This window comes from Ammospiza caudacuta, chromosome 3 (genome assembly GCF_027887145.1).
Source record: "Ammospiza caudacuta isolate bAmmCau1 chromosome 3, bAmmCau1.pri, whole genome shotgun sequence".
In the NCBI taxonomy this organism is placed as follows: Eukaryota; Metazoa; Chordata; class Aves; order Passeriformes; family Passerellidae; genus Ammospiza; species Ammospiza caudacuta.
Window position 1 is genome coordinate 82,667,833 of NC_080595.1, and position 144,179 is coordinate 82,812,011.

General features: G+C 43.6%; 4 protein-coding genes across 5 annotated transcripts in view; 1 reads left to right on the top strand and 3 right to left on the bottom strand.

Moving 5' to 3' along the window:
- Window positions 1–4,543, top strand: part of CYS1 (cystin 1) — a 16,542-nt gene extending 11,999 nt beyond the window's left edge. The window contains exon 3 of the mRNA XM_058801503.1: window positions 3,255–4,543. Coding sequence (XP_058657486.1) covers window positions 3,255–3,357 — 103 coding nt within the window. The 3' untranslated portion in view covers window positions 3,358–4,543. The remainder of the gene's footprint in view (window positions 1–3,254) is intronic.
- Window positions 4,544–9,749: 5,206 nt separating this feature from the next.
- KLF11 (KLF transcription factor 11) lies at window positions 9,750–24,527 on the bottom strand. Its single transcript, XM_058801652.1, has 4 exons — window positions 24,451–24,527; window positions 21,562–21,816; window positions 14,524–15,517; window positions 9,750–12,564 (listed from the first exon to the last, which is right to left on the bottom strand). The coding sequence occupies exons 1-4, from the start codon at window positions 24,490–24,492 to the stop codon at window positions 12,251–12,253; spliced, it is 1,605 nt and encodes a 534-aa protein (XP_058657635.1). The 5' UTR covers window positions 24,493–24,527; the 3' UTR covers window positions 9,750–12,250.
- A 12,161-nt stretch (window positions 24,528–36,688) lies between these two features.
- On the bottom strand, window positions 36,689–77,387 carry GRHL1 (grainyhead like transcription factor 1). 2 transcript variants are annotated; one of them, XM_058801848.1, is made up of 16 exons: window positions 77,289–77,387; window positions 73,681–73,867; window positions 70,719–70,789; window positions 68,880–69,270; window positions 68,047–68,123; window positions 67,078–67,234; window positions 66,514–66,625; window positions 65,472–65,566; window positions 53,250–53,408; window positions 47,756–47,843; window positions 45,442–45,581; window positions 44,541–44,578; window positions 44,354–44,442; window positions 42,489–42,574; window positions 40,840–40,904; window positions 36,689–39,686 (listed from the first exon to the last, which is right to left on the bottom strand). In XM_058801848.1, exons 1-16 carry the CDS (start codon window positions 77,306–77,308, stop codon window positions 39,572–39,574), a joined length of 1,890 nt encoding a protein of 629 aa, XP_058657831.1. In that variant the 5' UTR covers window positions 77,309–77,387; the 3' UTR covers window positions 36,689–39,571. The 2 variants fall into 2 exon arrangements, with proteins under 2 accessions (XP_058657831.1, XP_058657830.1); XM_058801847.1 differs by lacking the exon at window positions 77,289–77,387 and adding an exon at window positions 76,811–76,888.
- Window positions 77,388–84,831: 7,444 nt separating this feature from the next.
- On the bottom strand, window positions 84,832–130,635 carry TAF1B (TATA-box binding protein associated factor, RNA polymerase I subunit B). Its single transcript, XM_058802182.1, has 15 exons — window positions 130,577–130,635; window positions 129,696–129,794; window positions 129,136–129,223; window positions 127,273–127,370; window positions 126,880–126,975; window positions 126,102–126,234; window positions 122,667–122,823; window positions 116,368–116,467; window positions 96,559–96,706; window positions 94,346–94,523; window positions 93,994–94,040; window positions 91,138–91,228; window positions 90,623–90,693; window positions 88,507–88,732; window positions 84,832–85,450 (listed from the first exon to the last, which is right to left on the bottom strand). The coding sequence occupies exons 1-15, from the start codon at window positions 130,616–130,618 to the stop codon at window positions 85,231–85,233; spliced, it is 1,794 nt and encodes a 597-aa protein (XP_058658165.1). The 5' UTR covers window positions 130,619–130,635; the 3' UTR covers window positions 84,832–85,230.
- Window positions 130,636–144,179: the final 13,544 nt, after the last annotated feature.

Consider the following 144,179-nt stretch of genomic DNA (forward strand, 5'->3'; position numbering starts at 1 on the left):
CGTTGTTCTGACCCATTTTTCAGCTGCTAGGCCTTGCAGAAGGCATTTTAATGATTAACCCTGGACTTGCCCATCCTCAGCAAAATTATAAAAAACACTGGCCTAGATTCACCCCAACCTAGTTTTCAGCCACTTAACTCAGGTTTGTGCCTGGGAGTTTGTCACCCTAGTCATCCATCAGGGCCATTGTCACAGGAGCCTGCAGGCAGCTCTCCCCCACACCAGGCACCTGCCTGACATCAGGGATATGGCACTGACAGCCATCCCCATGACTGGGATCTTGCTCAAAGGTAGTTTTGCTCACTATTGGTGTAATTTTGTCCTTTGCATTTCCTTCTCCACATTGCATAGTTCATTGTCTTTTCACTTAACAAAAAATCCACCCATAACTCCTGCTTCCCTTAAAAAACTTTAAACACTGAGACGCCTGTAGCTGAAACGGAACACATTTCTTGCTTTCCTCTTTCCTAAATTGCTTTGCTCCAGCCTCTTAAATCACTTTTATTGCTGCTTTCTACACTCCCTCCAAGCTGTTAAGAACATTTTAGCAGTGAGGCGCCCAGAAGCCTGCCCAGTAATCCTGATGGAGCTGTGCTAGCCTTCTTTTTCCTTGCTGTCCTATCACACTGCAAATTCCCCTTGTTTGCTTTTCAGCTAACTCCTTCTCTCTCAGCTTTGCTCCTTCACAGATTTCTCTCCTTCCCCAGAACATCTGGGGTTTGAAAATCTTTCCACTCAGGGTACTGACCAGTTAGTTTCCTGGCTGGAAAGTCTAATAGCCCTCAGGTGGGCTCAGTGTGTGTGAAGCCAGGCTCTGCAGCCCTGGCATGTGGTGACAAGAAGAGCAAGGTGCCTCCTCCACTGCTGGAGCAGCTGGAGGAGCACAGGAATAGGCCTGTGGGCTACCAGCTTTTGTCCTGTGCACATCATGAGCTTGAGATATCCCTGCCTCAGCTGCTCACTGAATTTTAGGATCAGCAGAAATAGCTGCACCAATGCACCAATGCAGTGCCTCAATGTGCCTTTGAGATGGAGGTTTAGGTTGGGATGGCCTCAGGAGGTCTCCAGTCCAATCTCCTAGCTCTGGCTCCAGGCTGGATCAGCTGTGAAGTCAGAGCAGAATGCTCCAGGCTTTGTCCCATCAGGTGTTGAAAGCCTCCAAGGATGGAGCCTGTGCAACCACACAGCCTGTTCCTCTGCTTACTGTCGTCAGGGTACAGAAGTTCCTCCTTTTATCCAGATTAAAGCTCTCATTTTTTATTTTATTTCAGTTTTCCTGTATTAAATGATACAGAACTTTGCCACAAATAGAAATAGTAAGAGCAGCAGCTTGCTTTTCCTTTGCTTTTGAAAGAAATGCAGCCCTCTCTTTTCCTCTCATTTCTGTGGTGTGCATAGGATGTGGAGCCTGCTTTTGCTTTTTCCAAAGCACATCTGTGTCTCAACGAGTTTTACCTGGAGATTTTCTCCATGCAAACCAAAGCATGGAGAATAATTAACAGTGGGAAATTATGTAACTGCTAAGAGAAACAATGGCTCTTCTGTGGGCCTGCAAGCAAGCTGCCAGGAGCTCTGCCTCTTATTCATCACGTAACGTAAAATTAGTTAGAGGATTGTCACAATGCAGAGTTTAAATCAGTAAATTGTGTGCTTTAACTCAGATTTCTGCACTTCCTTTTCCCATTATTGCTTTGTAAATGCTGCTGTGTGGTTCAGGCTCTTGGACCTGTAGCTTTCTTCTCAGGTCTTACCTAGTGCAATGGAAATCAGATACCCTGCGGCCCTCAGCAGGAGAATGAATAAATGGAATAAGCAGAAGAGTCCAGTTGCTAAATCCTGCTTGCTGCTAGTAGAACTTGCCATCAAGGGCATAGTGCAGTGTAAGTAACTGTAGAATACCTACACTAGCCAGTGTCACCAGCTGGCCATCAGATGACTCCAGGAAAAACACCAGGCTATTTCTGACACACGGGGGGCATGGCAAACACAGCGTGGTCAGAGCAGCAGGGCTGGACAGGAGCCTGAGGATGCTGCCTGGCCCAAGGAGAGCAGTGTGAAAGCACCTCCTCTGTAGGACAAAGTGTCCTTAGAAAAGCATTTCAGGGTTCTTTTCTTCAATTCTGACTCTACATTGACATACCTGCTTTGGGGCAGTTTCTGTGATTTTGTCTAGTAAACAGGTCTTCAGTTTTTTTAATTAAAGGATGCTAATGGATGAATTTTATTCATCCCAGCTGCAAGAGCAATGGTTGGGATAGAGCTCATCCTTAGAGGAGTTCAATAGATAACAAGTCTGGGACAGATCTGGAGCCATGCTAGTGGATATGAAGATCTCTCCTCTTTGGCAAGGAACTGACACACAAAACCAAAACATTTATTTCTTGTTTACTTGTTCTTCACTAGTGGATGGTGACAAAGTCTTAGTTGACATGGCGTGGCAGACCACTTTACAGTTTGGATTTACCAGCTTAATTCTCCACTTAGCTCTGCCCCTCACTGTGATCTCCATTCCAAGGAGCCATGTGTTCCTAGCCTGCCAGCCCGGCTTGCTCACCTCCCAGAGCTCTATAAGGCCAAGGAGAAGCACTCCTTGTCAGCTGTGGCTCCTGTCTGGAGTCCTGGAGGGCAAGACCAAGTAGGCTTAATTGGTGGCATGAGGTACAGTGGTCAAAGCCTGCAGAAGACTTGTCACTGTTCTCTCTTATGCAGGTAGGGACAGATTTCTCTTGTACCCAACAAAAACCACCTCTGATAACACCAATAAAACCCATACCAGTTCCCTTTGAGTCATTCATCAGCTCCCACTCATGGGAGGACTGTGCTGATGTGGAAACAAAAGCTGTAAGAGCAGTTTGGAGGAGCTGCATTCATATTTTGGTTGAAACTCAGATTCCTTATGAATGCGAACAAAATAATCTCTTTTTGCATAAAGCCTTAAAAGTAGCATAAAGATTACACTGTCCTTTAGCTGGGTCTGGAGCCTAACTCGAAAGGTTCTGGGAGCTTGATCCTGGAGCACTGTAAGGGTTGTACTGTAATGAACTCCCAGACTGAACTGGTGCCAAGTGATAGCAAATGTCAGCAGGCACTGTACCAGTGGGGTATGGGAACCAGACGTGACAGAGTATCTGTGTCTCAGCCAGCCACATGCAGCTCAATCTTTCCATTCACAAAAAAAAATGAAGCCAGGATCTTGTGTCTTCAGAGCCTGATTGTCTCTCACAGCACTACTAACTCGCTCCCTTCCATGCTAGGCGCCCAGAAGGCAGCAAGAAGCCGCTGGGGCAGCCCACGATCCTGTACGATTACTCGGAGGAGGAGCTGATGGCCAGCATCGAGCGGGAGTACTGCCGCTGAGCCCCCAGGGAACGGCAGGCACAGCCCGGGGCCAGCCTGAGCACAGCTGCTCTGACACCACAGCTGCACGGCACAGGGGCCTCTGGAGGGGACTGGAGCATCGGGGGCTGCTTGGGAAGCACTGAGGAGAGAGTTCCCCTGATCAGCTCCCAGGGAGAGCAGGAAGATCCTCACCAGCTGCTGATTTCTGATTGGTGCCACTGCATGAGGGACGAATTCATCTTAAGAATCAATATTTAGAAGCTCATTTCTAAATGCTGTTTTTAAAGGAACATGTACTAGAATTAATGTCCTGCTAGAGGTGTTGAAATGTGGTGCTTTGAAGGAAGATCCTGCTTTGGACCTAGTAAAAAATTGCAGCAATATAATCTGATCCAGAACTTAAGGAGATGTTGAAGGAAATTCATGTTTCTGCCACTTAAAATGTGCCAAATTGCACTTGTGCAAGCCTCAGGTTCAGGTCTGAGTTTGGTACTGTCTCTTTCAATCTGGTCCCAATCTGGTCCCTAGTATGGGAGATAAGAGGAAAGGGGGATTGAGCCCACCATCTAGTGCATAGCCAGTGTAATCCCAGAGTTCAAATCCCACCACACTGCCAAATTAGGCTCCCGGGAGCCATCAGGGAACACAGGATTTGTATGATCCCTTTGGGGCCGGGTCCCAGCATAGGTGTCCTACCTGGGCACAGATCCATCCCAGTGATAGGAGTGAAAGCAGGAGGCACATCCTCATTTCAGTCATCCTCCTCAAGGGGTACTTGCCTGCTCTTGTAGAGCAGCTGTTTGGGATCAGTTTTCAGAATTGCTACTCCTAGCCTTTCCCTAATATTTCTTGTCCTACAAGAAAAATCACTGCATTTTACCATTAGCTGATTGCAAAGTAAACCAGAATGTTCTCTCTCCTAAGGAAATAGTATGTTCAATGCTCCCAGACAGGGAAGCCTGGTATTTTGGGTTTCTGCTTTTATTATATCTGCATGTTAACATGTTATGAGTATCTACTTATTATCAGAAGTAGAAAATTACTTTATTTCTATCTTCTGCTGAAGTATAAAAGGCATCAGATGAAGTTTTCACTACATGTAAATACAAGAAAAAACTGCCGGACACATCTTAAGATGCTGTATTTTAAGTACTTTATTTCTGTGATTTCTGGGACCTGTGGAACACAAATAAATGCATCTATACTCTGAAGCCCTCAGTGAAGGCATCAGATGTTCTGAAAAAGGCTCTCTGAAAAATCATGCTCTGGTACCTGCAGAGACTTAGCAGGATGCATCCCTGGGGGATGGCAGGTGGGATTCCTGCAGGATGCATCCCTGGGGGATGGCAGGTGGGATGCCTTGAGGGGGGCACCAGATCACAGCCCTGGCACACAGTCTCACACCCCAGTTGTGTTCCCTGCAGCTGCCTTCAGCAAGGCTGGGCACTGGGAGCTGGGGAGCCCCCAGGCAGCCCAGGGTGGGCAGTGGGAGGGAGCCAAGCTCCCACAAAGCTGTGCATGCTTGGAGGCAGCAGCTCCCAGCACACAGCTAGGGCATGTCGACAGGACCAGGCATAATAAGGGTTTAAACTGGAAGAGTCTAAATTTGGGTTGAGCATAAGGAAGAAATTGTTCCCTGGAACAGGTTGTGAGTGCCCCATCCCTGGAAGTGTTCAAAGGCAGGGTGGATGGTGCTCTGAGCAGCCTGGTCTAGTGGAAGATGTCCCTGCCCATGGCAGGGGGATGGGACTGGATGGTCTTTAAGGACCCTTCCAACCCAGACTGTTCTATGATTCTGTGATACCTTAGTGGCCCAGAAATAGCTGGAGTAGAGAGCAGATGTCCTTGCATTGTTGGGAGAAGTTGGGTGGGCCCTCTGGAGAATGGCCCTCTAACCCTCCTGGAAAAAATCCAATTTTGAACAATAGCAGTTCTTTCACAGGAACAGTCATTTTTAGACCTATTAATGTCACTGATCTGTGGCAGGATACAGTTTCTCTGCAGTTTATGGAGAGCCCACTCACCAGATCTCCCAGAGCTTGTGTTAGTTTTCAGCAGCTCTCAAAGGCCTACTGAGAGGAACAGAATCTGCCTGTGGAGAGCAGAAAAAACACAGTGACCCCAGCACCACAGGAGACCACAGTACTCTATATTCCCTTGTAATCACAATAGTGGTTTCTATTTTCTTTGAACTTGGATTTCGTTCTTTCAGTTAAGACCTTCCTTCTGTCAAGGTCCCCAGAGTCTCTGGCACATGTGAGGAGATATTTCCCTGAGCTGTCACAGCTCCCCCCTCTTTGTGAGCACAGGGCCAGCAGACTGCTGCATTTTTGGATGGCCTCCAATGACACAGCAGACAGAGGGAAGCCACGCTGCTGTCAGACCATGCTGTGACAGGAGCAGGCAGGGACCAGGGCTCTGCCTCCCCCAGGTCACCCTGCATGTCCCCTGCCTGCCCTTACAGGGCTGCTCTTGGTGACTGGCCCAGGTAACAGCTCTACAACCGATTTCAGACTCACCTACAGGAAAGCCCAAGTATTCACAATTACAGAAATTGACTAATTAAAAATAATACCTAAGCAGAACATATTGTTGGGCTGCAAAAAAAAACATCTCTACTGAACATAGCAAAGCACTGGGCTGCTTTATAAAATGAGCTTCTGAAATAACCAAGAGACAAGCACATTTCTGTATCTGGAACAAAGGTGCAGTGGTTTCACAGATAACCTTTTCAGCATCACCGGCAAAAAAGGAGGAGCTGCAGAAACACAGGAAGGTCCAGAAAGGAGTGATGCAGCTGGGACAGTCACTGCACCAGGGAAAAAGTGCAAGAAAGAACTTTGGGGATGCAAGGAGGGACCTCAAACTGCAGTATGGTCTTGCAGGCTTTCTCTGTGCCATAAAACGATGTGAGCTCAGACCACAGAGCCAGCCAGCACAGACAGCCCACAGCCATCTGTCTTCTCACCCCATGCAGAACAGGATGGTGGTACCCAAGCAGGTTCTCAGTCTGCCCAAGAACTGATGGGGACTGATCTCCTCCCTCTGGGTCAAACTGCACCCAACTCCATGCCCAAAAGGGACAGTGGCAGTGGGGCTGGTGCCTGGGAAGCCACAACTACAGTTTAATTACCTGGTGTCAGTGTAACTCTGCTTTTGTCCATCCTTTGCTCACAGAAAATAGGACACCAGATCATTTGTAGGTGAACAATAGTATGGAAGCAGTAGCTGTGCCCACAACAGATTTCAAGAGAAACTTCTTGAATTAATGGGCTCTTCAAAAAAAGGACAATTACACTATATAGACCACTGCCACATCTCAGGGATGTTATCATCTTGTTTCAGGGGTTCCATACTGTTGTCTCCTTATCACAAAAGTTTCCTATCTTCTTGGGGGCATCTCCTCAGAGCACTGACTCCCTGTCACAGCAGCCAACTCCCAACTCCCTTCTCAATCACCCACCCCACTCTTTTATAGCACTCTTCTTCTCATTGGTTACAGCTGTGGCCTGGTAAAGTCAGGCCTGTTCCTAATCTTTGATAATTGCCCAGCTGCAACTCCTTAGGGGTAAGATTACTTTATATACTACCTTTATTTTCTTATATCCTATCTCCCTACAAATGCTGATATCCAACCAGCTGAATTATTGAAAAGTTTGTTTTCTTTTCATGGTATTTCTCTATAACCACCATCAAATCACAACTGTTTGAAGGACAAGAAATTATTCAGCTTGCCAGTACTTCCTGCCCCTAAAACAGTTTGCTGGAATTAAGCAGGGCTCTGGAGAGTCTCTTACTTATCATTTTGGAAACTACCCTCCTGTTTAATACCCACTGACAAGGGTATTATAGCTGACAAGTGCTTTTGAGCTGACACTATTAATCTCCATTAATAAACCAGCAAAAGGTTATTATTTTTAACCAAATCACTACATTATTTATCTAACAAAAATAAATGCTACATGCTGCATTTTGCACTAGTCCAAAAGGAGCAAGAGGGCCTTGCTGAGACAGAGCCTCTGCCCAGCAAGGGGGGCACAGGGGCCCACAGGCCCTGTAGCTGTGCCACAGGAACTTCATGCAGCTGCCCACCACATCTGCCAGCTGCCTGGCACAAACCACATCCACAGCAGGGCTCCCCCTCACCTCACCCTGGACACAGGACATGGCAATTATTTGCACAGGGTGAAGTGGATTTATCTGGGCAGTGATAACCAACAGAGAAGTCAGTCAAGAGATGCTACAAGGGAAACAATTAAACCTAAGGTGTTCTTCCCATCTGGGACAAACTCTCCAGCTTCCTCAAGTCTTCTGCATGTTTTCAGATGTGTCCATTGCCTTCTGCACACTTCAGCACTTAAGTCATCAATTTCCTTCTACACCTGAGGGCTGAAGCAGAAGAGGAGGAAGGCTGCATTTGACAGAGGATCCCAGGACAGCCTGGACTGTGAGGTGTGGCTGAGGCTTTGCGGCTTCCTCCTGGACTGTCTCACCATTTCCTCAGCCTGCAGGTTGCTGGGTTTTGAATAATGATTTACTCTTGCTGCAGACATGGAAGCAATTTGCCTTCTCCTAGCCAGAGCCTGCCCGCCTCAAGCTGCCTTGCTGGATGTGAATTCAAGGTAAACAGGCAGATGGGCTCACAGGTTAAACTCCAAAACCAGTCTGAAGATTTATCCCTGAAGATGAACTCAAGCCAGAGGCAACCCTGGGGCAGGACTCAGCTCATGAGATGACAGATGAAGGATGTTGGGTACAGATTTCACAGCTGGAAAGGGAATATTAGCCAGAGCTGTGGCCTGGGCTGGAGGAGCACACCAAGCCTGCAGCATGGGCCACCTCTGCCACCTCCACAGCATCAGAGTGGATTCACTCTCCCAGTGCCCAGGCTTGAAGAGGATCAGCGCTCATGAATTTGCAAGCCAGCTCAGGCTGCTGCTCAGCCCAGGGCTTGGCTGTACAACCACACAGGGTGGTGTGTGTAACAAGCAATGCCACTGTCTGCAAGATGAAACATAAGCCAATAGACATGTTTGAGCACAAATCCACTGTCCTTCAGAAAATGATTCCTTTTTATGGATTTAGAATGGCTTCAAGACAGAAAGACTTGCCCCCAACAATGCTTGTGTCAGCACAGGGGTAGTTGGGAAGGCTTTCTTGTATGCAGGCTGTTTTCTCTCACTGGATGAAGCTGTTCCAGACTCCAGCCCCATTAGGATGTGGACTGAGTGCACCTCCTGGCTACATGGGACAGCTCAGACCACAGCTTGGGTCTAAGGAAAAGCAGGAAGGTGAGCACAGACTGAAATCCATTGCCATGTTTCACATAAACAAAGCCAGGGAAAAAAAGTAAAAATCAGCAAAAAACCCCAAACCCTACAACAAGTATTCTTAGGGATATAATTGGATGCTCAGAAAAATCTTCCTTGAAAAATAGTAGGGACAGGTAAGACATCTTCCCCTGGGAGACAAAGGCATTGTGACAAACTGCAGAGCCCAGGGGCTGAAGTTTGTGCTGTTCTGCCAGAGCATTAAACCTACACCTAAGCTTTCCCTTCCAGTTGTTCTCCTGAGGGGGAAGCAGAAGCATCCATGAGATCGCTTTTCACCTTCCTCACACGTGCAAGAACAATGTGCTCTTCTGTGGACAAAGCCTTGAGTCACTGCTCCCAGGTCACTCCCTGAGGGCTGCACAGACTGAGCAGAGAAAGGCTGTGACAAAAAGCTGGAATCATTACACCTTCTCCCTTTCTGCTGGAAATAAACATTTCTGCAGCCCAGGAACTGGTCAGAGGGAAACAGCATAAAAATGTACGTGTTTGCTGCTGCTGTCACTATCATTGGACACCTCCTTCCCAGCTGAGACTGGGAGGTAACACCCAGCCTGCCATGTCCCCACCAGAGCAGAAAGAACTGGGACTAGCACAGCCACCTTCTGAATTAAATTGTCATTTCTGCCTTATTTCCAGCACTCACTCCATGCACAGCTTGTGACACTAACAGAGCAGCACCCAGCACATCCCTTGCAGCTGCGGGAGGCCGGGCTGGGAGTGGTGTGGAGCTGGGAACTCTTGTTCCCAGAGAGCAGCCCCAAGGCCTGCTGGGGGTGTGCACCTTCTACCAAAACCACGAGATGAATGGTGTAAAATCACAAACAAGTGAGCATTGGTCAATTTACAACAGGATCAAAAAAATCCAGCCTTTACAGGGAAGTGAATTAGCTAGCCCCAAAGTCTTCCACTGGCCTAGACACACAACCTAATCCTGAAGGATTGGCATAGTTCTGGAATGGACACCTCTGAAACCTGAAAATCCATGATTTTTTTTATGACTTAAAACCAGTCACGTTACATACATTTTATTTAATAAAAGTTAAAAACACGTACAAAAATGCAGTTCCATTTCCGTAAAATATAGGCTCAAAATAAAAAGACTGAACAGTAGAGTTCAGGCAGTAAAGTGCAAAGACAGCAGCTATGCCAGTCATGCTTAATCCATAAATAACCCTTAGACAGCAGCAGGAAGGAACAGGCAGAGCAGACACAGGCACAGCTATTCACGCACATCCACAGGGAACGATCCACACATCCCAGAGCGGGCTGCCAGGAACTGCAGGCCAGCCTCACCCAAACAAGGAGGGAGCAGCTGCTTTTCCACATGGTGACACACATACTTGACACACTTTTTAAAAAAGTCTGTATTCTCAAGTCCACTGTTTCCCCCCAGCCCCGTAATGCAAAAAACATGACAATTTATATAATTATGACAAGAGTTCCCAAATTGTTTTCTCAGGTGAGCACCATAAATAGTCAGTCTGTAAAAAAATGAAGTGCTAAACTGGCTACTAAACTGAGACAGGACATGCTTCCCCTGGTTAAAAGCATGCAAAAACAGCATCCAAAAGCCAGACTTCTACTTCTAAGAGATTTCTGAGGGAAAAAAAAAGGAAGAGCAGCAACATCTCTTTGTTCACCACAGAAACTTGGAAAACTAGGTAGCAACAGAGAACAGCAACACCACAAGGATCCACTTCACCAGGCAAAGAGGTTCCAGCTGAGCCCTTTGGAGAGTCCAAAGCAAGGTCCACACACACCCACTGGCACGTACACTGGGATTACAGCACGTGTCAGTGAGCAGGGTGTGGGCCTTCACAAGGTCAGGCACAAAAACTTCAGTACACTTAGCACAATACTCCAATTTAGTGCAGTCTGAAAACTTACCACTCTTAATTATAACTATAGATTTTAGTGTAAAAAATAATGACATAATGTGCTTTAACTGAAACAGGTCTCTGCCAAGTCAGCACCTCCATAGATGAAATCCATGCTTTGCCCACCCTGGGAAGCAAGACCAGGATTTCAGAACAAAGCAGTAAAAGAGAGAGTGCATTCCTAGTTATCCACAGTTGATGCATATAGGAAGAACAATCCTCCTGAGTGCTCAACTATGCTTCAGTGCAGGAGTGGCTGAAGGGAGAAGAGTCCAGAAGGAATAAGCACTCCAGAAATATTTCATCTGGGGGGGGAAGCTGTCTCCCAGCAAAACAGCTGGTGCTTTGCTGCACTGTCAGCTCTGCTACAGTACACACACACTCCTCCTGCACCTGGGAATGGAGCAGTCTGACTGTGCTATGGGCATTTTGTTACTCACACCATGCTATTACAACACAGCACTCCTGCAGCCATTGGTTCCATTTCTTAACTATCATTACACTTTGTGTAAAAGAAAATCCATTCAACAGGGAGAGTGTATTGTTTAATAGAAAAGGGTGATTTTATACAAAGTACTGTGGAGAAGTATAAGGCCACATGAAGAGCATCATCAAGTTGACATGGTGGCTATTTCTTAAGACACAATTAGTATTTCCTCTGGTGCATTGATACAGGTAAAAGAAAGCCTTGAATTATAAGGTGCACAAGCATCCACAATACAAAAAAACCCTTTAATTTTTTTATTTCTCCTCTACTCAAAAAAATATAAAGAGAGACCCACTAATTTTTCATGGGCTATCTTGCCATTTTTGCATTTTTCAGTTTATTTTGATATGTTGGCTTAGCAGGACCAAAAATAAAGCATAATTTTTAGTGTCAAAATTTCTAAACAGTGTTTGTACTTCTACCTCCACCAGAGCAGTCTGGCTCCTCCAAACTTTGCGTCAGTGGCATGTGGACTCAAGAATGCTTCTACCAACAGCCACATCAGCTTCTACTTGCAAAGGGTATGAATTCCTAAAATGTGAAGGATTTCAGCTCTTGTATTCTCAAATAAGGTCATTCTGGTTTGGTTTGTTTTAAAAACTACTGACTCATTTTGATCTTCGATCTACCTGCACAAGGAGGGTGTAAGAGCACTAGCCCATGGCAGGATCAGGATTGCAAGTGCGAAAACCAAAAAATATGTTATCAAATGGTAAGTGTTTATAAAACACTCTGAATGCAATAGTTTAGGTTTACTGAAAAGGAGTTTCCAAAACTCTGGGTCTCATCCAGCACAGCCCTACTAATGCAAGTAATTTGCCTGCATAACAAGACCTAAATGAACAAATACAAAATATATTTGGTATAGAAAATAGTACTATAAAAATTAAAAACCACCCTGTTTTACTGTCCATCAAAATATTAACAGCAAGCATTACAACTTTTTTTAACCTATTGCCAATATAATTTCCAAGGAGTTCTACTTTCCTGAAGTGCTGGTGATTGCAATTGCCCAAGTACTGAAAAAAAATCCAGCAGGGAAGGGATGAGGAAATATGATAGATTTCTCACATAGCACTATCAACAGAGGACCTAAACTGCAGGAAACTAAAGTACACACAAACACGAGGAAAATAAAAGCCATTTCCCATTCTGCTGTTGCCATCGGAGCTCTTCCTGATCCTCAGACAGTCTGCAGAAGGCGCCTCTTCACTCTAGCCCTGGCAGGCGGGTGATGGCATGGGGATGAGCATACTCAGAGCACTGCTGCTGCTGCTGCTCTTGGGCTTCTCTGCTGTGGCAATTCTGCTGAGTTTGCCAAGCTCTGTCTGCCAGCTGGGGGTCTTCTTGGTGGCCATGTGGCGGCGCGTGTGCTTGGTGAGGTGGTCGCTGCGCATGAAGCGGCGCTCGCACACCGGGCACGAGAATTTCTTCTCGCCCGTGTGCGTCCGGCGGTGCCGCGACAGTTCATCCGAGCGGGCAAACTTCTTGTCACAGCCCTCCCAGTTGCAGCTGAAAGGTTTTTCCCCTGCAGGACATAAAGGAAGCGTTTGTTACTTTTGAGAAGTTGTGTTGCAGTCTTATCAAAGGGCTAACTTAAAATCTGCCTTGCAGGAACCAGTGAGTTCACAGAACTGCTCATCTGTGCAGTCAATGTAAGATTAAGCTAAAGTTCTGTTCCAGAGAATAATAGCTATCATTTCTACTTATTTCCTTGTATCTCTCTTTAAATGTTCTTTAATCAGGTCTGGTTTTTCAGTTGTCTAAAGTCCAAGTTTAAAGAAATAGAGCCTTCATAAAGATGCCTTATCTGCTGACTGAACTAGAAGCAAGCCCCTGCCCCCATCCCCATGCATCCATATCTCTCTGGCTGCAGCATGTCATCCACAAATACAGGAGTCAAACAGGAAGCCTGGAATGGAGTCTTGGGGTCCTGCTGCTCCAGTGATCCAGTCCTGCACACAAACACACCAGCAAGCACTCCCAAGCAAAGCCTGTCCTGCCAGCCCCCAGAGACCAGGAATGGCAGCAAGGCTGCCCACATCAGCTGCTGCTCATCTTGGGCCACTGCTGGACATCCCACCTGTCCTGAACAACCACAACTGCAACTACTGCCTGCAACTCCGACAGGGCTCCAGATAAACATCCACCACGTGGCCCAAGATTATGGGAACACTTTGAGGCAGAAGAGAAGGGGCCCAAACAGAAAGGACACCTCACAGGAGCATTCCCACTTCAGGTATTGAGAGTAAAGTCTGTGTCTTCTGGATGTGCTATGATCTAGCAAGTCAGCATGCAGAGAAAAGGCAGAAAAAGAAAGCTGAACTACTCCTCCTCCTGATCCTGTAATGGGAACTGGCTAGTGAGGGGTCAGTGTGTTTCATCTGCCACTGTATCTTAACCATGATACAGGGACACACCCAGGCTCCCTATGGATCAGCAGCCACATGCACAAAGCAAGGCACTTGCTGATAGTCTGTTTATCCTGGAGCACCAGGTTTAATTCAGCAGCCTCTCAAGCCAGGAGCAGAAGCATCATTCTACCTCTGAACTATGGTTTACAAGAATTATCAGCTTCATGTAGAGGTTAAGCTCTTTCCCCAAAGGAACTGTGAAGATAAGCTGCCAAACCAATGCAAATCCCATCACACAAGCTGATATCCAATAAACCAGTGACTATGGGTAACAGCAGCCAGGGGAGAAAAGCCAAGGAAAACCAAAAATAGACAGAATTATTCTATACCAATAATCTCCCACCATGCCTATCCTTCAACATCAAAAATAATCCCTGAGAACTCAAAGTTAGTTTTAATTTAACAAGATCCTGGAAGCAGAAAAAAGGTAAGTAAGTAAAACACATATAGACTGTTTCCCCACTGACCCAATTTATGGAGCAAATCACTTCATATTAATTACAATTAATTTTCCTTTACTACTAGAATTCCCCTTTTGCAACTGAATAAACTGTTACACTCTCACAGGAGCTCTGCTTCCTAACACAGCGGCCAAAAATCTCAATGCATTCCCATTTATCCTACACAAAACTCTGGGGGAGCAAAAAAACACCAAAGAAACAAAAAAAAGCAGTTTCTGAGTTTCTCTTTTCTTTTACTCATGTGACAATTAAGACCAACTACCTGTACTGTATTTTGCCTACACCAGACCTCCCCATGCTCCAAAAAAAGGAACTTGCACAATTCATTTCCATCTAGTCCAGATGGCAGGATTCCACGTAGATCTAAACACACGCACACAGACGGCAAAGCTTCACTCCAGCTAAAGCCTGTGAAATTCAGCTAACACTACAGGGTCAGCTGAGGTCTCAGAACAAAGTACATCTTGTTTTGCCTGTCCATGGAGAATGAACATTCCTTCCATCCCTGAGATGAGCAAAAGCTTCCCCATCACCTGCTCCTTCCCTTTCCCACCCCCTCCTTGCAAAGAGCCTGCATTTCAGCACCCCACACGGGCAGAGCCCCTCACGCACCGGTGTGGGTGCGCAGGTGGGCCTTGAGGTGGGAACTCTTGAAATAGGTTTTCTTGCAGCCAGGGAAGTCGCACACGTAATTCCTCCGCCTGGAGAAGTCCACCTGGGGGGCACAGGTCTGGCCAGAAGCGATGAACACGGGAGCAGGGGCGAGGGGCAGGAGCTTGGTGCTGCCCACAGTCACCAGGGCCTGCGGGCACGGCGGCGCCTGCGGGACAGCGGGCTGTGGCAGAACCAACATGACAGTCCCCTGAGGCACAGAGGGGCCCATGAGCACAGGCTGGGGCAGCGGGGCTGTCTGGGGCAAGATGGGCTTCATGGGAGCTGAGAGTGCTGGAGCTGAAGGCTTCACATAGGCATTAATCATGCTGCTTTGTCCATTTAAAGGGATCATCTGACAGAGAACCTGGGGGCTGGAGACAGGGGCAGGTGTCACTGGGGTAGCTCTTTTTTGCAAGTCATTCTCACAATTCTTTGGTAAGTGGGTTTGTGGCGAAACAGGCCGGACCGGTAGCTGCCCTTTATTGGTCACAATATCACTGGAGTCATGTGCATAAGGCTGATGTGCCGGAGAGGTTTTGTCGATTAAATCATCCGCAGCCCACGTGTCCTGTGGCAGTCTGGAATGTTTTGGGTCATCCGCTCCACACCAGTCTCTGGAAGCGCTGCAGCCTGAAGTTACCTTTGTTTGCTCTTGCACAGCAGGAATGTGATGGTAAGCAGAACTATCACCTGTGTGCCGTATGACACTTGTTGCCATGGCCCTGCAGGGCTGAGGGGCAGGGAACTCAGAGATCACTGGCTTCTGCCTGCACGGTGGCCCCACGCTGGGAGCAGATGGCCTGGCTGTGGGAGAGGCACCAGTGGCTGAGGTGACCGAGCAGGCAGCTGTGTTTGCCATGACTGTCCTTGGTTTGGAGTAAGTCACCTGTGAGGACAGGAGCGTGGCTGCCGACATCTCAACAAAGTCAGGGCTGTGTGGAGGGGTCATGCACTGCAAAAAAACCCACAACAGTGTGCATCAGTGTAATTCCATGGCACAGTTTTCCCATTTTTACTCTGAAAAATAAAATTACATGCCCTCTCCCAGCATCTCAATGTGCCTCTTAGAACAAACTGAATAAAGTCTACTGCTGTGGTTTAATCCCAGAGGGCAATGAAGTCCCATGAAACTCACTCATCCTCCACCCCCAGATGGATGGGAAGGAGAATCAGAAAAAGGTAAAACCTATGGGTTGAGATGAGAACAAGTTAATCATTCAAATACAGGAAAATACAATAATAAAAATATTAAAAACACAGATAAAAAGACAGAGAGAAATAAAGTTCAAGAGCAACAAATGATGCAGAGTGCGACTGCTCACCACCCACCTGGCCTGATCCCAAGCAGTGACTGGCCCCTCCTGGCCACCTCCCCCCAGTTTATACACTGAACACAATGCTCTATAGTATGGAACACCCCTTTGGCCAGATTGGTCAGTAGTGTCCTAGCCATGGTCTCTCACAAGGCTTCTCCTCCTCACTGGCAGAGCAGGAGACACTGAGAAGTCCTTGGTTTAATTGCTGCTGAACTGTGCTTACTCTAAAACATCAGTGTGTTATTAATGTTATTCTTACCTTAAATCCCAAACGCAGTACTCTGCCAGCTACTAGGATGAAAACACTCTATCCCAGCTGAAAACATATCTACCCCATATTCTATGCATTTACATCATGCCCACACTTTTAAATACATCCCAATTGACCACCATTACTTTTCTTGTCTTTTGATACAGGTATCATTGTGAGCCATCCCTCTAAAACATCTGCTGAGCTCATTCATGGATTGCTTTGGGCTCCAATTCAGGGCAGAAAAGATGGTGTGTTATGTTGGATTGCAGCCTACTGAAGTTAGTTCTCATTCCATCACTGCTGTGTTTGTCCAGTTTCATCAAAGTTTGTTCTTCATTAATGTGGGTGATTCCTACTGTAATACCCCTGATGTTGTGTGTAGCCAGCTCAGCAGGGGTGACATGAGTGTTATATGGCAATTAGCATCATCCAACCCAAATCACTGGCTCCTCTCACACAGAACCAAATCCCCTGGAACAAAACTTTGGGCTTCCCTATCCTCCCACATTACCCACCAAGTGCAGCCAGGTCCTTGAGAACAGCAACCTCATGGATGGACTGTCATTGCCTGATGCAGGAAAAATCTGACTGTTTTCTCCAGCTTTTTTGTGTGCACCACAGGGACTTTATCCCGTTCTACACTATGCAGAAGTTTTGCTTGAGCACAGCTGGCAGATGCACTAGTGCTGACTGCCCAGGTGGCCTTTGCTAAATGTGTATCCCATTGTTTGAAGGTCCCACCACCCCTTGCTCTCAGTAACAGTCTGTTATATCATTCAATTTTCCTGGAGACTGGCACATGATAGGGAGGTGATAAACCCACACAATGCCATGCTCTTCAACCCGGGTGTCTGTGAGGTTGTGTTGGAAATGAGTCCCCTTGCCTGGCTCAATTCTTTCTGGGGTGCCCTGTTGCCATAAGACCAGATTTCCAAGGCTCAGGACAGTGTTCCAGGCAGTGCCATGGGGCATGGAATACATTTCCAGTTATCCAGTGGTTGCTTCTACCATCATAAGCACATGGTGCTTGCCTGGGTGGATTTGTGGGAGTCTGATAGAGTCCATTTGCCAGGTGTTCCCATATTTGTATTTCAGCCATTGTCCTCCACACCAAAGAGGCTTTAACTGCTTGTCTTGAATGACTGAAGTGTGTGCTTCACAACTATGGATAGCCCAACAAGAGTGTCCATGGTCAAGCCTACCCCTTGATCATCACCCCATCTACATGTTGCATTTCCTTCTTGATGGCCTCAGATGTCATGGGCTCACCAAGCAATAAATAATTCACACTGGTGAATCTTGCCAATCCAGATCCACCTGAGCCACTTCAATCTTAGAAGCCTGATCCACCCATTGGTTGTTCTGATGTTCCTTGGTGGCCCAAGTCTTGGGTACAGGAGCATCCACTGATGTACCCTTACAACCAGGCTCTCCACCCAGGCAGCAGTACCTTGCCACAAGGCAGCAGCCCAGATGGGTTTACCTCTGCTCTGCTTCCATCACTGCAGCCACCACCACAGGGCATCTGCCACCACCCGTGAATCAGCACAGAGATAAAGCACTGGCTGTTCTTCCTGTTCAGCAGTGTCTAAAGCCAATGTTCACCTCTGCAAAGTAACTCAATTTGCCTTCTCCTTCAGCAGTTTCTGTAATTTTTTATAGGCTACACCATACAGCCACTTTCCATCTTCAGTGCTTTCCTACAACACAGCAGGAATCAAACAGGGCATATTGTTTCTCATTTTTGGGTAACTTATTATACAATAGTCTCTTGAGCACATGTCATCTCCTCACCAGGCGGCATCCAGGAGTCTGCCGTCTCACCAATCCCAGGAGTCTTGGAAGTAATTGAGGTTTCCTATTTGAGAACCCAGTGTGACCAGCAACACCCACTCATTCCACACAGCATCAGCTACAGGATGTGTAGGAGACCATCCTTTGCACATCCAGCCCAGCACCAGCAATCAGGATGCCAGGGAAGCTGTGTTCAGTACCAATCATTTCCAAAGCAGCTGGACCCTCTTTGTAAGCTGCCAGTATCTGTTTTACAGCTGGAATACAGAGGGCTTCAGATCCTCTCTACCCCAACTCCAAAATCCTAGAGGCTGACCTAATTCTCCCCTGTGCCTTCTACCAGAGGTTCCAGGTAGGGCCACTTTCTTTGGCTGCAGTGTAGAGCACATGTTTTGTATCTTGTCCTGCCTGGACTGGCCCAAGGGCTGGGGCAGAGTTAATTTTCTGCATGAATTATCTCCTGTTTAAGTTATTCAAAGGCTTGTTGTTGTTCAGGGCCCCATTTGAAATCATTCTTCTTCTGGGTCACTTGACAGAGAAGGCTGACAATCAGACTGTAATTTGGAATGTGCACTCTCCAAAACCCCACAATGCCTAAGAAAACTTGTGTTTTTCTTACTAGTTGGCAGAAGTGTATCTGTTATTTTGTTAATCAAATCCGTTGGGATCTGATGACACCCACCTTGCTATTTTATTCTTAAAACCTGGATCTGCTATGCAAGCTCCTGGACCTTACTTTGTTTTATGGCAGCTTTCACAGAGATCTGGATTATTTTCTTCCCTTTCTCAAAAACTTCTGCTGCTGTATTGCCCACAGTGGTACCATCAATATATTGCAAGTGTTCTGGAACTGGATCAGTCCATGGCAAATGGTTCAAAGTTTTGCCATGTGGGTTGGGGACATTGACTTCATCTGGATCTGTGGGTGACTGTGCCCTGCTCATGTCATAAGAAACCCCTCTGGTACAGCTAATTCCCTCAGGCAGCACATGTGTCTCCCCACAGCAGCCCACCTGCCCAGGTGACACTGCCCCTTTCCTGAAGGGATACCTTTCCTTCACACTTGACCGAGTTGCCTGCACAGGCTGAAGACCTGTGACATTTTTCCAATCACCTCGTCAATGCTCTCTTCCCTAGGAAGTCATTCCAACTGCTTGGCTTCCCTATCTCCTAATTCCAGTTACTAGCCCCACTGGAGCAGCCAGGTGATAATGTGCACACCTGGACAGCAGCTGAAACCTCTTCACATCCCTCAGAACCAGGGACTGAGTGGTTATCTCTTGTTCTGTCTCCTCCTCCATCCAGTTTTTGTGATGGCCCTGCTTCATCCCCCTTCACTAAATGAGCTGACTTTGGTGTCCATTTCTTCTTGTGTACAAGGAAACTGATAATGGCACAAGCTCATCATCCTCTGGCTCAGCTGCATCATCACCTGCTGGGGTCTGAGTGGTCACACTGCATGTGTGATGCCAGGGTCTGAGCAGCCACAAACAGTTGCTTAACCCTAAACAAGACCTGAACCACATCCCCAGCTCCTGGTCATTCACAGACATGGTTTCAGCATCCCAAGGATATTCAAAATTTCCAAAATTCCCATGCCTGGAGAAGAAGGGGAAGATTGTGCGTGCCTTCTACACAGGCTGGCTCTCTGAGGCAAAAAGGCAAACGGTGTCACTATTAGCAGTTTCTGATAGGTGGTTCCCCAAGTACAGAGGTGATGACAGAGGAGCTGAGAGCATGAAAACCAGATGAGTTTCAAGGGCAGCAGTTCTGTGCTATCACATAATCCAGTGTTACAAAGTACAACAAAATGATAACCTTAGCCCAGCCCCCAGAGATGATACCATAACACTAGGGGGAAAATACACAAGAAGTAAATTGTTACATAACACAACAACCCTGATAGCAAATAATTCAACACTGTGATCAACAACTAATAAACTAATAAAATGAATCCTGATAACAAATTTGTTTCAGCACAGTCTGGTCAGATCTGTCATAGAGGAGAATCAGAAAGATAAAACTCATGCGTTGACACAAGAACAAGTTAATAATTGGAATAAAGTAAAATATAATAATAACAATTGTAATTATTATTACAGGGAGGTACCAAAGAGAGACAGCAATAAAACCCAAGAGAAACAAGTGGTGCACAGTACAATTGCTCACCACCCATTACCAATGCCCAGGTCCTTCCCAACATCACTGGTCATCCCAGTTTTTATGCTGGCCATGACACTCCATGGTATGGAATACCCTCCTGGCCAGTTTGGATCACCTGCCCTGGCCATGCTACTTCCCAGCTTCCTGGGCACCTCCTCACTGGTGGGAATCTGAAAAGTCCTTGACCTGGGTAAGGTAAGCACTGCTCAGCAACAACTGGAACATCAGTATGTTACCAGCATTATTCTATTCTAAATCACAAACACAACACTGTGCAGTTACTAGGAATAAAACTAACTCTATCCTAGCCAACACCAGGACACTACATTGCCTTATCTCATGGCCATACTGATTAAGCTCAAAAGTGTATTAATAAAAGGAGGGCAATGAGGCAGCTGTAAACCTGCATAAGACACTGCAAGTATACTCACTGCACCACAAAAGTCTTTCATTCCTTTCTCCTCAGCAATGGGCACAGCTGTAAGAGGCTATGAGCAGAATAAACAGTCCAACAATGGATAGCACTACTCCACTTTTCTATTTCAAGCTCCCAGCAAGCCCTAGATCTTTTCTCAATGATTACCTCATTGTTTCATGGCTACCTTTTAGATAAAGACAAATGAAACTGCTCTGTCCCTTCTTATTCATCCATTTCTCTCTATGCTGTCTTCCTGCATCACCTCTTCTTCCTCCTTTCCCACTGAAGGGTATCTCCTGTGCTGCTCCAGAGACAGTGTCAGCACTGAGCAGCAGGAGATATTATGGCAGCTGCTTGTCAGGCTGCTCTTATCTCAGCCTCTTTCCTCTACTATTCCCCTTTTACCTGGCAACTGCATGCTAGAAGCCTACTGGTTGAAATGGGCCTTAACCATCTAAAACCCTGATGGCACCAAGCCTTTTTTTAATACCTACTTTTGTTGCAACATAAATTGAAACAAAAGAAAAAAAACTGGATTCAACCAACATTAGTCAGCTGGAGTAGACCAATGTCTGGAGAAATAACAGACTACATGTACAAACACATAGTACAGAAACTAATTAAATTGCCTATTTCGTAATGGCAACGTGCACTTTCTCTTACAATGACCAGTGAAGCATAATATCATCAAGGGCCTTTTTTCATACAGTGCCTGTAGAAATGCTGATGCCAAATCACCAAGGCTCACTCTGCCATTCCTACTCAAAGTGTTCCAAGGAACCTACAACAGCCATCTCGACATCCCTGTCAAATCCAATAACCTGTCAGCAAGGGCTTTCACATCTAAATTTAACAAAAGCCTCTACATTTGCTAAACCAGAGACAGCAAAAAACCACAAACTCAACATGCCCACCTCACTACTCTGTGCACAGCACAGGCTGTGGCAAAGGGACACCTGAGCAAGCCTGTCTCTTCCAGCCAATTTAAAGCATTGCAGGGCTGTGACACCCACGTGTGGGGCATATTTGTTTGGTGTTCATGCTTTTCTTACCAGTGTGGATAGACAGTCCTTTGGTAACTCAGCCGGAGCCTCGGTGTGCATTGTGAAATCCCCAGAATCCGAGAAGGGCGTGAGGGGCCTTATCTTTAATATGTCACCTTTCTGTGATCTTTGCCCCCAGGAGCTCATACAAACAAGGGCTTCAACAGCTTCAATGTCGTTCTGCTCCAGGGTGCTGCAGGTGGACCTCTCGCTGTCATGGCGCTGCCGTTCCCGGATGGACTCGTAGATGTCCACAATGTCAACCTGGGTGAAATCGGATTACTGGCTGTTAGCACGAGTCAGACACAGAACTGACACCACCCACACACTGTCTGCTCACAATGAAGGTCAACTGAAACAGATCCCATGCCCGTGGCAAGACTTTTACCAGCTGGCTCATCTCTCACTCTCCCCCGAGCAGCTCGTCTCCACACTCCCTTCTCTTAAAAAAGAAAAAAGAAAAAGAAAAGGAAGACATGTGATTTTCCAGGAAAAGAACAGATATGTGTGTGGCTCACATTTCCAAGCTTACTTTCCTGGATGACACTGCTCTGAACAAACACACTCCATGCTTCCATACAAGCATAAAAGAGGAAAATCCTGACTTTGAACCTTGTTAAGAGAAGGCTGTTTCCTGAATCCAAAAGACTTTTCAGCACTAATCTCATTCTGGAAACATTTAGAAGATAAATTTCAGCTGCCAGTAAGATGCTTTAAGGTATGATCATTGACTTGGAGTACTGCACATCACAAAAGATTTTCAATCTTATTTTTAACAGGGAAGCCAGGATGGGGAAAAGATGGAAGGAAAATAGTTTTCAAAGTACAGTGGAACTGTTTGCATTGTACTTCAGAAAGGCCTGATGCTACATGGGTGCTAGGTACCTAAAACACACTCTGAGTAAAACGAAGACAAATGTAATCATACTGACTTGTTTCCAATTGCAAGCATCACAGAATATTTTTGTGTGCATGTGTACACGTGCAAAACACTTGACTTCTCTGCACAAGGATATCCAAACTTCACAAAGCTCTCACAGTGCTTGGCAGTGGCTCCAAAAGCTACGCTAGTCTGATGGGTTATTACTCATATGCCAGCTCAGTCTCAGCGAGGAATCCAGGCTCCTCCAGTCTTTAGACACACCAACTAACCTGAAGGCTGAGATTTAGAAGTGTGGACCAAGCCTCTTGGGCCTACTGCTGTTACACGGAGTGTTTATGTACTGCAGGAAAAAGGTTTTAACTCTAAAGGCTCACCACACAGTGAGCATGGCCTCAAGCCCTAGAAGGAATTCTACTCATTGGGTAACAGCATGCACTCTAAGACAATGAGTTTTGTTACTGAGTTAAGTAATGTGGGATGATCCTTATTCAATAGTGTCACAAAGATGAAAAGCTGTGTTTGCACTCCAGGGATGTGCAGGCAACCCTGCTAAGCACCATGTATCAAAAATATTGGTACTGCACTCACAGAGGACTTTCACCTCAAACATGAGGTACCAGGCATGGAGATGTCATGGTCTGGGGACTGGAAGGGGTAAAAGCAATTAACACTTTCGAAAGAGACTTCTAAGAATTTCCACTGAAAAACGGTGAGAGGAAAACACGATGTGTGCCTGCAAGCCTGGCCCTCAATGGCCTGTGACACGGGGCACGCCAGGCGAGGCGAGGCACCGAGCACAGTCTGCCAGCGCTCCTCCAAGCGCGCCTCCAGGCAGCCAAGCCCACGGGCTAATATTCTCCAACCCTACATTTCAGGACAGCAGCTTTCCCTGAAGAGACATTTAAAAAATGTGCCTCGCTTCCTCAAAAAACACCCCGAAATCCAAAAAAAACCTCACAAAAAAAGCTCTTTCTGCAGACGAGCGCTGCAGCGCGGGCTCGCCGGCTGCTGCCAGGGAAATGGGCAAGCGCGCCGGGCGCCTGTCCTCACATCACCCCGCCGGGAACGACGTGCGGGAAGCGGGCACGATTGGCACCAGCAGGGACGGGCGGGATGCGGGTATAATGGGCACGGGCAGGGACGGCGGGGTGCCGGCAGGATGGACACAGGCAGGGACGGGCGGGAGCGCGAGCAGGATGGGCACGGGCAGGGACGGCGGGGTGCCGGCAGGATGGGCACGGGCAGGGACGGCGGGGTGCCGGCAGGATGGACACGGGCAGGGACGGGCGGGAGCGCGGGCAGGATGGGCACGGGCAGGGACGGCGGGGTGCCGGCAGGATGGACACGGGCAGGGACGGGCGGGAGCGCGGGCAGGATGGGCATCGGCAGGGCGGGTCGCTGGCGGGAAGGATGGGGCACGGTCAGGGAGCATGAGGGGCGGGCAGAGCGATGCGGGCAGTGCGGGTCGCTCCCGGGCACGATGGAGGCGAGGGTGCGGGCAGTGCGGTCGCTCCCGGGCAGGACCCACCGTGCGGGCAGTGCGGGCCGCAGGGCAGCGGGCGGGCGGTGCCGGGGGACAGCGCGGGTCCCACCGCGGGCAGCGCCTCCCGCCGCCCGCAGGGGCCCCCACCCGCTCCCGCCCCACGGCGGCTGCCCGCGGCCGGGCGGTGCCACGGAAGGGAGGATGGCGCGAAAGGAAGCAGGAGGAGGAGGAGAAGGGGGCGGAGGGCAGCTCCCACCCTGCCGCCGCCCCCGCACGGTGGCTGAGCGAGGGCCGCCCCCCTTCCCTGCAGGTGACCGGAGCAACACCCGCTCCTGAGGGCTCTGCCCTGGCACAGCCGCCCCGCACCCGCTGCCCAACCAAGCCCCTCCCCGCCGGGTGAGTAGCGGTCCCGGCCGAGGCGGGGACGGTCCCCGCACTGTGCCCGCCACCGAGCACGTGCCCGGACTGCACTGGCGCTGGCCATCCCCACTGCCCCCGCTTCCATCCCTCTCTCCGCGCGCCCGGTGCTCACCGCGGGCGCATCTCCCATGTCCGAGCAGGGCGAGCCGTGCATGGCGTGGCTCGGGCGGGCGGCGTTGTCAGCGGCGCTCCCGGGCAGCGGCAGCGGCGGCAGCAGGGGCGCGCCCACAGCGGCGGGAGCGGCACCCGGCAGCGCCGCCTCCTCCCGGCCCCGCCCGCCGGGAGCGGCGCGGCCGCGCGCGGGGGAAGCGCTCCGAGCGCGGCCTGCGCCAAACAGCGCGGGGGAGACGGCCCCGGCCAATCAGCGCCCGCCGCCACCCGCGCCCGGCCAATGAGCGGCGGCGGGCGGCGTGATCGCGGCGTGCCGGCGGGAAGGGCGGCGCGTGGGCACGGCCGGCGGGAAGGCGGGGCGGGGGCGGGGCCGGCAGGGGCGGGGGAGCGCGCGCTGGAAACTGGGGGAAAGGTCGGGGGCGGGCGGCGGCCGGGAATGCCCGCGCGCGGGGGGCGGGGCCGCCGCTGGTTCCCGCCCCCTCGCGGTGCGTGCCGCGCGGCACGAGCGCTCCCGCCAACCGCCGCTCGCGTGCGTGCGCGGGAGCACCGCCGGGCCCGCAGCTTCCCGCCACCCCCGCCAGCTTCCCGCCAACCGCCGCCAGCTTCCCCGTCTGGGAACGGCGCCCCTGCTCCCGCAGCTTCCCGCCACCCGCCGCCAGTTTTGCCGTCGAGGTCCTGCCTGCCACGTTCGACAGGGAAGGGGTCGGGTGCCTGCCCGGCCACGGCACTGCTTTGCCGGATAAAGGATTTGGGATCACAAACAGTCGTAAACCCCCTCCCAAAATCCATGAAGGGTCACTGTTATGGATCATTGGATCCGTTGGTGTTGGAAGGCCTCCCCTGGGCCAGCCCAGAATGCAGCTCTTAAAAGCCTTCAAGTCACAACATATATTCTATTAAAAAATGTGTGTTCTTTGGTTTTTCCTGTCCCCAGCCCTTGTTTTCATTTCCCAGTGGCAGCCGAAGTGTGTTGGCCCAGCAGGATTTGTGGTTGTACTGAGCAGCACCAAGTGCTGGCAGTGGCAGCACCGAGCCCAGCTGGGGCAGCTCTGCATCTCACAGCCTGCCATGGGACAGGAAACACCTGTGTCCCCAGGGGGGTCAGACCTGTGTCCCTATGGAGGGTCAGACCTGTGTCCCCAGGGGGGTCAGACCTGTGTCCCCAGGGGGGTCAGACCTGTGTCCCTATGGAGGGTCAGACCTGTGTCTCGGGGACAGGACAGACCTGTGTCCTGCAGGCCTCTGATGGCTGCTGGCTTTGCCAGCACTATCCCAACCCTGCCCCTTCCCTTATGCCTCCTAGACACAGAATGAGGACAGCAAAAAGCATTTTAATCTACTGAATTATCTCTATTTGTTCCTTCCCTGGTTTCTGGAGATGTTACATCCACAAGTATCCACACAGAGAATCATCTTGAACCTCTGGGCACCTTCTGCTGTCAGCTTCATTTTGCCACTGGGGTTTATTTTTTCCCTTATAGTTGCTCCAAATCCCCGTCCTTCCCTGCTGCCCATGCAGTTTCTATCTAAAGCTTCACTGCACTGTGCTCATCCCTGCCTCCATTGCTGCAGATTTCAGCTTTCCCAGCCCTGGCCCATCCCAGCCCACCAAACAAGGAGAGAAAGGGATCTCCCTGACCAGCCCTGTGCCGTGCAGGGGTTTCCAGCAGCTTTCTCTATCTATTTGCATGAGACTTGCTGTGCTGGAGCCCTGGCCTCTGCTGTAGGATGGGAAGGAAAATGCTGATAATTCAAACTGCAAATCGAGTTCTGACATTGAAGAGTTTTGTTCACAGAAGGGAATCAGTTGTGTGACAGAGAATGGAAAAAGTTTGTGAAAATGCTGTCAGTGACTAAAAAGCACAGCTGAGGTGGCACAGTGGGGGCACGGGGTTAGTGCCTCTCAATTGCATGGATCCTTTTCAAGAAAAACCTTTAGGGAATTGTAAAACTAGGAAAATACTGTTCTATTTTGCATGTTTTCCAGTTCTGCTGTCATTAAGAAGTGACTGGTGTTCTCCTTGCTGTCTGTTGTAACACATGCAGCTCCTGCTCAAAGCACTCACTCCTGCAGCCTTGGTCACTGACAGCAGAGACTTTTCATTGAGTCAGAGCATCAAAGGCAGCACAGCACCTCACAGGGAAGAAGCAGTCACAGGGCAGCAGAGTGGAATAATTTCTCCTCACTCCCAACAGGGTGTTTCCCATGTCACACACCACAGACTCTGCCCACGTGTTCCAGGTTCCCCAGGAGTGCTCGCTACAGCCCGTGGGTGCAAGACCAGTTAAAAGAAGTGATGTTACAGGTCTGAACTCCAACTTGTGCTGCAGGGAAAATGTGCTTGATTGTGTTCTCCTTGCTGAGCTAAAAATGGCAACTCAAGTTTTTTAAATAAATCTGTGGAAATCTTACCAAAGTCATCTAGTTTGCCTTTGCTGCTGCCAGCTGAGGCAGTGTTAGATGAGGAAGGAGCACCTTCCTCCTTATGTCAGTTATCAGGGATCTGAACCCCATAGAGCCTGAGCCCCAGCCCTGGCAGCCTGAGAGATTCTCCCTCTCTCCCAACTCATACTTCTCCCTGCTTTCCTTCCCTTCCCAAGGCTGCATCAAGGTGAATAATAAAGCAGTTAACATTATCCTGCTTCTTTGTACTTGTGCCTGCACCCACTGATTTCCCCGTGGGTTTCACCCAGCAGCACAGCTTCCTGAGCAACACACAGCAAGATCCTTGGGATGATCCATGGTGGCTGCAGGGAGTAACCTGGAACAAAGCCCAGGTATCCTCGATACTTCATTCCAAAGAGCTCAGAGCAGCTTCCCCACGTTCATGACTGCAGGATGCCTGGCTGTGGCAAGGTGACAGCCCCTGTCTGGCTGTGGCAAGGTGACCGTCCCTGCATGGCTGTGGCAGGGTGGTGTCCCTGCCTGGCTGTGGCAGGGTGACAGTCCCTGCCTGGCTGTGCCAGGGTGACAGCCCCTGCCTGGCTGTGCCAGGGTGACAGTCCCTGCCTGGCTGTGGCAGGGTGACAGCCCCTGCCTGGCTGTGCCAAGGTGACAGTCCCTGCCTGGCTGTGCCAAGGTGACAGCCCCTGCCTGGCTGTGCCAGGGTGACAGTCCCTGCCTGGCCGTGCCAGGGTGACAGTCCCTGCCTGGCTGTGCCAGGGTGACAGTCCCTGCCTGGCCGTGCCAGGGTGACAGTCCCTGCCTGGCTGTGCCAGGGTGACAGTCCCTGCCTGGCTGTGGCAGGGTGGTGTCCCTGCCTGGCTGTGGCAGGGTGGTGTCCCTGCCTGGCTGTGCCAGGGTGACAGTCCCTGCCTGGCTGTGCCAGGGTGACAGTCCCTCCCAGCAGGGCCATCCTGCACCAGCCCCCCTCCCTGCAGTGCTGCTGCTGCTGCTGCTGTGGCACTCTCTGGATGGGGCTCTGCAAGGGCTCTGGGGTTTTATAAAGGGCTGTTTTACTCAGATCCCTGGCAAACACTTGAGAGAAAAGCTGTCTTTGTTGCAGACACACAATGCCTTTGTTCTGAGGTAGGAAGGAGCAGATGTGAGTGGCTGCAGTGCAGGGTTGAGAAGGCTCTGCTCTGGTTATCTTATCCTTTTGGCTGGGATGACAAGAAAGAATCAAACATCCTGTGTGAGTAGCAGGGAAAATAATTAATACTGGAGACTGAAAACAACAAAAGGTCATGCAGGCAGCTCTCCTCCATTCCCTTTTTGTAGCTAATTATGCCATAAACCATTCAGAAGAGACTGAATGGGGAATATTATGGGCTCAGACAGTTTTCCTAATATTTACCAGTAGTTAAAAATAGACCAAAGCAGTTGTCTGGGGTGCAGCTCTACAGTTACTGCATTTTGGCAGCAGCATCTGAGCTGGCTGCATACAGCAGCAGGCTACAGTAGCAAACACACAGAGCCTAGCAAATGGCTAAATAAATATAGATATCTTTCTAAATAAATATAGATAACTACAATCAGTGCTCCCGTGCAGGGGCCTTGAGAAGATACATAGGAAGAAGTGAAAGACTGCAATAGGATGCATGTGGTGAGACGTGTGAGGATGCATCTCTGTCCCCTCTCCCTGCTCTCTTGTGAAGGACAGGGCAGTCAGAGCTGCCACAGCCCCAGATTGTCCCAAACCACACTTGCTGGGCAGGCAGAGGAGAAATGGCCCAGCAGAGGGGAGCTCTGCCAGGTCTGGCTGTCACCAGCTGATGGAAACTGCAGCAGCCCAAGGGCAGGAGCAGGACAAGGACCTGAGGGATTCACCCAGGGGAGCAGCAGAGATACAGAAAGTATTTATAGTCAGAGTTATATACAAGGTATCTCTGAGAAATAATGGGGGAAAGGGATAAAAGGGATAACTATGAAGAATAGAGATGGGAAGAATAGAGATAGGAAGAAGAAGAGAATAAAAGAAAGCAGGCAGACAATAAATATTTCTTGATAGAATAATTTTGGAATGTAAAAGCAATGATAAATCCACGGGTTTTTACAAAGACTGGTCCGGCTGACACGAGTGTGTATGGGGGCTGTTTTGGGGAGCTGCCTCTTTGCTGTGGAGCCAGCGGGTCCCGCCGGGCTCGGGCTGCGGGGACAGGGACAGGGACACGCTACAGGGACAGGGACACTCTGCGGGGACAGGGAAACGCTGCGGGGACAGGGACACGCTGCCGGGACAGGGACACGCTGCGGGGACAGGGACACGCTCCCAGGTCAGGGACACGCTGCGGGGACAGGGACACGCTGCGGGGACAGGGACACGCTGCGGGGACAGGGACACGCTCCCAGGTCAGGGACACGCTCCCGGGACAGGGACACGCTGCGGGGACAGGGACACGCTGCGGGGACAGGGACACGCTCCCAGGACAGGGACACGCTGCGGGGACAGGGACACGCTCCCAGGACAGGGACACGCTCCCGGGACAGGGACACGCTGCGGGGACAGGGACACGCTGCCGGGACAGGGACACGCTGCCGGGTCAGGGACACGCTCCCAGGACAGGGACACGCTGCGGGGACAGGGACACGCTCCCAGGACAGGGACACGCTGCGGGGACAGGGACACGCTGCGGGGACAGGGACACGCTCCCAGGACAGGGACACGCTGCCAGGACAGGGACACGCTGCGGGGACAGGGACACGCTCCCAGGACAGGGACACGCTGCGGGGACAGGGACACGCTGCCAGGACAGGGACACGCTGCCGGCGGAGCCGAGGGCAGCGCGGGCCGGGACTCGGAGCCGAGGCAGGGCAGACGTGCTGTCCCCGCTGTCCCCGCTGCGGGTGGCAGCTGCCCGAGGCACATCTCGCTGGTGCCGGGTGTCGGGTGGCGCAGCGAGCCCGCTGTCCGCCTACGTGTCCGCCAGCAGGGACAGACAGCAGCCCGCGCCCACAGCCAGGACAAACCAGGCCCTCACGGGCTGGCCCCAGCAGCTCTGAGCCAAAAGTCAAATTCTTCCTCGCCTGCATCGTTGGTGCTCGCTCTCAGAAGCAGATTGAGCTCTGGTGCATGGGTGAGCATCCAGGGAGTGGGACACAGCCAGCACAGCGTAAGGAAACACAGCCGGGTTACAACAAAAGGAAAGGCCTTAAGAGAAGAACCACAAAAACTGTTTCCTCCTCTATTTTAGACCCACTGTGCTGATAGAGTAAACACACGCTGCCATTTTTTTTCTTCACTCCCAAAAATATGTTTCTTCACAAAAAAAATATTAACTGCATCAAAGACTTTGTGAGCCCTGGCAGTACTGCAGGGAGAAATCACCTCTCAAACAGATTTGTTATGATGTATGTGAAACATAGTGTGTACTGAACTAAAAGAATCTAATCCACAAATACTGATTACAGGTGTGGACTGTCCACAGGTCCGCTGTAATAGAAATAAAGAAGTGACAGTGATAAGTGTGACATACTAGTGCACCATCTGCTTGCTACTAGTGCACCATCTGGGTTTTCTACTGCTGCTGCTATTTGTGCCCTGATCTTATTTTAGAGCCACCAGGAGTTGGATTCAAAAACCAGCAAAAATTAAAATTTTAATTTTATATTTTAAAGTATTTATTTAATTGTTCTTATTGCTTAAGAGGATGTCTTCATTGTTTTCACTGCTCCCTTGACCTCAGCATTGCTGTTAGCTAAGCCTACACATATTTTCTGACACACAGTACATTAAAGCATTAGCTGTGCTGATGGACATTCCCCTCTTTTGGTCATCTCAGGACTTGCTGGGGCAGGCATCAAGCCTATATGCAAACATGTGTTTAATCCTGAGTCGTCTTAACAGCCCTGCAGTGTTTTCCAGCAGCCCTCAGGTGCTGGAGGACATCCTGTGTGACCAGAGACTGACTCCTGGACCACTGGCCGTCGTTCCTAGGGGGGATTGGCACCACAGGGGCAGCAGTGGCCTGGCATTGGCAATGTTCCCCAGTACCAGCACTGGCATCTGCCCATGGACATTGTCCATGGGCAGCCAAGTGTTGTGCAGCACCAAGTAAGGAATGGTGCCAAGCCCAGGGAGGGCTCTGGGTGGTGGTGGGGATGTGGTTGCTAACCCATCAGCAGGTTTATTTATAAACTCCTCACCACCCACTCTGGCTACACCATCACCTTCGTGCAGCTTCCTTGGGCTGCGCTGTGCCCACTCCCATCTCTGCTCCTGGGTGCAGGGTCTGCATCCTGCTCACTGAGAGCTTCCTTTGCCTCCCAGACACCCCAGTGGGCAGAACAGCTGAGCTCCCACCTGCAGCTGAGCCACCCCTGCTCCCTCATGGGTGCTGCCTTTCTGTTTCCCTCTCCAGTGCCACGTTTGTCTCAGTGGCATCACAATGCCAAGTGCTGGGGGACAGGGAAAAGCTGCAGCTGGCAGGACAGACACCCAATCCAGGGACAAGGACACGTCCCTGGTGAATGACAGCCAAAGCAAAGGAGGGCATGAGCTGAGGAGATTGCTTGTAAAGGTAACTCCCCCTCAGTGCCTGGCACTCAAACTATGCCATCAATGATTTTATACCCTGAGCAACCTCCTCCATAAAATGCTGAATTAACTATATATTGAGGGACACAGTCAAGTATAGGATTTTACTGCTGAAAAATACATTTTCCATTAATTAAAAAAATTAAAAAGCCACCCTTCCAAGCTGTTTTGGGGAGAAAGGTCAGTGGCAATTGAGTTGTTTAATAGTTTAAATCCCTGTTCTAATATCTGAAGGGAGGTATCTCACCCCAGCAATGGCCACATCCCATCCCTGCCCAGCTGAGGAACTGGAAAACTGCAATTCCTGTTGTTGTGATACTTCCTTGGCAGCATTGCTAGTCGTGCATGACTCAGTCAGCTCCATTCACTCTCTGAGCTGCAGAACAGACCCTGCCTGTTGTTTGGATCAAGTATCCAGCCAGCTTGATGCTTTTTCTCATAACTAGCGCTTGCCTGGACTGACTTGCCGCAACTCCCCTTGCGCAGTGGAGATCCTAACACCTTCCTTCAAAAGCATTTTCCCACTTAGTTTTACACTATTTACTTTAAAAGGACAAGGAGTCCTTACTTTTTCCCCAGCATGGGTAAATCCTTACATCAGCCTTGGGTGTGCACTTCCCCTTCACTGCTGCACTGCTTCAGGATGTTAGGAGGCACAACAAGATGACGAATGTGAAATAAACTCAGGTTCCAGTTCTGTGCTACAGCTCTTCTGTGCATAGCTGTGCTATTTTCCCTTCCTGAGTGCAGGCAACACTGTTTGCATTCAGTTTCTTTCCCCTTGGGCATCCTTCCACCGTGGCAGCAGAGCAGAGAGCTGAGCAGGCACCATGTCTGGCAGTGCTTTTCCAAGGGGTGGATGTTGTCCAGGGATGTCCCCAGCTGCACACCCCACTCTGGGCTGCTGCACTTCTCTTCCCCATGGCTGCAGCTCACCTAAAGCAGTCCCAAATTGCCACCTCATCTCTGATCTCTTATTTCCTCCAGGAGAGCCAGCACAAGACAAAAGGCACAATCCCAAACACAGGAGGAGTTTCAGAACACCAGGAAATATTTCACTGTGAGGGTGACCCAGGAATGGGTTGCCCAGAATTCTGTGGAGTCTCTGTCCCTGGGGATATTGAAAAGCCCTCTGGGCAGGGTGCTGGGCAGCTGACTGGGGGTGGTTGAGCACAGGAGTAGGACCAGGTGCCCCCAGACATCCCTTTCAACCCCAACCATGCAGTGATCTGTGAAGAACCTGTGGCTGAACATTCACAGTCACAGTTCTCTGAACTGGGGAGAAACATTGCTTTTACCCCAAAACCTTCCCTACACACCCAGTAACTTCCAGTCAAGCTGAGCCCTGGCTGCAGCTCCTTGTGCTCCACAAGCACCACCCCACCTTTTCTCCCAAGCAACTGACCCAAGCAAGCTGAGCTGTGAATTCCCTGCCTGAGTACCTCAGCCTGACTGTTTGGGCCAAACATAGATTTTCCTGGTTGGCAGCTTGGTTTTTGCCCCAGCTGAGGTCAAGTCCTCCTCCCTTCATCAGGGCATGAAATCCCAGTGCTGCTGCAGCCAGCCAGGTCCCTGCTGGCCACATTTCCCCCTGTACTTTATGGCATTCACACGCTCTGTCACACTGGATTACATCTGCCCGAGTGCTGTCGTCAGGGAGCTCAAATATGGTTCATAAAAGCCTCAAGATGTACCTTTAGAGCAAAATAACAGCAGGGTAATGGGTAGATGTAATGCAGCGTGAAAAAAAACCTTGAGAAGCAGAGAGAGAGGGTTTTCAAAGCAGGGTGATGGGGGAAATTCCTCCAAGAAATTAAATATTGCACAATTTGATGGTGTTGAAGAGCATCATTAACTTCCAGCACTTAGGAGCTGAAATATGGACCTAAAGAAAAAAAAAAGCACAAAGGAGAGTGATTTAGAGTCAAAATCATAATCTTCATTTTTCTTTCTCTTGAGATATCTTTCAAATTTTTTTTCAGTCCTGGAGAAGGGCTCAAATTTTTCCTTGGGAAAAAAACAGTGGAAGTCAGAATGGGGTCTTGGGGGTGCTGCTGGCCATTCATGGGGCAGTGTTGTGGTCTCTTGCCCTGCAGCATGTACAGAGGAGCAGGGACAAGCTGTGCCTCTACAGAGAGGAGGTGGATTTGGGCCCTTCTCTCACCAAAACCCTCACATCTGCTGAGGCTGGGCAGCCCAAGGCATTGCAGCAGCCCCCAGGGCTGGGCTGGGGGTCACTCACAGGCAAAGCTCTGGACAGGGCTGCCATGAGGGGCCAGCTCATTTGGGAACAGCCATGTAGCACAGCAGGGGGTGATTCAGGCAGCAATGGATTGGTTTTTAGCTTGCCATCTCTGATTTTATAACTGTCTCCTTCTGTCTCAGGCATTACCCTGGCCTGAGGCTTTGTAGACAGCAGGTCTCAACCAGCCTCTTTGCCTGCAGCCTGGGCTCTTTTTTAAGCACACAAAGCAGAGGCAAGTGGGAGGGGGCTGGTTTAGGGCCCTTTAGGATATCCACAAGATGGGGAACCCAGCACTGCTGCTCCCCAGAAATGCTTGGTCAGCACTGGCTGACAGGCTCAGAGCATTTAAAGTGAGAAGCTGCGGGAACACAATCTGCAAAGCCGACCACTATGTGATCACTTCTCTTTTATTTACTTATTAATAGCTCATGTAATTGTTTAGGAAAAAAATCAAGCAAGCCTTATCATGACAAGTTTATAAGCACCATCAAACCAAGCACTGGCACCAGCCCCTCCCTATGCCCCTGGCACCGCTGCCTGGCAGAGCCAGTGCCACTCCCTGCTCTCCTGTGCCCTTCTCCCAGATACCTGTCACCCCCTGAGCAGGGCTCAGCACTGCTCCCTGTGTCCCTGCAGACAGCAGCTGCTCCAGGCTGTCCCTCCAGGCCAGGACTGGGCTCTGTCTGGGCATATTCTGATGGCTGGAGCAGGCAGGTTGGCTCCATCCAAACTCCTGGGCAGTAGCAGCAGGACAGCGCCCTGCTCAACCCAAACCAGCAAGCTCAGAGTTGGAAGAGCAGATTGATCAAGTTGGCAGGGCCAGCACTGCCTGGCTGGGGCTCCATCCAGCTCTCCTCTCCTGCTGGACACTGAGGAATTTCCCTGGTGCTGAGCTACCACAGGACTCCATTCACTTTTCCCCATGTCACTTCACCCTCTCCAAATTTCACTCCAATTCCCACTGTCTTTTTCAGTGGGAAAAACTTTTTCACTGTCTTTTTCAGGTGGCAGCAGCCACCAGCACAGCATGCTCCACCATCCCTCACTGCTGTAATCCCTGAGCCCAGGGCTCTCTCTCCTCCACCTATCAAATCCCTAAGACACCCAAACACTTTTCCACTCATCAGAGTGCATTCCCACTCATCAGAGCTGCTGCCAGGCTTTCCTCTGCCTTCTTCCCAGACTGCAGTGGTGGTGAGTGACCTGCAGGCCAGTTCTAGGCTAGGGATGCCACCCAAGGTGACCAGTTCTGCAGCAGGGACACACCAATTCAGAGCTGTTGACACTGGTCACCAGCTGCCATTGGCACATGCATCTGCAGCCTGCAGGGTGGCTGTGCTGGAGGCATGACAAATCCTGCTTGAGCCAGGGGGCACACCAGAGCTGCATGCACAGGCACACAGATGCATGGGGCAGGGCAGCACTGCCCTGTGGGATGTGCCAAAACCCCACAACCACCCCAACCACAGCAGCTACTGACACTAGCCAAAGGGGGAAAAAAGCCAAATATTCCTTCTGCAGCATTGTGAACTATGCAGTGTTTCCAGTGGTGTGGCAGGATAGTCCAAGGACAAGCAGCTAAACAAATTCTGAGAACTCATATATTAGATAAATCTAAATATTGTCTAATATTTAATAATTCAATTGCAATAATGGCTCCAGTGATCTAAAATACAAACCAAATTGAGGAGCATTGAAGCTCTGTGCTCTTGCAAACCCTTATTTGACAAAGTTCCATCAAGAAGCTGGAGGGTAATGCAGAATTCAGCTTTCCCATACAAAAAGAGGTCAGATCTTAAAAGCCTAACTAAATGTTTTCACTATTAGAGCCCTGAGTCATGCCCCAGGAAGAAGCACTGAGTTCCATGTAAGGCTCCCTACCCTGGGAGCTCAGAGCTGCATTTCTGGAGGTTCATCCTCACTTCCTCTAAACTCACTTGAATAGAAAAGGGCTGAGGGTGTCAGGAGGAGGAGGGAGTGCTGGCACAGACACAGGCACACACACACCATGTGAAGGCTGAGGAAAATGGTGGTGCCACCCAGGCAGGGAAGAGGGGGAGCAGCTCCTTCTCAGCCAGCACTGCAGCAGATTCTGTATCATGCTGAGGTTTGCTGTGAGATGGCCACACACCAGCTGTGGGGTATGGGGGCAGAACCCTGCTCAGTCTTCCAGCAAGCACAGGCACAGGTGGAGATGACACAGGGCACCCCCAGCACTAGTGCATCCCCCAGTCATGGCACACTGCAGCATCTTCCTGCACCTGGGGCAAACCTGTGAGCAGAGCCTGCACAAGAACTACAAATAAATAAGGAAATAAGGAGAGGTTTTCCTCGCCTTTTCCTGGCCCAGAAATGTTCTGCCCCCCACGCTGCTCCCCACCCAGCCCCAGCATGCTGACACAAGCCTGGTGACTGGGAAATGCCAGCACAGGAGCTGCTGCAGGGGCTGGGAGCCAGCTACAGCAAAAGCTTGTTGAGACATTTTCTGAGAGTGAAAAAGAGGAGGCGAACACCTCTCCAGGTACCATGGTGCTAGGATTATCCTGGAGATGTTAGTGTGAATTTTGTTTTCAGTTTGGGCAAGTCAATGCCAGCAGCTTCACTAGTGTTCCCCAACACACCTGAACTTACCCATGGATGTTCTGCTCTCCTTCCAAAGGAAAAGGTCCTATGGAAGCAAATGCTGCAGCTTCCCCACACACTGCACTGAACGAGGTCAGCTGGAATAAAGCAGGGAATGAGAATGGAGCTGGCCATCTCTTAGGTGGGAATAACAACAGCAAGGCTGGCACTGGGATTATTTTCTTTTGCAAGAAGAAATGAGGAAACAATCACCAGGGTTTTATAGATTCCGTGTCAGAGGAAAATTGAAGGGATAAGAGCAGATGCATTTGTTATATAGAAGACTCATCATTAGAAATGAACATACAAAATTTAATAGCTTGGTTTAAAATACATTTTCAATTAAAAAACAGCAGGCAAAACAAAAAAAAAATCAGTTTCATAAAACATACATGACATTGCTGCTACTGTTATAAGACCCGTGTCCCAGAATATCTTATAGTGGAAAACAATTGTCAGATTTAGTTCACATACTTCATTAAGCAGTAAAAAGAAATAACATTCATGTCAATCTTACTCTATGGAGATTCTAAATCTACTTCCCTGACCCTAGACCAAGTTTCTGTAATAAAACTTCCACTCTCAATAAAAATGTGTAAATATATATATGTATTCTATATATCAGTTTTTTTTAAAAAATTCCCTTGCCATAGTAGAAGGATTCCCGTGGCTGCTGAAGGGAAGCCCGAGCAGGAGCTGGTGCTGACTAGGCACAGGTCCCATGGCTGCTGTGCCAGAGGTGCATTCCTGCAGGGGGTGGCAGCTGCTGGCCAAGTCTCTTCAGCACTGAGCTGCACATCAGCCTCTCCCCTTGGGCCTGAGCCCACACGCTCTGGCCACACAGCCACAGATGCACCTGTGTGAGTTTGCTGGGGGGAGCTTGCAGTGCCCAGAGCATCACCAGCCCTCTGCTGGGGTCCATCAACAAAAGAGGAGAAGGAAGGAGGAGGGGAATAGAGGGGGGGATGGAATGAACCAGCTCAGGATTGATCGAAATACAAATTCCAAAATACTGTATTTTATATAAATCATTAAAAAAGAATGTGGGGAGGGACTTCAAGTGGTCACCTGGACTCACCACCAAGGGAGAATCAATTACACCTGCGACAGTCCAAGGATACCTTTGCTCAGCCTGGCTCTGGGGACCTTTGATGCCAAAGCACTGCCTCTATGGGCAACCTGCTCCTCTCACTAGAGAAAACTGCCTCAACACCCAGCCTGAAATTCTGTGATTTACATCCCTACTCCCTGTGCTTGCCATGGACAGGGAGGACATGTCCATGGGTCGGGAGGCTGCTCCCATCAATCCTCCCATCTGAACATGAGCCCTCACCAGCCAGAGCATGCAGGCCTTCCTCCTCAGAAGCCATGAGCCTTGGCCAAAGGACCACGTGGTCCATGCTCCAGTGGAGACCTTGGCAGTGCCAAGCAGAGCCAAAGAGGAGGACGGGGTCTCCTTTTCTTCGGGTCATGCTCCTGTTGAACAACTCAACGTGGCATTTGCCTTCGCCTTCCAAACAGCACCATAAGAGAGCTGAGCAACAGTAGGTTACAATTTGTTAACCATTAAGTAGAATCATTAATTATTAAGTAAAATAATATGCTACTTTTCTGGACTATTTCTCCAGTCTTTCCAGGTTGACCTTCATGTCCTAGGTGAGGTATGTGCAGCTTTGTACTGTCTGAAAATGTTACAAACCTCTTTCCATACGCAGATCCCTAACTAAAGCCTCACACCAGACCTGGCACTCATGTTCATCTGCTCGCTATGTAACTGAGGTTTGTGCCTTAGTGCTGCCCTTTAAGTGCTCCTCTTTCACTTGTTATTAACCAGAGAGTGCCTTTCCTTCATAAGCACACACACAATGAGCAAATAGCACAGGGCAGTACTCTCTGGGGGTGTCTGGCACTCCCAGCTGGGGCTCAGGATACCTGCTGTGCCCACTGGGTCTCTCCAGCTCAGCAGCAGGTCCATGGTATGTACCGACACCAAGAATGCATCACCTGCTTGGAGGCCCTACTCCCTGCTAACACTTGGCCTGCTGAGCCATTTTGGCACCCTCCTCTCTCAAAAGCCTTGCCTATGATTTCCAGTTGTTGACGTCCTAGGCCTTGCAAGCTGGCTCCTCTAGCCCATGGGTTCATCCAGCCTGAGCTGCTGGTGCAGACAGCATCCAGCTGAGCCTTAAGTACACTGCTTCAGAAAAAAACCCACCCTTGAGGAGACCTTCTTCCTGACCCTCAAACATGAGGCTACAAGAGAACTGCATCTGTCCAGCTCCTCCTGTGAACCAGCTCAGACTCGGCCCAAATCACCTCCCAGGACAGCAGTACCCAGCTGTTTCAGGACTTAGTGGCAGTTCATGACAGAAACCAGGACTTCCATCACCTGCCTGTGCATGAGGATTTAGGAGAGAGCAGTATCTTTTTCCTTCCACGTAGGAAGATCCATGTTTAACAAGCAGGTCTCTTGTGCCTTCTATGAATGTACAAACGTGTGCTCACCTTTGGTGCATGATAAGGGTTTGTCCATTGTTAAATATTTATGTTAAATATGATTTCTCTGTATATGGCATCCTTTTAGATGGGCTTCATTGCATATATTCACGGTATATACAGAACACCATATTTTATATATATTATATATTGCTTATATGTACACATTTACAAACCTTCAAAAATATATTGCACTTATATACAATATAGCTTCATCTGATGAGAGTTCACACAGTTACTAAGGCGAGTTCTTCATAAGCAAGGCAGTTTTACATTCCCCCCAAATGACACAAGTGATTTCAACAGTCTGCCCTGGTCACAAGTAAACATTATAGACTTTTCTCCAACCTGCATGCAACTCCTACTAATATCAATCAGTAGTTTTGCAGCTCTCCCTAGCAGAAAACAGTCCAGTAAAATGGTATTAGCTGATAACAGGCTCAAACATGGTTACTAAAAAGATAAATAAGACATCACCAGTCTAAAAGGCCACCTTACAGGAGATTTCCCCTCCCATAGCTACTAGTGGTTTATACACTAGTAAAAATATATACATGCTCTCCACTTAATTGTCAATCTTGACTTGCCCATTTCAAGTGCAAATAAGATCATGAGCAAGAACACAAACACAAATGTATTAAGCAAAACCACTGCTCTGCTCCCCAGAACAAGTCAAACATCTGGCTTTCTTCTGGAGGTGATTAGTGTTTTGCCCAACATACTGAATTATGGGAAAATGTTCACTTGAGACCTTTGTTTAAAATCCACAGTGATCTGTGATCTTAGATCTCGGTCAAAGTCAGCTTGTAAGATCCTCCAACCTCCTCAATCTGCAGCTGGAAGGTATCTTCATTAGAATAGTGTTTCACAATGTTATCATCCATGTTGACCAGAATTCTGGGAAAACAAAACAGATCAGGTATTTTACAGTTCTAAATGCCAAAGGCACTCTCAAACCTAAAAAAGCCTGGACTATCCAAGGGTAACACAAGATCCTGCTCATCTCTCTCTGACTCATTGCTTGCCACAGCAGATCTGGCTGTTCTGACCCAACCCTGCCATCAAGGCTGGCAGCCACACTTCTCAGGAGCTGAATGGATGGATTAAATCTGGCTCCTGGACCAGGGAGGGAGAGAGATCTTGGACCCAGCAGAATCCTTCTGAAGCTGCAGGCACCTGGGGCTCTGAATGGGTTTGCTAGTCAGTTATAAACCACCAGCACAAAACCCTCCAGAGCTTGCAGGGAAGAAACCACCCGTGCTTGGCCACTTCTTTCATTTGCCAGAAAGGTCAGTCCCTGTGTGCTTGTGTGCACACATGCACACAAAGCTGTGCTTAACAATTGTTTAGAGATCACAGATTTTAAGCTTTTTGCAGCTGTTCTGGTGGGGTAATTCTGCTATGAAAGCACAACTCTGGAAGGGTGTAATTTTCTGGCTAGAAGGAGAAAGGGCTGAGACACCAAACTGACAACCACTTATAGACAACTCAAGAAAATTACTGAGAAATTAAAAGATAAAACAAAAGCAGACAATGTTCAGAAACTCAATTACTTATGCTACAAAATAAAAAGATTAAGTATGGCCTCTGGGAGAAACAGACACTTCACAGCTAAGTTCTCTTCAATTTAGCCCACAAAAATACAACCAGGGTTCAGTAATTGTAGCCAAATGCAGATACAGTAAGCCCAGACACCACTGGAACAATTTAACATGGGTTGAAGGAAGTTCTTCATCACTGGGAGTCTTTTAACAAACTGAACTTTTCTTCCTCTGACATGATCAACTCTGGTTCAAATAACAATTAGCTCAGAGAGGTTCAGTGACTTGTATTTACCCACGAAGCCAGACTACATATTTCTATAGGGCCTTCCCATAGTCTTCAGCTCTGCGGATGATGTTGCAATGTGTGTAACTGTGCACACACACACATAACAGCAAATGGCATTCACATATCTGCAGTGCATGGAGGAATTATACAGCAGATGTGCCTACAGCTTTGAAAAAGGTCTTCATATTCTTAGGCAGTTACTGCACAGGTACATACTCACCCTTTTTTACATTTTTTGAAGATTTTTCCTATTTTATCAAAAGGAACATCATACTTGTCAGATATCTAGAACAAAAGAAAGCAATGATTGGTGAAGTAAGGAGACTGCTGTCATTGTCTTTCGCTTCCTATTTTACAGAAAGGAACAACCACAACAAAAAGCCTGCAAATAAGGACAACTGCTCTGCCCTATAAAGGTAACACTAAATCCCAAACTATAGTGTAAATGTACAGATCAGAACCCCTTCTCTGCATTTAGCTAACTTCTGTACAAAAAATGTAACCATGTTTGAATCTGGATACTTCTCATACAGCAACCTCCTGCACCTACTCTCAAAATCCCACCCACTAAAAGCCCACTCCACACACCCTGACTCTCATTCTCTCTTGGCTCTCTGTTCTCTTGGCATACTGAAAACCATTTTTAAGTTTAGTGTCAGAGGGATCAAGTGAAAACCAGTCATGACAGTGTCTGAGAGAAGAAAATAGCAACAGAGAGAGGACCTCTGCTGCTAAGGGCATGAGGTGATCAGAAACATTCTCCTTCCCCAGCAGGGTGACACCAGTGTGGAGCCACGGCCACTGACCATGGCACTGCACTGCACAACCTCCAGAAAGCCTTGAGGTCAGTAACCTAAACCTGGTTTACTCTGGCAAACTGCTCCATCACACCACAGTAAGTACCAAGCCAAGACACTGCTTTGACATGCAAATGTACAGGGAGTTTCTCCCAAGCTGCAGCTGTGAGCACTTGGTTCCTTGCTTTAAGAAATCCGAGTGAAACAACGGAGGTGCAGCTTCACTTCAGGACCACGGGTAAGGGAGGACTTCACAGCCTTCAAACCCCCTCTCCATGAGCCCCCACCCTCCAGCTGGCAAAGCCTCACAGCCAGGAAGAGATAAAGATTCTGGTTACACAACTATCTCTACAACCACAAGTTAATGGCCAGACCTGTCTGCACATCCCCAAAGCCCCTGTTCACTGAGCAGAGGCATTAGTCACAGAAAGAGACAGACAAGTGCCAGTTCTGAGCTCATGCCAAATATGACACCATTCCTTGGACTTAAGCTCTGTATTTCCCTTGCTCTGCAGCAGCAGGAATAGTGGAAGGCTATTTTGGAAGTCAAGCAGCAAAGAGCAATTTCACACATGTGTGCACAGATATATAAAAGTGTTCAGCAACACACAGAAACTGGGACTTGCAGCTCTGCATTACCAGCTTGTGAAAGGGCAGTGCAAGGCCCCAAACATGGTTTTGAAAGGCTGAAACAAACCCAAGCCACTGGATACATTCTGAAAATCACTCCATCTCCTAGCAAAAGTACCCTCTCTGACAAGAGGAACATCCAATAATCAAGTCTGACAGACCTGGATCTTCTGGAAGGCTTCTTACACCCAGACCCCACAGATGTGGGGTAAGGTAATTAAAAGACAAGCCTCCTGAATTACCTTAACAATAAATTAAAGCATTATTTGCAATAATTTCCATGTTATTGAAAGGAAATCTTCCTTATTCTTCTTATCCAGAAGGGCAGAAATGTGTGGACACAAGCTGTGACTGCAAGTCTGACTCCTGTGTCTGGCCAGTGTGTAAGGACTGGGTAGCCAAGGCTTCTTCTCAAGGACTACAGAATGACCTCATTACTTACAGCTTCCATGAGGCCTTTCAGAGATGGTGTCTTCAACATCAGCGCATCAAAGACTTCCTCTGACTCTTTTCGGACATACAGCAGCACTGGAAAGCAATGTGGAGAGGAATTAACTGTGCAATTGCTCCTCAGGAAAAATCTGTATCCCACAGTGGCTAAGCACACAAGGACATTCACTGAGGACCTTATGAAGAAATAGACATGCATACATTCAATATTCATTTAACACTGCAGCACAAACGCACACTGCTAGGTTAGCTCAGAACTTACTTCTTGCACATAAAGCTGCTGTATGCTCAAGCATCTTTATTGTCAAAATACCTCTGTATTTTCTTTATTCTCTCTATTATTAGAAAAAAGGTCATATTTGAAACAAATAAAGGAGGAACACAAAACACAAATCTTTGAGACTCTTGGGTTCCTCCATATCTTAGTCATCTGCCATAAGACTTGCCACAATCAAATGATTTGACAGATGCTATGACAGCAGGTGAAGCCATCCTGGCCAGCTCCTAATTTTAAAATAATTTGTTTGTACAGTTCTGTGCTCTTCCTACACTGTCTCATCTTTCTTCCTGCCCCTTGCTGTGTTTCAGTGATACTCTTACACCAGAGCTGACACACAGTGCAGGCCTGGTCTGCTCTAGGAGGGGAATGAAGAGCAGGAACCCCAATTAGGTGAGCATCCCTCACGTTCTCAAGCTAGCACAGACTCACTGCATGTAACATCAGCCTCATTAAAAACTGCATTAAGGCTGAGGAATTAGCCAGGAGAGCAAGAAAGCTTGGACTTTAACAGCTTTGCTGTCTTTAATCCATCTTCTAATGACCAGGTATTGCAGCCTGGATTGTTTGCAAGGGTTCATCAGGCACAGCTTTGACACACCTGCAACATGCAACAATTACTGGCATTTCTAATGGAACAAGGTGAACTCAGGACAGCACAGCACCTTGATGCATTGCCCAATTTGCCTGTTAAAGGCAGCTTTAAAAAGGGAGGACTGTAGATTTGAAAAAGGAAGACAGGACACACAGTCTCAGTTACAGCACAGGTCAGATGAGAGTCAGCCAAAGGAGAGAGAATCTCATGGGGCTTCTTTTATGGCATTCAGCAACATGAAAAAAACAAAAAGTCTGATTTCCTTCTATAAAATTCACCCTTCCTTACTAGTTTATCCAGACTGCAGAAGTGCAGCCCCATTATGGTCAGACTTGCTAGACTTAGCATTTGCTTCTTCACAGGTTTAATACTTCAATAGGTTTAATACTTCAAGCTTTGTTCTGGTCCTTCCAAACACAACTATCATCAATCAGGCACACCACCTCCAACACCCCAAAGGGACCTCTCATCTCCTTTCACACCACCACAGCAACATGAACTTGCAAAGACTGAAACTCAGTTAAAAATCAGCTGAATATTCTCTTAGCTTGGCTTTCAGAGGTGAACATCCAATTTCCTGGCACCATGAAAGATGCAACAGTTTTACACCCAGAGCCAGTTCCTGCTGTTCACTACTTATAGTCCTGGAGGAGATTTCCCCAGTATTTTGTAGCAGATTACATGATGAATTCTCTGCCCCAGTCCATGAGGGACACTGGTAAGCTGCTCACCTCATCTTGACTCTTTCCTTAGAGGTTCAGAGCCCATTACTGTCTGAGTTGGCAGAAACCCCCAGAAATTCTCACAATCTAAAATATTTACAGAGCTGAACCATATCTTGATACATGAACTATCTACTCAAAGCCAGAAAAATCAGTCTGAAGTATACATCAATATGAATTAAAACATTCTTTAACCTCAGATGCCTCTCTCTATCATGATGTATAAATACTCCAAAAATTCAGTCCCTGAAAGAAGAAAATACCTCTTTTTGGCTCTTCTACTCTGGCCATCTTATTTGGAGTAGCAATAAAGTCCTCTTCACCAATATAAGCTCCTCTCTTCAGGTTGGAGCTGTCATTGACAGGGCAAAAAGTTAGCAGTGGTACAATCGCAGGGACTTGTCCCTCTGTCTGAGGGCAAGTGTCAGGAGGTTGAAGGGCAGATCTTACCTTTCACCCTCTAGTTCTTCTGAAGCAACAGGAAGGACCTTTAAAAACAAAGGGGAGATTTTGTGAGTATTTCATCCAGAACTAGAGTTAATTTTCTCTTATAATCTTTCAACGCTAAATCAAATGACATTTTGGCTCCAAAAGCCAGTAAACATCTTCTTTCCCTTTTTTTTTATAAACTAATGAAGGATCTCAAATGAGACACAGGAACAAAAAGACGCTAACTAGCTTCCTCCCTGGACTGGTGTAGAATCTTCTGACAAAACTCAGTACTAAGGCCTTTGTAGGAAACATGCAGGAATGTCAGGCTTATGGATACAAGTTTATTCTCCATTCTTTGCTAGGAGTTCAGGCAATGCTCTTAAAAAGTAAGGTTTACATTATGTTAGAGCATGGCAGAACTCCTGGCACAGCAAAGTTCCAGATTTTGAAACCTGGCTGCATGCTAATTTTTCCCCTTCCTGTTTCTTGTAAGCTGGAACTTTCCAGGAACACTGAGGCAGGGCACCCTGGCAGTGGATCACAGAACTCACACACATGCCAGTTCCACAGGGTGGATTTTCACCCTGCAGCCGGATCTGGAGGAGTCTGTGCTGTACAACAGCACACCAGGATCCCAAGGGATGCCACAAGTAAAAACCACCCTGCAGTTCATGCAATGGAAAAATCCTTTCAGGTTCACAGAAACTGGACTTGATAGCAAAATAATTTGATGGAGAAAGAAAGTTAACTTCAGCCAATGTATCTTGGAGGAACATTTCTTGCCCACATGAGACTCAGCCTGTATTTGATTACAGCACTGATGCACTCTGACATTGCATATATACACACACAGCATCCCAGGCCTTTTGCAAAAACATCTCAGAGCCTCCTCATCCCCAGAGCCATGAGCTTTACTCACGTGAGCCCCACGCTGCAGGTTTGCAAAGTGAACATCAGGGATGAACAGGACAGGCTGAGTGTCGAGGTCCATGAAGGGCTTGAAGATGGTGATGTCAGTGCGTTTGTGTGAGGGGAGCATGGGCACTTTGACATCAGAAACTGTGGAAACAAAGACTGGGATTGAGGATACTGAAGGCTCTGATGGGGCCCTACATCATCTAAAAGGTACATACACTGCTGAACAAGGGTATTCTGCAGTCAGGGTCAAAGCAAAAAGCTCCTGCGGTAAAGGGAATTGGAACTTTGGTTGTCTCCCTCTCAGCTGAGGGCCTGGGCCCTGAGGGTTTGTTTCTCAGAGCAGTCAAAGCTTTCTCCACCTCTCCAACTGAATGGCTCTACTTTGTTTAGATATTAATTAGGATGGACAATAACATGGCATCAGCCCAAGAGAGGAACTGAGGTCTTCCATGTACCAAGTCAGCCATCCAAAGAGAGTGCAAAAATCAGTCCTGGCCCCACCTTCTCCCTCTGCAGTCCCTCAAAAGCTTGCTCGTGTTCCTATGCCAGGAGGATACATAGAAGAAAAGGGACAACTTGTGTGTTTCCAATTGGGAGTGTCCTAAAGAGACAGCACCAGAGTAGCTGTCAGCACCACAGAGTGAGTAAAAACACTGGTTTGTGCAAGTTGTTATATTTAAAGTTACATTTTGATTCCACACTTCCAAGTTTCACATGCTAGTTCCTCCCATTGTTCATCCTGGTCACCTCAGGGTGCCAGTCCCTAGTCCATTCCCCCAGGATCTCTCTCCCACAGAGCCCTTTGGCTCTCACAATGTACCAGCTGATGTGACACAACCCACCAAGAGGGCAGACTTCATCCACAAAGACCCTCTGAGGAGAAAGTGAGGCAGAAGGTGCCTTAAACCACATTTCAGACACATTCATGTCAAACTATCACAGTTGAAGACTTTATTTTACCAAGTGGAAACACATCCATCTGAGGTCAAAACAACTGCAAACAAAATAAATGTTTTCAAACAAAACCATTTCTCATGTCCTCAGTAGAAAATACACTATTTTCTCCTTGCAAAATGGATTTTTTTTAAGATTTCTCAATTTCTGTAAAAGTAACTTTGCCCAAAAGCCACCAACTGTTTCTACTGTTGAATAGCTCATGTACACATGACATTTGTGATCCTGGAGGTGAGTATAACAGCTTATGGCTTCCAGGAATCAAAAACTTCCCACATAAGAACTTAAAAGCCAAAGATCATACTTTCCAGGAAAATAAGGATTACATCAGGCTAAATCCAAGCCTGGAAAATTAACATTGGAAAGCAGCTTTTGTCAAATCATGAGATTCTGGGCACTGTGTACTGAAGCTGCCTTCCCTTTCCAGCCAGGATGCCAAGGGTTGCACACAGGAATCTTCTGGGAGCCGCTGGGGCTGCTGCGGTAGTGAAACGCTAACAGTGCGCTAAACCTGCCTCTTGTGACGTGCTCTGAAAGAAACCAAAAACCCAGCCCTTTCCACAGCTTCCCTTGAGCAAATGGGATCCCTTCAGCACTATGTTCTGAAGCTGCTCCAGCTGCTGTGTCAGGAAAATCCTGCCCGGCGAGCTGGAGGCGCGCTGGCTGAACCAGTCGGGCTGCGGCAGCACAGCGAGCGAGAGCACGCGCCTGCCCCGTGCCAACCAGCAACAGGAGACACATCCTCCTCTGAGCTGCTCTGCTGCTCGATAACCACTCATCCCAACACAGCACCTGCCAGCTGCAGCAGCTAGAGCAAGATGCTCAGCAGGAAGAAACTCCTCATCCTTTAGGTACGGTGATGCTGAAGTCTCCACATACTTCACACATGCAGACACTCTGAAATGACTTGCTAAGGACCACTTTGCTCTAGAAGAGTGAGCACAGGGCCTCAGGCTGCCACAGACTTGCTGACGAGTGGAAAACACGCTTTTTAATCTAAGTTAAAAGCTAAGTTTAGGATCAAGCTGAAAATACTTGAAACTGATCATTCTCACTGCCACCTGGATTGAGAGGGTCTCTAAGCCCAAAAATCCTACCTTCACCTCACCACTTCAACTGCTACAACCCATCCTGACTGAATACACAGCAGGACCCTGTCTGGGACAGAAAGAACTATACAGAATGAAACCCTAAATGACCCAGTGTGCTGCAAAACACAATGACTGTTCCATAACGAACTGCTTAAAACAAGCACTGGTCCATAAAGGATAAAAATTAACTTGAGAGTTCTACTGGACAAGCTATTTGCAGCCAAAATTAAATCCAATATTTAAAATACTGATAGAATAAGTTCTACTTACAGGCATTCAACTGAGAGCTGGGATCAGTGCACTTTCCTTTTCTTTTGCTCTGCTTTCGCTCTTCATCCCTGATCTTCCTCTCTGCTCCCTGTCAGACAAAAGATTAAGGGAAAGCACAATGGGTAAGTGAAGAAGAAGAGGAGGGGGAGAGAGAAAGATAAGATATTTTTAATTTTTTAGGTTTTTTTCAGCTGCAGAGGGAGGAACACCAATTCTTCCAGAGCTGTGTTTGTGGAGGTCAGTTCCACAGTACCTGAGCTGCAGGTTTGCCAAAGTGTGTGTCAACTTTGAGATCTGCTTACTTCTAAGTCCTGCCATCTAATGAAACCCAACAACCATATCCAAGATGCAAACACTTGCTTTTCTTTCAAGTCAGATTGAGATATGCTGACAAAAGATACCTACATCTATAAGGATTGTGTAAAGCATTAGATAAAAGTATAGTTGAAGGGTTTAAAACAATAAAGAATTGCAGGTTTCCCCTAGTTTAGGAGATCCCTTGATTGTCATTAAAGCCACACCACATTTGGATGACCAAGTGCAAGATACCTCCTGCACATTTCACACAGAGCCTGCAGCAGTTGCACCAGCCTCCACTGAGCTCAAGCTGCAGACATGCACTGCTTTAAAGCAGGGATTATTTCTTATTTTTATCACGGCCAGGTCATGGTGGAATCCACAGATTCTCTAACTGGGTTCATGCCTGCACTGTTTCTGGCCTTCCAAACCAAGCAGCAGAGGGGACAGTGCCATATTGCCACATTTTCTGCAAGGTGCAGACAGCCATGACAGAAAGAAAAGGAAGAAAGAAGCTTTGGAATAGTGTTTGTTCCTCAAGCTCTGCCCAGACCTCACACGTGACTGTGGGTTAAGTCAGGGATGTCACACTGCCAGCTGCATGAAGTGATAAGCCCACAGGAGATCCCCAACACTCAGTCCTTGTGTCAGTCCAGGTCACCAAAACTGGCACACGCAAGTTCTAGCTGTCTCCCAATGCCCTCCTGCAAAGCAGGGCAAAAGGTAACAGTTACCTGGCCACACCAAGCCATGATTTCTCATTCCCGCTCCTTCAAAGCTGCCGAAACACACCCACATGCTTGTGTGGTACTGGAGGAACTCTTGATTAGCTACAGAAAATGAGGTGTCAAAACTCCTGTGGCCATGGGGTGGGAATCTGTGCCTAATGGTGCATGGGAGAATGGGAACAGCCCTCCTCACTTTCCAGTAAATCAATGCTCTATAGATGCCAGGCTGCCTATGCCTGCTGATAGCACTGGGCTTATCTGCACCAGCAACAAAAGGGAAAATTAGCCAAGATATTTGACACACGTTAACACATATCGTCTTCTCTTCCACCCAATGAAGGGAAAAAAACCAGCTTCAGGCAGCGGCAGCGAAAGAGAGAAGACACATGAAGACATAGGCATTGCCAGCTTTGCTTGACCCAATAAAGCTGATATAGCCCACTGCAGTGAAGACATTCCACCTAAACCTCAGCACAGCTGCACCTGAACTCTTCTGTGTCCAGCGCAGTCACAACATCTCAGTTTGACAGCAGGAAGATTCAATTAGGTTCCACATCTGATTTTTACCTTTCATGTGGAAATAATTAAGTTGTGCTACTCAAACACTCTGCTACAGAACAGCATCTGCTTCCTTGTGGAGAACATGCTGATTCAATATGAGCACACATTTTGAGAAAACCTCTGCCCTCCCATTCCCCACTTGAAAGTCAACTTGATGCAGGCTACTGAGGCCCAGGTAAATATGTCTCAAAACCCACATTAAAAAAAAAAGTTATGTCTTGCTAACAGGCTTTTCTGCCCTGCAAGCAGAGCTCAGGGAACAGTGGTTTCAAACTGAAAGAGGACAGTTTCACACTGGATATAAGGAGAAGGTTTTTTTCTGATGAGGGTGGCGAGGCACTGGAACAGGCTGGCCAGAGAAGCTGTGGATGCTCCATCCCTGGAGGTATTCAAGGCCAGGTTGGATGGGGCTCTGAGTAAGCTGGCCTAATGGAATGTATCCCTGACCATGGCAGAGATCTAGATTAGATGACCTTTTACAGGTGCTTTGCTACCCAAACCATTCTGTGATCACTCAGCTGAAAGAGCAGCTCCATGCTGCTGCCCATTCAATGGATATCAATGCTCCAGCAGCCCTGCACCCACTCTTTCTTTCCAACAGCATCCCACTCATTTGTTCCTACCATCCCAGGAAAGCCTTCCCACAGCACTGCCCCTCGCTAGCAGGGTAACAGCAGATCCCAGAGGGCAACACGAGCTCTAGCCAGTGAAATCCTGTATTTAATTCTTCTCATCTGGAAGCACAGCTGAGGTTCCATTCAGAATAGAGGAGGTCTTCTTCCTCTGGGACAGGTCAGCCTCATCCCTGCTCAGCCCAAATATTGCTGGGCTAAGCCTGAATGCATCTTGTGCCATAACATTCTACAGGATGACACCATTATACCCACACTGTCCTGGAACCACACAGGAGTAGATGAAAACCAAACATCCCAGGCACTGCAAGCACAGCCTTGACAAAGGAATAGAGGAAACATCTGTGTTGGTGGCTACAACTTCATCATTTTCTGCTGGTTTGCGTTTTTTTCCAACAGACCTCTACACCACAGGCTTGGCCCTCCATGAAGGGTACCATGGGTAACAGAACTTCTACAGGTAAGAGTGGTCACATGAGGACAACCACATTCAGGGATGGATATAATAGTAACAATGGTCCTATAAATATTCACAAGCAGCTGGTTGATTACATACAGTTCAATATAGGGCAGAAAACAGGGCAGGTGCTCCTTCTGAAATGCCAATGCTCTTTAGGAGCCTGAAGCCAGCAGCCAGCATTGGGGTCCATGAGTACACGGGGTTTGTGTATGATATGATAGCAAGCAGGGCTACAGGCATGGATTCCCTGAGGGGATGTTTATTCCAAAAAGCAGCTTCCCCATGCTCAGCAGAGCCAATGCCAGTCAGCTTAGGATGGCCAAGGCCCATCAGCAATGGCGGTAGTGCCTCTGGGATTATGTATTTAAGAAAGAGAAAAAGTGTTCTGCAGCAACAGCTAGGAGCAAAGTGGGAATATATGAGAGAAACAGCTCTGCAGATGCCAAGGTCAGAGCAGAAGGGGGAAGCCAGGCACTGGAGCAGATTCCCCTGCAGCCCATGGTGCAGCCCCTGGTGAGGCAGCTGTGCCCCTGCAGCCCATGGAGGTCCATGGGGGAGCACAGATCCACCCACAGCCTGTGCAGGACCCCACACCAGAGCAGGGGGATACTGAAAGAAGGCTGTGATTCCATGGGAAGTCTGTGCTGGGGCAGGGTTCTGGCAGCACCTGTGGCCCCATGGAGAAAGGAGCCCATGCTGGAGCAGGTATGCAGGCAGAACTTGTGGCCCTGTGGGGCACCAACACAGGAGCAGCCTGTTCCTGAAGAACTGCACCCCATGGAAGGGACTCATGCTGAAAGTGTTTGTGAAGAACTGTAGCCTGTGGGAAGGGCTCATGTTGGAGAAGTTTGTGGAAACTATCTCCCATGGGAGGCACCCCACACTGAAGCCAGGGAAGAGTGAGTCCCCTGCACTGCTGCAAGGGACAAGGGAGAAAATTAGGGAGTGAAGCTGAGCCTGAAAAGAAGGGAAGGGTGAAAGGAAGGTACTTTAAGATTCAGTTTTGTATTTTATTATCCTATTTTGATTTTGATGTACATTTCTCCTTTCTTTTTTCCCCTCCTCTTTTAATTCAGGTCCAATTTGCAAAGTATCTGGAGGAATAAATCAGGAATGTAAGTCAAAGTCCCAAAGGGAAATAAAAGATGCACTGGCATTACTATATTACTAGATTTGCTGAAATTTCTGCCATGGCTTGAAGGAAGCCATTGGAGTCTATATGCTGGCTACACATCAGCCTTTTTATTAACCAATTTGTCTTATTAGCAGTGGCACAAGCCTGACAGCCATTTTAGCACTGTGTCAGTAATTGATTGGACAATTTAGGAGTAAAAGATCCCCCCTACCCTGTATCAAGCCTGTCTTCTCTGTATTGTAGAGAAAAAAGGTTGATAGCACACAGGATTCCCAGATTGCTCTGGTGAAAAAACATTAGATGACACAGTTGCTTCAGTCTCATCTTGAAAAAAGAAAAAGAAAACAGAAAAAGAAGGAAAAATAAAAGCCTGAAGAAATCTCATGAGACCCAAGCCTCTCAGGCTTACTGGCAAGTCTTTAAGATGGCTCTGGAGAGCTTTGCTAAGTCCCTGTAAATTCTCTGCAGAAAGTATCACAAGAGGAGCAGCTACAAGCAGCTCTCCCAGCTGGAAGGAATGCAGCAGGACCCATTTAAAAACCCACAGATGGACAACAGAACGTGGCAGGGTGAGTTAATGGGATGCTACAGCAGGGGCACAGTGCACAGGCACTGGATATTTTGGGAGGTAAGGGGTGACAGAACAATGGTGCATGAGATGAATCTTTGTGCCACTGTCCTGGGGAACACCAGGCAAGCCCACACACTGGTCTGGCAAAGCCAGCACAGACCAGAGAGGGGGTGACAGATCTGCCTCAGCCCTGCAGCTGCACTGAGAGGCATTTCAGCTCTCACCTGAAAGAGTCTGCCCTATGGAGATGGAGTCCAGATTCAAAGAATAAGAGGCCTAAATCAAGCAGGATATCAGCAAAATAGGAAGTCAACATGGTTCACAGCAATCAAAAGGAATGGGGAAGTCCAGGAAGCATTTATCATGGCCTAGAACAATCTTGGTCACTCTGGAAATACCAACATTACACATTACTTGCCCTGGACCTTCAAAAGACTGCTCAGGCAGGAACAGGTTATGAAGATTGGGAAATTGCCTTTCTTTGCAAACTCAGTTAAGCTTTTACAGCTACTTTCAGCTCAGCTTCTGCTGTTTCTTTCATAGCTTCTGTTGCATACTGGCTTTGGGATAGGCATTAATTCTGTGTGCTAAATTAGTTAGGCAGAGCAGCTAAATTACAGCACCCATCCAGCTTATAAATGGGCTTTTTTATGCTGCTGTATCTCACAGTGGTACATCTTTTGTTCACAAGCTCTGCAAGTTATTGGTTTGGGGGTGTTGGTAACAAATGCAGTAGGAAAACATGAAGAAATTTAAAAGGACCAACACAACAGAACTTGGGCAAAAAGACAAGCCTGCACTTGCTCCAGTCAATGGCAATGATTTCTCCTGCTGAAGGCTCTTCCCAGTGTCAGTATGCCACTGACTGACCTTTCTCTAAAGTCAATGCTCAGGAACTTAGCACTCCAGCATTTTGAGAGCAGCAAATTGAATTGAGGTCATCATAACACGTATGAGCCAAGTAGAAGGGGTTGAAATGTTTTAAACACAGACAGGACTTCTCAGTGAGTCAAAATAGCAAGTGGCACAATTAGGGAAAGGAAAATAAAAAGCTGCTAAGCTGTGGAGCAGCCTTTCCAAAACAGTCACTGCACATTGATTCAACCTTACCTTGTCGCAGAAGACTTTAATTTGGCAGTAGGCTCTGTGGACAGGTTTGTTACTCCTGTTATTGTAGCTGTAAGTGTCGATCTGAAGATTGAGGGGCAGGCCTTTAACTCCCTTCTGAGAGGAAAAATCTGTGCTGAGGCAGTTGACAGAAATGAAAACCTGCAGAGGAGGAAAGCAGCAGCTGTCAGTAGTGACACACAGACTCCTGGCTGACCACTGAGCAAGGGATACTTGGGGAGTGCTGAGGCTCAAATGCTGCTCCTTGCCACTACAGCAGCACCTTCTTTCTCCTGGGACACCAGGTAAAACCCCCAAGAAGCAATATAACATTCTTAAGTCTTTACATAAGCCACTGGAGGGGACAAAACCACTTTGTCCAAAACAGATTCCATCAGACCCTCCAAACTCTAGGAAGACTCCACCCATCTTTCCAGCCAAGAACTCTCAAATGTCACCATCAAACTTTTAGCAAAAGGGATGCTCCTACAATCAATCCTCACTGCTCAGTGTTTATTAGCATCTTGGTAAGACCACAACCATGTTCCAAAAAATTCACGTTACTATGGGTAAGTTAAATCTTTCCATGAGTTTGACACGAGCACAGCTTATGCTTGAAAGTACTTGGTTGAGGCTTTTTTCAAAAGGCTATTAAAAGCTTTTAAAAAAATATTAGGCAATATGTAATCTTTAAACACAGAAATAACACCATTATTCCAGTGAGGGTTTCTGGGTTTCACACTAAGTTGAACACTTTGAATATTCCTTAGTAAGACCTTCAATACCCTGTTAACATTCAGCTGGAAAGGGTAAGAGAAACAGTTCCATTATTACAAAAAATTAATTACAGGGAAAATTAATTACACGTAGGAACATATCTAATTTCATTTTCATAACTGCTTGAAAAAACAACAAAGAAACCCTCTCAAAAACACAAATCACACACAACCAGAGAACAAGTCCAATGCTGCTTAAGAGAATAAAGAAATATCCTTAAGTGGATATGAGCAGATAGACCAGAGTACTTTGTATCTAGATAATGGGCTTGCAGTGTGCCGGGCTTTTCTACAGACACAAGGCCTATTACTGGCACACCTCAGAAGCTATGAGGATTAATTACCAGGAATTTACAAGCCACCAAGACCTGCAACAGCTTCTCTCCTCTCTGCCTGAAGAATAAAGGCTGGGAACTCACTGCTTTAAAAAATAATCAAAGCCTTGGGAGCCAGAAGCACCTTCCCAGAGATTTTGCAGGAGCACCATGCCAGCCCCCCATGCTCGCTTAGGTGGTGCCTCCAGCAGCGCCATCAGAGCAGCGAGCTGGTGCCACCTCCCGGAGCTGCACGGGCTCACACAGCCTTGGGAGAGCTACAGGCTCTGGCTTTGCTAAGGGCTGCTTATCAGCGTCCTCTTTGCAGGGCTCTGAAACATCCTTTACCAGTTTTAACAATGATGGGAGATGGAAATGTAAAACCCTGACCTGCTGATAGTTTGTAACCACTGACATTTCCCTGCCATGTATAATAGAGCCGTATAAAAAGCTGGGGCAGGGAGGAAAAACAGTGCAGGTGAGGGACTTCTTTTGCAATAACCTGTCCGAGTACTGGGGATTCACACGCTGCTTCCTGCAGCCCCTGTGCCTTGAGAGGGCAGCACAGCTGCTCAGCAAGCAGCCCCCCTATTCCCCCCTGGGCACACACCATCCCAGAGATTCCAGTTCCCATGTCCCCACCAAGGCCTGCTGGGCCAAGGGACATGGAATGAGTGAAACACCACCCACCCAACCCAGGCCAGCACAGCAGCCCCTGACCCACACTGCTGCCTCTGGGGGGACTGAAGCCAGGAACAGGTGCAGGATGCCAGGGGAGCTGGTGCTCAGTGCCTGCTCACCCTCCAGCTGTGCCCCAGCATCCCAAACCCACGCTGTTCCAAGACAACTTTTTGTGAAAGCATTAAATACATCACAAATCTCAGTCAGGAAAATTATTTTAAAAGAAGCTGTTTGCAGTCTTTCCCAGACTAACCCAAAGGATGGCTTTGCCTGCTTTTATCCACCCCACTTCCCTTCCTGCTACCTTTGCCTTCACAAGGACATTTTGCCTGCAGTGCTGGTACAGCCCGGGGGAAAGCTTCAAGGAGTTTGAAGAGCTGCTCTCACCAGCTTAGGAGTTTGGTAATCAGATGTATGCACACCCTGAATAATTGCATTTCCTGAGCAGGGGTTTTGTTTTTTAAAAGACCCTCAACTCTGGTGTTTGCATATTTTTAAATTTTAAATTTACCTATACTGAATATTCACTCAACTCATTTCTGTATTAAAAAATTACTACAATCTTTAAGAAAAACATGCCCAAGCAGCCACATCAGCAGGTCCACCACCATCTCAGAATTTCTGTGAAATCCCTCAAATGAGTTTCACACCACTGGACACCAGAAGATTCAGTGTGCAGCATCAGCAGTTCACTAGCACATGGTGTCACTTCTCTTCTGAGATTTCAAGTTCATGGTTTCAGTTTTTATGGCTTACCAGCCACACAAAGCCCACTGGGCTGAAGTAGAAGAGCTGGTCTCAGCACAAGAGACACATGTTACTACAGCAGAGCTGCACAGGTATCCCATGGGAATTTAGGACTGCCTGTCAGATGTCAAAGATTATCCTCCTACTTCAGAGTCTCCTCATTTGATTAGCTTTGGCTTTAAGCAGCTGACTTCATTTTCATGCCATTTAAATCTTCAGGACTCTAGGCAGGAGATGACAACTAAAACCTAATCATGTCTCTGAAGCAACAGAGAGCCAGCCTGTCTTCTCCTGTTTGTACTAAACCACTTCAGCTCAAAAGGAGCATCTACTTCTCCCTACCCACCCTGTACCTCCTATTTTGAGCAACTTCAGGTTGCCTCAAGCTTCACAAAACAGAATTTTAGCAAACAGCTTTTCCCAGTTTGGGCTAAGACAGTTTCAGCCAGGTTCTTAATGTACAGGAATATTTGACTTACATTAGAAATGAAATGTAAGGCCAAGTGACTGCATCAGCTATATCCCCACCCCAAAATTGCCAGAAGAAAGAAAAACGCAACCACAGAAGTTGCTCTGCGTCTTCAGCCTGCTGAGCAAGATTCCTTTTCATGTGTCCAACCTATTTTTCTAAGGGCAGTTCCGCATTCTCAGCTATATTAAGATTTGTTGTTACTTTTAAAAAAAACATTTTCATCTCGCCTCCCAAGATTCAACATAAAGACAGCACTTAAAAATAGAGCACTGTCAAGCCTGGGCACTTACACACATGAGTCAATCCCTCAAGTTACGCAGATTTTCTTTAAAACTGAGATTTCTAAAGGGATTAGAAACCTGTTCTCGAGTTATTTTGCTTGCTTGGCAGTTGAGCCTCTAGTCTATATTTGACTACATATATCTAGGCTACCACATAGCCAGGCTTTTCTCTCTAACCCAAGGCAGGCTTTATTCCTTTTTTTTTTTCTGTTGATTTTTTCCACACTTTTTCTAACCCCTTTTAAAAAAAGCTGAGATACTCATTGAGGCAAACGGCTTCACAATGGTGGCATATCAGATAAAATCAAACAGCATGAAAACTGTGAGCTGCTACAAGTTGCTAACCTCCCACACCTGGCATTCACTCCAACACTCCGGAGCCTCCTTTCCCCAATGCCATGCTGGGTTTCCTGCAGCCTTTGGGGCAGCCCAGCTGCACACAACAAAAGACTGAAGGCACAAGGATTAAAGCACCTCCTCTGGGATCATGCTGGAAGTTAGCGTGGGAAGAAGTCAGACCTCATGACTTCTCTGTCTGCTTTAACCATCCGACCCCTCATGCCCCTCCTCACCAAAGGTGGGAGGAACACACCGTGCCTACACTCAAATCCACGAGAAACAATCTTCCATTTTAATAACGCAGAAAAAAAATTAATCCGACAGCTCTGCCGTGTGCCCTCAAGGAAGGGCAGCAGAGACAGCCAAGTTCTTTCCACACAGCACCTTCTTTTAACAAGATCTGCCTTTCAAACAAACCAGGAAAAACAGACATAATTAAAGGGCAATCAAAGCACTGCAGGAACCTCTCTGTCAGCGAGATGAAAGATGCCTTTTTTAAATGAAGGCTTGCATACCCAGATCTCTTCTCCTCGGTTTATCTTGGATGCCGAACTTTTCTGTCACACAAAAAGCACTAGCAATTCTGGTGAGTCCAAAGGCTACATATGCAGCAGCTTTAGATGAAATGTCACCTTGTGCAGGCTCATCTGCCCAGTTGGAAAGGAGCAGTGTAGGTTCTCACTCATGGCAGCTGGGGCTGCCACAGGCAATGGGGAGCAACTTGTGTTAGCACACCATGAATTCTGAACAGTGAGAGCAAACACAGGCACAGGTAGCACTATCCTGCAAAGTCCTGTACATCCTTCTGGATAAGGACCTACACAGGCAGACCTGGGACTTTTCCAGGCTGATCACCTTGCTCCACATTTATTTTGTTTCAAGAGAAGGCAGGTAAATGGTATTATCTCCTCCTATTTATGAACCTATACATTTCTGTGTCCAAAGGATTAAGACATTACTCAACAATCCAAGTCCACTGGATATTTCTTTCTCTATTAAGAATTCAGATAACAACCTTAGCTCTTTTCTAACACTAGTACACCAAAGCCTCTCATTTTAACCAGTTTGGGTTGGAAGGGACCTTAAAGATCATCAAGTCCAGCCCCCATGTTATGGGCAGGGATACATTTCACCAGACCAGAAGGCTCAAAATCCCATCCAACCTGGTCTTAAACACTTGCAGGAACGAGACATCCACAGCTTCTCTGGGCAGCCTGTTACAGTGGCTTAGCACCCCTCACAGTGAGGAATTTCCTCCTAATACCTAATGTGACTCTGTCAGTTTGAAGCCATTCACCCTTGTTCTATATCACTGTAAGCCCCTGTAAAAAGTCCCCCTCCAGCATTCTTTTAGCCCCCCTTTTGGTCCTGGAGGGTGTTCTAAGGTCTCTCCAGAGCCATCTCTTCTTCAGGCTGTACAACCCCAACTCTTCAGCCTGTCTTCATAGGAGACATTCCAGGCTATGTTATATTCAGTCTGTGTTATATTCAACTTAAAATTGTCTGTATGTTTTTGATCTTGGATGACTGTGTTTGTACAGAATACAGAGTTTGGAGCCTACAACACAACAGGTTAAACTGCAATTAGCTTCTTTCCAGGGAATGCAGCTGCTTTTCTCAGCCTTGGCTAAATAGTTTCAATGTTATGCCCAAAATACAGTAGGTAAAGGGATTCCAGTGGATCTAAAAATCATTTTCCTGACACAAAGGCAGTGTATCCCTCTTCCATAAAGAAAAACTAACCAGAATCTCAAAGTCTGTAATTTCAATGCTGATAGCTGAAATCATATGGTTTCTCTAAAGGCTTGGACAAATATAAACAGCAAAGAGGAAAAAAAAAACCCAGAGTATTTTCTAAAGATTGGTCCCCATATGTTTCCTCTATGCTGCAAGCTGGTTGGATGGAAAACATCTCCTGTTCAACAGCCTTATGAAGTACACCAACAGAGTTCCAAGCCCTTCTGAGAGGCAGAGCTGTCAACCTGGGCACTGCCTTGTGCCAATGTAGCTACATGGCTTCCAAGATTGGCTCTGGGTGAGAGCCAAGCAGCTTCGAGTGCAGGCAGGGCAAGCACAGGTCTGCCTGCACACATCCACGAAGGCATGTCCTAAGAAAGCAGCTCTGGGAAGACTCTTCTGTATTTAAAAGAAAAAAACCCCAAACCCACACTTTGGTAAGATCACCTGAGAGGTGGCTAATCTTACTGCTCTCACATTCGTTTCTTCACCTCCCACACGCACCACAGGTTTTGCATCAGCAGGAGGTGAGCCAGGAAAGAGATAAAAAAATTGGGCAATTCATGCACCTGTGGGCTCCTGAGCCGCCTCCTGCCTTTGGGATCGGATGCTCCAAAAAAGGCTTGTCTGGCACATGGCTGATAGGGCTGCATCCGCCCCAGCTCCGCCAGGCAGCCCCAGCACCATCCTGCTCACAGCCCAGGAGAGTGAGTTTACATTCAAACCTACCACTCCCAATCTGGGTGACTTACACAGAGGCCATCATGGGTCCCACACCATGTCAAGGAATGACAAGTGGGAAATACAATCCGCCTCCAGATAAAGAACATCCTCCTAGCAAGTTTACTCCACCAACAAAACAAAAAGGAATGGTAATGAAAGGAAAATACATATTCTGCTCACAAAGAGCAATGCTGATTGTTATTCCAACCTGTTCTGAGGCAAGGAAATATAGGAATGTCTCTGCTCACAACACCTGGGAAACATGGGGATAATGGTTCCCAGTTCTACTGATGCTTCCTCCCACCCCACGCTTTGATAAGATAAAGCTGTGGGCCAGGTTTTGTAAGGTTGATTGGAAAGAAAGTAAAAACAGCAGTTTGGAAAAAACAGTGACAATGTGTTGAAAAAAAACCCCAAACAACAAATAAACAACAACAAAAACAACCACCAAAAATCCCCCACATCAACAACAACAACACAAGTCTCCAAAAACAATGACAAAAGCTGAAACACAACAACAAAACACAAAACAGAGAATTAAGTCTATAAATGCACAAAAATTACTGAAAATAAAGAGTTGCCATCAGACAAAAAAGTAATAGAGAAAAGGGAAAAGAAAAACAAAAAATCACCTCCTAGTTTTCTCTATAGAAAAGCTAATGTCAAGAGATTTTCCTTTCAGTTTTGGCAAACACCCTGTGAGCTCCTACTTGGAAGGCCAGACAATGGCAGAGGCTTGGGACATGAAGGTGAGATAAAATACTGGGTTGAAAACTTCTAGTTGGCAATGCTTAAAATCAAGGACGGCATATGCTTGTTTTCCAGAAAACCCAGGACAGAGCAGGGAGAGGTCAGTGTTAAGAGGCAGGTAAGCAATACTTGCTATGACTTTCCTATGTCACTGCTCCAAAGGCTCTGTGTACCTGCCTCAAAGTATTTCTGGTCTGCAGCCTTGGCTTCACACCAATCTCTTTCCTTTAAGTATGTTTGACTCATCACATTTCATAGTTTCATTTCCAACTAGTCAAACCTGTACCTCCTCAATGCTGCTGAAGGTGGCAACACCTTCTTTAATGAGGCATATGACTGCTGCTTCATTACAATGGCATCCATATAAATGGATGCAATATTCATCAATCAAAAAAGTTTAAATTCTTTCTACAGCGTACACCAAGGGAGGATTAGGCTAGAATAAGCTCCTAAAATAAATCAGTAGTGTACCACCCAGTCTCGCTTCAAGTTGTAGCAAGAGATCCACCCTCTCCAAAAACTGAACTCCTCTAAACAAAATAATCTTGCCAACACATGGGAGGATCTGCCAAGAAGACTACCTTATTGCCTAAATTTCTATTTCAAAAGGCTATCCCAAATTAGATGCAAATTACCATAATATTAGGACCATTCCACTCTTCTTGGACCAAAAAAAAGTAATAAAAAAAGTACTGTTTAATTGCTCTGTCATTCAGGGCATCAATTAAGACACACTACAGCATCTTCCCTTTGGTGAAAAGCAGCAAAAAGCTCTGTCATGATATTCCTGAGCTCAAAATGCCTGTTACACTCTCTCCATGTATTCCCTTTTAGTAGAATGAGGTTTTTCACACAGCATCTGGCTTACAATGACTTTTTTTTGGGAGGGAAGGAGTAGGAGGACAATAGAACCCTTAATGTGCAGTGACATCATTTTTGGCTGCAGTCCCTATACCCAGCCTATAGCAAGCCAGACCAAAGACCTCCACGGGGGCCTTCTCTGGGAGCTGCTGGAAGCAATGCTGCCTTTCAGAAGGGGTGCCCCAGCACAAGGGCAGGATCCCTGCCCTGTCAGAGCTCCAGAAACAGGCAGGAGGCTCTTGCAGTCACTGTGCAGACAACAATTCACCCTGTTCAGACAAGAGGCCCCAACCCTCCTGCTCCACAGGGCAAGAGCTCAGACAGGATTTGAGCAAAGCAGGATCCAGCAAAGCCAGTTAACCCTGGGGAAACCAATCTGTCCAGATTGTTCAAGTGCCACTGACCTGAGAGCAGGCCATGTCCCCAGGCCAGAGTTAAGGGACAGAATTTGCTTTGCAGCCTAACGGGTAACATAGCAGAGATAACAGGACAATAGCCAACCTTAGGAAGAGCAGTATGAAATGTGCATTTAGCTGCAACATAGTGGCAATCTTCATTAAAAGACCTTTATTGGGTTCCAATCAAGAAAAGGAGAGCCTGGCATGTTGTACAGACCTGGGAAGAGATGGATCCCAGCCTCAAAAACTCATGACCTGAAACTAAAACCATTTATTCTGACTGACATGGGCGACACAGACACAAAAAGGGATGCAAGGATTCCTATTCCCAACTTCTAACATCCCCACATTTCAAAGACAGCCAAGCCTGCTCAGTGAACAAGAAGGGGCAGACACCTCTAGCGAAAGCTGCACCCCAGCTCTAGACACCCTAATGAAGTCATAGACGCAACAGATGACGAGCTTGTGTTCAGACATCTAAAAGCTTCTCTGCAGAAGAACCCCACCTTGACTGTCTGCCCACGGCAGACATCCATCATGGGGTGGGAAACTGTTTGAAGTTTCCACAAGCCTCAGGGTAACTCAGCTGCACATCTCAGACTCATCAGATCATGCTTCCACTCCAGCAGGATGGCTCCTAATTGAGGAGCTACACTGGCTTTCTTAAATACACCATTCAACAACCCACCAGTCATCAACTGATTTTCTAGTCCACCCTCTTCCCTTTTCTGCTTACAAAGCATGACTGCCTCCCCATTCAACTATTCCCTTGCCCTGCTCTGGCAGGTGATGGGATCAGACCTCACCTCTAACACAGACATCTGAAAGCCCACCTGAATCACTGCTTACCCCCTCTGCAGTGTCTCCTGACAATCCTTCTAATCCCACTCTCACTTCTCCTTCAAATCTCAACAGTACCACTTCAGGGCAGGTTGCCTCTTTCAAAGTCTGGCCTTCCTCCCCAGCCCTCGTTCCCCTCACTGTCTCAGAGCAAGGAGGCTTTGGATGCTGGGTTCTTTTCCAGCTTGAACACACTCTTGCAAAGGTCAGAGAATACTTAAAGCAGCCTCTGTTGAGAAGTGGCTGCTTCCAGCAGCTCCTGTGATGTCCCAAAACAACAGAAGAGGGCAGAGAGGAGCTGCCAGAGAGGTAAGCACATTTGCTCTGAAATCCATGAACACAGTCAGGTCCCAGAGTGGGCAGTGTCTGTCATGCATGAAATATCCCTGGTTTCTACACCCAAGGGCTCACCAACAGCACAGCAATGCAAGCAGCTGTGGGACAATTCCACAGCTGTGCAGAGCCAGGCTGTCCAATGTGTCCAGCAACCAGAGCCCTGGCCTTGCTCTCTGCTCTCCCAGCACAACACAGCTGGGAAATTCCTTTCTACAGAAGGAGCACATGACTTGTATTGTATGAAAAGAGCGTTTCTTCACCAGAAAGGTGCAGTTTACTAAACCCCCTTAGTGCCCCAAGGGCACTGGCAAAAGCACTCTCAGGCAGGTGACACCCTCCTGAACAGACACACTGGCAGAGGTGCAATATTCCTGTACATCCCCACAAGAAGGTACATACATGGTCCCAGAGCTGCTAAGGGCATCTCCTTGTGATAATATGCTATTTCTGCTTCAATCTGACACACACTCTGCACGTCCAAATGAGTAACTACATCAGAGAGCCCAGACACAGAGCCTCATCACCTCCCATTTGACATGGCTGCACAGGATCAAATCATTTCCACAGCAAACTGGAAGCAAAAGCAAGAGGGAAACGGGAGAAGCAGTAAGCCCAGAAGAATCACTTGGCACTGGTCCTCCAGGGCTCAGGAAGCAAATTTCTAATGATCAAGGCTTGCTGGCTGGTTAAACATACTGTCTATGCAGCACTTCTGCTGTTATTAAATATAAACACTGTATTTATTGCTGTGAAGGAATTTCTGTAACATCAGAAACTCAGCTCTATCTGTTCCTTGCTTTCTTCATATACTTTAAGACTGCTGTCAGGGGTTGGGGGGAAGGGAGGGAAAGGAAAAGAGAGAGCAAGAGCATACAAGGTAAATGAACCATGCAATAAAAATTGTTGAAATTGGCTCAGACATCTCCTGATAAGATCAGAAGTAGAGAAAGAACTGCAGATCTTCTTGTGAGAAATTCAGTCACTGAGAAAACACATCCATTCAGGGAAAAAATGAAGTTAAACAGACATTTAAGAACATGGAGCCTTTGCTAAAAATGCCAATTCTTTAAATACTGAAATTGAGGGTGTTTTTGTCTTAATATGATTCTGATCCCAAGAGTCTAGGCTTGCATATTTGGTATCAACAGCGCCCTCTGAAAGTTCATATAAACCAGGACTCTCAGTATATGGATCTCACACACTAAGACTGTGAATCTGGAGGCAAATTTGCCTCTGTAGCTAAAAAAGTCTGTCTCACAGCTCCCCACACCATTTCATCCCATGAAGTTCAGCCATGAGGTGAAATATCACCATGAAGGTCCTTAGACCCTTTCAAGATGCTATTGGCAATTTCATTATAGACTGAAACTAATCATTCATGGGTCTGCAGAGTAACTTGGCAATAGCCACCTGGTAGGAAGGGATGGCTTTCCTTGGGGCAGCCACAAAGTTCTCAGCACCAGCTGTGAGCCCTGCTCCTGAGTTAATGGCTCGTCCCTACTGCTGCAGAGTGGCTGAGCCAGCAGAGAGGCAGCTGCAGAAAGTGCTTCCAGCTCCTTGAGGACTTGCATTGTTCTGCCTGCATGATCCACCCCTGTGTGCAAATCCTAAGCCTTTGCATACCTCCTAGACACCGACTCCCTGCGTTTGTTAAATGTCTGACTGGCTATGGCAGCAGGATAATACTTACTGACTCCTTTTGACAGCTCTTCTGTTTGTTCACAAAGTGAAGTGCTTCATGTTTTAGAAATCATGTCAGCCTTTCAGCATCCTCCAGCAGATAAGGCCCTCCCTGCCAGCCCTCTCAACCCGACTGAAGCCAAATCTGCTGAAAAGGCGATCCTGGCACCCAACACCAGACTCAAAAGTAACGTCCCACACATTGCAAAGCACTGTCAGCAGCAGCACACACACAGCTCCTCACTGCTGTCTGCTACGCATCCCAAACTTCTCCCACAGAGCTGAAACCTAGCAGCAGTCTCCATACAGTATTTTCTCCACAGCCCTTGTGCAGGACAGCGCACAGTTTGTGGTGACAGCAAGCTCTGTGCAGTGACAGCAGCCCTTGCTCCTCCTGCAGAGCAGGAGCACACACAGCTCCAGAGAAGGAGCTGCGTTCTTTGCTGAGAGTTCCCCCAAGCCAGGCTCTCCCTAGACATGGCACTCTGCAGCCATCAGTGTTTGTCCCCATGATGCTGGTGACTACTGGGACTGCTTGCTGGTACCACTTACTAGCACTGCCAAGGAAACAGCCAGTCTCCAAAAAGGAATGGAAACCATTCCAAATTTTTAAAGAAAACCCAGGCAGTAATGAAATTCTCAAAAGAAAATTCCTTCACTTTGACTCCAGCAGCTAACCAGTGAGAAATGCCTCTAGAACTGGGTTGGCTCCACGCTTTGACTTTTCCTTGAACCTACAAGATACACAAGGCTTTTCCAGCAGCCAGAGTGGCTCAAACAGCTGCAGTAAGCTACTAGCCAGGGAAGCTTCCTGTACCTACACACCTACAAAAGCACCCACAGCTCTGAGGAAAGATCAAACCAGAGTTCACCAGGAGGCTGTTCTAGTTAGAAATAGGTCACTGGGTGTTGGGATCCGTGGTTTAAGCAATGCATGCCACAGCTGCTCCCTCTCTGGTGGAAGGCAAGGCCATGGCTGGAGCCCCAGCTCCCCTGCAGCTGCCCCCTACACCTCCCTCACACCTCCTCTGCTCCCAAACGCTCCTCTGTGCTTCCTTCTGTCAGTACTTGTCTCTCAGGCAGCCACTTCTGCCAAGAACCCTAAAGCAGTTGCAAAGCTCTCCCAGTTGCACATGCAAACCCTCTTAAGAAATAGCCAGAAGGTTTTGCCTAATGTAGGAGCGTAAACAAACTTGTTACACGCTAATCACCAGGTAGGCCACACACCCTTCCCTTCCCCCAGCCCCTGAATCTGCTCAAAGGACAGGAAATACAATCGTGGTCACATACCTTTGCTTCCTCGTTGATGTCCCAGGTGAAGGATATTGCATTGTAGGCAATCTCCTCAATGTTGCTGATGGTGTTGAAGCTCTCCTTATAGTCAGCTGTCACACAGAAGGGTTCATGAGGGAGAGGAAGAAGAGATATTATCTGAGTTCTTAATCACATGAAGCAGCCAGAAACTGTACCTCTTCAGCAGCCCCTTGGGGGGCAAAAAAAAGCTGAACTGTACCTTAGGAATGGATTTTTAAAGAGGCTGGAAATGGTTCTCACAAAAAAACCCTCAACAAACAGGAGGAAGGAGCAAAATGGGACTTGCAAAAATTCTAAACTAGAAACTGCAGTGACAAAGGCAGATCCCAAATATGAGGTGTTCTGTGCTATGTGCGGGAAACTCTACCCTGTATGGCAAGGACATAAGCTCTCAATAAAACTCCTTCAATAACAAACAAAGATTTGCATGCGCGTCTGCTTTAAGTGCCAAGTGATTAATCCCTGCTTTGATTCACAGAAGGAAGGGACCAGGAGTACAGCCCAGCCTTCAGCCAGAGAAGGCTGGAACCCAGCCAGCCCCAGCCTTGTCTGGAGGCAGGTGGAAATTTGCAGTGTTTTCTTTTTTTACATGTACCAAAGACAAGTTGTGAGCAAAGCTGTGGGAAGGAGGATCATTAGGCTCGAGGTATTCCTACAAGGATCTTGTCCTTTGAAGAAACACAATATTTAGGACAGCCACTGGGACTACAAGCTGTGACTTAGCTACAAGTACCAGGATATTCTAAGAAAACCTGTTGTATGGAGGGGATTGTTGGATTTCCCAAGACAAAACCCACCAATCAAAATCCTAAAAAAAAAAAAAAATCAGCCTCTTTAATGAGTTCTAAAAACTACAGCATTAGTTCCAATCACAAACCATCTCTGGGCTTTCAGCAAAGCTATGGAGGGCAGAGAGGGATCCAGAAGTTCCTTAAAATAACAAAGCTTTGGCAGAAAACGGAACCTTGCCAAGGAATTAAGTCTTAAGTCTGACATCAGCAATGAGACTGTTCCTTACCTATGTCAATGCATCTTTGTTTGGCTGTGTGCTGTCTTGAGTGCCAGTATTTCCAGTGCCTGAGCTGATCTTCCCTTGTTTTGTCTTCAGCAAACACAACCATAATGACACTCTGAAAGGAGAGAGGGAAAGATTAAAAAAAAAACCAAACAAAAACATGAAAGAGAAATAAAGAAAAGGCCAGAGAGTACATTTGGTTTGGAGCTTTAGGCTTTTCCACTTGAGGCAGTACAGTATACCTGGAACACCGTTGCCAAACAGGAAGGCAGACAACAGCACTTTCTCGGTCATAAACAGAGATGAGCAAAACTGCTCTCCTAACCAGAATTCAAGGATCTCATTCCAGGTGTTGCATCACCTTTACACAAGTGCTGACACCACTTCTTAACAGTCTGAGCCAAGCTGGGCTGGCCTGGCAGTAGGTGGACAGCAAAGGAACGAGCACTGACGTAAGAGCACAGCTGAGTTGCCCTTTGTGCTGATGCTCTGGTCGAGATTGCTGCACTTTAAGGTTACCATGGTGCACACCCTCCCTCCCAAGAAACCACAAGTGCTGCCACTCACTCGAACTTTACTGATGGGGTGGTGGATTCCTTCAGTGCTGCTGACTTCTTTCAGCGTGATTGGGTAAAATTGACCTTTATTCAGGTAAGTCATTGTGCTGTCCCCAGGCTTCTGGCGGAGGGACTTGGAGGCTTCCAGAGTGTATTCAAAGTTATTCCTATAGAGTGAAGAGTGTAGTGATTGCTAAGGCATTTTCCTGGAAAGCTGATTAAACGTCCCACATTTAATTTGGAGAAATTCCAAAGTCGTTAGCTGACTCATTAAGCCATCAACAGGCAAAGAAGTTGGAAAACAGGATGAGCCCCTTTTCCAACCATTTCCTTCATGAATGAACATTTTAAGAGAAGTTCTTGGCAAGCAAAATCCTAAGACACATGAGCAGGCAAGACTGGAAGGTCCCTATTCAGGCTGAGAGCAGCAAGCTGCCCTCAACCAACAGAAAAGTATCTATTAGCAATTTAATTAAATTCACAAGTTAATAAGCTACTCAGTGGCCATCACCCTCTCAACTGCAACTATCAAACAAGTTGCTCCCCTCCTCTGGAGTTCAGGTGAGTTTTATTTCTCCTGTTTTTGATGTAAATTTCCAGCAGACGGAGAGCAAGACAAGCACACCAGGGATGGGGGGCACAGATGGAAGCAAACTCCCAGATCACTCCCAGACAGTATGGCCTCTTCCCATGGGACACAGATTTGGTGCAAGGACCCTAACTGAAGATGGATGGTATTTACAGTCCTCCAGGTAGTTTTCTTTAAAGTATTTGTTTTCTTCAGAGATACAATTTTATCTTTACAGCTACAATTTTCAACTGTGAAATTCAAAAAAGCAGACAATTGTGGGTTTGAGATGCACAAGCCCCCTCAAAATCCAACTGTGACTTGGTGCAAACTGGCATGAGTTGTACTGCTTGCTCATGGACAACTAAGAGAATAGGAGGATATGGGCAAATGGGAGCCTTAAATCATTACCCAGAAATGCTGTCAAAAACATAATCTTCTGAATTCATGTTAGCCATTCGGAGATTCAGTTCAGTAGGAAAGAAAACCTGGAGTAGACAAAACAACAATTAACACTGCAGCAAAAAGAAAAGTCAGTATTAAATAGACACTCCTTACCACGGAACTTCTGTCAGGCAAATTGTTCAACAGATAACAAACGATTTTTGGTTTCAACAAACAAGACACTTGAATAGTGTTTTAATCCAAAACTTCTGGGTGTCAGCTAAGCACAACATCTCGTAAGCCTTCCAAGTCAGCTTAAGGCAAAATTTTAATGCTTTCCCGAATCTCGAAGGGTATAGCTACACAGCTCCTTGAGGTTTGGCTTAAAAATCAAAACATGGTTACACTGCTATTTTCAGTTGGTATCATAAAACAAAACCCACAGATTTTCTCACTCAAGGGCCCTACATAATCCAACTGTTTTCTATGGACACACACCACACCTAGAAACTGGCAGTAAGGAAGCTTACATACAGTCACTTCACTTTGGTACCTGCAAAGGCACCACAGAGTGCTGAACTCTTGCAAAACCCTGGCTCTATGGATCGAGATAACTATTTCCACACTCTGCAAGCCAAAGCCTCTGTCACTAGTCAGATTAGTCATTCACTTTTGATAATGATTGCATGTTGCGAAGGTTCTATTTACTAAGTTTTAATTATGCACTTTTCTGGGAAGGCCTTCTATTTCTAAGCCACTGGACAGCTTTCTGTCATGTAACAAGAACAGTTTAAGATGGAAGTGAATCTCTCCATCCAGATCAAGACAGACACGCACACAGCAGCTGCCTCTCCCGGTACCTCTTGCACACCCTCCTTGAAGGTCTCCGAGAAGGTGGAGTCTGGCGTTCGCCTCTGCGAGTTCTGGGGCTGTGTGCTGGAACTGAACTGCTCAGGGTTGAGGTTCCTGTCGAAGACCACCACGCGCTCGGGCGGCTCGGGGTGGTACACGCCGGGCGGGATGCCCACGGCAAAGCCGTGCGCCTGCGTCTCCGTCTTGATGGAGTGCGTGGGCATGGTGGCAATGGAAACCGTCACCGTCGTGTCAGGGGTCGTGAGGTGGCCTCGCTTGTCCATGCCCATCTGGGGGGTGTGCGGAAGTACAATATTGAAAGGCACATTTTTCAGAACCTGGACCCTGTTTTCTCCAGCAGAAATGAGCGATTGTTCTGTCATGTTTGGGATGCTGTTCCTTAAAAGGGCAAAAAGAAATCAGGCATAAATTATACAGATTATTTTCTCAATAAACAAGAGCTAGAAAAGCTTTTCAACCTTTTGGACAAGGACAGCTGACTCAAACTCTCCTGCTCCTGAAGCTCAATCCTAACCTGAAAAGCTGAGAAACTCATTAAAAAAACCCCATAACTCCTCTCCCACTGTTAATCATCCCACCTTGGACAGTAATTACCCTGGAGCAAAGTGTGAGGGTTCACAGCCCAGATCCTCACTGCCTGGAAAACAGCAGACCAAAACTAAGCACTTCCCACCACACAGTGGCACACACAGGCTCCACGAAGCTGCTCTTTGGCAGAGGGAGAAGGACTGACAGCAAGGCTGCTGCTCCCCTGCCCCAGGACTGTGCACCACCTGGGAAGCACTAATAGGGAAATTACACCCCTTGTTTCAGGCACAACCCCCCAAGAAAATCTGCACCCAGACTCCTTGGAATGGTTTGCATAACTTACCACACTCATTTCTGCCAGGACAGCACTGAGATCTGTGGCTGAGCTGACCTCATGGCTAGTAACCACTAAGTCAGCCTGCCCTCTCTTTCTCCCTCCCCATCAATTGGTCCTGCCCCCTCCTTCACATCAATTCAGACATTTCCCCTGCCTCCTTGGTGAGCCAATTCAGCTTTCCTGGCTGGCAGAAAACTAGCCAGCTTTTCCTTCCCTGTTTGGTGATGGATCAGTGTGAGACCCAATCTGGTTCAAGAGGAGCAGTGGGAACACATGGCTGGGAACCAGCCTGCTCTTTTCAACGACAAGTCACTCAATCTGCTCAGCCAGACCACAAAACCTCACCCCAGGTCCTTAAAGCATTCTAGTCTGTCCAAAGGAAGAGGATGGTAGGAGTGGAAACTGGCTTGAGTGAACCTCCCATTTGTTATATTCACCTAATTAGTAAAATCTGCTTGGGAGGCATGAGAGAGAGAAGGCAGGTAGGGGAAGCCAGACAGAAGTTCCAGAGAATACAAAGAAAGTCCCCAGACAATACAAAACCAAATCATAAGCACTTGGAAGAGCTTCCCAACTGGCCCATGCATGACACAGCAATGCTGCTGGCACCTGAGAACAAAAATCAGCAGAGAGCAACAGAAGTAACTCCATGAAAAATGGAAAGCGTCACCAGTGACTGCAGCCTGGGCGGATGCCTGCACCTAGAGTTAGAGAGCAGCTTTTGCTAGGCTGACTATATGACATCAGCACACCAAAAGCAGATGGATGGCATTAAGCAGCAGTTTGAGCCTCAGCTCTCCACACCATGGTTCAATCCCCATCCTGTTCCTAAGGCAACACAGAGGCACAGAGTAAAAGCTAACAATTTCTCTCCACACTGCAGCAAGTTACTTTCCTTCAGCAGCTCTGCTGGTTGAGGAGGCAATGGAGGAAATAGAGAAGCAGTAATAAAAAATAATACCTTTTGTTATGGTCTTGTTCAGGATGTTCTACCTCAGGCTTGGCTGTTGAAGATCTCCTCTCCCTTGGAACCTGAGAAATTTAAGACATACTGTAATTCAATCCTTCCTCCCATACAAAAAAATTAGCTCCTTAAAATTTGGTCAAATTAAGGAAGCCTTACTTTGGATGCCAGGCCAACCCCAGGAGATGCCCCATAGAACCCTAGGCAGGCAACTCAGTTCCCAGGTGTCAGCCCTGAGCTCTTGCCAGCAGCAGGTGGTGAGAACACCAGTGCACAAAATGATCCATCTACGGCTGGAGCACAGTCCTGGGGTGAGCAGGACCAAGAGGAGATTTCCCAAGGTTTTCTGGCAGTGCAGGTTCCCTCAGAGTTCAGCTTGCTGGATAAGCTCAAAGCTTGTGAAAGGATGCTGTTCCACATCCACTTCCTCAAGTGCTCTCCAGGCCATTCCCTCTAAGACCAGTTGAGGCTCTCCTCTGTGATCAGGCAATTTGGGGAGCACCATGTCCACTGAACATATCGAGACACTACAGTACATGTTTGTGTATGGCCACACAAAACACACTGGCCAAAACTATATTAAAACTTTTATAAACAAAATGTAACCAGCATTCTGGATTTAAGACAGCTCAGTATTGCTTCTTGTATTTTATGCCACAGACAAGATTTGCCCTGAAAACACAACATCAGTCAAACAAGTCTTGCCCACACACATGCCATTTTCCTGGCTGCACTGCAAGGCCAAGGCTCACAGGAGAAGGTGAACTCTTGGAGCTGTGCTGGCTCAGCTCCTTGCATGGAGCACATAACCAGCACTCCAGCAACCCAAACAGCTCTTGCAGCTGCTGGCACAAGCCCGTGGTGCTCAGGTCCCCTCAGCCACACTGCAAGTCCACACAAGCTCTCCTGCCAACCCACACGTAAGGCCTAGGACTTTTGCCACCCTCATCATGCCTCCTGAACGAGCAAAGCAAACATCTTCTGGTGTATGTATGGAGGAGTGAACTCCCACCACGCTCCTTCACCAAAGCCTGCTCAGATCCTGCCTCCATTTGCCAGCCTGGGTGCAGGGTGGGGAACCACTTCAGCATGGAGGCAAAGGCTGAGGGCACACTGGCACCAACAGCATTCTTCTCTACACAGCTCTGACTGGAAACTACATCCTCACTCTTACACCTGGAATCCCCAGAAACATCAGAACTGTTTGATTTCCCACAGTAACCAGCAAAATGTGGAGAACCTCTAGATGGAGACTGCTGGGAGACCAGCACTAACTAGTCACCGAAAAATAAGAGTTTTCCAATCTGCGTTTGGCCAACACTCTCAAAAGAATTTTTATCCAAAATTTGTTTTCTATAAAGCCTTATTAACCACAGTTGAGCAAGCTCAGTAGTTAAATGGAAGGAAACAAAAGTTTTTTAGTTTTACTGTTTTGTTTTTTTTTATAGGAAGGTGATCTCATCAGCTGCCTTTAATATGCAGAGTGTTAGAAATGCCTCGACATCATCTCTCTATAACATTACTCCATAGCAGCCCTCAATAAATCTTTCAACCTCCAGCCATTCTGCTTTATCCAAGTGTGCAGCCTACCTGTTCTTCCACCAATTTTTTCTGTACATCCACTCATACCCAAATATAAGAGGAAACCCTGAAATAGGCATTAATGTACAGCAAATCCCTTCTGCTTTGCCGAGCATGACGGATCAACATCAACATTCTTTTTGTAATCTACAGGTTTAGAAATCAAAATTGATCTTGTGGATTAAAATTGTTCTGGTGAAAGCATGTTGTTGTTTGGGTTTTTTCCCCAAAAGCACAGTAAGCACAAGCACAAAGCAGAAAGGCAGTTTTCTCACAAAACTAGCTGAATAACATCCACATCAGTGAGTCTGTGGCATTTTGTCATGCGTGTGTGGAGTGTTAATCTCCATATTAAGCATTACAAGAATATTTTGGTATGTAAGACATATTCAACTCTTAAAAGGGCAGGCAAGGGTCTTGTCTGCACCAGGCAATCTCTCCCAGTGCTTGAAGAACACAACTGAGGGTGGCAACTGCACTCACCACTGTTAAAAGACACAAGCCACAGTGCCAGGCAGGAGAGCCAAGTCAGCCTCCTGGCCTTCCTGCATGCTCAGCAAAGGAACAACAGGCATCTCCACCCAATGAGCCAGGCCACCATAACACAGGCGTCCCAACACAAGCAGGACCCCTCCCTGCCTGGAAATGCCTGCTGGTCCCACTGCCCTGGCTAGAGATAACTATCCTAGCTTTCGGTATTCGGGAAACAGAGCTCAGCAAAATGCACCCCATGCAGACCAGAATGTTCTCTGACTGCTCAGCTCAGCTGTGAGCACCTAGGAAGGCACAGGTCTCCAAGAAGACCACGAACACTGGGCAAGACAATCACTGCTATCAAAGGATTAACAGATTACAGCAGCTGAGGCTCACTGAGGGTTAGAGGGATGCAGACAGCAACTCTTTCAGATGGACACTTCAGCCCCACACAGCACCAAAATCCTGTAACTGTATCTTAGTATCAGCTGAGCTTACAGTAACACAACAAAGCCCCAGCAAAAGCCAAAGGTCCACCAGAACAGGGATCATGAGCAAAAGGAGTCTCTTACTCCATGTATATATATATTCAGGCAGGGATATGGTACAAAAGTGTCACTCTTTATGACATTGCCTCTTGCAGAACCTGGGGTCAACAGAAAAAGTGCTACTCAAGTTGAAAGGCAGCGAAGTGCTACTTTTACACCAAGATCTTTTTACAGAGCTAAAAATAAAACAAATTTTCAGAAAGAGAGACATAGGGTTTTTTCAATTTAAAATCCACACTGTTTAAAGTCCTTGAGATCTGTTCACAGCTTCTGTAAAATCCTCTAGCAAATGACACCTTTTCCACAGGTGGAACACGAGGTCTGCTGGCTAGCAGAACAAGCCCAGGCCAATCTACCTTGTAGTAATCATAGAGCAGTCCGAGGGCAGCTGCACTGTCTTCATCCCCATTGATGCTCATCATAGCTTTGGTAGCTGCTGTGAGGGGATTTTCAAGAAAAGTTTTCCAGGCCTCATCTTCATTGGTGTAAGGACGTCTCTGAGAGTAGAGAGAGTCATTCTGAAGAACCAACACGGGTCTTTTACTTGAATCATAAAAAAAGAAGAAATAAAAAAAAAAAAGCCACCTGTTAGAACACATGAAAAACATTCCAAAAGTTCTTCAAAATTAGCTGCCCCAGTTTCAAGTGGTTCATATTCTGATTCAGTGTACTGCAAGGATTAGTCAACACAAAAAGCCCAGAAACTTAATTCTGATCTCACTCATGCTCAGAGTAAATCAGGATTAATTTGACCAAACTCAGATGGATTACACCAGCCTCTACAAAAAGACAAAGCCATGTAAGAGCACAACTGACCTGCTCATGCTCTGAATCCAACCCAGAAAGAGCAACACACTTTCTGGCCAACCACCTACAAAGCTCCAGCACATCCCATGTAAAACTGCCAAGGCACAACCTGATCTAGTTCCCATGTGGAACTAGAAGATGTGCATTAACGAAACATCTCTTTTCTCCAGTGCTTTCAAGTGTCTTCACTCTCAGAATAGATCTAAAAGCACCACCTAGAAGCTACTGATAAGTTACAGATGACATGGGGAAATAGGTAAAGGGGGATTCAAATCAATTAGGCAGTGTTTTTCCTGACAAGGGGGAAAAAACCAACTTACTGCCTAGTTACAGTTAAAATAATCCAGCACACTAGTTTGAAACACACTCAGATGAGTGAAGAAAAAGGGAAAAGATGAGTTATTCCCTTTGTGCTGTAGTATATATATATATAAAATTATATTTACTCTGAACATTTGGAGATTGCTGGGAACCAACTCCAAAATTACTTGGAGATTCTGTCCACAGACAAGAGCAAGATGTGTAGAAAATGTTATCCTGCCAGCCTAGATAATATTTTTCTGTTCTATTGTAAAACATATGCTTCATCTTTTAAGTCAGCTCAAGTTAATTTTTAAATCTGACTTTTAAACCAGTTCAGTTTTCTTTCCAGTGCAAGTTTAACATTAGTTTACTGCAGATGGGCTGGGGGAGCAGGAGAGGCTTTTTTACTTTCCTTAATAACCCCAAACTTGACATTTTTGGTGAACTGGCTACAGTTAAAATAGAAAAGTAGTTATTTAAAAACAACTACCCCCACAAAAAAAAAAAACCCAAAAAAAAACCCCACCAACAAACAAAAAACCACCACCTTCACATCCTTTTCCTAGTAGGGAATCCTTCTTTTCATCTATTTCAGATACATTCAGAGACTGAAATATACTACAAATACAAAAAGTTGTGAAATAGAAAGTTGTGAAATACTCTAATCACTATAATCAGCTTAGCAGTATCCTACATTTATCACCACCTTCTACCAAAAAGATTGCAAAGCAAATTATGCATTCGACGCTTTATCAGTTACACAAGTCACCCTGCCGAGCTGCCATCGCACAGCTTGGCTGAGCTGAAGGCACTGAAAGCAAGTGGGAGTTTCCAGGACTTGTAAGAGCACTTTGTGGCTATAAATCAGTATTATGGAGTTGAAAGAAGAGCAAACAAAAATGACAAAAGAGACAAGTTCTTGCACCAAGCCCATTCTTTAGGTCCTCATACGTATTTGTGCACACACTGACACAGACACCCGAACGCAGAGGACAGCTACTTTCTATCAAAATGAGACGACCCACAGAAGAGAAAGCAGAATTTTCTTTAGAGACGTGGTACAAGCTATTGTTCTTAATATAAAGGAATCCTCAAATATCCATAGCAAATGGGAAGACTCACAGAGGAAAAGGCAACTGAAGTAACCTGGGTGCAGTTCCCTTGATCCATCCCACCAAGCTGAAGGGCTAAGTCAGCCTTGCTGAACTCACAAAAACACTATACTGATTCCCTCCAGCAACACAATACTCACATGGGAAGGAAAAATCATCAGAAAACCAAAAATACTGAGAACAAAAGCCTCAACTAGCCAGAAGCCTAGCGAATGCAAGAGCTAAGTATTTCTGTGTGATTTTTTATCATTGAAACACCGAAATTCAATGCACATTGCCCTAAAGGTAACCTACAGAATTATCAAGAAAAGCAGCGCTTGGCAGGAACTCCCTACTTCAGGGGAACCACAGCTTCTTTCACAAAAATGAGAACATATTGATAAGAGAAGGCAAACACATCTTTTTTCCCTACATTTTAGAAGATAACCGGCATGCTGATCTGCTCACACAGTGGTAGAAGTCCAGCAGAGGCAGAAAATTAAGCTTCATAGAGCAGTTCTAATAATTTCCCAATTATACTTTCCACTTGACCACAGTGGGAGCAGAGAAATACCACAAAACGCAGAGACTCTTTGCCTGTGATATTCCCCAGCCTGGGATGTTCTGTGTTCAGAGCACATAAACGATTCCTCCCTCCTTCACTGCTGCAGGTCCTGTCCCTGTCACCCTGTGAGCCCAGAGCCGCGCAGCCCGCTCCTGCACAGAGCTCGCCTCTGACGCTGGGGCAGCACCCAGGAGTGCTGTCACTGCTGTGCCAGAACAGCAAAGGGCACGTACCCAAACCGCTACGACCCCGTCTACTAAGTGTCACTGGAAATAAAAACACCTATGAAAAACCCTAGTCAGGGACATGAGTTAAGCGAGCTGCTGCATTGGAGTCCTCTTCCTAGAAAGTAGCATGTTGAAACAAAAAGTTGGGTTTAAAATCCTACACGTTCCCGAGGAAACGAGCGCATTTGAGTCACCAATCATTCAAAGTATAGAAATTTTTAATTCGGTTCTTGAAAGCAAATCCCTTCAGAGCTACCCCATTTTCTGGCACTCAGGTGTCCACGGCCACTGTCAGCAGATGGACACGGTGACAAGTGCAGCAACAGACCAGAGTCTGTAAACACAGCCTGGGATCCGCTTGAAGGCGACGTCTCGTACTCAACACCACGGAGTTACAGAATACACACACCTTGAGCTCAGTTTAACTCTTTCAGGACCCAACTTCGGCTACTCCGGGGTCGCCGCAGCCGAGCTGCCCGGGAGCCGCCCTTACCTGCCGAAGTCCACCTTGCCGGAGGGATGCGCGTCGTAGAAATCCATGAGGGCGGCTGCGGCCGCCGGGCAGCGGCGCGGGGGCTCAGCCCGGCTCCCTCGGCCCGGCAGCTCCTCCCGACGGCGCGGCCGCCGCCGCCGCCGCCCGGGTTTAAGGCGCGGCCCAGCGGGGCGGGGGGCGGCCCCACGCCTCGCTGCGGGTGTCGGGTTTCAAAGCCGGCCCAGCCCCGGCGCTCGCCCCGCTGCGCCGCCGGCTCCCCCCCGGGGCTCAGCCCCCGCTCCCCCCGCCGTTCGCGCCGCCCCGCCGCAGCCTCCGGGTGCTCCCCCGAGAGAGAGGAGCGAGGGGGGGGCGGGCCCGCGAGAGCGGCTACTCCGGCCCGGCCCCCGGGCGGCGAGCCCCTCTCACCGCAGCCCCCCGGCGGGGCGGCAGCACCGGTCGGACCGGACGCGGTACTTCTTCCCCCGCCCGGCTCACTCACTTGTCGTAGTCCTGTGTCATGTCTGGCGGAGGCAGCGGGCGGCAGGACTGGCCGGGCGGGTCGGGAGGAGCAGCGCCGCGCACCCGCCGCTCCGACGGGTTTTGTCGGCTCCTCTCGCCCGCTCAGGTGCTCCCGCAGCCGCAGGTGGACGCGCGCCGCGCCGCGCCTCCCATTGGCTGCCGCGGCCCGAGGGGCGGGGCCGCCGAGCCCCAATTGGTCGGGCGCGCTCGGGGGCGGGGCCGGCGGTGTGAGGGCTCCGCGGGCCGGGGCGGCGGGACAGAGCTGCGAGCGAGCGAGGGGACAGGCCGGGAGCAGCCTGGTGTCCTTCCCGTGCTAAAATGGAATTCCCTTCTCCCTCTCTCCCCTCCCATGTAACTTTATTGCTTTTTCATGTACTGCACCCACTTTTAGAAAAATCTAAACTCCCCACAATCATATGAATTGTCTTTACTATAGTCTTAAGGTGTGCCGCGGCAGGTTGACGTCGGACATTAGGAGGAATTTCTTTGCGAAGGAGCGATTAGACATTGGAATGGGGTGCCCCGGGAGGTGGTGGCAACCTTGTCCTGGCGGTTTTTAAGGAAAGACAGGATGTGGCACTGAGTGCTCTGGTCCAGCTGACAGGATAGTGTTTGGTCATAGGTTGGACTCGATGATCTCAGATATCTTTTCCAACCTAATTGATGCTGTGAATTTGCACAAGCACGGCACCAGCTGCTAAAGGGCAGCAGATCCATGTGTTACTCATTGCCTCTCAGATGAACCCAGGTTTGGGGAGCAAGGGACATGAACAATGTGGACAGTGCTGAAACTGCATCAAAATGCTCCAGTGTAACACCAACAGCAGCATCACAAACAGCAGATTTATTCAAACTGGCATGCATGAAGTTAAATCAGATCTTGAGTTTCTCCTTGAGAAATAGGGGTGGGAGGTTGCTTGTCTAAGTAACAAGTTGAATCAAACCCATATAGCAACAGTGCTATCTATCATATGTCAAGATGCTTCAGATAGCTACTGTAATTTAAAAGTATGCTCACTAATAAGAGGTCTCCTTCTAGGTCAAAATCTCTTCTCTATTTGTACAGGATATACTCCAATGCAAAATTATAGAAGAACAATTCAATTCAACCGAAGGAAATATGAAACTGAAGACAGACTTTAACTAAGGGTCTAATCCTGGAAGTTGCTTAATATCCTCTGACTGGATTACAGTTAGTGTTCTAAAAACAAAATGCTTCGTTTGGATCTGCAAACACTGCCATTAGGATAGCAAAAGATAAATACCAATACTGAAGTAGGATCTCGCTCTACAAAGTGAAATGAACTGATGTAAATTTCTCTTTATGACACGCAATAAAAACTATTCTATATTTTGAACTCATCTTTAAAATGTAATTCAAGATTACATAGAAGAAATTTCTTATCTGATCTCACATTCGAAAAAAATACTGTCATCTGATTAAGAGGTTGGAAAGTTACATTTTTCCAAACAAGTATAACTTGCTTTGTTTCCAATACAAATTACAAAAACAGCTCAAAATCACAAGTACTGGGAAGGACTGCTGACTTTCTCGGGTGCCATTCACTCCTCGTGCTCCCTGCTTCTGTTCATAGAATTCTGGGATGTGCAGACACAACAGCTGCTTTTTGGCACAGGGGCACACTTTTCATTAACAATAAAATCTAATACTGCCCTGTAGCCATAGGTGACCCAGATGCAGGATGTGCTGGAGTTCAGTCACATGTTTATATTGCACCCCAACTGCTAAAATCTTAGTGACGTGCCACACTCAATATTTATATTTAACTAGAGTTTACCATGATTTTATTCCAAATAACTCAAAGCTGTTTGTCTCTGCAAAAGGGCTGCCTTTTCTTAACAGCCTGATCCACTGATGAAAACTTGGTTATCACCATAGCAATCACTTCCACATTCAGGAGACAATGATATAAACACTGGATTGTGACACCGCTGACTAATCTGCCGGTCACAATCTAGACTCTGCAACACCACTTGTAGGTGTATTTATGTGATGTCACTAACTGGGTTGCATCACCACCAAGTAAAATCAGGCAAGAAGCACAAAGGGATTTAGCAGAGCTTTGGCTGGGGCATAAAGCCATGCCAGCCTGGTGGGGCAGTGCTCTGGAAGGACTTCCCTTGCCCTGTTTGACTGCCCTTCCCTCCAACTTCTTCCTTCTCTTAGTCCTTTCACCTCAAATTCACTGCTCTCCTCCACCTCTCATGCCCTTCCCTTAACCTCTCCCTCTGCCTCAGTCCTTCCTTCAGCATTCTCCTTCCTCTCTTCACACATTTGTTTCCTTTTAAATGAATCCCACTCAAAACAAGGAAGGAACCCCACCACACTCATACATTACTGGCACCCATCAGGTTGAGCACTGTCCCATCACACTTGCCCCTCTTCCCAGCCTGTCTTTTCACACTGCTGTGTAGAGAAACTGGGTTTTGTTCTGGACAAGAATTAGCTACTGTTATGACTTACCTAACAAATATGGGTTTAAAATCTCATACCTGATAATTATCATCTACATGCTCTGGTCATTCACACCTGTGTAATAAACAAACAAGTTGCATCAGGTTTGTGGCAGTACTTTTGATTTCACAAAACACGGCAGGGAGTCAAAACAAGATACTTTTTGCTTAATCTGAAACCCTAAGATACAACAGCTGGGCTGCAGAGCTGGATGTAAAGAGCAGGGAAGATGCTATGCTTTCCATTACACAGCACACCAGGCAAGCTTTCCTTCTCTGCCAGCAGGCCTGTAGTTGCTAAGGATAGACCTGGAAAAGTGAGCCCAAAGCTGATCACTGACCCCTGCAGAATAAGCCTGAAGACATTAGCGAGATTAAAAACAAAACAAAACAAAACAAAGAAGACCCCAAAGAGAGTTTCCACAAACTCAGTGGAAACTGAAAACTGAGGTGAAAGAAGGCGCAAGGGAAAGAAATAGATGAGTGACAGTGGAAAAGGAAGCTGGAAATGCCTTGTAAGAAAGAGATGGAAAAAAGGTATAGAATAAATGAAAGCACAATGTGTGAACTATCAAACAAAGAAAGAGTTTGCTTTCCACTTCAGTCATATCCCTATATGCAATCTTGCAAACATTCCTTAAAGATTTCCCTTTTGATTCTGTATTTATACCTAAAGATAATGTAAATCTTGTTAAAATTAGTTACAAACTACTAGGGTCAAGTAGTTACAAACTACTCAGGGCCAAGAGATGTAGTTCCATCAGCCAGACTGAGGACACTCTGAATTTACTACAATATAAATTCACCAATTTTGCAGCAGCCTATATATTACAAAAAGTCAGCCTAAAACCTGAAATTTTATTGACGATAAAATCTTTAGCACATTACCCAGTTTCACTGAGCACTTATCACCTCTGGTCAATATTGTGCTCCCTCTGGGGCTGACTGCTGTGCCCATGGGTCCTGCCACACGGGCCCACACTGGTGCTGTGAGAGGACAGCGGGTGCAGCTCCTTTGCTGCCCACTGTTCCCTGCCCAACCCACTTTGCTCCGCAGCACAGAAGCCACCAGCTGCCCAGTTGGGAGTTATGAATGCCCCCGGTCTCAGTTCAGGAAACAATTGTTTGCCACAATTTTATATCAACACAGCACGACAGAAGCACCCCAGGATTGCAGCACAGGCACTGAACACGCTTGGTGGCATTGTCACAAAGCTGTGGCAGGGGCTGCAGCTGGTGAGCAAAGTCACTGCTGGGACAATGGGATGGTCTGTGAGCTGACACAGAGTACTTCTACAACAGAGAGCAGCCGTATGAGAGTACCAGAGGAAAGTGCTTGTATTTTCTTCTAAAAGCACCTGATGTACTGCTGGAGGCAGAATGTAGATGCTGAGGGTGAGGGAGGCGTGTTCTGGCTCTGGAAATGCTGCCATGAGCAGTTGTACAAGGGCAGCAGTAACCTCACGTGAGGACAAAGCTTCCATCTCCTGTCCCGGTAATCTTTACTCTTGCTCACCATTTCAGCAGCATCCTAGCAAAAGGAGCAGTGAAAGATCTTTCCACAGCTTGGCATCTCCGTTATGCTCTCCCTCATCTAACCTGGCCAGGAACAAAGAGCTTCACACATAAGGAGCTACAGGACTAGTAACTGTGGAGGAGATGCTGGAAAGCATCCTGCATTTAGCACAAGGACAAATGCAGCGAGAGACACTGCTGTAATGTAACCAACCCACACACAAACATGCTCAGCCAGGAAATATCTACAACCATATGTGCTGGGAAGCCCATTCCATTTGGGATCAAAATAGAAGATTTATTACACAGAGTCATCCTGAATTTTCTCCACCTGTGAAGGACAAAACTTATGCAACCTGACATGGGGAAAGGACAGATGATCTAGGGCGCAGACACCTTTGGGGATTTAATGTATCCAGACTTCACCTGTCCCAAAGGCCCTGTGGGTCCTGGCTCTTTTGCTCCCAGCCCTGCAAGACTATCCCCTTGACTATCCCCTTTTTATTCAGAACAAGCAGAAGTCCTATCTGTCTAGGACAGGAGAAAAGCCATTTGAGGAAGGGACTTTTGAGATTTCCAAGACATTATGAGAAAGCAAGATACTCATTGCCTTGCCTGCAAAACTGCATGAAATTTTCTTAAATCTTCTACACATGATTGTTTCAGGGGTTGTGCTAAAAAATGGGTTAGAAAAGATGAAATTGCAGTGAAGCCCATGCAATACACTATGGCAAATAAATTAGACTAGCATTGCTTACAGGCATTGGGCTTTGCTGATTTTCATTCTCTGGTTAAATCAGGTTTAGGCCTTTCACTCTGTGTAACTCAAAAACCTCCCCTTCATGTCTGGACAACAGCAAAACTTTGAAAATAAAAATGTATTTGACTGAGATTAAGTTCATACTGAGAACACAGACACACTGATGTAGTGAAAAACTACTAAGGGTAAAATACCAATTCTGCGGAAGGCTGTGCCTTTCAAAAGAAAATGAAACATTTGTTGTATTTCTCCAGCAAAACAACAGAAAGCTTGCATTTAGGAGAATTTGTAAAGCCAGGTTACTTTTGCCCATTTAAACACACTTTTTTCCCCCTAAGACATAAAGTAGGAAAAAGTCAAAATTCACTTTAGAAGGCACATAAAGATCTTAGAATAACTGATTTGCTATTAAGTTAATAATTAATTAAGTCTTCTCAGTATATACTGTTTAAAAAGTTTATTCTAAAACCCCCACTTGCCTTTATCTATACACTTAAGAACTGTCATTCAAATTTTAGAGTAAGAAACTAAACAAGGGGAGCCTCTTTTACTCGCAATTTACACGGGATTAAGTACAAAAAAGTAGCTGAGCTTTACCTGGGCACTTTCAGCAACTAGTTACAGCAAGGAGCTGTAATTTCCAGGCCGAAGAGAGGCGGCTGGAGGTGCTGTGCTGCGCAGCCACCCTGCCCCGCGGCAATGCCCGCAGCTGTCTGTCTGTCTGTCCGCCCCGCCTCCGGCCGCTGCTCACTGCGCTCCGAGCAGCCGGCCCAGGAGAGCTCGGCTACTTCAGCCAGGATCAGGCACTCCTGGGGCTCGTCAGCTTCTTAAACACCATTACTCCAACACAAGTGTTGATTGATTAAACTGCACAGAACGAACAAAAAGCATTTTTGGGGCACACCCTTTATTTTAAATCTGACTCTTAGCCTGTGTGTCCATAAGGCACACGGCTCTTGATGATTAACTGCGAGCTTTATGCCAGTTTATTAAAGTACAGCCTTAATTTAGCCTAACATGTAAGGGAGCTTTCTTACGTTTGTAACAATGAGCACAGTATTTTTAATTTGCGAAGCTCAGATTTTACTGCTACAGTAGTTTTAGAAGAAAGCTCTACCTATAATTAAGTGTGTAAGTCCTTCAAATAAAGACTTCTGAATTAAATTAATCCTTTATGTATACTGAGGTGTCTTTTAGATAGGTAATTCAAAACTTTAACAGATATTACAGTAAGAAGAATGAGACGCTTTCAGTCATTTGAGCCAGCACTGTTGAAAAGAGTGACAATGTGTATTACACTTCTATAGATTTTTAACTGATACAAATATTCTTCTAGAAAAGTGCAAACACTAACTTTACCAAATACCTACAAATATTAGTAATTCACTCAGGTGAGGTCAAACATAATAGGTAATGGCTAATTTTAAAACACAAACACAGACACGAGAGGCGATTTAAACTGCTATGTTCCAAGTCCACTAATGTAAACATCAGTTCAGACACACCTCGCCAGAAGTCTGAGGTATCTAGCACAGCATGGCAATAGATGTAGACATACTGCCCTGTGCCCACTTACGAAATCTCTTAACCCATACAACCAAGTAATAATTCAGTCTCTTTCCTCTTCCCACACCAAGCACAGTTTACTGCTGTATGGCTACAACTATGCCTTCTCATCTGCCTGTTAGTCACTTTATAGGACCATTGCTTTAAATCCCTGTTCTGCAATAATTAACTAAAATACCTGAAAAAGCAAAAACTTTCACCCAAACTGTGTCTTTTGTGTCACCCCAAATCAGGACACCATATTACCTCCTGCCTCTACTGAGCCAGCCAAGCCTCTTGGTTTGCCAGTATTTCCATGTAACTATTAAAACTTACTTTTAATAGTCCTGTCTGCCCTGCTTGTATGTCAAATACCACTTTATCACTTGCTCCAGACAGGTAGGGCACATCACCTCTCCTATCATTCACCTGTTCCCAATTTTTAAACAACTTCATGGTTTAAACCCTTTGCAATCTACTCACCGAACCGATTACCCTGCCAGATTACATCTCACTGAAGCCCTTGCTCAGGGAGGAAGTCATTACTCTTTGTCAAGTCTGCAGCCACCATTTTTCTTAATTATAACAATGCTTAGAAATAGTTGTTGGTTTTGATCAAACAGATTTAGTAAATTCTGTACTCTGTACTGATGGTTGGAAATGATGACTTTAATTTCATTCAGCTGAAAGTAGCATTATTCATCTGGGTATCTACACAGCATCTAGGTTCAATATATGTATCTATATTGTTATGGTGTCTTTCATGTAGTGGCAGCACCCAACTTCATTTACATGTCCTCTGGGACAGTATAAAAACATGGTGCACAAATAAGATCCAGCATGAGAAACTGGTGGAATGGCCAGGGCACAAGCTGCTGAAGATGCTGCATTATAAAGTGGTCAGAAGAAATTCAAGGCTTTAACAGTAGACTTGCAAAAGAAGAATGACAGGAGGACCTGGCAGCTAGGATCAGATTTTATACTAGGTACAAAAGTATCTGCAAAATCTGTGAAGCCTGAAATGGAACTTGGACCTGAAAGGTGTTAACCTAAATGATAGTCTCAGGCACAACAAGAGACTGAGAAATATACAGTATGCAAGGAAATGTAGAAAACAGTGGCAGAGTTGTTCCAGAACAACTGGAATGCTGTTTAGAAATAATAAAGAAAAAACTCACTGCAATGACAACATTAAACAACTGTTTCTTTAATTTGTTAACATGGTATTTAAAAACAAAATAAGAAACAGAAATATATTTACTGTCATACAATGGTAGGTAAAAAAAATAGGTATTTTAATTGCAAAATCTCACAATGTAATTAGATGTTAATGTCATGTCCAGTACACTCAAAATATGTACAATTATGCCCCAAAAAATGGTAATTTCACAGCTTCCTGTTGGCTCTGATGCAAATTAATGAAATAAATGGTCATTAACAGTTTCCTTGGCAGTTTCCTTTCTCAGTAACAGTCACTTAAATTATAGATAAAATGACACTAAAACTGAAGTATAGTAGTCGATCTCAGCACTCCTATCTTTACAAAAAATGTCCATAAGACAAAAGAATCAGTGTAAGTTCAGATGTAATACCATGGTTTGGGATCCAACCAACTAATTTACATGGGTTAAATACTGGAGGTTTTAGGCCTTTTTATCTTCCTTAGCACTGTGTTGTATTTTAGTTTTTTACAGAGTTTTTTATTAAAAAGTCTGTGTTCTATCATACACACCTCGTCATGGATATAAGAGGGTTGAATCCTCAGTAGAAAAGAGAACAACCCTAGCACAAAATGGTAACTCTGGGGAAACTCCACTTCTCTGTAATGAGCCAGATGACCACACAATCTGAAAAGAAATGGAGAGAAAACAAAAGCCCTAAATTACAAGTACATTTAGTATTTAGCTAGCATTTATATATTAAACTGTAATTAGAGACAAACTTTACACTTTACCAACAGCATAAATCACAATTCTAGTTTACAGTGTTGATTCCTGTGAAGTGATCCACTCCTGCAAAACCATGAAGCATAGGACTGAACCAAGGTATCTTCAGAGCTGGTGCAAACACACTAAGAAGAAAAAGCCACTATAGCTTCTTGCATTATGAATCAGGATCTTACTCAGCCAGGCAAAGAATACATGTTTTGACTTTCAGGACTAAATGGAATCACTGTTTGTTCTTCCAGCTTTTAGAAAATGTAGCAAAGTCTTAAAATGACTACCTCACCCTATGTTTTAAATTTCTAAGACTATCCAATTCAAACACCTTAGGTTCTTTACTCTGTTCTCTCTCCACAGGGTTTCCCCTCTCATCTTCCTGACACTATGTCATGGGATAATAACCCATTCATTTATTGTCCATTGCCTTTGTGTGCTAAATACAAATTACATGTATAGAAACAAGAGAGAAAAGCTAAATTAAGTCAATGGAGTAAAAGAGTAACATAGGAAACACTCAAGCAAACACTGATGAGGTCAACAGAAAGTAATTAGTGCTGTAGCAGCCTTCTGCTTCATTATTTTGTAGCTTTTGTGGTTAAAATGTTAATGAAAATGATGAGGTGATTTTATTGATGAAGTATATAATGAAAATAGCAGACTAGATTTGCTGGTAACAAGTGTCAGACCAAACAAAAGATGACAGAGAGGACAAGCTGCAGAGATAGCTCTGTAAACATTAAGTTCACCAACTTAGGTTGGAAAAACACCAAACTGGATAAGGCTCAAATTTAGTTTAAAATACTACAAAGTTTCAATTTTTAAATAAAAACACTGTACATTGATATGGGGGTTCAGGTGCTATATTCACCTATAAACTCTATATATCTTCTAACTTACTAGGTATTGCCTTGGGATGTGGAGAAGCAGTTTAAAATGTTCCCTGTGTCTGATTCAGAGCAGCTGTCTTAAATACTCACCAGAACAACAACTGGGATCTGTCTGTCCCAATTTACAGGTAAGTGTGCTAATTACTAGACTATAAAGTCATTTGCTCGCTCCCTCTGGCCCAGCAAACATTTACATTTTACCTCAAACTGGAGGAACAGTCAGACCTGTCCTGAGTGCCAGGCAAGCTGCACTTCAGGGAGCACAGTCTGCTCAAAGCCTCCCAAAGTCTGGCACATTGGAAACCTGCAACTAGGTCTCTCATGCCATACATCCCATCCTCTGCCCTACCTGACACCTCCCAAAAGAATTACAACATTTTTCACACACTCTAGTACCTCATCATGTATGGAATTATACAGCCCTTCAGCTTGGAAAAGATCTTTATGAACATTGAGTACAACTCCTGTCACCTAAAAACTTAGGTGTAATAGTTTAGGTAGAATATAATAAATAGAATAATAGAATAATAGAATTATAGAATTATAGAAAATAATAAATAGAACAGCAAATCAGTTTAGAATCCAGTTTAAAACAAAGTTTTAAAATAAAACATAAAAAACATTTCACCAATGATTTGACTGATCTCAGCTTTGCTGACACTGTAATCATACTTTAGTCCCAGGAATAAAGCATTATAGCAGTCCTGTTAGGCCATGCTGATTTTTAAATATAGAGAATTTGTAAGTTTTTTTTTAGCTCTATTCTACATACACAGAGGATAAACCCTCATATCTGAGGGAGTACATGTTGTTTTCCAATGTTAAATAAGTGTCAGATGTATACTTAACTACTTGCATTGCAAATGATATAATGGGAAATTTAACTGGTAAGAATTTAAATTCAAATCTTGTTTCATGAAGGCTAATGACAGTTTGCCATTAACATTTTAATATATTACATATGAAAATGTAGGTTTAAAAACAGACTTTGCATGGAAGATTATTCACACAAGCATACACCGAAATATCCACTCACTCAATGTGTACATAAGATTTACGCAAATCTGTGGTAAAAGGATTATTACCTCTACTCCCTTAAAAAAAAAAAAAAAGTTCTTATTCATACAAAAGAATGAATCCATATAACCAAACCTCTTGTAAGGTAACACTGTGCTTACATTATTCCAACCCATTTATGTCACTGTGGGTATGTGAAAAGTAATGTGAAAAGGAAAATAAAGATAAGCAACTAAATCCACCGAAGACAGAAAAAACAGCATACTCATAAAACCCAGCTAATCTCAAAGGGAATGGAATGCTTTAAAATCAGGACCAGACTGCACAGGGGATATTGATCTCTGAATACCATTTCAAATTATATACCAGATAAAGATATCACATGTTACTCAACAGACAAATGAAATCTCATTTCACATGAATGTAACCAAACCTTCTTTCAAAAAAAACCACTTTTCAATAGCATACATGAGAAATTCAGAATTCAGGAGACTCCAAGCCAGCTACAAGAGTTGATCTTCCTCACTGATATTCACCAGTACATTCCTCTTCTGGATTAGGGTTTCATAATACAACCAATAGCAGAACCAAAGTCTGGTATATGATCCAGAAGTCACTGTGATTAAGGCCATCAAAAAATCAGTATAGTGATTTAGAAAATTAATTTTCTGTGCTTTTTTAGAGGCCAGGGAGGAGAGGAATGGGACTGTTTTTCCATTCTCTGGAGAGCTGCATCACACATATTTTTATAAAACACTGTAAAGAAATGAAGTATTTGCACCTAGCTGCTACTCTTGCCATGTGACTCTAGTTGTTGATTTTGTCTCATCTCTCTTCTCATAAGCTCATTTTGATCACTCTTCATGTTACAGTTTGTCTACTCACAGTCCAAGACTATCCATTCCTCACACACCCCTTTCTAGAAATGACTGTAACTGTATGTGAGCACATAGCTGTGCACACACCCTGTATTTGTCATTTGCAAAAATGTATGTACAGGACTTTCTTTTCAGGAGAACTTTCCAAAATTTATTTAGCAAAAATGTGAATACTTACTTCTCATTACATAGTTTAACTGTACACAGCCAATAGTCAGGGTTCATGACTGTCAGTAAACCACATTTTTCTTGCAAAACTCCCTTCAGGCTATGCCCGTGAAAACAACTCCCATCTGTGTTTTCTTCAGACCAACTTAACTGAAAACTTGAAGGATTTGGCTTTTCAGCACGTTGCACTGAACCAGACAGCTTGCCAAACTGATTTTGTAAGTTCACAACCATTTCTGTGCAAAGAGAAACAAAATAAACAAATGTAAAACTACTAAGTACCAGAATACTGTTTAGAGGTGACTTATACAACAAGAAAATGGGGTATTTGTGCTTTTTAATTTTTTTTTTTTAACCTCTCCATGAAAGACTGAGAAATCCTGGAAGTCTCTAGGTTATCTCTGCCACCCTCTTTGCAGGTTTTAATGAAACATTTTGAAACATAATTCAAAATGCCATGTCTTTTATACCTAATGATATTAGTAGTGGGGCACTCTTAAAACATTCCTGCAGGTAAAACCTGTAAAATCCATTTGATACTGCCAGGATTTTTATGCTGATAGAAAGCACATTCATACACACATGGATTGAAGGTTAAGCTTTCCATGAAGCAAATTTCAACTGGTAAAAAACCCCAACAATAAAAAAAACCCATTCCATGTTTGCCTGCTGCTAGTGGATGAACGACAAGCTTTCCTAAGTTATTGAGGCTGAGAAGGGAAAGAAGGTATCATGATAGATCAGCACACACTGTATGACTGCCTATGCCTTGCTTCTCTAGGATAAAAAGCAGGTTAAAAACATTGTTGGACCTTTAACTGCTTTTTATGAGCTGTATTTAAAGAAACACATTCATGTACTGAAAAAAAAAACACACTGAAAAAAACCTCCGAAAATCATCCAAGGACTGGGAAGTTTTTCTTTCAAGATGACACTAAAATCTATGATCAAAATCAAAGGTTCAGGAAGGTTTCTGAAAACGTGTTCTAGAGCACCATCTCTATTGTGGTACATTTGCTTTAAGATCAATCCTGCCCAGTTGCAATTACGTGATATTCCTGCTCACAACATTATGATAAAGCTCCATAATCTAAGTGGTCCTCTTCTAGCTCCAAGAGAAGCAGAGCCAGAAGAGGAATCTCCTTTCCTATAAATGCATGAATTAAAGGGCATGTGAGTAAACAATCAGCTTGAAATGAATACATCTAAACATAGTTTTCCATGGAACATGACTTGATGGCAGGAGCACTCCAACAGGATTTTGAAGAGTGAGTACTTAAACAAACTCCCACTGTTTTCTTGCAGGAGAAATCCAACATGTGTAATTCATACCAAATAGGATTATACAACTTGTTTAGAAGTCCCTGAACCATCACTTCCAGAAACTGAAAGAACATATAAAAAAAAATACCACTTGCCATACTTAATAACTCTCTTCAAATACCTGCTGCTTTCTGGATAACATAAAACGTAGAATGAAGAACTCCAGATCTCATTTGGCTGAATAAAATTCTGCTTTTCCTTATTTCTGCAGACAACTGGGGTTTTGTGGTTTTGTGGTTTTGTTTCTTTGCTTTTATGTCAATACAGACTCCAGAAACTTCTCACAAGTACTTCCAGAGCTACTAAAATTCAGCAGCTGTACCTGCATTCTCACCACATGGTGCTGGCTACCCAAGTAAAGCCTTCCTTGCTTTTTGCAGAGGATTGCAAGGAGTGGGAGAGAAGAGGGACATGCAAGATCTACTAAAGGACATACTGGGATATTCATACTAAAGCATTCAAGAAACTAAAGGAGGAAACAGACAGGAAAGCTACAGAAGAACGACAACTCACGAGGAACAGTGACATAAAGGCAAACTAGAGAAGATGAGGACAAGAGCACTCATTCTGAGACATGGCTCAGTAGGTTGTTGGGAAGACTGGCAAAGGCAGTTTCAGCTGTGCATGTTTGAAAAATTCTAGCCACAGGTTGTAAAACAGTACTACATTAATTGTACCCAGAGATGAAAGAGAGGAGACAAAATATTTTAAGATGTAAATGTTATCAGTCACAGCTGAAGATCTATGATGGGAAAAGTTGGAGCAGATTTCTGTGTTGCTGGGAAGAAGCAAAGTTTACTCACGTCTTCTCTTTAGAACTTTAGATTTATTCTTGACTGAATAAAACAATGGCTTTTCACATCTCCACAGATACCTACCAGTAAGAGACATAAGAATTGTTAACAAAAAGAAAGCTGGACCAAATGAATAAATGAATAATAAATTATTACAAATACTGCTAAAGTTTTAAATTAAAATCAAAATAATCTAATGTTTAGTGCTATTAAGAGCCACTGCCCCTCCAACATATAAAGGAAATCTTTTTCTGAGCAGGTAAACCAAGGCATGTTAGCCCAGATCTACTGTAATCAGTTAATTGTTCAGCTGTATAAGCTATTTTTCACAGTAAGTGAGCATTTAATAAATAATGTGGATAAAGCTTATGAGTATAAATAGAAAATTAAAACAGTCATTCTATTCACTCAAGCTTGGTGAATGGATATGTGGAACAAATTTCTAACTTTTTTCATTTCTGTAGGGATCAGAAGTTCACGCAGAACTGTCTACCTTAAAAAAGAAGTACTTAAAAACCTCTTACTTGGCCTTTTCTTCATCCAGTTTCTTTTGCTCCACATCCAAGGAATGTTTCACCACCTCATACCACTTCTTGAACTCAAAATATGGGCCCCCTGAATAAAACATACACACTTTAGTTTGGGAAGAAATGAAAGAAATGACAGAGAAGGTCCATAAGCACTTAGACCCTGCATCTTGCACCTGTATACAAACTAACCCAAATGCTATGCGCTTAAAGAAAATATACTTGATCTAATAATTCTGTAAGAAAGAGAAACACAGAAATGGAACGAAAGAAGAGCATGTCATAGGAAGTGCAAAGAAGCCCCATATCTTAGGTTTCATTGATTTAGCACAAGTCAAACCTTTTCCCTCCTTTCTGGAAAGCTAAGCCTAGAAACTACCTCCTCTCTACCAAATCAACTAGTTCTCCACTGTGTGGAGTGGCCTTCAACTGTTTCAGAGTTGAATTCAAGGGATTAATGAAACTATGCATCAAGCTTAAGTTTAAAAAAATAAAATCTAAAGAAGATCAGATGCAAAATTTCACATATGTATTTCATATAAAATTTCACATAAAATTTCACAGATGCAGTGTTTCACCAGCTCCACACTGTCAATCCCACTACCTCTGAAATCTTATAGGATTGGAAAGATAAACTAGACAATGGTCTTCATATCAGTCTCTCATGGTTTGGAGCACAGGAACTTCACTTGTTGATATGTGAACAAGCATTTACCAGCACATGCAAAAACATGAAGACATAGGACATTTAGCAGCACCTTTATCCCTGATCCTCCAAAGAGGCTCAAGACTGAAGCAGACCAACTGGGATAAGAATTCCAAACAGAAATATGGTGTAGACTTACATATTTAAAAATAATCAACTCTTATCCCTCTGGGTGGAATATCTGCATTGTGAATTAACCAGACTTTGCATTTCCCCATGGCCTGAGCTGCACTGCATGCGATGCTTGCGTCATGCTCAGCTTTGCCAGCCAGTTGTTCAAACTCTCCTGAAGGTGCATACACTGTTCTTACAATCAAACTTATGTACCTTTTGTATTATTTGCATTTCTGCTGTTTGTACTATCCTGCTTCAGAGAGTCTAGATTCTAAAATCATAGATGGTCTCAAAAAGCAAGAGATACATGAAAGGAACAAAGACCCCTCAGAAGTCCTTGAAATTCAAAGGTCTGGATACAACTTCTTTTATCAGCTCCTTAAACCCCGAGGTTTAAGTAAATACTCCTAAATTGCTAGGAGAGCAGTGTGGGAGCCAGTAGAAATTGGTGTTAAACTTTATATGAATTATTAACATCTGTCACATGCAAATCCATTGTCAGAGACACAATGCTACACTGTAATAACCCTTCACCTGGCCAGTACTGCTGGTCTGACATTCATGTAGCTGAGCTGACTGGAAAATACACAGCTCTGATACACACATATATATACATCTACATAAATCTCAATCACCTTTTATTTGAACAAAACCCATATTGTGGATGTGTGCAGTTCACAGAACACACATGGTAGGTAACTATAACTATCTATTGTACTGCTTCTAGTGTGGTTTGAAGAAATGTAGGAGCTGAAATACTATTTTTAATTTAAAAAAATTGACTAGAGAATGGATAGTTAAGTTGAGAATGGAGTCAACATAAATTGAATCTTTAAAACTCAGTATTAACCATTATTCATTTAAGCACTCTAACTTTGGGAAAATGCCAGAGGCAGTTTTGAGCTCTGGCACTGATCAGTCATCTAACAGAAATTCTCACATCAGCTCCTTTGTGCAGCTGCTCACCATCACCCCGACATCTTAAGCACAGGGACAACAAAACACAGCACATGGATCATTTGCACCAGCAGATTTTAAAGTAAAAAAGTGGGCAAAGAATGAGCTGTTAATTCCCAAGGGCAATGAGACTTGTTAATAAGGGAGAAACCCCATTAAGACATTAATGAGCCTGAGCTTGTAAAGCAGTTGCACAACTCCTCACTCCTGTCACTATCATGTACTTCAAGTTTTCAAGGGAAGTAAAAAGGAAAATAAAAATCCACCATAAGTTTGTGTTTCCACCTTAATGTGAAAATTACCAGTTTTAGTTAACAGGGATGTCTCTAGTTACAGCAGTAATTGAGCTCACACATGACTAACACCATAATTTTATTATGGACCTAAATTTTAAACAAAGCATCAGAAGGGTCAGAATGACCCAAAACTGGATAAAAGGCCTTGCAAATAAACTGCAACACATCTTCAACTGTGATTTGGATCAGGCCATGGAACATCTTCCTGAAGATTTCTAATCTCTGATTTGGTCTTTCTGCCCTCAAAGAACCATGTTCACACCATTATCTTCTCCATCTTAATTGCTGCTAGCTTTTCCACACTCTCTCAGGATTATTTGGACTAAGAAACTAGATTACATCTGAAATATGTTACACACTAAGACATTTTATTTAACAAGACTAAACAAGTTTGGATTTTATCATAAATGTGGTTTGATGCCCCTAGTAAGTATCTGCTATTTATGATCAAAGTGTGCTCCCTTTTCACGGTGTATCCATTCATCTCCACCTACCACACATAAAACTCTAAACCAAGAGGCAAACATGCACAAGCAGAAGAAGAGAGGCACCCAGCAAAATGTGTACCAAACTCCCCTATCCCAAACAAAAAGAATTGTGCAGGTACTCTGGGGCCAGTTTACATGAACAGGATCTACTCTTTTCTCTAAATAAAATTTCCCCTTAATGAATGACAAAAACACATTTTCATGATCAATAAGAAAAGTCTTTCTAACCCTTACTGCAAAACAGTTTCATTTACAAAATCGTTACACTGCTTCTACTAGAATATTTATATACCTTCTGTGTTGTTTTTATTTCTTTCTTCAGCAAACTCTGAAAGTAACCTGTAAAAAAAATTTTAAAAATCAGGCTCTTTTGTAGATCCAAATGCTTCACTTTTCACATGAAGTTCAAATACAACAGACAAAAATGTCATCCTAATTTTATTCCAATTATCAGATACAACCCAATGAATTTTAAAAGTAATTAATATTTCATGTCTAAAATGCCTTCAAGTGTATGGTTTAAGCTACTGAACTTAAGTGAAATTCGAGTAGTATAAATTTAACTCTAAAGAAAGAACAATCTTAGACAAGCATTTGCACTACTTGAAATTTGAGGGTTGCTACAGATTTGTCTGTACACTTACCATTCATAGTGATCATCTAATAAAAACAATAATTTGAGCACAACTACAATAACTGCTGCAGCAAGAACATCATATTTCACTTTTCTTGTTGACTTATTTCCAGGCATTAGAGTCAGGAAATCCACTTCTCCAATACCAGTCTTTTTCACCACTCGACAAGTCCAATTATGCAATTCATCTGATTAACATAAAAACATAAAATGTTAAGACAAACTAGAAATGTTTTTACGGTGCAAATATGTTGGGCATTGAGGAAAACACTGCTTAGGTATTTTAGGACCATTTGACAACCATATTTTTTCGGTTGAGGAGTATTTTTGGATACTTTTAAAAATACTAGGCAACCTTCACTGTGCTTACATGGAAAACACTTGTGACTTATTATATATTCATATGGAGAATAAAAAAGTCACATATTTAATAGTGCTTTGATGTTACTTGAATAATATAGTGAGATCATCCTGAATATTCTTGCAGGAAAGCCTATTGCAAATCCACATAAATATATTTTCAAAAAAAATGCCCAAAAGCAAAAAACTTGTCACAAACTTTTTTCCTGCATGTTGACTGACCAGCCCTGGCAGGAATCAGCCCTGCACAGAGGAGGAGCAGGGCTGGCTGTAAAGCAGCTGGTTGTGCAGGCAGAGCAGCTTGGTGGTGGCAGGGCAGCACCGCTGCTCCCCAGCAGAAGCTGTGCCAGGGAGATCCAGCTGCAGCCCCACAAGGTGCACAGCAGGCATCTATACAGGCTCTTATTACTCTGCTTATTTTTCACAGATACAAATCCCCCAAATTTCTCACCTTTCCTGTTCAGCAAGAAATACAGGAGTTGATTACATCACCATCAGATTCCACAAAGGTTAGCAATGTATGACTAAGTACAACCTTAATCCAGCTGTACTTATACCCTCTTGCTGCTTACAAAGAGTTCAGAAGGAACCTGTTTTCAATCCTCTCGCACATAACAGTAAAAGTCAGAAAAAAAGTGGAAACTAAATTTTCTTATAAATACTAGAAGCATATTTAATTTCAGATACATAAAAGAGTCTCTTAGTTGGTATTTAGTGTCCTTTAACACTCCCAATTCATTGCCTTCTTTTAGGAGTTGTTAGACAACAGCAGCAGCCCTTTTCAATTAATAAAAAAAATGCTTATACACGATAAAAATCTAAGTTGCATGGAAAAGGACAATATATTCCTCTTTTGCAGTAAGTTTCAAAGAGTACTTAGTTTTGCATTTCCTGTAAAAGATCTGAAAATAACAAATTTGCAGCCTTTTTAAAATTCAATTTATACTTCACAATCTGTAAAATAATGTAATCCTCTATGGGATCACAACACTGGCATAAAACTACAAAATCAGAATTACCACTCCAGAATTTTAGCCCTAAACCTTTTGGTTATCGTCTCTCTATTCAATTGTGACTAAATATAAAAACCAAACACTTTTATTCATTCTAACTAATTGCAAAATAACACAATAACTCCCTCCCCTACTATGAACTATTGGAATGTTTTGAGAAAAAAATTTACAGGCTACTTGTCTGTGTAACTCATCTTCAGTCACAAAGATATTTGACAGAAAATATGGTAACATAACAGAGAGTTCACATACTAGGACATACTGGTCTTTTCCTTGACAAGTCAATATTCAAGACTTCATTATAGGACAGACAAAAACAGTCAATACTTATATATCATTACAGAACTAAAATATAAATGAAGTGAGACAGAAGCTGATCTGTCACACACCATCAATTAATATTAAAATAAATAGTAATATACAATATTATATAATACACAAAATATATTCTTTATTAAAGAATATACATCCATTACTACATATGAGAATTTCAGAGCTAAGCAATCAGGTGCCAACTACATGAATCATTTAGCTGAAGTTAATATATCACATGAATTCAACAGGTGCCTCTTAGTTCACATGGATACTGAAAGATTTAAAATGAATGATCCACTCCACAGCCTTACAGAACCAACATCAGAGTGCCCCTGCATATCTGGGCCCATAACACGTACTCTAAATGTTTGAGGAAGGTGCTTTCTATAGAAAGAATATCTTTCAGTTCAAGCTGAAATGGGAATAAATTAGAAGGAAAAGAGCAGGCACTTTGAAGTAGTAATTTAAGCCTTTTTGCTAGAGTTTAATAAACCACAGAAAAATTTTATCAGTTCAGGCTAGGGAAAATATTTACCAGGTAAATTAGCTTCCATCAAGTACTTCATGCACAGCATGTCTGGATGAAGAAAGCAGCTTTCTGTTATATCTGGAAAACGAGGCAGGTCTAAAAATGCTGCAAGCTCATGCATTTTGTTGAATACTTCTTTATATTCAGGCCACGACTGCAAGACAGGATTGTAGGGGTTATACATTTGCTCTATTACCATATTTTTAAGCTATTTAAAATTATTGATGTTAAATTCTGAATTGTTTAATACAGGATTATTTATACAGATTTTTTTAGCAAACTATAACTAAACACACATGCAAGAATGGAGCCACTTACATTACAGTAAATTACAGCCATTACAGTACTGCAAAGAGAAACTGCTAGTTTTAAATCCCATGAAATACAAAAGGAAAAAACAGAAAGTTGCTTCAGATCTTCCACCATCTCACCACCTTTCTTGTGAAATGCTCATTATGCATCCAGATTCTCCAAAACTGAGAGCTTTGGGAAAAAAACAATAGAGACGTAACTGAGGGTGAACTGTCTAAAGGGCTAAGAGGTCAGAGAAGCACAGAAGGTGGAGGCTGGCAGGGACTGCTTGAGACCGCTGGGTCCAGGCCCCTGCTTGGGTCAGTTCAATCAGGGTGCCCAGGAGCACATCCAGTCAGAAACTGAACATGGCCACAGATGGCAGCTTCCAAGGGTTGAGGGAAATCTCCTCCAGTGTTTCACCAACTCCAATGTACAAAGGAAAAAAGGTTTTGTTTCCCCCTACGCTTAAATGGAATTTCTTGTATTTCAATTTGTGCCCTTTTCCTCTCATCCAGTCACTGGATAGCACTGAGGATCTGGTTTTCCTCCTTTGCAGCCTCCTGCAGGCACCACACCATACCTGCCCTGACTATCCTCCAGCTCCAGCATGAACAGTCACAGTGCTCTCAGCTCCCCTCATTTGTCAGGCCCCACTCCCCTATCTCCAGAGCCCTTTACTGGACTCTCTCCACTGCATTCATGTCTCCCTTGTACTGGGGAGCCCTGAGCAGCACCCAGCACTTCTGATGCGCCTCACCAGTGCCAAGCAGAGAGGAAGGATGCCCTGTCTCCCTTGAGGACTTGTGCAGTCACCAGAACTGCTCAAATCCTAGTGACAGTGACCTTGCAGTGACACCAGCCAGCTGCCTCAACACTTGTGCAGCATCTCATTGCAGCCCATGAACCTTCATATGTCCACTTCATTCACATGTTCCCTAAACTGCTTCTCAAAAACTGAGGCAAAAAAACCCAATCATCACTTTAGCCTTCTCCTTGGTTTTTGTAATCATATTCCCATTCAGCACCAGGCCCACATCCTCTAGAACCCTTCCACAGAATCTTTCATGTTATTTAGTTGAAAAAAAAAAATCCATATTTGCATATTTATTAGTGACTATAAATCTGAAATTCTCTTTTTGAAACCATTGGCTGCATGAGAAAGTTCGCACAATTTGTACTGAGGTTTGCTGCTATAGGAGAATATAAATTACAGCAAGATTTTGACATGTTTATTCATAATGAACTCAGCAGGACCTGAAGTTTGCGTAAGTATGGATCTGAGGTTTGACCCTCATTTCACAATACCTGAGCTGCTTCATTAAATATTCTTAATTTTCTGTAGTTAAAATGATTACTTCAATTTACCTCTAAAAGCAACAATTTCAGTTGTTCAGGCTACTTTAACATTTTAAATGTATAAAAAGCAATGATTTTTTTGCCTTAGCTAGGGATTTTTCTAATTCAGCAAGCACTTTATCATGTATTCATATTTTATAAAGTCAATTTGTAAATTTGGAACCTTCCATTAAAAGAAACTTAGCAGGGCTTTACACTTTATGCACAACTTCAGAACTTTTCTGAACAAAAGTGAATGCAGGCTTCTGCTCTTTTTTTAGTTCAGATTACAGAGTAACTGTGTTTACAACAAGACATGATGTGACCTAATGTAGTTTCATTCAATAATTTGCCTTCATTTATTTTAATATAAGCTCTGTAGCCAATGCTCAAATTTTGTTTTGAGTGATTACCAACATTACGCTGTCTCTTTTTAAATGATCTCCCCTCAGACTGCAGTTCAGACTTGCATGAACACATGCTAAGGCAAATGAATAATTCTGCTGTCACCTACTATTACACATGTAACTTTTTGTAACAGTTAGGAAGTTGTATCATGTTCATTATAGTTTCTAAACAGTGTTAAAATTGGCTTAGACTGCTCCAGGACTATCTTGAGAAACAAGTAAAACTTGCACTACCAGAGAGCTCTGCAGAAGACCAGGCTCACAGTACTTCCCATTCCTTCTAAAAAGCAGTGCTAAATTGAATACCAAACCAATCTTGGAACAAAACCTGAATCATAGGTAACTTCTCTTGAGTGTACTGGGAGAAAAATTAAAGTCCCACATAATTCAAATAAGAACATTACATGAATACTATTCATAATTAGATAGCAAGAAAATATGCTTTCCCCTAATGAAAAGCAGTTGAATTAGTAGCTTCTTGATAATATATCACAGGTGAAAATAAATGAAGACACTGGGAATTTAGTAATTTGAAGCATTCCTGTTCTCAAACATCAAACTATCACCAACAGAGTTATCCAAAGTCTAATCTGACACTGAGCTACTTTAAGGAATATAGATCTTAACTGGAGGGCTCCAATAGACACCTTTATCAACTTTCACCTTGGCTTCCCTCCTTGCACCAGGGCAAGGAGACAGCTTTCCTATCCTAGGTATTGGTCAAGCAAACCTTCTTCCCTCTGCCCAATATCTGCTTTTGGTTCAAAGCTTTTGTTTGCAATCCACAGAAGGCAACTGGGTTCTTTTTCAAAATGGCTAGAGAGTGCTTAACTTTGCAATGACAACCAATGTTTTTTTTTTTTTTTTCTGAAGACAAAAAAGTGGTATAAAAACTACAAATAAAAATTAAGACTGAGAGCTACCACTTAAATTATTTTTAAAACACTGTTAACAGACAAAAACTGTTCTTGACGTCTGTTCGTAAGAGATCAGAAAACACAGAATGTGCATCCTAATAGAAGATAAAGATCAACCAAATCAACTGCTGTTTCCCAGGGTTTAAAGCCTAAGCCCAAACACATTCCCTGTAGTAGTCCCAGCACTATGCCATGATGGTGAGGCTGAACTGAACCCCTGCTTCCAGCAGCAAAGTCACCTCTGGAACTGGGAGCTGCAAGCACAGCCGCATCCAGCACAAGGTCACACCTGCCTGAGACACAGCACAGGGCTGAAAGGCCAGGGCTAAGGACACTGAAGGGTTCCTGCAGTAACCAAGCACTGGCTGTTTTCACCAGCCACTGTATGCCCTGTTCATACTCTGTTTAACTCTGAAAGAGCTGTGGGTTCACACAAAAAATCTTTTATTCTGTCAAATTTCAAACATATTGGGAGGGTTAAAAGAGAAAGAACTCCCAAATTCCACACAACCGACACAGCAAATATTGAGACAATATTAAGTAAAGATGCAGCATACAAGCAGCCTCAAAACTAATAAAAGTTACCACCTTCTACTCAGCTATGTATCTCTGAAAGAAAAGAACCTGATAAAACAAGTTGCCTTGGAAGTCAACCAGCAAATTCACTAGGAAAGCAAGATCCAGAGCCAGGGCCTCCCTCCTTTAGTTAAAAAACTCTGCCTCCAGCAACCCATGATTAAACCCCAAGGGAGGAGTACTTGGAAAATAGAGGACAGTGTTAGATCATATGCCACACACCCTCCAAGTATAACTTTCACTTATCCAATCATAAATTAAAAACTTCAAGATGTATTTCTGTGGTATATATTAGGACAACTCCCCTGTCCATCACCACATGAAGTTACTAAGTTCTCACCTTGTTTTGGGAACCTGGGAAACACAATAAAAACCACATATAAAACTCAAGTTACAAACCCTTAAGGGCACCTAATAATTCCAGGAAGACTGACAAAAAGCCCTTTTAAAGCTATTCCACCTGCTAGTCTTTTCAGGTGTTTCGCAAGCTGGGATTCCTCCAAGACTGATCAACAATGCTGACAGAGTCTGTAACTTGTCCAGAGGTTGCCAAGACCTTTTCTTAAGCTTTGTTTTAAAATCTTTGTCTCTTATTCCCACATATGACAAATAAGGTCACTCCAGAAAGCAGTATAGAAGATTAGTATTACTTGAGAGTACTTTCCCCTGCCCCCTGAGCACAGGAGAACAAAATACACATCGTTGAGTCAGTGAAAAAGTGTCTATAACAAGATTTTCATAATGATAAATATTCATTAAACTATTTAAATCAGTTGTCTTTATCTTTCAAAGTTACATGGCATTTTTCACCTGTATTAGAAAACAACAAACTGGTTTTCAGGAGCAGAGGAGCCAAACTATTAGCATGATAATCAGATCAAGTAACAGGTAATTGTTTTGAGTAAGCCAAGATTGCAGCCTCTCCTACTTGTTTGGACAATATCAGAATATTGCTGATCAACAAGCAGAAAACAGTATGCACTGGCTGGCTTTCTAGAACAATTTGCAGGCTCCATAGTTTCTTGTTTTAAATGTGGTCTGGCTGACTCTTTTCTTGGATAACTGTGTAAGCCATTTTCTTCACCCGTGTCAGGACAATATCCCATTACTTACATATTCACAATATTCACAACTCAGCTTATGGTATAATGATAATGTTCTACTATTTCTGGAAATAAATAATTATACAGTTATTCTAAATTCTTCATTTCATATTTTTCTCTTTCATCTTTCTTTCCTGTTCAGTATTTTTTTGCAGCACAATTCCCTTCCTTATCTTTTTACCTGTGCATTTCCATCCTGGGATCCTTTTTTCCCCATGCCTGCACATTCTCTGAAGTTCTACTTATGTACATTCTCTGAAGTTCTACCTACTTTGTGATGCTTCTATTCCACACTGGACATTTTTCCCAAGGGATTTCTTTAATGATCATTTAATACTGGAACCTAATAAGATCTGACTAATTTTTTCATTATCAGCTTTTTGTAAATCTTAGGGAATCTTCTAATGTTTAGAGTTGGATATGCAAGGCTTCATCATTTTTAAGATGACAAATTCAACTTGGACTGAGTTTGAAAAAGAGTGTACTAAACTTACCAGGAAATGGATTAATAAAGCCATTCAATTTGTAGGTTTGGAAAACAACAAGTTATGAGGGTTGAGGAATGGGTTTTTGCAACACAATCCAGAATTCTGCTTCATACCTTGTGTAAAGCAGGGCATGCCCATAAAATAAAATAAAATATATTTATTGTAAAAATAATAAACCAAATGGCTGCCCTAGTGCATGTAAAGATCTTTGAATGCTGCCTGGATTGAAACACACATTCCCAGGAACCTAAGCTGGCTCTACATTTACATAAGGTAAAATCAGGTACCAATAATGGAGCAGAGCAGTCAAGTTCTCTATGGCACCTGGCTCACCTTACTTTGCTTCTGCTGCTCAACTGGTTCACATATATCTGGTCATCTGCAGCATGAGCCTGATGTGGGATGACAGCAGCCACAGTGCATGCAGATTGCATAAAAGACTTGACAGTAGAGACAATAACTGTATTAACTGTGAAATTTACACCCAAATTAGTATTTAAAACTGAAGGAAATTATCTTGTGGACCAATTATTACATACTAGATCATTAACATGGTCACAAATCATATTTTTCATATTTTTTGTATATTGTTACAGTACTACTAATCTAGCTACCTCCCATATAAACCTACACCAACACATACTGCCAATTTATTTTAAAACAACATCGGTTTTCCCCCTTGCCTGACCTCTATCTACCTCTCAGGCACAACCACCATCACACCTGGAACAGCCACAAACGAATGTAATAGCCATCAAACACAAATTAAAGGTACTTTAACATTGTGTATTACAATGAATACAAACTTTGAAAAAATAGGAAATAGTGAAACTTTTTTTTTTCCATTTAACCTAGCTGGAAAAAAATTAATGTAGGCAACTTTGTAATGGGTAGATTCTGAGCAGTCTTTTCAGGAAAGCCTTCTTTGTCAGAGCAAAGGGTATACAGAAAAGACATAGGCAATGTTTGAAGAGACTCTTTAAAGGTCCCTTCCAACCCAAACCATCCTGAGATTCCATGGCATAGTCAGCACTGTCACCACTGCTGTATAGAAACACCCTAGGCTTGTGATTGGCTGGTGAGTGTGAAATTGGACAGGGAGGAGCCCCTGCACCCTGCTCCTGCCTCCTTTCCTCAGTCTCATCTGAAACAGGAGAACAGACTCCAGGACCCCCACGTCTGACTCAGTGCACTCATTTTTACATGGACTGAATTAACTGTGAAATTTACACCCAAATTAGTATTTAAAATGAGTGGATAGCATTTAAATGAGTGGATAGATTTCTCCAAACCCTGATATCCATGAATCACATACAGACGCTGATGTAACAGTGAGAGGGTGTGCCTGGAATTATTAAAAGGGGACCAAATGACAAGAAGAAGACAGGTGAAACTGCTAGAACTCCATTTAGATAACTGCAAAGAAATATGCATCTCGTGGAACTTCTTCCATTAGAAAGACAAAGAGACCAAGCACACAAGTAAAGCTGCTCCTTTACAAGCCTCCTATCAAGCAGAAGGAAGAAATAAAAGGAAAATAATTTGTCGACCTGAAAGACAGGGAGACAGGTTGTCCAAGTTATGTGTCAGGTCACAAATGGGCAGAAGGGAAGAAAAAAGAAGTTGGGATACCATCTCAAAATCACAGAAATCACACGGGCAGGCTCTCACTTTCTCTCTCCTTTTAATAACTGTTTCAGCTGCAACAACTACTACATCCTAAAATCCCAAATTACTCCTGGCCATTGCTGTAGAGCAAGTGAGAAGGGCCTTTACATAGCAAAAAGATTAATTTTAGAAAATGACTCAATAAACAAAGTTTATGTCTTTTTGAGAGAAAAAAGGTGATAGACTGCATTAAACTGATCCAGGCAGTTCTTCTTTACTGAAGAATTCAAGATGGCACGAGGATGAGCCAGCAACCTACATACAAAGAAAAAAGCCATCTGAATGTCTATTATAGATGTACTCCTTTACTAGGGGAAAAAAAAATATTTGGCTGCCTAACAGGCTTTTTAATGGGCTACTTTCAGAGGAAGACATATTTTTCATTACATGATTCCTGGTTAAAGTGGTTTTTGAATAAATGAGTTTCAATATTATTAAACCACAAGAGACACGTGCTTGAGCATTACATTGTTCATGCTCACAAGCAAACTCAGTCAAGTATCACTTTTCCAAAAAATGTAGTCATTCTAAAAACACATAGAGGACTCCAATAAGGACCTGAACTGTCATAATGTATTGAAATCTAAGAGTTTGGAAACAAATTTTATTGAATTTCATAAATACTTCGGTAAGTTTGTTTTCTTTCTTCATTAAGTAATGCTTAAAGACAGGTATGGACAAGCTAGAGTTTCTGTTACACAACAGCAAGCTCTCATGATAAACTTGATTACAATAACCCTTTCAGCAGTGAACTTCCTCCTCAGCTTTTTTCTTTCAAATAAAAGCCTCACCCTTGCTTCTTTTCATTCCGCACTACTTTCTACCCTGAACAAGTACTGCATGCACCTGCTAAAATGCACAAAAAATACAGAGTTAGGCAGAGAAAAAAGCCCCTCTGATGGATACACACCCACTCCAAAAAACCTTAAGATTATAAGGTATCTCAAAACACCAGCAGAACAAAGCAGGAATCCCTCCTTGTTTGGGAAAGTAAGTGCAGCACAGCTGATTAGCAGAATTTGTATAGATAGAATTTTATCCCTCTCAAAAGATTTTTTTTTTAATAAATAAGAATTAACACCTTCTGTCTGAATTTGAATTCTTTAAATAGTTACCACTGAAAACAAGAAATAAAAAATCATATGGCAATTAAGGTAATTCAAATTTCAGTCAGGAAAAGAGGCTCTTACACATTAGACCTGGAATGTTTTGAGAAGAAGACTTCAGCAAACAAAGGAACATGTCTAAAAGCCGGTCTGATGGATAAGCTTTCAGGGAAACAGAAAGCTGTTAACATTCCTGTCCAAACTCTCCAAGAGCAAACAGCAAATATTTTGACCTGTATTTATGAGTTCATGAACAGATTTAGTCAGGAATTACTCTGTCTGAATCAGACCCAAACTAAAATATATATATGCAATCCACCAAAATTCTAAGTATTATGTACATGTCCACAAGTCAGCAGTTTCCTAAGAGCTGTGTGATGACTTGAAGACATGTGCTTTAGCCAGTAGCAGATTATTAAGGGATACAAAATCCTTTCAAAAAGCCAGTGTGGAAAAAAAAAAATACAGGCACCATTTTACAGCATTTGGAAAATCATCAGGTTTCTTCATGACTGTGGCACAAACCCACCCCAGTCCCTCAGGCAGGTGTCTTTGTCCCAGTTTTCCACCTTGGGACAGAGCTGCACAACACCAGCCCTGAGAGCCCAGCCCAGAAGCAGTCTTGTGACCAGGGGGAATGATCAGCATCAAAGGAGGAGAAAGGACCAAATATTCTGCAACTGAGTTGGTTTCACGTGGCTTGTACTAATGCAGGCTTGAACTCCATATTAAATGAGGAAAAGGAAAAGATTCCAAGCAGCTCCCTACTTCCTGCATACTGAACTCAAGACGCTACCTCGCTTTAGAACCAATATGAGATGAAATTGTAACGACTACACCCTAGAGCATTTATACAGTCTCAGCTAAATGCACATTCTCTTCAGTAATTCCTAAATTTCATATGGTCAATTGTAAAACTTTAATCAGCATTCAAAGAAATGAAAAGAAGATAGAGTATTAACTTAATCTGTTCACAAATCAGGACCTGTACTTGCTGTTAGGGCCAAAAGAAGACTGCACAGAACCGAGGACTGCTTAAAAATATTAAGGGTAAAGTGCAAAACCCCTTGAGCTGTGGTCCCCGTCAGCCCAGGAGCTCCCCCATGACCTAGAATTTATTTATTCTTACATGGCTTTTCATGTTTCTCTTCTCGCTACATTCCTAGGCCAGGCTTCTTGCAAGTGTTCCTGCTTCCTCCTGGCATTGGGATCATCACTACTACTCAACAGTAAGGAATTTTACATTGTGAGTTATTAAACAAGCAATTCCTTTATAGTTCCTCCATCAAAACAAACCAAAAGGTCACTAGAAAAATACAAGCTATTTTTCAAATAGCAAAGTTTTGCTTAAGAAAAATGTGTCATATTTACTGCTTAGAATTCTTTGGTGTAGGCTAGACATACCCCTTTTATGCAATGATTTTGTGTACTTTTACCATTTAATCATTCCTCAACATTTTTCAAGTTGAATAAGAAACACCCTGAGATCTGTAAATGTGAAACTTTATCAGACCATATTTAGTTCACTTAACTTAAAGGCTTGAACTATGACTTTTATTTAAAAGAGTTTTTCTAAGATAACTAGTTAATGAAAAATGAAGTTTTACGATCTTTAAAAAAGTCTCCCCAGAACACAAAACCCACAAACTGAAAGCTAAACTGAAACCCCAGAACAAAAAAAAAAAAAAGTGACTGTACCACATCAATCAAAATAATCTATTTAGCCTTGCACCCAGAAGCGAGCAAGCAAAATGTGCAGGGAGAAATTTAAGAACCAAGCAAGCCACAACACTACCAAACATCTGTCCAGCTTTGTACCTTTTGTGGCTGACTCAGCAGTGAGATCTCACTATTCTTTTGTTTCCAATCTCTATTCCTCCATGACATTTGTACAGTCAGCATCTGGCCCTTTTAACATCCAGAGCATCATTTAAGGCAAGGAATTTCACCAGTTACCCACAAAACATATGAAGCCACATCTGCTGCTGTTTGATTCTGAACCTGTAAACCAGCAACCTCTGCTGACACCTCCCAGTCCTTGAATTGGAAGAGACATTGAACAATTGCCTCCTGAACATGTTCTACAAACTACCACCACATCTTCCTCTTAGTCACCTCTTCTTTAGGTTAAAAGATAAGTAGATAATATTAATTTTTTCTGGTGAGAAAGTTGTCTCTCCTTGATAATGCCTGTTGTGATTCTGTACTCTCAGTTCTTCTGCAACAAAAGGAAGGGTAAGAAAAGCAAAACAATCAAATCTCTGTATAGTATTTAAGATACAGTACATTATAGATTCATACATTAACATAAATTTTTTTCATCTCCATTCTTCATTAGATGTCAGGAATTATTAGAAAATAACTTTAATGTAGCTGGTCTATAACAACTGTGTGTTCAAAAACTGCATCATAAAGGGATTACAGAAACCTGTATCATTAAAATCACACAGGTATTTAAACTAAGGCTGCTACCTGAACATAGCAGCATTGATAACACCAGCTTTCAGAGAACACTGCAAACAAATTTTTCTTTACTTAATATTATTTTTTCCACCTAGAATAAAGATATTCCTGTTAGCTGTTGGACAAGAATGAAGTCTGAGAAATTTCAAGCACTATTTCTCCATCTGTGTTCACCTAACTATGAAGCTACAAGATTATATATCTCAGTAGATGCAACAAGGGGAATATTTGACTTGTTCCAAACTGCTCACACAGAATCTGGAATTTTATTAAGGAAAAAAAAAAGAGGAAAAGCGAAAAAAACCAAAGACTCAACAGAATGATGAAAACTTAGGAACTTGCAGGTATACCTTTGTTTACGCTGGATTTTTTTTCAAAATTATCATTCTTCTTTGAAAATTCCTTCTGCCTGTGTAAGTAATCTTTGCATGTATCAGCAATATGCATTTTACTTTTTCCTACATGGTTTATTAATCAAAAATGGTCAGCAGACCATTTTATTTTAAAACCCATCTTCAGACTAGAAAATTATTTAACTTGCTACTAGCATAGCATTGTTATCATCTGCCAAATAAGCAACACTAAAACAGTCACCAAACATTATAAATCATTTCCACAACAACAATTTCAGTACAATGTCCTCACACAAAATTCACAATACAAAAGTATACAGAGAATTTCACTCCTTAGACAATGGGACAAGAAACATAAAGCCTTAGAACAGTGATTCACTTCACCTGTCCCTCCTAGAAGAGTACTATAATTAGGAGACTAAGTCCACACCCACAACTAAAGAAACACCAGCACTTATGAAATACTCTACAGTTTATGAACTTCTATTCACATACTCAAACTCTGTAATGAAGCAAATTCTAATCCTTTGCTTTTAAGTTGATGAAATTACAGTACCATAAATAGCATCTTTGATATAAAACATTAAAAAAGAATGAACTATCATTTGCGGTATGAAAGCACTCAGCCACATTCCATTCAATTTAGGGTACAAACCAAGGAATTACAGGAGAAAACTGAAGGGACGCATTAGCCTGAAGAGCAAGACAAGTACCTATATTTTTAGTGATGCTAAAAACAGTCATAGTGAGATTTCCATGGATCTTCAGTGGTCAATATTACAGTTTCATATTAAATTATGCCTTGATCTATGAGCAGAGCACTCGAGAGATTTCCAAGTAGCACCATCCCCTCTGCTTTTCCCTGAGCACTTCATGATTCAAGGATAGAACTCATTCTTCCCTGTAGTGCAATGGGGGTCACCAGTGATCTTTTATTATGAGAAGATTATTAATTCTTTCAGTTTGAAAAGAATGATGAAAAAGTCCTTAGGCTTTGTTTTCAAGCTTTGCAAACTTGCACAGACCTCCAGAAGAGCTGAGTGCAGGCAAGAAGAGAGAAGTATCAGTACTCTGATAACAGTCCCTCTGCTAATTTCTATCCTTCCTTGCTATCGAGATTTATGTGACCTAATGAAAATACTCAGTAAGTGAGAGAGCAGATACTTTTCAAAGCTTCCCAGGGAAGATCCTATCTAAGTTTATACACTTCAAACACAGTAAAATATCTGTGATATGCTTCTGACTGCAGGAAACAAAACAAAAGCAGCTCAAGGTATCTAAACCAAAATGCAAACAAGTGTTTCCAATGTGAATAAGCCAAGCAATACACTTAGATACAGGAGAGATAGTTTCCTTGTGTTATTAGGTACTGTAAATCAAAGAATTAGTTTTCAATAAACCCATAACACTGATGCTACTTCTGGTCAGAACACAGATAAATTATTCAACCAATCCCAGCAGCATATTTTACAAGAACCCCCTCACACTTTGTAACAACCTGGTAGAGATTATTAGAAATTAATGGGGATTGAATGCCAAATTATTTCTAAAATTGAGCCATTGTGCTCAAAAGCTAAGGACTAGCCAATTCCTGCTTTTGCCTGTATATGGCAGGTCAAATCACAGAGCAACTGTCTTTCCTTAATCCATGAGAAACCCTCAATTTTTATGTTTTCCTCCAGGCTACCTGACAGTTCTTCTGCCCCCAACATTCACAGGGAAATCAAAATCAGGAGGCGTCTTAAATTACTTAAACTTTTCAGCCAAATTTACAAAACAAAATGGCTTTTACTATGCTTGAACAAAGCTGAATTGATTCACATACATTTTTGTGGCACATCCCCATGTAATTCAAAGCAGCTTTGCTGAGCTACTGAGTTGTTGGGCGGTCACAGGGCACAAAGTGTTTATGTGGTACAAGTATTAACAATCATATTCTGATTGTAATATTGCCTGTAATGAAGAGAATGAGAGAAAGAATACAAATGTGAGGCTCCATATCTGTAACCCATCTGCAGTAGTGAAACTCTGCAACATATAATCCTATTGTAACATAAATGATTAACACTACATGTCATTTATAATGTGGAAGACAAGTCCCACATGGGGTAGTACTGCACAAGGATATAAGTCCTGAGTTTAAAACTTTTTCTCAAGTAGACCTTGCCAAATACAGTCCTGTAGGTCACTACATTCCCAGACAGATCTGCCATACTCCTCTTTTTATTGTGGGATAATTGGATAAAGTGAAAATCACCAAAAAAAGATACTCCTTTTTGAAGCAAGGGGAGGCATTTGACTGCACTGCTCAGAGACATATCCTAGATAAAAAAAAGAGACAAGAAACTACAGATATTCTGCAATGAAACACAATGTAAAGGTGGTTAAGTTGTAAGCACCAGGGAAACTTAAAACCCAAACAACCCAAAAATCTTGAATTTCAATGCCACAGGTAAATAGGTATGTCACGAAATAGGAAGAAAAGCAAGACTGTGCTATAACTAGAAAAAGAATACGAATCCATTGCATTCAAATCACATGTAAGGAAGAGAAAAATTATGTCTGCAAAAAAGTAAACCACTATCTGATAAAATGGAGTATTTTACAAAGGAGAGGCCCAGATAATTTACACACAAGAAGCTTCAAGGAAATAACTGAGGAGTTCTCTGAAAAACAAATGTTGTTTTTTAAATAATCTTAAGAAATTCTAAACATCAAAGGGCTCTCCACTTTAATATGCAGTATTTAAAAAAATGTAAAAGGGGAGATTCAGGAACTGTAGAATGATTAGCTTGGCATGGATCCTGAACAAATTAATACTATGGCAATGGGAATAACAGAAGCTAAAAATATCCTGTCAGTCAAGCAACCTTTGTAAGGTCAGGAGAGGAGAGAGTGGACTGAAGCTCCAGCTCCCATAAGAAGCTGATCTGAAAACCCTTTTCCTTTTTCACAGTAAAGTTAAAGGGGAACCAAATCAAAATTACCACTAAGTCTCACTGGAAGAACCTAACTCATACTTTAATCAAAACCCAAGAGCTGCTCTGCAGGAAAGAGCATCATGAAGAACAAAGCTGCAAAACAGAAGCATGCTGGATTTGCTAGCAAAGGAACAGCCTGGCAAACTCATCTCAGAAATCAGATCTCTCATATCATCATCAGAAGTGAGACTGAAGCTGACACAGAAAAATGGGTGACAGAAGGATTAGTGCTAAAGAAACATGGATACCAAAGTGCTGCCAAGAATAAAACCAGGCAACATTTTAAAAAATGGAAGAGAAGAACAAAAAGAAAATACAAACTACAGAAAACTGTAAAAGAAGAAACAAAAGAGTTGGAAAGTTTCCAGGCAGAATAGAGAAGAATGATCATCTCTCACATTCTTCAGGGAAACCTTTCATTCCTAAATAAAAGAGGAAAGAAATTTACTAATCCAAGCTAGGGAGGGTGTGTGTGTAAATGCATAAGAGCAAGGTATGTACTCCTCCAACACAAATAAAATAAAGCCAAAGCATCATACAGAACAAAACACTTCATGCTCCACTGGCATATTCTCAAAAGAGCTGAAGACTTCCAGTCTACTTTATAAATACATTGTAACATCTACTTCAACACCTATCACAGGACACCATTAGGGAAGGAAAGCCTTGCATGAATTATAGAGCACAAACATTTGTTTTCAAACTGTTCAATTTTCCATCAAAGCCAACATCAGTTCATAATGGAGCATTAATTAAAAGTCCTTATTTAAATGAACATGACTGAGCTGCCCAGAGCTACTGGTCTAATCCAGCACAGAAAGAAACATAATTTTAATGTAGAATGATAAGCAATTAAACCTGAAAGAGACAAGGTATCAGCAAGAAGGTAAGAACAATAAGCTTTCCAGTTAAGTGGGATAAAAGGGAAAAAAATCATGGCATGTGATTTTGAGTTTCATGACTCATTTCTCTTGTCCACAACAGTGATTTATGACTAGTGGAGTATATTTCTGCTGCTTTACCAGGATGCATTCAAGAATTTTCCACAGGCAAAGGTAAGGAAGAATGCTAACATCATTCTCAGCTGGAAGTTTGGAAAGTGTTTCTGTATCATGGAAAATTCTGAGGAGTAACACCAGGAGTCATTTCAGAATCAAGATATCCAGGGATGGAAATAGGCATATTAGAGCAGAATTCAAACTAAACAGTGCTTCTGTTAATCTAAGCTGGAAGTTGCATGTGTAAAAAGAAACAAAAAAAAGCTATACTAAGACAATCAAAAAGTAGTATAGATGGTAATTTTATCATGCTGGCAAGTTCAAATCTTTTTAAGAGAGTACATTCCTTGTTACAGGCAGCAATACTCCGGATTATACAAAACAACAAACAAAAACATGAAAAAAGAGAGGATGGAATTGAATTACAGAACAAAAAAGGAAGAATTTTTAAGATACAGATTCCTAGGCAGCAAGGTGTTTCAACAACACTGTCAACACTAAAACATTCAGTGTCCTTGTAAAACCTGTGGATTTAGAATTGTGCAGCTACTTCCACCTAAGAGAAAGGGAAGGGGAAGGGGGAATGGAGAAAGGCTTCTAGAAAGAAGCCATTCTGTGACCACACTCCAGGGCAGAAGAAGTGGCAAGGATAATTCAGGAAATACCCATTCTTTTTGTCTTCAGGGACAAGGTGGTAGACAGGTCTGAACAGAATTCAACTAACCCACCAAGCTCAACTTCCTCCAGGCCCCCCCCATCACTGGGGAAAGAAAAAAGAGATTCTTAACTCATTTCTTCCTAAAGTTTTCTTTTAAATTTGGAGAAGAGATTGAGAGAAGGGAACTTCTCTGAGGTCCCACATCATGCGCCTTGCCAAGTCCAGATACTTGAGCATCCAGAGACAATCACTTGCAAAGCTCTTTAGCACAAGAAGATCTGAAAGATGCTTATGAGACTACACCTATCCTGCTGCACACAGCACATACTCCAAAGTGACGTGGTTGTTATCTTCAGTACTTTAGTAAATCACGTTGCCCAACATCCATGGGAGTGACCTGCTTACCTATATATACACATAATTTAAATTTGTGTGTGCATGAAGAATGTGAGAATCAACGCATTACTTTTGGACATTAAAAAAAACTTCACTTACAATGCATTAAAGGTAAAATACACTGAAAAATAGTGTGTTTTATAAAAGTAATGAGAGCTAAAGGTAAATTTGAGGAAGGAAAGCATAACCAACTTTTAAGCCCAAGAAAATAATACTTGAGAGATAATTTGGTATATAATCCCAAGTCAAAAATGCATGGCAAGACAGACCTATGGCAAAGACAACTTGTTGACAGCTCAAGGCAAAAGGGATGCTTTAATCAATTTTGTATAAGAATCAAGATAAATCCTTAAAAGCAAAGTGGAGGATGTGTATCTTAAAAATATATCCCTACTTCACGCAGAAATAAAAGAGGGAATTTGTGTGCAGACAGATTATATCAATAAAATAATATAAGTTGAAAACAAATTATTCAGTGAACTTTATATATACTAATAATAATTTACAAACACATTTTAACTCCTATACTAATGAGTTTTAAAAGAAATAGATATCCCAAAATTCTAGATATCCTATGTGCATTAAAAAGGGAAAAAAGGTGACTTCCACCCAAAGCAGAAAAGATGACTGCACTTATCAAAGATGTATTGGGTACTGGCACAAGCCTTAGGATGAGCAGAGATCTACTGTAGTTAATTTGCAAACACAAGGAAAAAAAACCTTCACCTCCTGCACAGAACAAAACCAAACACTTATATATATTATTTTTCTTTCATACATACAAAAAGATTTTAATCAAATGGAATAAGAATACTTCTTTTAGAAAAAGGAAATTTTGCTTTTCCTTTCTTGTACTGGGAAGTTAGAACTTCTGAACAAAACAGGAGAATCTTGCTGCTTGCCCTGTTAACCCTCTCACTGTACCTTTAGGTAAAACCTATTTTCCAAGGGCTAATTTCTAATATACACATGATTTAATAGAGGAAGGGATAAATAAGATTACTAATAAAGTAAGAGCTTAGAAAATTGACTTGGAACAATGGAAAGATAAATACATATGGAAGATAAACAACTAATTTTTTCTCAAAGATCTTCTATAAAGTACTTTTATCCTTCTGACAACACTTTAGAGTAGTACTTCTCTCCAGCTAGGCCCTGACACCTGTCTAACAGTTATACATCATGATTAAAGACAGTACAGAGAGCAGAAGGCTCCTCTCTCTTTATGAGACAATCATGCTCAAAGCTCCCACACTTCTGTACAGAAGTGTTCAAATATAACCATACCTTTGTGGCAGCTATTTTAAATAAAGTTCAGTTTTAGCAGAATGAAGAATTATGCCCTTCTTGTTAGCTGTTCCACCACCAAAATATGAAGGGCCTATTTGCCACCTACACTGAAAAGGTGGAACAGAATACAAGGCATTCTTGAGGTTAGAAGGGACCTCTGGAGATGACACATGGAGTCCAACACCTCTGCTGAAGCAGGATCAACTGCAGCAAGCTGCTCAAGACTGTGTCCCATCAGGTTTTGTCTACCTCTGAAGACAGGGACTCCACAGTGGTCCAGGGCTGCCTGTTCCAGCACTCAATCACCCTTAAACAGTGAAAGAGTTTAATATTCAAATGGAATTTCCTGTTTTTCAGTTTGTGCCCTGTATTTCAGTTAGGTACTTTCCTTCCACTGCACACCACCAAGAGGAAAGCCCAATGCCATCCTCACTCCTCCCTGACAGACATTTATACACATTACTGACATTGCCCCCAGCCTTCCCTCCTCAGTGATAAACTCCCAGCTCTCAGCCTCTCCTTGTACAGCAAATACTGCAATCACCTCTAACTGCTAAATAGGATGCAACACAAGGAAAAACTGTCAGTGATACAGACTCCACTCCTAAATACACAACAGAGAAATTTATCACAGACGGGAAGCCTGAAACTTGTCCCATTCCTTGCATATGGAAAACAATTACTAAGTGACAAGTTATAAAAATCCCTTTGTGCATGTACACATACACATGCCATTACACAGAAAGTAGGTGACTCACTTCATAATAACGTTGCATTTACTTTTCTAAGACCTGTAACAACTTCAACCTTGCACAAATTCAGCATATTTTGAGTGTGTGGGAAATTGTTACTAAAAAAAGCCTTAAAGCCCCTGAGAATATTTATATACAAGATGAGCCTCATCAAGTTAGGCGTCATCTGCACTTAACTGATAAAGTGATATTTAGTATGATTCAAATCCTTCAAGTTACTACAACAAAATTACTTCTTGATTCAAATTTGGGATGCAAAGGACACAACTAAATGCACTAAAAATCTGTTCAAAATTAAAAAGGAGACATATGGAATAGTCCTGTCAGTTATCAATATTTTGGAACATGTTTGCAGCTTATATTTACCAGACTTGAAGTACAACAAATAATGGCATTAGAGCAACTTACATACCTGGTTATAACAGCCATAATATCATAAAGGTTTTTAAGATAATTGTCTACAAAATATTCAATACAGAGCAAAGCAGAAAAGAATGTAAGCTATATTTTCAGAATGGAATATTACAGAATCTCATTTCCTGCTCCAGGACAATAAGCTCATCTCCTGAATTTCACAAAACTCAGATGCCAAAACTAGACACAGTAAGACATTGGTAATCTCAGTGCTGCAGTGAGAAACATGAGATGTAGGAAAGAGCTAGTAAGGATTTTGCAATTATCAGCCTCATGATGTAGTAAAAAAACCATTAAAACTAAATACAACTGAGTATATGCCTTACTAAAGTAACATTGAAGGTAGAGTAAGGAACAAGGAGCAGATATTTCTAAAAAGAGGAAGCCATAATAATAATGGAGTGGCTAGAAAACAAATGGTACAGTAAGCCTACAGAACTACACCTATATATCTCAGCGAAAACACAGTTAAGAGATTACCTGGTTAGTGTGCATATCTACTAATGCTTTGGAAATGAAGGGAGTAGCCCTATCCTAAAAGGAAACAGTAGGATCCTCCAAAGGAAACTCATCTCCTCTCGGTGAACCAGTTCTCCCACTTTCAGGTATGCTACAAGCTTTACGGTTGCAATTCACAAAATAAAAACTCATGCAGAAGATGAAGGCAAAGAAGGACAAAGACTTAAAACCAAGTTTATACTCATATTTCAACCTAACATATTTTCTGTTAAGGAAATTTCTAAGACAAAGAAATCAAAAGCTTTTATATTAAATTTATCTCCTGATTTTTAGAAGTTGAGGTAATAATTCTCATTTATCCAGACAGGAAAGCAGTAACACAAACCCAAAAATGCTAAAACTTCTGAAGGGTCACAAGCCCTGAACAACTCATGACCTGCTGAATATAAGCTACATATTGGAGAATGTTAATGTTACTTGCAACATCATCATGAGGGCTTGGCAGAATTGCTGCTTTCTGTTCTTAAAAGCTAAGATTTTATTTGCACACTTCAAAATTCCGTAATAAATTTTTATCTGCAACAGAAATGTCATTGGGCAATTGTTACAATACATAAGAATCTTAACAAGGGAAACTAAATTTCACTCAAGACTGTCCATTACTATTCAGTTCCTAGAAGAGCTGTATTCCCTTACATAGATTTTAGGTTTGATATATTTCAATCAGTACAGCAAGGAACAGAACAAGAGATAGCATCTAAACCATATTTTATTAAAAGAATATGGAATTGCAAAAAAATTCAATAGCTATTTCAGATAAGCACCAAAAGGGATAATATATGGCCATTACACTTGAAGCTTAATCCTGTTTCTGAGTGTTTTGAGAGCAGTTCTGAATACCCTTTTCTCCACAAGTACTTATTGATTTCATTTTAACTTAGGTAATCAGTATAATAAGACTGGTTAAAGATTAAAGCACTCCAAGTCACAGAGTGCGCTAGGTTCTGCCAGGCTCCAATACTGTGAAACATGAACTGTATTATATAACAATAGATTTAATCAATTTACTAGTACAGTGACCAAAATAATTAAAATATCACTAAATAACTAGGTTTTGGTTGGGGTTTTTTTAACTTTTCCTTTAAGAAAAACATTACCTCTACACAAAAGATCTTAAGATCAAGTCCACATAACTTCATTTTCTCTGGAAAATGCTGGAAAACATTCATATATGGAATATGCCCTTCAACAACAAACCTGCATTAAAAAAAAAAAAAAAGACCAAATCAAAATAATATATAAGGTAACAAATAATTATGTTTATTATAAAATTAATATACAAATCACCTTTTGATTTGAAATAACACCAGTATTATGCTACCTAAGCAATTCAACCTGAAGTTACACACTGGAAATGTCCACAGAACAAAAACCAGTTCAATCATTTAACAGGCTTTTAAGTTCAAGCTGAGATGTGACTGACAAATGATAACATTATGGCAGTAAGCATACAATCAACAAGCTTACATGGAGTTTGTTCTACACATTCTTCAACTACTGCATTTCTTGAACTGCTTTAAGCCTCCTTTGAATGGCATGATTTTTTTTCAAAATTCTCAAGCTTTAAGTAAGTTTTACTTTTAAACCACAGACTTTCTGCTGGAGAAGTTTGAATTGGATAACACGATAGGGAAGAAAATCACAGAATGATGAGCGGATACACAGAACTGAAGCCACATTACTTACATTTCTATGATGGTACTTTTCAAAAACAGGATTACTGAGGGATAAATAGAAATTGTTTTGTATACTAATAAATAAAAATAGTTTCATTCTTATTTGCACACAAATAATGCATCTTTGTTGTTAAAAACTGGTTTTGGTAAGTGGTTGACAGTATTATTTGATATTTTTCTTGAAAACACACACACATATATATGTAAAAGACGAGACTTAAGAACAGATACCAATAAAAAGCCACCACTACGCCAAACCCCTCCTCTTATCCAGCATCTTAGCAGACACCCACAATAGGACAAGCAAGCATTGAACAAGCACAAATCCTCACAAGGCAACACACCCATTCCACACTAAGGCACACTGGTAGTCTCCCATAGGACTAAGCTAGAAACGCCTTCCCATCTCCTCTTCTCCAAACCAATTTTGTTAAAAGAGTACATTAAACCTGAATAAGTTAACATTACAGAGAAGACTCTAATAATCAGGACTGAAAACAATTTTCTTCCCTGCTGATGAGTGTTATCTCTCTGATCTTGCTACATAGATTAGTAACTTCTAGATCTACAAATATTTAATGTCCCTTCTGAGCCTACAGCAATTCACAAGCTCACCTGCTATCTCCCTGTTCTGTGCCTCATCACTATTTGTTCCATGTTATGTAGTGTGTATCTACTGAAGTTGACTAAAATTCTGTTTAAAGCTAGTTACTGCAAAATTTACAGTTACAGTCTACTTTTTTGTCTACTTTTTTTTTAACCAGTCTTATCTGAATGTTCAGTTTAATTGAAAAAAATTAGTTAAACCCAGGATTAAAATAAAAAAGTGCATTTCATGATTGAAACTGTCTCAAATAGTTAGAATAATTTATAATGATTCCTGAAAAATAACAGCAATATGAAAAATCATATTGCCCAACAGCCTTTGTTCCAAAGCTCTGCTTATTAGTCTTTTAAGTGAAGAAGTAACAGGTGGTGCACAGTCCTTTCTAATCAAATGGTGTAATGATCATTTTGCTAGTGAAATTTCAGTAGCTTTCCTCAAGCAGCAGCAACAGCATTTCCCCCCCCGAGTGGAGATGCGCGCTGAGCTCTCATGAGGGCGCTCTCCAAAGCAGCCCCCCCTCCACTGCTGGTCCTTGCCACCCTGCCTGACCTGCTGAGCAGCTGGCACATCTGCTCCTTAGCTCCTTTTAGCCATCCACTACACTGAGGAACATAAGCTTCAGGTACGGTTTCACAAAGTTGATTGAGCCAAACTAAAAGCTCAACACAACTAGCAGGATCTCCCTCCTTGTGAACCAGCCATGAGCTGCTGTTGCTGGTCTCTTCCCCAAACCCAAATCACAAGAGCAGCAGAAAACCACCTGTTACCCTTTGCTAGCAAGGTTTCTTTCATCATCTAACAACTGTAGAGAAGCTCACAGATGGCTCTGCAAGTGACACAGTTGCCAGAGGGAAGGGGGGACATGACACAGGCAGGAGTAGAGGGAAGCAGGACCTTCCCCTTTCAGCAGCAGTGATGCATTACTGGCTCAGCTGATGATAAGCTTTGGCTGACACACGCTAAGGCACAGTCACACCATCAGCTGTCAGACATGAAGGCCTGGAACCAAGGCACTGAGAGCAGCAAACGCCTGAGCCAGCAGAGCAGCAGCTGGAAGCGCACAGAATCAGGACCTTGTCTCGGGTGTGGTGTGGTGGTGATGTAGGCAAACCACCCTCACAGCTTGCTGCCTCTGAGATGGGAATGAATCCCACCCTCCTTCAGTCCCCCGCCACACATTCCTCCTTGCTGACAAAAGCACTTGTGTGACTTCCCAGAGCATCAGAATGGAATTAGTCTCTTCAGGGTTTCACTCCAACAGACTCAGATGATTGCAGGAACATTACTGCCAGCACAAGGCAGAAAGGGACAGCAGTGAAGCACTAAAATGTCCAGTGAACCTTTCTTTTAAAAATTTATCTTCTCTAGATCTACTTCTTTCACCTAATAAACCATAAACCACATGAATGCTAGCATCCATGGCAAGAGAAAGAACAGGAATGTTTATGCAAGACCATGGCACCAAGAACTTGGAGCAGATTAAACTGATGCTGGAACCCCATCCCTGCACTGCAAGAGACAAGCAGTGTCCACCAAAATATTTTTTTTTAAAAAAAGTTTTCACTAATTTGGTTGTACCAAGTCAAAGCACTGCAACTGTTTAAAAGTAATATCTTTTCTATCTTAAAATTATTGTCTCCAGAAAAAAAAAAAAAAAAAAGAATGCTCTTTCTTCTCAGGTTAAAAGTTGTTTTTACATTCTAAAAATACAGCACAAATACCCTGTTGTGAATAGAATGTGCTGATGATGCAAATTTTAACACTTATTCCAGAAGTATAAATTTGGAATAGCACTTCAGAACAGTTTCTTTTGTCTGCTGCTCCTCCAAACCTTTCATTTAACAGACAGATGGTCAAAACACCTGTAGGACTATGTTCTGTCAGGGAAGTGCTTGAAAACTTGGCTGGCAGATGCAGTACACAGTCCATGTTCTTTTAATTACAGCAGCAACATACATTAATAAGGCCCAAGTATGAAAAAAATCCTCGGTCCTCAGCATGCTAGAAGGAAGTGATGCATTTGTTAAAGCCACAGTAATGCCACAAACTGATTATAAGTTTAGTCTTGCCAGCACAATTAGGTATAATCTCATATGAAAGGCATTATTTCACAGAATCTCAAAAGTCTAGCATCTTGAACAAAACCTAACTACTTTATTATTTAGATGAATAATACACATCATATGGAATATTGTAAGACTGTTAGCGATGGAAAAAGATTTAATGCGTAACGTAGACATGAGCAGAAATGCTGTTGAAAGTGTTATTTTTAAACCAAAATGTTCCTGTCAGAGGAGGTAATTGTAGTGTTTTTCTGCTAAGTGTGTCAAGTAGCAAGGAGGAGTGTATTTTTGGTGTTGTAAATCCTTTAAAAGCTGGCAGATTGCCCGACTGTAGTGCCTAAGCATGTATCACAAGGGAGGAGTGGTAGTCAGCTGACTTCAGGGTACAGAGAAAACCAAACTGAGGAAAAAACAAGGCAGAACTTTAAACAGAACTCTAATTCAGCTGGTTTAAATAAAACAATTTGCCTACAAAGACTTAAAAGGTAATGCTGAATACTTAATGCTTTCTCCGCATAGTTTTCATCTTCAGTCTGTCGTTATTTTGTATCTTAATGCATGCAAAAATGTGAACATTGTCTGATTTTTTAAACTTAAATATTCAGAAGTCAGAAAACAAGTATTTTATGGTAGTTCATGCAATTTAAAATTCTTTCTACTTCTTCATCAAACTTGTTGAAAGGCAAAGACCTTAAGGGTAGGGAGGGAAGCATGATAACGTAATTACAGTCTTATATAACTATCATATCATGGTAAAACTTTGCAATACAAATAACATTCTTTTAAACTTCACTTTCTGTACTTCATCCAGTTAATATGTTCAGTGCATTTAAATTTACAGAATCATTGTGATTTATACAATCTTATACACATAAATTGTATCTAATTACATTATATATTCTCATTCAAATAATCTTATTTCAATTTCCAATTATTAGTTTTAGATTATGCCATTCTGTGCTACATTTGCTACTTGATTTTTAAAATCCTTTTCCAACCTTTTTACTGCTTTCATGTTTTCTCTAAATCCATTCAAGTGTGCTCATCTCTTAAGGATATTAGTCCAAAGGATAGTCTCCAGGTTCTTTTTCCAGGATCTTTTCTGCAGTCTCCAATTTTTAATGTGCCAAACACAATAATTTACCATTCATATGCAAACAAAACTATCTATCTTCCCTCTTGACAGCTGACTTCAGCAGTTATTGTTTGGTTGGGTTTTCTTCCAACCACACCATTGTACTAAGAGAGAAACATGTGAAGATGTCTTTGCCTGGTATGAGCCAACAATGCTTCCAGAGACAGTTTCCAAGGTACAATAACCAAAGAATATATATTTAATTATTAATTTTTCTCTCCAAACAGAATGGGGTAACTAATAATTTTTTAGTGTGAACCAGTTGCTCTGTCCCAGAAATTGTAATTTATTACCTGGATTTTTGCCATATACAAACATTATCAGACAGGTTTTACATTATATATTTGCTAATCATTAACAAAACTACAGAGTATGTTATGGTAGTTCTGACTCATACAGAATTTCCTAAGGAAGAAGGTAGCCAGTAAAAATCTTGCTATTGAACACTACTTTTGAGTTCTACTATTTCTTAATCTACTCAATAAATACTTTTGTATTGCAGGATATTAGTTTGAATTCTGAATATTATAGCATTTTAATGAAAATTTTACAAGCATCTTTTATGCAATAGCATATCCAGTTATGCAAATATGGAATGGTTTGTGCAATTCTGATCAATGAAGGCAACAGCCACCCCTAAAGTAAAATCAAAGCGTTAAATTGTTTTGCATAGAAATTGATTATCTAGTAGTAACTACTGTACTTCAAGACATAAAAAAAAACCCTTTTGGAAAGTAGAGGTTTTGCAAAAAAGATCCTTGAATATCCATCCCTCTTGGAAAGTTGGTACAAAGCTAGAAAAGTGCAGGTGGAACCTGGCATGCCAGGGGAGAGAGGCCATGATGGAACAGCAGAGTCTGGGGGAAAAAGCCCCTTACATTCATCACACTTTCAGCAGCTACACCAGATGTAAGCACCATAGGTAGGGGAAAATGTACCCACTGCCTTGCCTTGTAACTCACAGGTTACATATTTGAAAAATAAAAATTAAAGCACTGAACTTTAAATCAGTTTTTCCCTTACTTTGTCTGAGTTTTCAATTTGATTTGCCAATGTATTTACTTGAGTATTTCTATTCCATATATTTTGGCTGAGTAATATTTTTTCATCATCTGTTTAGAAATACTCAGTATTTCAACAGTTGTTAATAAAGGGTATCAGAATACAAAACGTTTTCCGAGGAAAATCTAGGAATTCCTGAACTTATTTAGGCCTGATTTAAGACATTTTTTGCCAACAAGAGTTGATGAATTATTTTTCATTTCTGAAGGAAAGTCCACAAGCAAAGTGTTCATGGCCTTGTAGGGGAGAGAAGGGAGCTGCATTGTCAGCAGTAGCCTGACAGTCTCCATTTAGCATCAAACCCTATTATTAGAACAATTTATTTCTACCATATTAAAAGGTATTATTCTGAACTCTCATAATTACAGATACAAAGATATGAAGACAAAATGATCTTCTTATATTAATTTCAACTCCATTGCATGAAGTTACTTTGCTGCACTTCAGATCACTGTATACTGCTGGTATTGTCTGCAGGATGACACTGATGTAAGTCCTGGAGAATGTTTAGTCATTTAATTCTGACATGCTGACAATAGCAAATATCACAGAAGTGTGGCCATACACACCTCCAGCAAGTCTTAAGAATTTTTAAAGGAGAAGGATAAAAAACTTCTCTAACTTCAAAACCTTGTTCCTTACAGGTCTTTGAAATTCACTGCAACCAACAGAGAATGTCCTCCAACAGCAGCTGCACAAATGGTTATGACAAAGGAAAGACAAGACAACTAAATATAAAGAACTTCTCACTATTACTGAGCAAATTCATATGAGGGCAATAGTACAGATCTACTTTTGAAAAAAATATTATTGTTTATAAAAGCAACAATTCTTCACTAGAGACCATTCATACCTTAAGAGCTCGGACAATGTAATTGGTTCTCTCACCCAGAGCAAAGCCAAGTAACAAAATGAAAGTGTCATTGGCATTGTCATCCTCAGTTTCTCCTTTTGGTTCTTCATTAAATACAAGCTGCCATCTACTGATCCAGAGTACACAGAGGTGCTTTCTTGGGTTTTTGTTAAAAGAAAAGAAAAAAGGCAATTGATATTATAGATACATGAACCATGCATGCAAAAATCAAGATAAAGGAACATACAAGACTTGTTCAGCAACTAGTAACATTTTGAAATCATTACTTTGAATTTTTTGCTTGTTTGTATGCTTTTCTATGAAACAGTTTAACCTCAATTTATTAATCTACCACAATATGAGAAGAGAACCTGTTACACAAAGTGCTATTCCACTTGACTAGGACATTAACTCCTGTAGAACATATAACTAGTAGTCCTTATGAGCCGGAAATACTGTTTTCCATTTGAGACTGTGAGGAAACAAGGGAAAATCTGATGCACTTAAATCAATGCCTCTGAGTTTGAGATTAAAACACAGTTTTAAACTTCAACACAGGCAAGACTTTAATGAAAAAGTCATTTACATTGCAGAAATGTTACTGATGTTAAAAGTCTGCCCTGAATCCATCTGTCCAATGAATATATAATCTCCAACTGTGGAAAAAAAGGTATTCTTCTAAAAAATTTATATAAATTCACTGTCAAAGAAATAACTTTAGAACAAGAATGCAGGAAATAGTGAAGAGGGTGGGAAAAAACCCAAATAAATTAAGACCCAAACCTCCCTACTTCCTTACTCAGGTGAATCGCTAAAAACGAAGAGAAACCGAGAGAAAAGTTTGTTTAGTAGAGTGATTTATGAGTTTGGAACCTTTTCAGCAGTGAAACCTGAGAGTTCAGGAAAAGAGGATAAAAAAAAAATAAAAAAATCTGTAATCCCCTCTTCCCTTCATTATGACCCAGCCAGGACGAAGGAAAATGTATTTAAAGCACACCGGCACAAAATGTCATCATTGACTCTGCAGAGATTTTTCCCATTTCATTTCCCCACAAACTGTTCACCCGTTCAGGCAGGAATGGCGAGAGCTGGATCCACAGCTCCCCGGCTGGGAGGGCAAGGGCAAAGAGCCCACTGGAAACAACCGGGACCTTCCAAGAGCCCGGCAGCTTCGCGGGCTGGCGACAGCCACACCTGCGAGGTGCCAGGGTCAGCGGGGCAGGGCCACAGCGCCCGCAGGACGGGGACACCGCGCACAGCGCCTTCCAAGGCCGGGCTGCGGTGCCACCTACCGGCCCCGGAGCTGCGGCCCCGGCACAGGCACGGCACAGGATGGGCACGGCCCCGGCACAGGCCCGGCACAGGCTGTCAGAGCCGGCCCGAACGGCCGGTGCAGAGCAGAGCGTCCCAGCACACACAGGTGCGTCAGGGAACAAAGGCAGGAACACGGGAACATCGGTTTAATCCCAGGAGTCAACTGCTTCACCTTTCACATGGATACTTGCGCTTAAAGGCAGCTTCGTGACTGAAGCTTCATTGTTAATTTCACATTCAACTCAATTTATTTAAAATAATCCTCATTATATTTGTGGCCTTAATGATGGCACACAATTTCCTTTTATTTCTTCCAGCTTATGCGTGGCATGACAATGCACAGTTACACACAGCTAATAATTTAAGAGTTTTATAGGCTTCTCTAGCATTATCTCAGTACTATACTCAGTGGAATTTGCTATTAACCCTAGATGAAAATAACAAAAAAAACCCAAAGCCAAAAAACCAAATGCCATTGGGACAAGCCTCTTAGGGAAAGAAGGGTGTTGAGCTTTCTAGTCGGTAGCAATAACAGCTCAGCAGAAATGACCGCAAGGAAAATATTTATGAGTCTTCACAAGAGATTACAACAGACTAGAACACACATCCTTATGTTGAATTTCAATAGACAAAACTATTTCTATGTTTGTCTGATTTCACTGACATTTACTTTAAATATCACTGAACTCGTAACTAATTTCAAGTGATTTCAGTGAAATTGATATCTACTGGAAGCTGAATTCAATCTCTGAAACAACTAACCAAGACAATAAATTATGGCCTACTTAGGACTACCTTGCTGTTCTAAAACTTTAAGCAGCAGACCTATAAAAGGCACAAGTACTGAGGAAGAAAGGAGCTACCCTGGACACTAAAAAGGGGAAGGAAATTCAAGGGAATACTTTCACTAGAAATTCTTCACTCAATTCTTTCCTTTTTGTATTATATTTGTATAACACCCAAGATTCTACATGCACAAACATACAGTGACTCTTTACCTCAAAATGTTGTCATTTTAATATATAAGGATGAAAGGTTCTAGTATAATATTTTAAAAATTTTGCATCACCATTTTTATACCTTTTCCCCCCACTCCCTAATTCTGTCTGGAGTTTTCTAATTGCTGCTGATCAAATTTCTCACGCTATTACACTTCTGGACTTAACAAAATAAAAAGCATGAAAAAACAAGATTGCATTCTTCTGAGGGTAGAGAGGCAATATCACAGAAAAACAGAAACATGCCATAAGAAGGATAGTACATAACAGGGGAATAAAGAAGGAGAGATGGATAAAGAAGGAAAAAGTAAGCAAAGAATAAAGCAAGAGCGAAAACCATCCTAAGTTTAAAACACAAGCCAAAGCTTTCAAATATGCCTTGAAATGCATTTCCAGTATCAGGCATTGCAGCATTGTCTGGTATTACAGTTGCCCAGCAGACCCTAACGCTCCATTTCTCTACAACATTCTAATGAAGAAGTTCAGCATTCTGTAGGTATTTTCCTGCTGCTATTGTGAGCAGAAAAGAGAAACTGATGGAATGGTAAAATATGATTTTTCATAGAAGGGGTCATTGGGAAAGCAGTAAAAAGACTGTGGAGAAAAAAGATACAGAAATACCAAAATAATGTAAAGAAAAAAGTTAAAAAGCTAAATATATGTGTGGGAGAGAAAAAAGAATACACCCCCTTAAAGAACAAATAGATGTTTTTAACATCAAAGTCATGACAGACAGCTCTGCTATTGGTTAAATGCAGTTTAAAAAAATGGTTAAATATGGTTCAAAGCTGCTGTGTTTGTGAACATCTAGCTTAGAAGATATAACAGCAATTTTTTTCTCACTCCAAACAGGAGGCATGGAGCAAACTTGCTATAAACCAGAACTTCCTCCTGCATTTCCCACTGTATTTCCAGGTCCTGTTCAACTTTTATGTCCTTGGGTGGGGGTTGGAGGAGGAAGTCTTCTATTTCTGGTAGAATATAAAGTGTCACACGAGACTGAAAACTTTACAACTTCCAACCAGTTCCTCCAATACACTGTACACAAATACACTTTAAATCTGTTTGTATTTAAAAACTACAGAAAAACTGGTTTTCAGATAGTTCAGCTCACAGCTCCTACCTGAGACCTTGCTCACTGATGAGGCAAAGCTGCAGTCGGTCTGGAGATCCCCCTCACTTTCAGAGAGAGACAGCAAGTGCAGGAGGCTGGGTCTCTCTGGGTCACTGTCCACATCAGTACTGCTCTCACACACCTGGGGGTTGTAAATAAATATTTGCATTAGCTACTTTTAGTTACAGTTTTGATCTTAATAAACCACGTAAAGCATAACAGATGCAAAATTAACAGCAAAAGTTAAAACCCAAACTGTTCACATTTTTACTCCACAAATCACCAGTAAGTGGGGAAAAAAAAAAAAAGAAAAAAAAAGAAAAAAAAAGAAAAAAAAAGAAAAGGAAGTACTTTTCAAGGATTTCTCAAGATCAATAAACTTCCAGTGACTACATTTTAATCTGCCACAATGACCAGAAAGTTGGCAACACACAGAATCAAAGCTTGATCAAATGAGTAACTTCAAGAGAGCAGGCAGGAAAGGATGGTAGCTGATGATACAGTTTGCATTGTCATTTGTATTTACTGATTGTTTATGTCAAGACAAAGCAAAACTTTTAAATAAGCCATTTCAAATAGTCACAGAAATATTCATCTCTTGAAATAAGACTCCAAAAAGCTCCAAAACCCAGTAACATGGACATGTGCAAGGCTGTTTATATGATCTCCTTCATAATGAGGTGACATTATTACCATCAAGATAATTACATCTCCTAAACAAGGAAGATTTCTGTTGTTGCTTTTAAAAAGATACCAAACATCTCATGGGATTGGAGCTTTCACTTACTGATAATGTTTTGACAGTTTCCCCAGCTGGTCTCTTGCAATATGCCTGTTTGCTCTTCTGAAGGTAACACCTCCAAAAATTGCACAGAATTTCATCCTGATAAACACAAATGGACGGTAAATGGTACAATGTTTAGAGGATCATTAATTGCTGAGAGAACAGAGTGTAATTTCTAACTCGGGAATCTGAATTATATTCCATCTCTAGTTTTACTAACTGTGATTTATAAAATACATTTCAAAATTAACAGAGAAACAAATTTTTATTTCATATGCTCAATGATTTTAAACAGGGACTAGTGTGATTCACTTTAAAAATTAAAATCTTTTAAAATCGCACTTTCTGTAACACACACACACACAGAGTGTACAATTCACACTGACATATACGTACCTTCATTTGAGGACATACTCCTAATGCTTCTAGAGCTTCCACTTGTTTCTTGAGTACAAGCTGAAAGCCTTCACAAATATACCATTCACAACCTCCATCTAAGGAACAAAAAAGGGGGACTATGTTTGTTTGTACTATTTTGGGTTTCTTAAACCTTATGCACACATATCCCAATATATCTATTTAGTAATTTCAGACCCTAGTGCATAAACCAGCCACACTGAACACTCCATTAACTTCCATTTATTCACAGCCTTAAATGAGAAGAAAAGTTACTGAACAAGAACTTCACACATTTCCCAAGAATAATATAATTCATTATAATGTCTAGTGTGGCATTTGTAATTGAGCAGAGCATTGTTAAATTACCAGTTTAAAAATAACTGAGAACCTGCCATTAAAAATGAAATATGAACATTCCTTTCCCACCCCTGACACAGAAAACTGGAACATTAGTGAGTCAGGCAAAAAACAACCAATACCACTTTGGTGCTTTACCATTTTCTCCCATAGAATCATACATGTTTAAATAAAAGAATATCCCAACTTCTAACAAATCCTAGCCCAACATGAATTCCACAGGGAGTGGGCCTGCTCCAATCTAGTCACTATTTCTTCAAGGCTGCATTGCAATTACATTTCGCCCCTACCTCTCTAAATTCACTACTAACCTTTTATACAGGCCTTTGGTTTTAGAAATTTTATCTGCATTTCTCAACTCCCTTTTCATTCCTTCCACACCTGTTCTTCACCACTTTTGTTCTGAAACACACCTTGCATCTCACCATCATGGGCATTATCTGCCCAAAGCTTCTGCCCTGCTTTAATGACGCTGCTCTTAACTGTTAACCAGCGAGCTAAGAGACACAGCTTACTCCCAAACATTCATGGGATACAGTGTAACATGACTGCATTCTGAAGGTAAGGATTTCTTTCTTAAGAAGCCTGGGGCTGGCTAATGACCTCCTCAACAGGATACATTAAAAGCATGAGTGGTCCAGACTTTAGAAGCAATACAAGATAAGGAAAAGTGGAGGGGTCCTTTTCACACCTCCCTTCACTTCCACACAAGTGCTCTTTTTGAAGGAATGTACCAACCCACTGCCTCTGCAACAGAGCAAAGGTCGATGAGCATATCAGAGAGAAAGATAACCCCTCACTTTATTTGGCATTTTAATGCAGTTTTGTTTTCTGAAAGTGGACACTACAGCAAGAGATGCATCCAGCCAACAAAGAATACACACACAGCTCCAGCAGCAGCTTTACCACTACATCCTTATGGCCAGATCCTCCTGTGTAATGACCACTGTTCTTCTGAATATTCTTAAATTAAAAGTAAAAAAGTGACCCTGGATGAAAGATGCAGACTGGTTCAGCTACTGGAACTGACTGAAACCTCTTCTGTGCAGTTTGTGTGTAAGCTGCAGGGCCCAGTGCCTGTAACACAGCCAGATTGACACCGAGAGCTGGACCACCATCACACCTCACCTGCCAAGACAAACAACCTCTCTGGTTTTGTGATAGCCATCACAGGGCAGGAACAAAGGATCACCACATCTGAATGCATGCCTCCAGTAGCTTCAGTGAGTATTTGCTTCCAGAAATCAAAGCAGCAGTAGCACATAGCTCCATTCAATCAAAAAACCCCCACCTCCGGGCTCACCAGAGGTCACCTGTGGCTCAGGAAGCCACCAAATGTGATCTCTGAAGGTTGTGGCAGCATCAGGGAGATGCATTTTGCTCCCACTCCTACAGTCTTTCTTGCCTATCTGCTTTTGTTCTCCACCAAAGACATAATGGCCATGGTGAACAGTGGCTGAACAGCCACCCTTTTGCAAAAGACAGACAGAAACTCATACATACCGTTTTTTTCCTGCTTTTTTAAACCTTTGGAGATTGTTTGGACTCTTGAATTAGTAATAAAATCAGTGTTTACAACTTCTCTAGTTCTCTGCAAAAGATGAATACAACTTAGCAAAAAAAAAGAGCCAGGTCTAACTTGCACAGATTGTCCCATCATAAAACATAATGGAAGAATTTACTCCAAGTTCCTAAACTAACAGAAGACAAGACAGTCCGAACTTTTGATTCAGAAATTTCAAAACCAGACAATTATTACCATGGACACACAAGTGACATGCATCAGGGTTTGCCTAGATTTGGACTGCACAAAAGGCAGCAACACCCAGACAATGCTTCTAAGGCACCTAGAGAGCACACTGACACCACAGCTACAGCAACACAGCAGGCCAGGATGGCTCATTCTAAATGTTGGGATTCCAAGGAACGTTAGTTTTCAATAGTGTCAGCTAAAGCATGAGGAAATGCCCTCAATGCCAAGAAGAAAAATCTGTCATTTTCTTCTATAAAGTCCAGAAGCAATCACAATAAACCTTTTCCAAGACAGTAACTCATCTTTTTACCTCAGTAACGTTGTGGCAAGATCTACAATAAAATCTGCCTCCATCAGTGAGACCCCAGTTCACTTCTGAACACTGAGCACAGCGCTCGTTAAAATCTCTCTGAAAGAAAGAAAAGCCAGACGACTTTCACAATTGCTTAAGTAAAACAAATGGCATTATTGCTAGGCTACTGCACAGCTTCTGAGATGATTTATAGAGGAGAGGATTTACAGCCTTTGTGTTAGCTCTGGCTGGTAACAAGCGATCATCGCACTTGCTATCAGCCGCAGTAACTCTGAACACGTAATTGAAGCTGCGAAGCGCTCGTGTGTGTGAGCGGCAGAACAGCAGAAATGGTGATCCATGCCTCGCACACACGTGGAGCGGCTTTCAATAAAGCCACCCATCCGAAATTCAAAAGGAGACACAAACTCGAGTGGGAGGCGAAAAGAAAAATATATTTCTAGAACTGTAAAGAAACACACGCGGTGAGAGAAAGTCCGCACTAGCCGGTGCTTCCCGGAGAAACGGGAGAGGGGAAGAGAAGAGGGAAACCGACAGATTAAAACGAAGTGGTTTCCAGAAACACCCGCTGCGTGCGTGCTGGGGAGAGGCAGCTCCGCCAGGCCCGGCTGAGGGGCGGCCGGCACCACATCCGCGGCCGGCACCACATCCCCGGCCGGCACCACATCCCCGGCCGGCACCGAGCGCTGGCCAACCCCGAGGGGCCGGGCACGGCCTCGCCCGCCGCCTCCGGGCCCCGCTGTGGGCAGGTCCGGGCCGGGCCGGGCCGGGGCAGGAGAGCCCGCCGGCGCCTCCCCCTTTCCCCCTGTCCCGCCGCCCGCAGCCGCTGCCCGCCCGGCGGGGAAGCGCCCCGGGCCCTGCGAACCCCGCAGCCCCACCGTGTCCTCCTCGTCCATGGCGGCCGCTCCGGGGCGCACCATGGCAACCGCGCCGGGCGGCACCGCGGCCCGCCTGGAAACCGCGGCCCCGGCGATTGCGTTCCGGGCCGCCGCGGGCCCCCGCCAGGGGACACGGGGGCTCTAAGGGGTCACTGTGTGCCCCAGGTGTGGGACATTGCGTAGGAGCAGGAAATTCTTTTCTGTGAGGGGTCATTGCGTGCCTCACTGAGGGGACATAGATCCAGGTGTGGGACATTGCATAGGAGCAGGAAATTCTTTCCTGTGAGGGGTCATTGCGTGCCTCACTGAGGGGACATAGATCCAGGTGTGGGACATTGCATAGGAGCAGGAAATTCCTTCCTGTGAGGGCGGTGGACGCTGCAGCAGGGTGTCCAGGGAGGTTGTACACGCCGCGCCTTTGGAAATGTTCAAGGCTGGCTTGGATTGATGACTTGAGAGGCTCCCTGGACAGAGGCTGGGCTGTGGTAAAGGAATAAAGTAGGGATTCACTAAAGGCCTTCAAGGGATACACCCTGGGCAGTACAAGAGCCTGGCCATGGCTCTACCCAAGATGGACTCCAAGTCACGAGTTTTCACACTTTTATAAGTTTTGGTCCATTTACATATTGGGGTTAATTGTCCAGTTACAACTCCAGGTTATGCAGTCCTATCCTCCCAGTTTGCTCTCCTCAATTCTCTCCTTTTTACACTTTTTGGGCCTGAAGCTGCAATGGTGTCCTTGGTTCTTGGCTGGAAAAGGATTGGTTTGTCTGACTAAACTGTGAGGAGAACTTGCTAACACTTTATATGAAGTTCAGAGTTACACACTAATGTAGTACAGAATCTGGAAAATATGAAAGTTAAAACTGAAGGCATCAGAGGGGGCCCCAGGCAGCTTGGTCTGGTGGAGGTGTCTCTGCCCATGGCAGGGGGGACTGGGGCTCGGTGATCAGTAGATCCCTTCCCACCCCTTAATATCCTCTATATACACATGGTGGATTCTATGGCTTCTGTGCTTCAGCCACGGAGGGGACACAGCAGCTTCAAGGGGATGTGGGGTGTCCCAAGGACTGCAGGGTACTTTCCATCTCACAATCACTTGGGTTGGAAAAGACCTCCTGAGATCATCGAGTCCATCACCATGGCACTGAATGCCATGTCCAGTCCTTCCTTAGAGACCTCCAGGCATGGTGACACTGCCACATCCCTCGGCAGCCCGGTTCAAAGCCTAATCACCACTTCTCTGAATAAATTCTTCCTGAAGTCCAACCTAAACCTCCCCTGGCACATTTTAGGACTATGACTACATGTGCAGCTTAAGACTAACACCATGTGTGCCCTCTGAGCCTCAGCCCATCCTCTCCACTGAGCTCCTGCATCCTCATCCTCGCATTGCCTCACTGGCTCCAGCTGGTGACCACCAAGGCTGTACCAAAGCTGTGGGAAGGGGGCTGCTGCTGCCTGTAAAGAAGGCCCCAAAACTTCATTTAACTATGTAAGAGTGTTTGGAGTTCATTGAATGAGGGAAACTACAATTTGAAATCCACTTTCAATTAAAAAACAACACCCAAACCTCCAGATCTTGATGTAGGTCTCTAATTTCTTGCATGCTAATAATAATGTTTAAAGATGTCTAAACACCAAGATCTGTTATTGCAGTGAATTTGCCCACAAAATTGGAGAACAGGTTTAAGCCCTTTAAAAAGAAAAATCCACTAAGCGAAAGCATGGGAAAAAATTAAAGTTAAAATATACATAGAAAGAGGTGAGGCTACCTTGACAGCTGTGGTTACATTGATGTTGGAGGATATGTAGAGAGCTAGAGGGGAACTGTTTATGTTTAAGAAAAATGTTATTACTCATACCAACTGTGATCTTTTTTCAGTGTGGGCTGAACATTTGTAACACCCATTAAAGAGAATTACGCATGTAATTCCTGCCATGTTAAAAAGGTGATTGTCAACCTCACAGAAATGCAGCTAATACTTTGATGGAACAGATCCTACTCGTGTTTTTAATTTCCATATTTTTTGTTTGTGGAAATACTGTTCTGGGAAAGCAAGGCCATTTTGTGTGACAGAGAGGGTTTGATCTTTTTCTAATGTATTTCTAAGATTAAATACTACCTTGAAAAAAAAAAATCACATCTGTACCTGTGATAAGACAGGAAGAGTTGTGTTCCAATGCAGAAGATAAGACATTGCTCCTACTGAGAGCAGTGCTGATGTGTGACTTGATGCTGTGAGCAGGCAGTGGGCCTGCCCAGTGGATTTAATTAAATTGAAGAATTTGTTTAAATAAAATGTGGAACTGACTGCTTTGATTAGGCAGGACCTCAGAGTTAGGTCTTCTGTTTTCTAATTACAGCTGGTCCATAAAATATTAAAGGAATCACAAGACTGCCATTTTGTCAAAACCTGATCACTTCATATTTAACAGCTGTAGTTAAAGATAAACAAGAGAAGAAGAAAGATGTGGGGGACTGCACAAGGAGCTGTTTAGGTATAATTGTGGCCATACTGGTGTGGCATGGCAGTAAAGTTTTTGAACAGAAAAGCCCTTACTCTCTGCTGCTGGACAGCCCAAACTGCTTGTCTGAGCTGCATTTTCCATGCAGGTGAAACAGATGTGAAAAGGTACCAAATTTTGGAAAGGAACTTCTACAAAGAGTGGTGCTGATATTGCTAGTTACTTGATAGTGTCCAGGCTCCCTATAAATGCAAAGTTTCTATTGGTATTTCAGAAGTTCATAAATTAATTAGTGCAGACTACTAATCTGGTAGAAAAAAAATCAAAGTGCAATAGCGTTACCAAGTCTTATAACTATTTCTTAAACATTTTTTGAAATGACATGTATAAAACCGGTTTTTCAGCATTTAAAATGATGTGTAACCTTTGTCCCTAATTACAAGTTACCCAAGCATACTGATAGGGGCATGATAATTTCAAAGCCAGGAGACAGACTGTCTTCCTGCTTTGGCTCACTTTTCTAATTAAGATCATTATGCATAGTAGTCAGATTGATTCAAGGCTTAGATAAATAACACGTCCTGTTGTTTCCATTGATTTGAATTTTTAATGAACTGAGTTCCATTGCTGATATCACATTTCTGGTTCTTGACTGCAGACTTTCTGCATGTGAAAATGTAAGAAATACATATTGGACTGAAAGACATGTCCCTTGGCCTGTCCTTTGGGTTACTGTTCATGAAATTGTGCTGGCTCCAGGATACAAACTTCTGTAACAGAGATTCTCTCCAGAGTCTTTACCCATTGTCAGACACCTACTACAAAGAGTTAGAGCAGAACAGCAACCTCAGGTGCTCCAGAGATTGTGTACATGAACACAGGGCAGATCTAGCAGATTTAAGTTTATAGAAAATGCACACAGTTATTAACACACAAAATTTCATCTTTGCACCATCTCTCCATGGAAGAACACGTGTTTACAGGCAGACAGAAAACAAAAGAGAAATTAGGAGAACAAGAAGCAGATGGCTTCACTCTGACTGATCTTTGGAGACCAGGCTGTAGAAGGGGTCAGGGGAGAAGCTGGGCCAGCAGTGGAGGCAAAGGTGCAGCAAGTTGTGCAAGGACAAAGGTGGGAACAGCAGCAAGGCGTGGGGGTTACAGCAGGCTCAGCAGGGAAGGATAACCAGGGAGGGGCTGAGCTCAGCACAGCTTTGAAGGAAGCGACAAGAAGGAATTTAACGTTACAGCTCAGACACACCCAGCACTGCCTTGCAATAGTGTTTGTTATACAGTTTCAGCTTTCAAATTTTATTAGTTAAATAAATTTCCATCCCTGTTGTGGAAAACCTGAAGATATGATCTTAAACATACAAATCACCAGAAAGCAAATAATCTTTTTTCCCCAAAGTTTATTCAGGTTTTCTCATAATTTTCCTAGGATATAAGCGACAGGAATTTGAATTCTTGATTACCAAAAGCATCAATAGTGTACCCATGAGGGAGGCAAACTGATCCAGTCTTAGGCACTAAGTTTGGGGCTCACACCATCAGCCTTTTCTTTGCGCATGTGTTGCAGCCCAGCCCACCTCACAGAGTTACACTGTGGTGCCACAGTCCAGTCCCGGCCCAAGTTCAGTTGTGGCTCTCCCGCCACTGAGAGCTGGGGATCAGCTCTGTGGTCACCCAGCCAGGGGGTCTGGGGACACACACCTCAGGGCAGGACCTCACAATCAGACAAGGTGCTCTAGCAGGCACCTTGGGATTTGGGAGCCTGGGGATGCTGAAGTCCTGGCTGGAGTCAAGGAAATACCTCCTGGTGTGTCCTGGCCTTCAGAGGCAAGATGTCTTTCCTGAGGAGCACCACAATGCCATCCTGCTGCCCATGCTCTCAGAGACTGCACCCCTCAGTACCTGGTGACTATGTTAACCTGATCCTACAGAGCTATGGAGTGGGAGAAGGACACTTGTAGGAGAGAAGCCACACAGCAACAGAGCAGGCAGTGAGCATTTGAATGTCCCATTTCACAAGGGCATCTATAATGCCTTTATTTTCTTGTTTTTCAGATTTTATTGAGCAATTGACATGAAACCTTCCTTCAAATTGTAATACTTCAGAAGTGTCAGACTTTGTCTAGTTTTCAGCCTTACTGAAAGAAAAACGTGCCACATACTAAAGGGGATCTTGGCTTCCACTGCAGCATTGTGAATCCATAGAGCCATGAGGATTGTTCTCAAGATCATTCTGGGATATATTTAATCCACAAAAGCAATGGTATTTTTAAAGGAATCAAGAGCCACCTTGTGGAGCTGGGATTCACAAAGGGATTCCAAATAATACAGCTGGGAACAGCTACTCCTGCTAGAAATTCAGATCCAGTGTGATCCTGGAGATTGTCAGTCTGGGACACATGCACTATGCACATGTCTGTGCATATTCAGTGCACAGTGCATCACAGAACTCCTCTCTGATTAAGACTGAGTGACAAAGAAACGTATTTGTGGGCAGTGGCAGGTAGGAATGTAAAACTGTCAGAAAAATGCAGAAAGCAGCAGAATCAGGGAAGCAAAGTAAGGTACTCACTATGACCTACACAGCCTTAGCGTGTGTGGGGGTGTTGCTCACAGGGCATTTTTCACCATATAATTAATTAAACCCTCAAAAATGCTGAAAAGTTTTGGAACCATTATATGCAGATTTCTGTCACAGGTTTTTCTTCTGCAGTCATTTATTAACATAGAGACTTAGTATTACCAGAGCTCAAATACTTCATAATCGGAGAAGTAGCAAAAATGGGATAACTTATGTGAGACTTATTTCTTCACAAAGTAAAGAGCTGTCTTTACTTCTCAGTCTCTGAGGCTGCTGCAGGGACTCTGAAATGTTTCATTTACCATTTCTTTCCCATCACTCCTCATGATGGACTCTGAGCTGCTTGTCAGTACTGATATGTGGATACCAGCACATGATCTTGACAAAGAAAAAGGTATTTGCTTTTTTTAAAATCTTCTTGGTCTTTTCCAAGACCTTTATGCAGCACCAACTTTATCCTCAGCACATTAGATGATAGCTTAAAAATGTATTTTATGTAAGGACAAATGTTTAAAAGTCTCTCTAAGTAGTAGACCTTAAGTATCTGAAGAAACTCAGAACAAAAACAAACAAGCAAACAAAACCAAAAAACCACCTGAAACCTAAACAAAACAGGATTCTGATGCTCAAGTCATTCTCCAGGTGCTAGAGAAGCCAGTGCTGAGGCAAATGGTTGGTAGTCCACTGGTCCTCAGTTTAGTTATTGAATCATGATACAACTGTCCTACAGGCTTTACCCATTTTCTGCTGGGTGAATTTTAGGTTCCAGAAGCTTTTAAAATTAGTTACACACTAGCAGAGCTTGAAGTTAAGTCAAATTTCAGAACAGATACTACTTTCAAAATCTCTGTTAGCTAAACAGTCACTAATATCCCAAAGCACAGTACAAAGCAAGTAGAATGTTAAAGCAGCCTGAGAGGTCGTTCTTTTTAGACCAAGTCTTAACAGACAAACCTAGCATATCCTTTATGCTTAATAGAGTTCAGTTTTCCTCTTTGTTCAAATGTTGTTTTGGTAAACAGGAGATATCTATGGGTGTCATTAATGGTTGCTTCAGACTGGATTAATTTTTCCCCAGTAATTTAAATGTAACCACTTATAAGATTACATGTGGTAGTAGGAGAAAATTCATAAAAAGACACCACAAGGCTATGGCAAGGAGTCAACAACTTCTGGTTTCAAAACTATGGAAATCTCCAAAAAAGTCTGCAACTTTTCCTGTCGTACTTCATTCCATCATGCTTCCAAGAGGCCACGGTACATGGATGCATGGAGCGCTAGGAGCAGGTTTTCAATGTTTGTTCCAAAAAAACTATGATGGATGATTCCATATTATAATAAGTAGAGGTGAAGGGGAGCCAAATCTAGAAGAAATAGAAATAAGTAGAATGCAATTCCCTATTTTCAGAATGTTCCCAAGCTTTGGTCTCAAGTCTGCACTTTTCAAGTTGTCTCTGTCAAGAAGGGAACACAGCAGCATTCAGGAGAATCCAGAAGAACCAGTAGGATCACCCTAGCCAGGGTTCTGTGCTCCTCAAAACTGACATGCACGTTCAAGGCTACAAAGGATGTTTGATAAATGCTGTCCTAAACTAGACATGGTTCTGGCAAAGTGAATTTTCTGTGAAGAAAATTAAACTAAGAATAGTATTTTATACACCCTTAAAATAAAGAACAGAATATTGTTTCTCAATTTCTATTCCCCACCCAAAATACACAGCTTTTATGATAGTTTTTATTGTAAATACATATGCAGGTTCATGGAGTTTAAGAGCATAGTTAAGAAAGATAAATTTTCTGTTTCTAACTACAATGATTTAAAAAAAAAAAAGCAATTAAATTTATAGGACCCCCTGCAATTCATGAACTGTTTTTTAAAGGGTAGGCTATAAAACATAGTACTGGGTGCTATTAATAAAAATGAAAATATAGTAAAGTTGAGGCATAGCTATGCTTTGATTTACAATCTCATTACCCCACTGGTTTTTGCCCTCTATTTCTCACCATCTATTTTTCTGTCCCTTTTTTTCTGAAGAAAGAAAAGGTCACCATCCCTATTCAAAACTTGATTAAGTCTGTAAGTTACAGCGTGCTATGGGACCTAGAACATTTGTGTCTCAGCAAGGCTCAGTGCTGTTTTGAGCTCACCACTGCACTGGGGTATTTGTTGTGCTGGTGGTACAAAATAGACCTTAATGATTAAGGGACAGAGCTGTGATGGTTCTTTTTTTTTGTCTCACCACTACATAATATACTTAAAAGAACTTTTTTTCCGCAATTACATGGAAGGGTCACAGAGGAAAGCTTTGCTCCTTCAATGATGAATCATAGAATCATTACAGAATCACAGAATGGTTTGGGTTGGAACAGACTTTAAAGGCCATCCAGTTCTGACCCCCTGCCATGGGTAGGGGCACCTTTCACTAGGTCAGTTTGCTCAGAGCCCCATCCAACCTGGCCTTGAACACTTTTAGTGATGCAGCATCCACAGGTTCTCTGGGCAACCTGTTCCAGTGTCTCAACACCCTCACAGGAAAGAATTTCTTCCTGATTTCTAATCTAAACCTATTTCAGCACATCTTTGTTTTAATTATTAATTATATGACAGGGACATCAAAGTGCAGAAAGTCAGGATGCACCTGAGACTCTGTGAGGACCTGTTAGAGTACTGCAAATTGTGTTTCAGGCCTGTTTTATCAGTACAGTTCTAGGAAATTTTTAGCTTAAGCGGGTGCATTTCACAGTGACAAAGGGATCATGCATTATAATTAGGAGAAAAATGCTGAAGCCAAATTTTAAGAGCTTTTGTGCAATAAGAAGAAAGCTAGGGATGAGTCATGTTATTTTCAGCTTTTCATGTTTCATCTTAAAACTTAATGGTTTTTTAACAGTGTTGTTTCTACTTGAGGACAGTAATTTAATTATGATTGAAAGTTGTCCATCTGGTGGCCTTTTAATGCCATTAAAAGTACTGATTGTATTCTGCAGTGGTTGTTTTTCTGGTTTGAATCATAAAGCTGTTTGGCTCTTCATTACAGTATAAGCTTCAAGATCCTACACAAAACTTGTTAAAAGACAGTGGAAATTTTCTCACCCATTTCAATGGATTTTTGATCATGTCCACTTGGACACTGACCCACGTTAGGTGTATGAATGCATACAGCAGCAATTATCCCACAAGATTGTATTTAGCCTTAGCTCACCCTTGGGAAACAGAAGTATCACTGTCACCACTTGCAGATGGATCTGTAGATCTGCACACCACGAGTTGTCTTAGTCAGATCAACCATAATCCTGAGCACGTTATTCTGGAGCGATCGCTCATTATTGCATCAGGGATTTCACTCCCTGCCATGTCTTTGTTATTTGTTTACTTATTTTTATTTATTTATTTATACCTGCTTTTCTGTTCCTGGCAGGTGAAAAACTTTTAAGTAATAATTTCCTTACAGCCTCCCCTTCTTGGTTCAGTCTGCACACAGAAAATGTTTTACAGCTTTTAAAAAATAGTATACAGCTATATAGCTTTTAAAAAAATAGTAATTTTCTTTCCCCATCTTTGCTGCCTACCTAAAGCATCTCTTTAAATGAGTTTTACTCAGAAGATATTTTGAAAATAGGAAGGTGGGATGCAAATCCCCAATATAGGGAGTGCTCTGGGAATCCCACCCTTGCCCAGAGGAAAATCCAGCACATTTCTGTGTAATAAAGTCACCCTTGCTTAGTGGTCTGCTAACAGTCTGAAGGTAGTGTGGAGAATCATGTGGCCTCATGGAGTAGGGATTTGGGTTTTGATTTTACTCATGATTTTTTTTTTCAATGGTAGCTAAAGAGATGTTTGCTTTCTCACATGAATATAATGTGTGGTAAAAGGCCACGTGCCCAAATTACTGGTGCCTTCACCATCTTTATTCTATTTCTACTTTTTAGCCACACACATAAGGCACTACATGCTAATTCAAGAGTATACACAAGATAGGAAAGGGATAATTTACTGATTTTAAAATTCTAATGTACTCTAAGTATCCTTCACAATCATCAGAAAGGAAGAAAAAGGAGATCTCAAAGTCAGACCAGGAATCTTATTTTCGTCTACCCCTGTCCATAAGACAAGGGCAAACAAACCTAAACAACTGCATAAACAACATCCACCCATCCCCAGAATTGCTCACACCATTTAGGCAATTTAGAGCAGTAAACACAGATAAGCAATCTGCATAGAAGCAGCTTTGGGTGACCACAAATGGATACCGCTGTTTAATTCAAGCCTCTCTCACCTAAACAAGTTTGTTTTCTCAGCGGTGTTTATTTGTCTAAGGGAGTGCTAGGGAAAAAAATTCCATCCTCCCCCAGATTATCTGCTTCAATGTTGTGAAAATTCAGTATTTCCCCAGCATGGGAATATATTCCTCCTACAGACACAATCTGTATTTTGTGGTCTTGCCAACATTTGTTAGCTGGTTGGGTTTTTTTCCCTGTAGCTCATAGCATTTAGCTGGGACTAGAGCTGATCTTTGAAATGGGAGAAGTTCTACAAGGTTCAGTCTGGAAGGGAAACCCCATCTGATCAGCATTTCTGTCTCAAGAGGCAGGAAAATGGGGGAAGGAGAGATGAGGCCAAAATAGATACATAAGGTTTGAAAAAAAAAAATTGAGGGATGATGCCACAGAAATATTTTTCTCCTTTTCATATATTTTCTAATACTGGACAATGGAAATGGTGACAAAAAAGGTAAGAAAAGCTTTTGTGATTTTTTTTTTTTTTAAATCCACAGTGAAATAGCTGTCTGGCACAAAATTGTAAACATGTCAAGTTGTCAAAATGTTTTCCCTAGCTCACATTTCAATCTTTTTCACTTTCCTGTGAAAACATACAGTATAAGGCAATGGCTCATCCTGTGTGGTGATGCTGGCCTGGATACTGGAGGCTGCACTGGCTGTCAGTCCCTCTGAGCCATAGCTTGGTTAACATCTCAGGTAGAGGAACTCAGTTGGAAGAGCCCATTTGTTTCAGGTTGCCCTTAACTGTCTTCCTTCTAATCTTTCTGCGCAAGCACAGTCCTGGGACAGTGGAATAAGGGAGCCTGTGTTCTCTTACTCCTCTCTGGAGTTTTGGGTCTCCCTGATCAGGCCAAGGAGCACACCTGGGCTGGATGGGTGTGTGGGGCAGTGCTGGGGTAAGGAAATGGAAAGGGAATGGAAAAGGGAAATAGTCATAGGAAGAGAACTTCTGTATCAGCAACTACATTCCAAATGTGGGGCTACCACAGTTTTCCCCTATCTATATCCAAGAAGGTCTTGGAAACATCTTCAAAATCCACATCATCTTCTCCAAAGAAATTTGAGATAGTTCCCTGATATTTAGGGCCTGGCACATGCGCTTTGAAATTTCAGGGTGACGGTCTTTGAGATACCTCAGACTTTGCTAGGGTAGTAAGAAATTTTCTTCATTTTATTCTCTACTGCAGTCCAGTGCAGCCTTTTTCCTGTCAAACAAAAGACCTGCATATGCAAGGCGAATACATGAAACTGGTGCAGAAATAACATCTGAAGTGAAAATCTGCCCACTTTCCACACTTATTCATTCTCAGACCCATGAGAAAAAATGACACATGGTTTACTAGCTTGCTTTGTTATTTCTAAACTTGCAGGAAGGTCCTTTCAACAAAATTATATAGTAAAGTACGTTAAAATAATCCATTCACAAAGCAAGTCTGAAATAACTTTGAAGCATGGGCTGACAATGACAGAAAGTACTCATATGTGACCCTTAGCTTCAAAAGAGTTCAGAATGTGCTGGCAACGGCACAGAGATTATCTCCACCCACACAGGAGAGCATACATGGCTGAGTGGCTCTGTAGCACACAGGGAAACAAAACAGTCTAGCCCAGAATTATCCTTGTGGAGGAAAAAGTGCTCTCTGCTGGGTAGCAGAGAGCTTTCAGCCTGGCAAACAGATCAGAGGCTTGCACTCATGTTTGAACTCTCCATCCTTATGTCTCCATCACTCCTTGGATAGGGTGTAACCACCAAGAGAAAGAACAGCTAAACTTTATACAGATTCTGGCTATGAAAAAAACCAAGGTGCAAAATATGATCCAGGTCTTCACAGCATCCCCTGATGTCAATGGTCTGGGTGTCCCAGGCAGGTGCTGACCAGCTGCTGCAGAGCACTCCCCAGTGTCTGGGGAGATGCTGCTGGGGTGTGCCAGGCTGGCACAGCCACTGCATTGCATCTCCCTGGGTTTGCCCAGAGCTTTTTGTACAAACTGCTATGCACTCCTGGCTTCAAAGACTTCATCGTTAAGGAGGGTAAAGTAATACATGAGGAGACTGAAAAGAAGTAAAATCAACTATTTCTATATCTCAGTATTTAATATGTAGCTGCAATTGTCACAGCTCTCCACTCAAACATCACGTTCAGGGAATGTCTTGTATTAAGAAGCAGGTCTTGAGGATGGGTTTACACATAGTTTAAACACTTTCTGAGCCTAGCTCACAATAGCATCATGAGGAACATTCCTACTAGAACCAGAAAGACAGAATATGTTTCTCAGTCTTTTTCTGAGGCAGAAAGCTCTAGAAAAAATCATGTTTGTTACTTCTTTTTGAAACTCTCAATTTATGAATCACAATTTGATTGTCACTGAACCTCAAGGGTATGTCACATTCTTTCTGTCTGGGATGCTTATCATCAGGAGAGCATGAGGTTCATTAGAGATGTGGTTGCTGTGGTCAGTTCACAGCAATCAAGCAGGAAACTGTTGTTTACAGAATATATATGACAAGCTGGGACTTCTTTTCCATTCACCTTCCCTGCTCTTCTCAGGAGTGGTAACTCCTTTTGTCTCCTAATCAGTCTTATCAGTAGCCTTTTAACCCCAAACACACAAAGTGAAGCACCTGAAGGAGGCAGTATCTTAACTGAGGATTTTCACTATAGGACCTTCTGACAACAGCTGACAGCCCTTTGCAATTTCCTTCTTACTCTTATCTCTTATCTAAACTCAGGTACTGCTGAATGGAAAAGCTCTTGGTGGCTGAGAAGCAACGGTGACACTACCAGTGTCCCAGTGCTGGGGAAGAGCTGGTGTGTGCTCTGGCGTGGAGGCTGCTGAGGCAGGAGACATCTGTCCAGCTGTGTTGAGGTGTCAGGTGTATTTAGGATCTCACATGATTAGCAGCATGAAGTTGTGTCAGGGGAGGTTTGGGTTGGATATCAGGAAAAGGTTTTTCACCCAGAGGGTGGAAGGGCACTGAAACAGGCTCCCCAAGGAAGTGGTCACAACACCAAGCCCGACAGAGCTCAAGAAGTATTTGGACAATGCACTTGGGCACATGGTGGGACTCTCAGGTTTGTCCTTTGCAGGAACAGGAGCTGGACTTCAATGACCCTTGGGGGTCCCTTCTAACTCAGGACATTCTAATATTCTGTGATATAGCTCTATCCAAATTCACTTGTACTTGGGCTTCTGCTGTGTAGGCTCTTGGTGCCAATAGCACCCACACTCAGGAAGTACATTCCAGTCCTCTAATTTCAGCTTATTAGGAACATCTATAATAAAGCTCCTAATTTCAATAATTTGGATCATATTTGGGTTACACGCCTGAAGTGAGCAGTGTGATAAACAAATCTGCCTTACTCCCAAAGTGATAGAAGCCACTGAAACACTATAACCATATTCCCATAATTGTGCGCATTCGTGTATGGTGTAGGGCCTATGATAGTTCAAAAACTACTACAGTTTGCAGGTCCCTGTCTGAAAAAGTGGAACAGATTTTCATTTGAGTTCCCATTTCTTTTTCTAAGCATCCTTAGAAGATTCTGTGGAGGTTTGCTACAGCACAGGGTGTTGCTGATGCACCTTCCCCTTGCTGCAGTAGCTGCTGTCAAACCTGTCCCTAGGAAATACTGTTCCCCTTTCCCATTCCCTACACTGGTAGTTCTTCTCATATTACAGTTTATAAAGCATCAGTATGGATACACAGTGTACACTTTTAAACCATTCTCAATTTTTCCCAGGAATAAAGCAGCTAGGAAGCTCTCTATGCTGTGACAGAAGTTAGGTCTGGCTGCTGCATTGCAGCGAGGCTGGTATCATTATGTTGCCTTGTTTCACACAGATTGCCTGCCAATAAAGTCAATACTTCTACACTTTTACATGGCTGGTTGCCAAGTTAGAAACAATAAATATGGTGAAACAAATATAAACAGTGCAAAGGAGTTTTCAGGCTTTCAAATGTAGCCCTGGTTTGCAGAACTCGTGCAGTTGTGCCCAGCCCTGGAGTGGAGCTGCGAGGCTGGCTGGTGGCCATCAGAGCTGTAAATACAACCAGTGTTTTCTGTGTCCTCAATAAATAACAGCTGTGGGAGGGCTGGTGACACTCCTGAAGCAAAACCTTAATAGATATCAGAGAACTTGCCTTATAAAAAGTAAGAAAAATGAAAAATAATTCAGAGAATGAGAAGCAGTGGGGAAGTGTCTGTATGTGGACACCTCCTTCTAGTTTCATTCCCACAAGCAATATAAGATGCATAA

Excerpts from the sequence above, each read along its gene's own strand:
- TAF1B (XM_058802182.1), bottom strand. The coding sequence starts at position 130,618 with ATGGTGCGCCCCGGAGCGGCCGCCATGGACGAGGAGGACACG. Across the intron at positions 94,041-94,345 it reads TTAGATGATCACTATGAATG|GTTACTTTCAGAGTTTGCTG; the intron begins GTAAGTGTACAG and ends TTTTTTTTACAG. Across the intron at positions 91,229-93,993 it reads AAATAAAAACAACACAGAAG|GGGGCCCATATTTTGAGTTC; the intron begins GTATATAAATAT and ends TGTTTTATTCAG.
- KLF11 (XM_058801652.1), bottom strand. The coding sequence starts at position 24,492 with ATGCACGGCTCGCCCTGCTCGGACATGGGAGATGCGCCCGCG. Across the intron at positions 21,817-24,450 it reads ACATGGGAGATGCGCCCGCG|GTTGACATTGTGGACATCTA; the intron begins GTGAGCACCGGG and ends GATTTCACCCAG. Across the intron at positions 12,565-14,523 it reads CCACCTGCGCACCCACACCG|GGGAAAAACCTTTCAGCTGC; the intron begins GTGCGTGAGGGG and ends TATGTCCTGCAG.
- GRHL1 (XM_058801847.1), bottom strand. The coding sequence starts at position 76,857 with ATGGATTTCTACGACGCGCATCCCTCCGGCAAGGTGGACTTCGGCAG. Across the intron at positions 45,582-47,755 it reads CAGCTCTCAGTTGAATGCCT|TTTCTGATGTCAAAGTGCCC; the intron begins GTAAGTAGAACT and ends TTGTTTCCACAG. Across the intron at positions 42,575-44,353 it reads AGTAGAAGAGCCAAAAAGAG|TGCTGCTGTATGTCCGAAAA; the intron begins GTATTTTCTTCT and ends ATTGCTTTCCAG.